Below are 144,179 nucleotides of genomic sequence, written 5' to 3'. Positions count from 1 at the left end.
CATTTACAAAATAGCCTCCAATACCCTACTCAACAAATTGGATGCAGTCTATCACAGTGCAATCCGTTTTGTCACCAAAGCCCCATATACTACCCACCATTGCGACCTGTACGCTCTCGTTGGCTGGCCCTCGCTTCATACTCGTCGCCAAACCCACTGGCTCCATGTCATCTACAAGACCCTGCTAGGTAAAGTCCCCCCTTATCTCAGCTCGCTGGTCACCATTGCATCTCCCACCTCTAGCACACGCTCCAGCAGGTATATCTCTCTAGTCACCCCCAAAACCAATTCTTTCTTTGGCCGCCTCTCCTTCCAGTTCTCTGCTGCCAATGACTGGAACGAACTACAAAAATCTCTGAAACTGGAAACACTTATCTCCCTCACTAGCTTTAAGCACCAACTGTCAGAGCAGCTCACAGATTACTGCACCTGTACATAGCCCACCTATAATTTAGCCCAAACAACTACCTCTTTCCCTACTGTATTTTATTTATTTATTTATTTTGCTCCTTTGCACCCCATTATTTTTATTTCTACTTTGCACATTCTCCCATTGCAAATCTACCATTCCAGTGTTTTACTTGCTATATTGTATTTACTTTGCCACCATGGCCTTTTTGCCTTTACCTCCCTTATCTCACCTCATTTGCTCACATCGTATGTAGACTTGTTTATACTGTATTATTGACTGTATGTTTGTTTTACTCCATGTGTAACTCTGTGTCGTTTTATGTGTCGAACTGCTTTGCTTTATCTTGGCCAGGTCGCAATTGTAAATGAGAACTTGTTCTCAACTTGCCTACCTGGTTAAATAAAGGTGAAATAAAATAAATAAAATAAAAAATCTGTAGTTGCTACATCCATTTCTGGATTTCTAAATTATATATCCATTGATTCTTGAAGAATGTAACTTTTATAAATGCCACATGATCTTTGTTCATCTTTTTACCAAAACAGAGGCGGGGCATCCGTTTTGTTAGTGTTTCATCTGTGGATTTGCCCTTTAAACAGCTGCATATTATCAAGATATGAAAGAGTCACGAACAAACAATTAAATAATAGGCCTCCAGCAAATGCAACATACGGCATTCATTTTTCACATGTAAATCACACTTTTCGGTATAAGCATGCCATTCCATGAGCGCATCATTAGTTTTTCAACTCTAATCAATGAGCCCAATTTCCATAACAACAACATCATAAACAACAGAGTAGGGCTGGCTAATAAGTCCTTAGTTTTGTGGTTATGCTCAGGTAAAACAATTTGGCTAATCTTTACTTCCATATTTCCAAGTCATATTCTTGAAGATCAAGGGGTATAACATTTATTGGAATGACTGGAATTCTGATAGACTGGTTTTTAATGTAAAGATATAATTTAATTGTTTTATTGTATTTAGTAGAAAGCAATGGGTTAGAAGAAGCCAATATAACCAACCCATAAAGTAACATGTAACATCCATATATAGCCAGCTATGTAAACTTTAACATGAATTTATCCTGCAATATATGTGGTTCAATTGGTAACATACATGTGTCTTCTTCTTATGCCTCTTAAGGGGAAAGTAAACTAAAAGTAACTGAATGTAATCAGATTACATTACTGAGTTTGGGCAATCTAAAAGTTACTTTACTGATTACAATTCTGGACAGGTAACTAGTAACTGAATTACATTTAGAAAGTAACCTACCCAACCCTGTCAACACCCACCCAGCTCCATACTGACACTGACATATCTCCCCATTAAGAGATTCACAGTCTCACAGAGAAATAAATGGACAGGGGGAGGATTGTCTGTTTTCACCAGCCAGCTAGGAAACATGTGCCTGCCTGCCCGTCTGTCTATGTGTAAGATAGGCTGTCTGCATGTCTGCCTGCCTCCCTCCTTGCCTGCTTGATTACCTGTCTGTCTGCTCTAACTGCCGGTCTCCCTGTCTGCCTGTTTGCCTCCATGTCTGCCTGCCTCTGTCTCCCTGCCTGCCTATCTATCTATCTGCCTGCCTGTTTGGCTGTTTGTCTGCCTGCCTGCCTACCTGCTTCTCCCTGTTTTCCTGCCTGCCTCCCTCCCTCCCTGGCTGCCTGCCTGCCTGCGTGGCTGTATGGTGCTGCAGGCTATGGCGCTAGTTATCTCATGCTGGGACTCCGGTTAGATCACACTCAGTGGAGGAGAGGTTCATTCATCAGGCCCCTGCAGTGGCTGAAACATACTCTCCCACAATTCATCATGGCACCCTGCTCAGTTACTGAGAAAGAATGCTCTCTAGTCTCTTCCCCCACTGGCAGACCTTGCTTCTTTCTCCATGTGACACAGACTTGATACTGAGACTACCTTGTCATACAAAGAACTCAGGAACTCAGGGGTCGAGCGCAACAAGGCGCAGAGGGTTCGCACACCACATCTCCACTCATAATTGTCATTCACGGCTGGGTTGGGAGGCCAGTGTTTTGGCATTTGCTGGGCTGGAGATGGAGCTGTGTACTTGCTATAAAGAGAAAGGCTTGGCATCACCGCATCACACTGGAGCCTCTGTGTGTATGTGTGTGTTTGTGTGGAGGGGGGGGGGGGGGGGGAATTCACAGACTGATCTGTGGGAAATGCCACGCCTTCAGTTGCTTTCTCTCTGTACGCCCACCTGAGTAGCTGGAGAGATGTAGTGGAGGGACGCTCGAGACCGGCGAGGACAACTGTCTTTATTACAGTGACCCAGGGCCTGTGACCCCGATCCCCGACTCCTCCCCACTCCAGGCGAGTTTCTAAATTCCACCGACTCAGACTGACCCCATAGGGTAACACCACACAGATCTTATTTCTAGAGGCCAGACCAGAGAAAAGGGCAGTGCTGTGGCAATCACATCATAGTCAGAGTGCTGGGAGGGAGAGACTTGAGGTCCAGCGGCGTGTTTGAATTGCCAGACAGACAGTGACAAGAGTAGATGAGGTGCTGCGACCCTGTTTTGATGAGGGGAGATATGGGGCTGCCGTCAGCCTTTGTTGTAATTGATGCCCTTGGCTCACAGTATTGTTGTGGAGTCCAACGAAACCACCGCCATTGCCCATCCGTGGCGCATTGTGGACAGTTGCTCCACAAGCCAGAAGAGAAGTGGGGAGATGCACTCACTGCTCTGTGACAGGATTGACAGAATAATAAAATTGCATCATGGCTGTGATAGAGGTTTGAAGGTGAGCTGTAATGAAGGAGAGGCCAGTTAATGTTGCCTTAACGATGTCGGTACACTTTATTGACCTACAGGGACATTAAGGAAGTGCACCTTTAATTAAAAGTGTTTTACGAGGGAAATAGGCCTGCAGAAAAATAACACTGTAGTCGTGTTCCTTACCAACTAACTTTGTTGTAAACAAATGTATATGTAGAAAACCAAAAGAACAAATTGGTCACAGTATGACTGAAAGATGATTTCAGTTATTTTATCCAAAACAAGAGGTGTTCGGTTCAGCATGGAGAGTTTTTATTCAACAATGTTGTGTCTGCTGTGAGCTGCTATAAAACTTGCAATGAAACTTCAGAAAATGTAGAAATGATCCCATCATTCACCGAGAGGCATCAAGAAAGAAATGCTTACAACTGAGAAAAACAGACTGCCTTTCTCTCTATTTCTCTTGCTTTTCTCTGCCAGACATTTTAAACAAGCTCTGTTTGTTGTTTTCTGCAATTGGATATTTAGAGCATTACTAGTTTCTCCCAACATTCCCATAGGCTTAACTTAAAAACACAGCTTGCCCATTCCTTTGCTGCAAAACGGCTTTGAACATGAATGCTTACAGTCGCAAATGCCTAATAGTCTGCAATCTCTCTCTCTCACTCTCCAGGGACCAGAATTCAATGGCTTCTCAGCTCAGCCTGCACACTTCATTTACTAATGTTATACACCAAGGCTGACCCACTAACATTTTCATCTTCATCACGCGCACAAAGCCCTACGAACACATCACCCCTTCTCTGCACCCCCCTTCACTTGCTCCCTGTCAAATTCTGCGATACTGTTCCTACAAGATGCTGCTCCTCACCTAAGGCCCTCCTTGGCCCTGTCCCCTCATACCTCTCCGACCTCCACACACACCCCCTCCTGGAGTCTCCGCTCCTGTGATTCTGAACTACTCACCATCCCGAAAACAAGACTGTGCACCATGGGGAACTGGGCTTTCAGCGCCGCTGCCCCCAAACTCTGGAACTCTCTCCCCCTAGCCACCCGAAACTCTAACTCCATCACCACCTTCAAAAACACACTAAAAACCAACCCGTTCAGCCTGACTTTCTCCTCAGCTTAGCCCTCACTCAACTCTACCCACATTAAAAAATATATATACACTACACTATGGTATAGTATTCACTTTAGCGTTTTTGCAGACTTTACTGTAACATCTACTGTAGTGGATTTACTGTAGTATACTGTAGTATTTACAGTTAACTATAGTATAAATACTGTAGTAAAATAACTGTACTATAGTAATCAATTCAGTGTTTTTGTGGATTGTAGTATTGTTAAGGTTTTCTTCCTCCTCTTCCTCTGAAGGTGTAGCAGGGATCGGACCAAAATGCAGCGTGGTTATCTCGATACATCTTTAATAAAGATAATAACGAACAATACAAAACAAGAAACGTAGCGTGAAAAACCTAAACAGCCTTATCTGGTGCAAACAAACACAGAGACAGGAACAATCACCCACGAAACACTCAAAGAATATGGCTGCCTAAATATGGTTCCCAATCAGAGACAACGATAAACACCTGCCTCTGAATGAGAACCACTCCAGGCAACCATAGACTTACCTAGACAACTCTACTATACCACAATCCCATGACCTACAAAAACCCCAAGACAAAACACACCACATAAAATAACCCATGTCACACCCTGGCGTGACCAAAATAATAAAGAAAACACAAAATACTAGGACCAGGGCGTGACAGAACCCCCCCACAAAGTGCGGACTCCCGGCCGCACACCTCCCATAGGGGAGGGTCCGGGTGGGCGTCTGTCCACGGTGGCGGCTCCGGCGCGGGACGTGGACCCCACTCCAACAAAGTCTTAGTCTGCTTAAATCGCGTCCTTAGATTGGTGACCCTCGCCGCCGACCTTGGCCTAGTAACCCTCACCAAGGGCCCCACTGGACTGAGGGGCAGCTCCGGACTGAGGGACAGCTCGGGACTGAGGTAGCTCGGGACTGAGGGGTAACTCGGGACCGAGGGGTAGCTCGGGACTGAGGGGTAGCTCAAGACTGAGGGGTAGCTCAAGACTGAGAGGAAGCTCAGGCGGTTGATGGCTCTGGCAGATCCTGGCTGACTGGCGGATCCTGGCTGAATGGCGGATCCTGGCTGACTGGCGGATCCTGGCTGATCCTAGCAGACTGGCAGCTCTGGCGGATCCTGGCTGACCCTGGCTGATCCTAGCAGACTGGCAGCTCTGGCGGATCCTGGCTGACTGGCGGATCCTGGCTGATCCTGGCAGACTGGCAGCTCTGGCGGATCCTGGCAGACTGGCGGATCCTGGCAGACTGGCGGCTCTGGTGGATCCTGGCTGACTGGCGGCTCTGGCTGCTCCATGCTGACTGGCGGCTCTGGCTGCTCCATGCTGACTGGCGGCTCTGGCTGCTCCTTGCAGACTGGCGGCTCTGGAGGCTCCTTGCAGACTGGCGGCTCTGGAGGCTCCTTGCAGACTGGCGGCTCTGGAGGCTCCTTGCAGACTGGCGGCTCTGGAGGCTCCTTGCAGACTGGCGGCTCTGGAGGCTCCTTGCAGACTGGCGGCTCTGGCGGCTCCTTGCAGACTGGCGGCTCTGGCGGCTCCTTGCAGACTGGCAGCTCTGGCGGCTCCTTGCAGAATGGCAGCTCTGGCAGCACTGGACAGGCGGTAGACTCCGGCAGCGCTGAACAGGCGGGAGACTCCGGCAGCGCTGAAGAGGAGGAAGGCTCTGACAGCGCTGGACAGGCGGGAGACTCCGGCAGCGCTAAACAGGCGGGAGACTCCGGCAGCGCTGTAGAGGAGGAAGGCTCTGACAGCACTGGACAGGAGGGAGACTCCGGCAGCGCTCGAGAAGAGGAAGGCTCTGACAGCGCTGGACAGGCGGGAGACTCCGGTAGCGCTGGAGAGGAGGAAGGCTCTGGCAGCGCTGGACAGGCAAAGCGCACTATAGTACTACCTAGTGCGTGGTGCTGGCACTGGTGGTACTGGGCCGAGGACACGCACAGGAAGCCTGGTGCGGGGAGCTGCCACCGGAGGGCTGGCGCGTGGAGGAGGTATAGGATAGACCGGACCGTGCAGGCGCACTGGAGCTCTTGAGCACAGAGCCTGCCCAACCTTACCTGGTTGAATACTCCCGGTCGCCCTGCCAGTGCGGCGAGGTGGAATAGCCCGCACTGGGCTATGCAGGCGAACCGGGGACACCGTGCGCAAGGCTGGTGCCATGTAAGCCGGCCCAAGGAGACGCACTGGAGACCAGATGCGTAGAGCCGGCTTCATGACACTTGGCTCGATGCTTACTCTAGCCCGGCCGATGCGAGGAGCTGGTATGTACCGCACCGGGCTATGCACCCGCACTGGAGACACCGTGCGCTCCACAGCATAACACGGTGCCTGCCCGGTCTCTCTAGCCCCCCGGTAAGCACAGGAAGTTAGCGCAGGTCTCCTACCTGGCTTCGCCATACTCCTTGTGTGCCACCTCCCAATACATTTTTGGGGCTGACTCTCGGGCTTCCATCCACGTCGCCGTGCTGCCTCCTCATACCAGCGCCTCTCCGCCTTCGCCGCCTCCAGCTCTTCTTTGGGGCAGCGATATTCTCCTGGCTGTGCCCAGGGTCCTTTACCATCCAAGATTTCCTCCCATGTCCAGAAATCTGGATTTCGCTGCTCCTGCTGCCGCTGCCTGTCACCACGCCGCTTGGTCCTGTTGTGGTGGGTGATTCTGTTACGGTTTTCTTCCGTCGAAGGAGAGGAGGACCAAAATGCAGCGTGGTTATCTCGATACATCTTTAATAAAGATAATAACGAACAATACAAAACAAGAAACGTAGCGTGAAAAACCTATACAGCCTTATCTGGTGCAAACAAACACAGAGACAGGAACAATCACCCACGAAACACTCAAAGAATATGGCTGCCTAAATATGGTTCCCAATCAGAGACAACGATAAACACCTGCCTCTGATTGAGAACCACTCCAGGCAACCATAGACTTACCTAGACAACTCTACTATACCACAATCCCATAACCTACAAAAACCCCAAGACAAAACACACCACATAAAATAACTAATGTCACACCCTGGCCTGACCAAAATAATAAAGAAAACACAAAATACTAAGACCAGGGCGTGACAAGTATTCTGTAGTATTTACTGTAGTGTTTTTCCGGACTGTACTATACTATGGTATTTACTGTAATGTTTTTGAGGACATTACTGTAGTATTTACTATAGTGTTTTTGTTCTATTTTCTTTGACTTAGAAGTAGAGGCTTTTATCCTACTGGAGAAATACTGAAAGAGCAAATGTTCCATACTCCATTTCAGCCATTATTATGAGCCATCCTTCCCTCAGCAGCCTTCACTTGTAGGTAGGACTGGGGTACGAACAGATAGTTCAGAGCTTCTGCTCTTTTCTATAACCTGTAAGGAACACAATATGGTATATACTTAGCATGTAGGTTTCTCACTTCTTGGTGGAACAAATTGCAATATGGGGGAGGGGAATAGGCACGGTATATACATAGTATATTTTTTCATGTGTGTAGCTTTGTTTTATTAAAAAATATATTGTTTGTTGTTGCATGTTTGATTGTCTTTGCTTTACAGTGTACTTATTATCATTATTAAGATATTTGAGCTCAACTTCAATACAATGGGGCCCCTGATGCAATTATGAGACACCCCCCATGCAGAATACTCCTTGTGATCTGATTAGATGTTAAACCGTCTGCGGTGCCATAAATAGCCATCACTGCTGTAAAAATCAATGCCCTCCACCCCCCTCAGTGATGCGTGCTCTCGCTCTCTACACTCACCACAACCCTACGGCTCCCTAACCCTCCCCTCTGACTATGCCCTCTGTGTCACCTCAGGTCTGGGACCTGAGACAGAGCAAGTGCAAAGAACTGCAGGATGCACTCATAATTTTAATGGTCCACTGATGGTGAGATGGGCTAGGGTTTTCCTCTCTCTCTCTCTCTCTCTCTCTCTCTCTCTCTCTCTCTCTCTCTCTCTCTTCTGGCTTTGCAGTGATTGATTTCAGACAGGTCTGGATTTACAATCACAACCCTGCACCATTACAGAGCAGCTCTGTTCCAGCCGGCACCTCTCTCCTCATTGTGCCGGGCATAATGACACGCTGATGCACTCTGGGTAATAGGCAGAGGAGATGGAACACGTCTAGGAGTTGGAACGCCCTTGATATTTCAAATCAAATACCTTTCTAACCCTTACAGAAATTGATTCCTTAACCCCAGAGCCCACTCCACTTGAACTCGGAATTATGCCCTAAAAAAAAGAATAGGAAATGTGGAGTTATAGCCTTCTTTCACACTAGAAGGAGGTTTGTTTATGTAGAAGTTTTCTCTTGCAGAAAAATGTGGTTGTGGCATCAGCAGTCAGTCTTTCCAGATGTGCTACACTGCTAGGCCACATCATCCTACACAAACAAACAAACAAACTAACATCACTTCTCTTACACATCAGCAAACAAAGCTTTATTTATTATTTATTTATTTATTCTTGCTCTCCCTGAGGAATCTCCACTGATCTCTTCTATGATAGAGCTTTATTAGTGAGATAGGATGGGAGTTCTATCTATGGTGAGTCACAGAGGTGGCTGCTGGTATAGTGCAGATTAGGTTGAGTCCCAAATGACACCCTATTTCCTATTTAGTGTGCTACTTTTGACCAGACCTCTAAAGTACACTATATAGGGAATAGGGTGCCATTTTGGACGCAGCCTAGGCCTAGATGTAACAGATTACCTTCACCATGTGCTGTGCCGAGCTGTACTGTGCCATCCCCTGCCTGTCCCTGGCCACCTGGCCTACTTCCCAGCCCACTGTTACACGCAAATTAAAGGCAAATTCAAATACACGCTAGTCTTTTTTTTTTACGAGCCATGGTGCTATTTATAAATCCATGGTCTACATTTTTTATGTATGATTTTTAAGATATGATCATGCATTTTGTGACCTTTCGAAGAGAAAAGATGCTATGCAGTTGCTGGGGAAAATTAAACACTATAAAAATTTAACTATACAGTAGAGATGTACTGTACTAGCATGAACCCTGGGTTTGTTGAATGCAAGCCAAACATATCCTACATGACCGCTATGAAGTAATACCATATTTATATACAGCTGGCCTATATCAATATGTCAGTATCCCATACCACACTGGTTGCTATAGGTCACATTATAATGTACTTACATTTATATTTGTCTATCACCCAGAACCGCTGAATAGAATGCTATTTCACACTGGCACCTTGCAGTAAGGCACATTTCTTGAAAAGCAAATGTTCCGTAGGACAGACCTGTGCTTCAAGAAGAGAATCACTTTGGTGAAATGAGACCTTGACTGACCTGTCACACTATTTTTTTTTAATGGGACCTGTCTTGCCAAATAGTGTCCCCCGGCCAAATAGTGTCCCCCTCTACGTCACAATGGGATTCGATGAGTTCTAGCTTCTGTTGCTAGGGCTGTTGCTAGAACTTGCAAAATACTTACGGATTACATAATGAACCAAAGCATCTGTTGCTATGCTGGTTGCTTGACTCTATTTCACCTCATAGCGGTGTCATAAGGAAGGACGATGCGGGCAGTTCTAGTTCTATTTCACCGCATAAACGCTTGCTCAGTCCGTGCAAAATTATTACCTCAAATTTGCTCTCCAAGGACAATGTTTTTTCTGCTTCAAAGGACCGAAATGGCTGGAAAGAGAACACTCTTTCTTTACTATAATAAGTAAATATTGTTAAATAGGAATAAATAATTTAAGCTGTTTTAGATTGAAGTTGCTAGCTACTGTACTTATTTACGTCAGCCTGCCTAGCAGTGGTGTAAAGTACCTAAGTAAAAATACTTAAGTACTACTTAAGTTGTTTTTTTGGGGTATCTTTACTTTACTATTTATTTTTTTGACTACTTTTGCTTTTACTTCACTACATTCCTAAAAAAAAAGATTATACTTTTTACTCCATGCATTTTCCCTGACAAACAAAAGTACAAGGTACACTTTTTTTTGAATTTTGTTTTTAATATATTTTTTTATTTGTAATAGAAAAATCCACTTACATTGCTACATCAAACATGCCTAGCAAACCAAACACAGGTATTAACACTACTCAAACATACAATGATGATGATAATGATTCATGAAGATGTTATTCTTGTTGTTATTCACTAGGGTTAATGTTTTAATAAGATAATTACATTCAATCAGAAAAATGTGTAATTTTGGTAAGGAATTTTGAATTTTTGTTTGTGTATAAAAAAATTGACAATAATTTCAGTGGTTTTGTTATTATTGAAATAGTAACATTTTGGAACAGTGGGTTAAACAGCCTGTTCAGGGGCAGAACGACAGATTTGTACCTTGTCAGCTCGGGGGTTTGAACTTGCAACCTTCCGGGTTACTAGTCCAATGCTCTAACCACCAGGCTACTCTGCCGCCACAATGTAAGAAGGGCTATATAAATACATTTGATATGAAGTGATAGGCAGAACCTCCCACCCACAAAGCACACACCTCCTCTATATTCCACACACCAGAATTCAGTTTTTTAGTCTATGATTGCCATGTGAGTGTACAAAATATCTGTGAAAATAAATGAATGACACAACTGTGCCAAAAACTATCAACGTTGGTGTATTAAAATCTTAAATATTGACAGGTTGGTTTTCAAAGCTATTTCACAAGGTGTTCATTATTGTAAGTTGTACGGTATCCTTTGATGGTATTTATTTGTTCCACATTATTTGTTGTTATATCCTAGGACCTACAATAGATGCATATATATATTCAACCACAAGGGTGTACCGAAGAGCTATGCGAGATAGAAGAAAAGGAATCATAATCGAGGGGCCGGTTCAAATAAAAACATGGCAGCCAGACAAGCCAGTGTATGAATCAAATTGATTTGCATATGAATGGAGTGGAAATTAGCTGACTTTGTGACCTGTAAGATAAGTAACTTTGAAGTGTCAAGCAGATTAGACATATTCTTTGACATTTCCGAAACGCAAAGTTTAAGGCATGGATTTAATTTTGTACTGTTAATAACAAGGTACGCAAAAGTAGTTTGAATTTATGTTTTCATTTAATTAGCTAAACAAAATTTGTTTAAATAGCGAAACTGTCATAGAAATCATCCTTGTTTGCATAGAGATTATGAAAAGTACATAATTTCGGCTGTAATGATCTCCAAAAACGTAATCATTAGTTAACCACACCGTTGATATAGCAACGTTCGCTAATAGTTTATGAAATCCCATTGAGACCCAGTGGGGGACACTATTTGGCCGCGGGACATTATTTGGCATGACAGGCCTCATTGTATTTGTCAAGGCTGTCTCTACATGTCAGGCCTGTTGTCTTTCATTTGGAGGGGATGGAGAGAAGTGTGTGTGTGTACGTGTGTGTACGTGTGTGTATGTGTGTGTACGTGTGTGTACGTGTGTGTACGTGTGTGTACGTGTGTGTACATGTGTGTACGCGTGCGCTCATGCGAGTGGTCGTGTTACTGCATTCAAGTGTTTGCGTGCATTCACTGCCAGACCCCTCCCTATTGAGAATGAAATGATTGGTCATGTCCAAAGTGTCTCTGTCACCTTAGTCGCATCAGATATGACTTACCAATTCACACCATCCATACGCCTCTGGTGTTAACATGGCCGTTACAAATATGGAGAATGTAGCATAATGTGTCAAATATATGTCTGTCATTGTTATGAGTTATGAGAGAGTCTTGTCAAAAATAACAAATTGTTTTCGAAAACAGACATACTGAAAAACCGTATAGGGCTTTTATACCAGCAATGGGAAATTATAGATCATAATGTGTGGGGTGGTAATTGAGTGAAAGGTGAAGATACTATGAACCAACATGAATTGTTTGCTTCAAAGGGAAATATTTGTGAGAAAAATAATGTTCTAGTGTACGTATTGATTGGATAGGCCTCGATTTTCCATTTCCTGCACTTTCTATGATTATCTCTGTGATTTATGGTGATTTAGGTCAGTGCTACACTCCCCTAGTATTGCACTTGAGGGTCTGAGTATTTCATTCTGACAGGAATACAAAATAAAAAATAAGAGTCAAATAAGTGTCTGGCCTTGCTGGTGTTTCTCCCTCTCCATCTTTCTCAATTAAGTTCAATTCTAAGGACTTTATTGGCATGAGAAACATATGTTTACATTGCCAAGCAGGTGAAATAGGTTAAATAAACAATCATAGAAACTGAACATTACAATCACAAATGTTCCAAAAGAATAGAGACATTTTAAATGTTATATTGGATACCAATAAATATAGATTGTATTTAAAATGGTGTTTGTGCTTCACTGGTTGCCCTTTTCATGTGGGAATAGCTCACAAATCTTGCTGCTGTGTTTCACCTAATAGATATGAGAGTTTATCAAAATTTGATTTGTTTTCAAATTCGTTTTGGGTCATTGTAATCTGAGGAAATATGTGTCTCTAATATGGACATACATTTGTCAGGAGGTCAAGAAGTACAGCTCAGTTTCCACCTAATTTTGTGGGCAGTGTGCACATAGCATGTCTTCCCTCGAGAGCCAGGTCTACATATGGTTGCCTCTCTCAATTGCAAGGCTATGCTCACGGAGTCTATGCATAGTCAAAAGCTTTCCTTCATTTTGGGTCAGTCACAGTGGTCAGGTATTCTGCCACTGTATTATGTTTAGGGCCAAATAGAATTCCACTTTGCTCTGTTTTTTGGTTAATTCTTTCAAATGTGTCAAGTAATTATATATTTGTGACTTGGTTGGGTCTAATTGTGTTGTTGTCCTGGGGCTCTGTGGGGTCTGTGTTTGTGAACAGAGCCCCAGGACCAGCTTGCTGAAGGGACTCTTCTCTTGACTAATCTCTCTGTAGGTGATGGCTTTGTTATGGAAGGTTTGGGAATCACTTCATTTTAGGTGGTGGTAGAATTTAACAGCTCTTTTCTGGATTTGGATAATTAGCGGTACTATCCTAATTCTGTTTTTGCAGAATTCTGAATGTAGAGTCCCGATTTGGTGTTTGTCCCAATTTGTGAATTCTTGGTTGGTGAGTGGACCCCTGGGAAATGGGTTCTATAACTGATTCAAAGTATTTTTAGCCAGATCCTAATAGGGATGTCAAATTTGATGTTCCTTTTGAAGATGTAAAAGGCCCCTCTTGCCTCTTAGATTGTTCACAGCTTCGTGGAAGGTATTTGTAGTGCTGATGTTTAGGCCGAGGTAGGTATAGTTTTTTGTGTGCTCTAGGGCATCAGTGTCTAGATGGAATCTATATTTGTGGTCCTGGCAACTGGCCTCTTTTGGAACACCATTATTTTTGTCTTACTGAGATTCACTGTCACGGCCCAGGTCTGTGCAAAAGATATAGGTGCTTCTGTAGGCCCTCCCTGGTTGGAGACAGCACTAGATCATCAGCAAAGAGTAGACATTTGACTTATGTTTCTAGTAGGGTGAAGCCGGGTGCTGTAGACTGTTCTAGTGCCCTTGCCAATTCATTTGTATATACAGTGCCTTGCGAAAGTATTCGGCCCCCTTGAACTTTGCGACCTTTTGCCACATTTCAGGCTTCAAACATAAAGATATAAAACTGTATTTTTTTGTGAAGAATCAACAACATGTGGGACACAATCATGAAGTGGAACGACATTTATTGGATATTTCAAACTTTTTTAACAAATCAAAAACTGAAAAATTGGGCGTGCAAAATTATTCAGCCCCTTTACTTTCAGTGCAGCAAACTCTCTCCAGAAGTTCAGTGAGGATCTCTGAATGATCCAATGTTGACCTAAATGACTAATGATGATAAATACAATCCACCTGTGTGTAATCAAGTCTCCGTATAAATGCACCTGCACTGTGATAGTCTCAGAGGTCCGTTAAAAGCGCAGAGAGCATCATGAAGAACAAGGAACACACCAGGCAGGTCCGAGATACTGTTGTGAAGAAGTTTAAAGCCGGATTTGGATACAAAAAGATTTCCCAAGCTTTAAACATCCCAAGGAGCACTGTGCAAGCGATAATATTGAAATGGAAGGAGTATCAGACCACTGCAAATCTACCAAGACCCTTTAAACTTTCAGCTCATACAAGGAGAAGACTGATCAGAGATGCAGCCAAGAGGCCCATGATCACTCTGGATGAACTGCAGAGATCTACAGCTGAGGTGGGAGACTAATCTGGCCTTTATGGAAGAGTGGCAAGAAGAAAGCCATTTCTTAAAGATATCCATAAAAAGTGTCGTTTAAAGTTTGCCACAAGCCACCTGGGAGACACACCAAACATGTGGAAGAAGGTGCTCTGGTCAGATGAAACCAAAATTTAACTTTTTGGCAACAATGCAAGACGTTATGTTTGGCGTAAAAGCAACACAGCACATCACCCTGAACACACCATCCACACTGTCAAACATGGTGGTGGCAGCATCATGGTTTGGGCCTGCTTTTCTTCAGCAGGGACAGGGAAGATGGTTAAAATTGATGGGAAGATGGATGGAGCCAAATACAGGACCATTCTGGAAGAAAACCTGATGGAGTCTGCAAAAGACCTGAGACTGGGACGGAGATTTGTCTTCCAAAAAGACAATGATCCAAAACATAAAGCAAAATCTACAATGGAATGGTTCAAAAATAAACATATCCAGGTGTTAGAATGGCCAAGTCAAAGTCCAGACCTGAATCCAATCGAGAATCTGTGGAAAGAACTGAAAACTGCTGTTCACAAATGCTCTCCATCCAACCTCACTGAGCTCGAGCTGTTTTGCAAGGAGGAATGGGAAAAAAATTCAGTCTCTCGATGTGCAAAACTGATAGAGACATACCCCAAGCGACTTACAGCTGTAATCGCAGCAAAAGGTGGCGCTACAAAGTATTAACTTAAGGGGGCTGAATAATTTTGCACGCCCAATTTTTCAGTTTTTGATTTGTTAAATAAGTTTGAAATATCCAATAAATGTCGTTCCACTTCATGATTGTGTCCCACTTGTTGTTGATTCTTCACAAAAAAATACAGTTTTATATCTTTATGTTTGAAGCCTGAAATGTGGCAAAAGGTCGCAAAGTTCAAGGGGGCCGAATACTTTCGCAAGGCACTGTACATCCCATTCTCACCCCACGACTCTGCGGAAATAAATATGTGTGTTTGTTGCTAATTTTAACTACACAATTTAAGTTTGTGTACACGTATTTTATAATGGTGTATGCTCTCTCTCTCTCTCTCTGTTTCTCGCACTCATTCTCTATTTCTATCACTCTTGCTCTCTCTCTCTTATTCCCTCCCTCCTTTTTTCTCTCTCTTTCTCCATCTCTCTCCCAGCGGGGTGAGACAGGGCAGTGGAGGGCCAGGCCAGTGGAGGGTCAGAGGGTGGTCTTGCTGTGCATGAGTTATGATCACACTGAGGTCCAAACAACTCCAGAAGCTACTGAGGCAGAAATAAAAGTCACACATGATGTCTGCTCACAGGGTCCCTCCCATCGCCCCCAGCCAAGCCACGTCAGGAAGTCTAGAACACTGCTCCTCACTCAAATCTAATATATCTGACTGGGAGAGGAGGGTGAGAGGGGGAATAGACAAAAGAGATAGTGAAAAAGGGACAAGTGATAAAATAGGGGGAGAAAGATAGAGATACAGTGAGAGTGAGCAGAAGAGAGGGGACAGAGGAAAAGGAAGGACAGAGAATAGAGAAAGGTGGACTGAGAGAGATAAAGACGGACAGGAGGGAGCCACACAAAGAAAGATGGATGTAGAAATGGCGAAAGAGAGAGAGCTCCAATAAAACTGTTGATGGGCTTAGTATGTTTAATCTGTGACGCCTCCTACTGTGAACTAACTGTGATAGGAGGTGATGCGTTAAATAAATGATGATGCTTCTGTCTTTGTAGTGGAGGAGAGGAACCACTGGATACTTCAGATCCCCGTTTACTGTCTGATGGAGAAGTCCAATGAATTACATAATTGTAGTCATTGTGAGGGTGACACCCTGAAGAACACAATGGTCGTACTGTTTTTAAATGCTGTTGGTGTTTATGCTGCTACCTCTTGGTCAGAGAACAGGATTTTAAAATAGATTAATATCTTAATGGAACTCAACTGGATAAATGAAGGATACATAAAAAGGTGTTTAGTAGCATGCCGCCATTGCATTATTGTGGAGGCTCAATGTCACCTTGAGGCCCAGAGACCAAATGGGCTCTCTTCCATAGTGACCATCCCTTTAAATGTCTGTGGGAAAATCATCAAAAATAATCCCTAATGCCACCGAACGATTGCATCTGTGGCAACGATTGTTGTTGTAGAAGGTATGCCTAACGTGTACCTTGTAAGACCCATTATTTTAGAAAAGGTGATGAATCTTTTACGATTACTATAAATTAATGCAGTAAAACTGTGGTTATAGCCTGCTGTAATGGTGCTATAAATTGTGAGTGAGTTAGAGAGAGTGAGAGAGAGCCACTGAGGAGAGATGAGATGAGAGAGGCTCCTGAGAAACACAGCTGTAAGGAAGCAGCACATCTGTTCTGCAGGAAAGGGTCTCATGTGCCAATGACTATAGTCATTATACAATGCATATTATCCCAGGGAAACAACCACAGTGGCGGCTGCTGTGAATGCCTGTGCCTTAGGGGACCACTCAGAGCCTAATTTATGTTGTTGTCGTTATTGTTGGAAATCAATAGGCTTCCATGGATGTTGAGCGCATCCCAAATGGCACCCTATTCCCTAAATTGTGCTCTACTTTTGACCAGAGCCCTTTGGGCCTTGTCACTATTTAGGGCATAGGGTGTCATTTGGGATGAAGTCGTTGTTGTTTTCCTGTACTGTAAAAAATATATATGATTCCTGCACTGTAAAAAATATATATGATTCAATGTATGTACAATTATAAGGTAACCAGCTGCAATAGGATTCTGAGTTTGCAAAAATTTGGGCGTATACCTGAATCAATCACATTTATTTCTAAAGCCCTTCTTACATCAGCTAATGTCACGAAGTGCTGTACAGAAACCCAGCCTAAAACCCCAAACAGCAAGCAATGCAGGTGTAGAAGCACGCTGGCTAGGAAAAACTCCCTAGAAAGGCCAAAACCTAGGAAGAAACCTAGAGAGGAACCAGGCTATGAGGGGAGACCAGTCCTCTTCTGGCTGTGCCTTGTGGAGGTTATAACAGAATATGGCCAAGATGTTCAAATGTTCATAGATGACCAGCAGCGTCAAATAATAATAATCACAGTGGTTGTCTAGGGTATAACAGGTCAGCACCTCAGGAGTAAATGTCAGTTGGCTTTTCATAGCCGATCATTCAGAGTATCTCCACCGCTCCTGTTGTCTCTAGAGAGTTGAAAACAGCAGGTGTGGGTGAACAGGGCAGGGTTCCATAGCCGAAGGCAGAACAGTTGAAACTGGAGCAGCAGCACGACCAGGTGGACTGAGGACAGCAAGTAGTCATCAGGTCAGGTATTTAACATTTTCATGTTAAATTGTATGTTCTCTCAACTTAGAATTTTATGTTGAGTGAACGTATAGGTAACTGCCAAAATAAAGGAAACACCTTCATAAAGTGTCTTAATAAGGCGTTGGGCCACCACGAGCCAGAACTGCTTCAGTGCACCGTGGCATAGATTCTACAAATGTCTGGAATTCTATTGGAGGGATGCGACACCATTTTTCAATGAGTAATTCCATAATTTGGTATTTTGTTGATAGCGGTGGAAAACACTGTCTCAGGTGCCACTCCAGAATCTCCCATAAGTGTTCAATTGGGTTGAGCTCTGGTGACTGAGACTGCCATGGGATATGATTTACAATGTTTTCATGCTCATCAAACCATTCAGTGACCACTCGTGCCCTGTGGATAGGGGCATTGTTACCCTATGGGGGCATAGCCATGGTAGCCCCCCAAAAATGGCCTGCCCAGCATGTATACATGACCCTAAGCATGATGGGATGTTAATTGCTTAAATAACTGTGGAAGCACCTGCTTTCAATATACTTTGTATCCCTCAGTTACTCAAGCTCTTCCATTATTTCGGCAGTTACCTGTATAATTCAATTTAAGAATTTATTCTACCTTACTTGCATATTTCCCAGTGTAAAATGTAAAAACACTTTTTTAGGGCCTAGTTACATCCACGTCAAGCCTGCACGTCACATTATTCTGGCTTACAAAGTGATGTGTCATTCCTAATGGATTTCAGCCAGAGTGAGGATATCCAACAATTGGAACTTAGACTCACCTACAACCTGCAGTGTGAATAACTGCCAAGGTATAGAAGAATGATATCACTGTCTACCTAAATCATATAAACTGGAACAGCCATTTCAGTAACAGGATGCGGAAGTCCAACTACTAATAGATTGGATTAGTTTAGAAAAATATGTTATTTATGTTTGTGTAGCATAACATTAATCAACTAATCAATGTACATGCAAAAACACAGGTATTGAAACCAACAATTTTGAAAATCAACCTGCAATAGAGCCTGCTGGGAAATATGATAATGACGGGCGTGGTTTTGAGTGGTTTTAAGCAAACCTACAGCTCTCTTCGAGCAGAATTTGTTGATTTGTGCTCAACATTTCAATCAAATCAAATGTAATTTGTCACATGCTTCGTAAACAACAGGTGTAGACTAACTGTGAAATGCTTACTTATGGGCCCTTCCCAACAATGCAGAGAGAAAAATAGAAACATAATAGAAAGATAATAATGCAAGGAATAAATACACAGTGAGTAACGATAACTTGGCTTTATAAATGGGGTACCAGTACTGAGTCAATGTGCAAGTGTACGAGGTAATTGAGGTAGATTTGTACATAGGTAGGAATAAAGTGACTTGGCAACAGGATAGTTAATAAATCGTAGCAGCAGCGTATGTGGCGAGTCAAAAGAGTTGGTGCAAGGGAGGTCAATGCAGATAGTCTGTGTAGCTATTTAGTTACAGTGCCTTGCGAAAGTATTCGGCCCCCTTGAACTTTGCGACCTTTTGCCACATTTCAGGCTTCAAACATAAAGATATAAAACTCTATTTTTTTGTGAAGAATCAACAACAAGTGGGACACAATCATGAAGTGGAACAACATTTATTGGATATTTCAAACTTTTTTAACAAATCAAAAACTGAAAAATTGGGTGTGCAAAATTATTCAGCCCCTTTACTTTCAGTGCAGCAAACTCTCTCCATAAGTTCAGTGAGGATCTCTGAATGATCCAATGTTGACCTAAATGACTAATGATGATAAATACAATCCACCTGTGTGTAATCAAGTCTCCGTATAAATGCACCTGCACTGTGATAGTCTCAGAGGTCCGTTAAAAGCGTAGAGAGCATCATGAAGAACAAGGAACACACCAGGCAGGTCCGAGATACTGTTGTGAAGAAGTTTAAAGCCGGATACAAAAAGATTTCCCAAGCTTTAAACATCGCAAGGAGCACTGTGCAAGCGATAATATTGAAATGGAAGGAGTATCAGACCACTGCAAATCTACCAAGACCTGGCCGTCCCTCTAAACTTTCAGCTCATACAAGGAGAAGACTGATCAGAGATGCAGCCAAGAGGCCCATGATCACTCTGGATGAACTGCAGAGATCTACAGCTGAGGTGGGAGACTCTGTCCATAGGACAACAATCAGTCGTATATTGCACAAATCTGGCCTTTATGGAAGAGTGGCAAGAAGAAAGCCATTTCTTAAAGATATCCATAAAAAGGGTTGTTTAAAGTTTGCCACAAGCCACCTGGGAGACACACCAAACATGTGGAAGAAGGTGCTCTGGTCAGATGAAACCAAAATTGAACTTTTTGGCAACAATGCAAAACGTTATGTTTGGCGTAAAACAGCTCATCACCCTGAACACAACATCCCCACTGTCAAACATGGTGGTGGCAGCATCATGGTTTGGGCCTGCTTTTCTTCAGCAGGGACAGGGAAGATGGTTAAAATTGATGGGAAGATGGATGGAGCCAAATACAGGACCATTCTGGAAGAAAACCTGATGGAGTCTGCAAAAGACCTGAGACTGGGACGGAGATTTGTCTTCCAACAAGACAATGATCCAAAACATAAAGCAAAATCTACAATGGAATGGTTCAAAAAGAAACATATCCAGGTGTTAGAATGGCCAAGTCAAAGTCCAGACCTGAATCCAATCGAGAATCTGTGGAAAGAACTGAAAACTGCTGTTCACAAATGCTCTCCATCCAACCTCACTGAGCTCGAGCTGTTTTGCAAGGAGGAATGGGAAAAAATTTCAGTCTCTCGATGTGCAAAACTGATAGAGACATACCCCAAGCGACTTACAGCTGTAATCGCAGCAAAAGGTGACGCTACAAATTATTAACTTAAGGGGGCTGAATAATTTTGCACGCCCAATTTTTCAGTTTTTGATTTGTTAAAAAAGTTTGAAATATCCAATAAATGTCGTTCCACTTCATGATTGTGTCCCACTTGTTGTTGATTCTTCACAAAAAAATACAGTTTTATATCTTTATGTTTGAAGCCTGAAATGTGGCAAAAGGTCGCAAAGTTCAAGGGGGCCGAATACTTTCGCAAGGCACTGTAACTATTTAGCAGTCTTATGGCTTGCGGATAGAAGCTGTTCAGGGTCTTGTTGGTTCCAGACTTAGTGCATCGGTACCGCTTGTGTGCGGTAGCAGAGAGAACAGTCTATGACTTGGATGGCTGGAGCAAAATTAATGATGGTGTTGGAGTCTTGCATGGCCACACAGTCATGTTGAACAGGGAGTACAGGAGGGGACTAAGCACGCACCCCTGAGGGGCCCCTGTGTTGAGGTTCAGCATGGCAGAGGTGTTGTTGCCTACCCTTACCACCTTGGGCATAGTATATAGCTGAACCAACATATAGTGTTATCTTCCAAGGCAAACATTCATTTGTAATTTGACTCAACAAGTTTTTATACAGTGGGGGAAAAAAGTATTTAGTCAGCCACCAATTGTGCAAGTTCTCCCACTTAAAAAGATGAGAGAGGCCTGTAATTTTCATCATAGGTACACTTCAACTATGACAGACAAAATGATCCAGAAAATCACATTGTATTGTTTTTAATGAATTTATTTGCAAATTATGGTGGAAAATAAGAACTTGGTCACCTACAAACAAGCAAGATTTCTGGCTCTCACAGACCTGTAACTTTTTCTTTAAGAGGCTCCTCTGTCCTCCACTCATTACCTGTATTAATGGCACCTGTTTGAACTTGTTATCAGTATAAAAGACACCTGTCCACAACCTCAAACAGTCACACTCCAAACTCCACTATGGCCAAGACCAAAGAGCTGTGAAAGGACACCAGAAACAAAATTGTAGACCTGCACCAGGCTGGGAAGACTGAATCTGCAATAGGTAAGCAGCTTTGTTTGAAGAAATCAACTGTGGGAGCAATTGTTAGGAAATGGAAGACATACAAGACCACTGATAATCTTCCTCGATCTGGGGCTCCACGCAAGATCTTGTCCTTCTGAAGTCCATCCAACTCACAGGATAACGCTGATTAAGCAATTGTTTAAGTTGGCTTTTTTTTACAGTGTGAGTGTTAGGCTGTTGTGCCGTGGGGGGATCCATTACTAGCTTACAGTTCCAGAACCACCAGTTCCAGACCCATCATCTCATCGTTCTGAGTCTGTAACAGCAGAGAAGTAGGGGCCATATAGTAACATTAAAAACACTGTTGATTTCGATTGAACGACTGCACTCTTAAGTAGTGTAAATCTCTAACTGATTAGTAGGCCTATGTGTGGCTTGCCAGGCCAGGCTTGATCATATGGAGAGCAGAACAGATCTTGCCAAGGTACCACTCACTCTCTGTCGTCAGAGAGTGTTTCTGTCCTGGAAAGGTAATCTCATTGCCAGGGGTGTACCCATCACCTTGTTCTAGCTAATACAGTCTCTGTAACTACGGATCACCAGGCGACGGTGTGGACAGCAGATAAACACTGTCAGAATGTTTTCATGTGATAACAGCAAATAGGAATGGCAGGGAACATGTTGTTTTTTGCCCGTGCTCCACTGCGAATACCCATTTGCATGAAATGAATATGTGAATGGGGAAGAAAATGGCTGAGCACTCAAGTTAAACTAATTAGCAAGCCCAGCAGGGGCATTTGTTCCACAGCTATCAAGGAATTCTGCGCTGAGCTTTTCATTATGCATTCAATTCCAACACTCCCAGTCTCTATTTGGTTGGATAAAAAGCATTTAAGTACTAGAGATGGGGAGAAAAAGCAATGCTTGGAGCAATATGTTAAAAGTGGTTGTTACATTTTAGAGGAGCCTTGCTTGTTTGTTTTTTATTTTGTCTAAAAGGACACATAATTCAGATGTCACTGACTGGGTGTTAATGTTACTTTGTTGGGGTTGTTGCTTGAATTTTTGTCAATGGTGCTTTAATTCTCTGTAATTCATTTTTAAATAGTGGAATACTCAAACTAGGGCTGCACAACATGGCATGTTCTTACCTCCATTACACAGCCCTAACTTAAATTCAATTATTCCTCAGTTATGACTTGCAAACATGAATGCTTTCCTTTATCATGTCTTTTGTAGCATGTAAAAGGAGCACAACTTAAACTCCCTGAACCACCCAGGACCTTACCGTTTTAGCATAGTACTGTGTAGATGCAGAAGGGAAATTCCATGGTAACGACATTAAGCTGAGACTCTGATTTTTTCACTTTAAATGTGCACAGTAAATGAATAAATACATTTGCTGGAAAAACTGCAGATGCAAAGATTTGGTAACAGAATTATGGTAAAACTCAGTTTTATTCTGTTACCAAACATTGCATGTGCACAGTTATTCCTGTAAATGTGTTTTTGTAAAATGTTCAGTGGAAATTGTTAAAGGTTGTCCTTGTGCATAGAGTTCTATGGTTTGTAAAACTTTGAAATCAATTGTTTTTGTTTGGTATGCATTTAAAAAAATGTCTCAACTAAATTACGCTATCACGAAATTATCCAGAACTACCATTAGCTGAGTCAGTCCTTCGATTGGTTTCTCTTTCTCTTCTCTCTGTATCATTGAGACTTGTAAATGCACTTAAAATGGGAATTGTCTTCTGAGCAATTCTCTAACGCATCATTTCTAAGAACCCTTAGCTGTGTGTTATTCACAATATACCCATGGGCTCTCATGCCTTATTGCTTACTTAACTAACCACACATTTTCAAGTGTTTTACTTCAGTGACAAACAATGTCATAGTGAAAGGATCCAAATTGTTAAAAGACCAGGAGATACACAAGTTAATCCAAAATTGATGAGCGGTTGACTCTCAACTTTCCAATACTAATGTCTTCCAGACAGTCGCAGTGCTGATTACAATATTCAGTATGATTGATCCCAGACTGAGCCTTGCTGATAGTGATGTCTCTCCTCTGCAGAAGTGTCAACAGCTCAATATACTGGCCATGTCCCAAATGGCACCCTATTCCCTATGAAGTGCACTACTTTTTACAAGTTAAAAATGTTCACTCTACATGGGTGTCTGGTTACTTAAGTATTCCTGGAAGGTGAATGACTTTGAAGCAGTACATCCATTTTGTAGAAAATCTAGCAATGTTTATAGCACACAAAACATAAAGCTAACCTGCCACTGGAAATACCACAGTGGAATTTTTATTTTATTTACTCGTATTTAAATTTTATTTCACTAGGCAAGTCAGTTAAGAACAAATTCTTATTTACAATGACGGCCTACCAAAAGGCAAAAAGGCCTCCTGCGGGGATGGTGGATGGAATAAAAATGTAAAAATGCAAAATACAAATGTAGGACAAAACACACATTATGACAAGAGAGACAACACAACGCTACATAAAGAGAGACCTAAGACAACAACATAGCAAGGCAGCAGCACATAACAAAACAGCATGGTAGCAACACAACATGATTGCAACACAACATGGCAGCAACACAACATAGTAGCAGCACAAAACATGGTACAAGCATTATTGGACACAGACAACAGCACAAAGGGCAAGAAGGTAGTAGACAACAATACATCACACAATGCAGCCACAACTGTCAGTAAGAGTGTCCATGATTAAGTCTTTGAATGAAGAGATTGAGATAAAACTGTCCAGTTTGAGTGTTTGTTGCAGCTCGTTCCAGTCGCTAGCTGCAGCGAACTGAAAAGACGAGTGACCCAGGGATGTGTGTGCTTTGGGGACATTTAACAGAATGTGACTGGCAGAACTGGTGTTGTGTGTGGAGAATGAGGGCTGCAGTAGGTATCTCAGACAGGGGGGAGTGAGGCCTAATAGGATTTTATAAATAAGCATTAACCAGTGGGTCTTGCTACGGGTATACAGAGATGACTAGTTTACAGAGGGGTATAGAGTGCAGTGATGTGTTCTGTAAGGAGAATTGGTGGAAAATCTGACGGCCGAATGGGAAAGAGAACCTAGCCGCTCGAGAGCACCCTCACCTGCCGATCTATAAATTACGTCTCCCTAATCCAGCATGGGTAGGATGGTCATCTGAATCAGGGTTAGTTTGGCAGCTGGGGTGAAAGAGGAGCGATTACGATAGAGGAAACCAAGCCTAGATTGAACTTTGTGATGGTATACAATGCCCTTTGTCCAGTGAGAGAAAAGAAAACAACATTGCAGGTTCTATATTTGTGATAAGGTCTAATTCTCCCTGCTTTTGTATTTACATTATGTAATCAGTTAATCAATGTTGCTCCAGCCACCAAGACATAACAGATTCCATGAAAAAAAGTTAATCTGCTTAAAAGAGACTCAAGGTTGTCACAGTGATAAAAAGCTGGGTAAATTCAATTGGATGAAATGAGTTGAGACAGTTAATACGAGAGCTGCTTGGCTGATGAAATGGATTCATTGTGACGGCTGCAGATAATAAGCTTTACTCAATCAGCTTGAGAGTGCATCCAACTGCCATTTCAATTGCTGCTACCTTGCAATACTGATTGAATAGAGCCCTTTGTGTCCATTGGGGACACATACTGTCAGGGAGAACAGCACTGTATTGTAGTGTTATCAAAAGAGACCGCCATAGAGCTGGGTGAGAACATTTGAATCTGTTACAATGAGAAAAATGAACAATTTAATGTGAAAGAAATCCTTCAACATCGGGGTTTCAAATACAAATGATTGCTATTATTGCGCAATACACAACCAATCCATTGAAAAGTTCAATTGTAATTTTCAATGAAAATGAATGGCTTGATAAACATATGGTAAACATCCTTGACAATATAGTAAGCACGTCCTCATTTCCCCATGTGAGACATGGTCCATGATCATCAATATCAACAATCCTTCAACAAATCACTTAACTGGCCCTAGATCGTTATTTTGTTGTGTTGATCTTGATCACTGTGTTGACGCTGAAATCTTTTTTGGGATCGTCATTTATAGGTCATTTTAACAGGAGGATTTCAGAAAACTGGCTTTTCTCACAAATTACAAATTTATGCTCCACTCTATGAAATCAGGATGTGCATATGGTAGCCTGCTTAATAGTAGTTATCTTTTATCTTGTACACAAGCCACTACAGATAACCTTTTTATGACCACATATGGTAATTGATTGGTTGGCACTGTCACAAGGTCATGTTACTAGAAAAGATTTCTGCAATTCTCATTTCAATCCATATCCATTCACTTTATTGGGAAAAAAATCAAATCAAACTCTCTCCAATGACTGTCAATGCAAAATCTTTCTGCCCCAAGCTCTAGTCTAGTAGTCACTAAAATGTAAATGAGGAATTCCTCAAACATAGCATTTGAGAAATGCTCATTTCAGAGACAGAGATTTCTTTTGGGGAAACATATAATGCGACTTCCACACAGTGAGACATTTTGCTCACATGGCCAACTGGAAAAAGTCTGTACATCAAAGAATACATATCTTAACATCATGCTTTTAAAATGTTCTATTTGCCTCAGGCAGAAGGACTTTTTCTACAATCATCTTCCAAATGCTTTGGGAGTCATGAAAACATCCTTTTACACAGTCAACAAATCCTTGACTGTGATGTCCTTCTGTTGTCTCATCTCAGGAGCTTTTAGGTTATTTGGGGATGTTATATGACAGCCTGGGTATGAGGTCTTATGAAGACTGGAATCCCTGTCATGTCATTATTGATCATGCAGCAATGAAAAAGAACATGGACAACTAATGCAATATCTGCTGTCCATCCAAAAGCAGCCAACTATTCCACTGACAAACCAGCAGCTAAACGGTTACCATACAGAATTATTGTGAAATGCTACACCCAATGACATTGGGCAGTAAATGATTTAACTCCAAACATACATAGTATTGGTATAGCCTATAGTGTCCTTACCATCCAACATCAGTGCTGGTTGTTGTAAAAAAAGCCTTGAATCAAGTCAAGTCACAGCAGAGGGGCGACATGTGAAACACAAACATTTACTCTGGGGGAGATCTCTGAATAATTACCTGTGTGTGTGTGTGTGTGTGTGCGCGTGTGTGTGTGTGTGTGTGTGTGTGGTTTCAAATGAAACAATTGAATAGTGGACAGATTAAAGGAATCCGTCCTCCAGCAACCATTAATCAAAGACATTCGAATTAACTTTCAATTGACTTTCTTACCTTTGGGGCTAAAATAGATGTCACACTGAAAAATGGGGTAAGCAAGCAATCTGTAATTCAAACTTGGTTAGTTTCTGTGCTCAGTCTGCTGGTAGGCCATTCAAAAATAACTTCTGAAAAATGCATTATCTAAAAGCCTGATGTCTATTAAATATGCCAAGTAGTTAGCATAATAGATCGTAAGCACAATTTACTTGTCACGCCCTGACCTTAGTTCCTTTTTTATGTCTCTATTTTGGTTTGGTCAGGGCGTGAGTTGGGGTGGGCATTCTATGTGGTTTTTCTATGTTTTCTTTTCTATGTGTTTGGCCTGGTATGGTTCCCAATCAGAGGCAGCTGTCTATCATTGTCTCTGATTGAGTACCATACTTAGGTAGCCATTTCCCACCTGTTGTTTGTGGGTAGTTGTTTCCTGTTTTGACCTTTCAGGACTGTTTCGATTTTAATTTCTTACATTCACTTTGTTAGTTTGTATTTTCATGTTCTAGTATAAATAATAATCATGGACACTTACCACGCTGCATTTTGGTCCGATCCTTCCTACTCCTCATCCGATGAGGACGAAGATCGTTAGATTACTATGTTTTTCTTGCCAATATTTGTATTTCTGCAGGCAATGGCAACACTTTACATCACATTGCTCCTATGTACCTGTATAGAAACACTATGCTTTACTTACTCTACTATAGTAAAAGCATTATGCATGTAAAGTGTTACTTATGTATTGACCATTGCTATCTACATCATATAGGCCCTTATATTGTATAGTATATTCTGCTTCCACACTTCTTAATTCCATTACCACATTTCTATTATACCACCTTTCTATTACCATCTTCCAGACACGACAGTGTCCTCCCAGGGGGTGAGGTGGTACAACGGGGTGCAGAGAGAGAGTTCCAGTGGGAGAGGAGTAGTATTGACTGTAGCCTTTTGCAGTCACCAACCACCGCCCTCCTGCATCAACTTCTCTCTTTCTCCATCGCCACACAATCATTTTCTCTGGAATAACTTCCCACGTCTCTGTCTTTAATTACAATCACACAGACGAGGGCTTTAGCAAGGGGAGAAAGAGAGACGCACGCAGCTTTGATGTCGGCTGGCTCCTGTGCTGTGTCTCCATTTTTTTTAAATGGCATTAATGCTGTCTGACTAATTCCCACAGTATATGTTTGTTCTCTGTTAAGTAAATAAGAACACATTCTTGCTGTTGTTGAAAGTATGTTACAAAGGCTTTTGATAGGAGAAACGCAGATGTGATTTGGCCTGACACAGTGGCTCCCCAATGCAATGTTCCAAATGTGGATTTTAGTCTGGCCATCTGGGCTGCTCTGATCTGTGGTACCTGTGGTCCCACTTTTGGTGGATTGATCTGGATGCATGCACTAGGTTATTCATAAATACACTCAGTAGCCTTGTTATTAGGTACACCCATCAAGTACCGGGTCGGACCCCCCTTTGCCCCCAGAACAGCCTGAATTCTTCGGGGAATGGAAACATTGCTCAATTGGTATCAAGGGAACTAACCGCCACAAGGCTGTACCGATGACACCAGGCAGGATGGGGTAATTGATTCATGCTGCTTACGCCAAATCCTGTCTCTGCCATAAGCATGACGCAACAGGAACTGGAATTTGTCGGACCAGGCAATGTTTCTCTACTCCTCAATTGTCGAGTGTTGGTGATCGCGTGCCATCTGGAGCAGCGTCTTCTTGTTTTTAGCTGATAGGAGTGGAACCCGGTGTGGTCGTCTGCTGCAATAGTCCATCTGCGACAAGGATCAGCTAGCTGTTTGTTCCGAGATGCCGTTTTGCACACCACTGTTGTACTGTGCTGTTACTTGCCTGTTTGTGACCCGTCTGTTAGCATGCACAATTCTTGCCATTCTCCTTTGACCTCTCGTCGACGAGCTGTTTTCTCCAACAGGACGGTGACTGGATGTTTTTTGTTTGTCACACCATTCTTGGGAAAACCTGAGGACCTAATCTGGGCACTTGCCATCTGACGTCTGGACTAATGCAACTCTCTGTTGGCTGGGCTCCCCGCTTGTGCCATCAAACCCCTGCAACTTACCTAGATGCTGCAACCACACCTGGTGTTCAACCTTCCCAAGTTCTCCCATGTCACTCTGCTCCTCTGCACACTCCACTGGCTTCCAGTCAAAAGCTCTCATCCACAACAAGGCCATGGTGCTTGCCTATGGAGTAGCAAGAGGGAAATTCTCCTCCCTACTTTCAGGCTATGCTCAAACCCTACACCCCAACCTGAGCACTCCGTTCTGCCACTGCTGATCTCTTGGCCGTCTCACCCCTACGGTGAGCCCAGTCAAAGCTATTCTCGGTCCCTGGACCCCAAAGGTGGACCGTGCTTCTCCCTGACGCTAGGACAGCAGAGTCTCTGCCCATATTCTGAACATGTTTGTCTTTTCCTACGGGCACTGACTTTGCTGGAAAAATGTACTTACTACAATTGTTATATGTGTTTGTCGCACCTATCCATCTTACCAAGCTACATGACTCAAATGTAGAGACCTTAGCCACAAATACACACGCACCCTCACACCAACACACATACACACACGCACACACACACACACACACACACACACACACACACACACACACACACACACACACACACACACACACACACACACACACACACACACACACACACACACTGCACAGTAGACCCACATGTGGAATGCACACAGTACATGTGGATGTTCATTCCAGCAGCCTGGCCAGGATGACTACAGTAAATTGTTAACCATAAGAAATAATGATCTTTCTATTTTAGCATTCAGACAGTAAATCATAAACTATAAGCTTTGGGAACGTTCACTGTCTCCAGCGACAAACCTACAGAGACCCAATCAATCTGCATACTTACAGGAACAGAGCTGGATCGTCAGTATAGAATAATGATTAGTGTGCACACAGGGATTTAAAACAACAATCTGTCTGGAATAATGATGAGGTAATATGGATAGTCCATTTATCTTTGATTAGATTTTTGATGCAGTGATTCATTCCCTTGGCCAGCTGTTTCATTATTATTTCTAATTACCTGGACCGATCTCCTATCAATGCTCGCTACACTGGCGAAACGTAATTGCTTCTGCCATAAATCAAGAAACATTTCAGGGGAGTCTGGAGCGTTCCCACCCTAGTCAAATGGAAAAAGTCAGGTTGATGCTTGTATTGAATTGTATTGATAAACCCCATCATTTCAGTTTGACATCATGTCCATACCTTTGAGCAGCTGTCCGAACAACCATCCCAGCTCAAGGCCAATGTGTTGTGTTGTTGTCAAACAGACAACCTCCCTCAAGAGTGTCTGTTTGGTCGAACTTATAAAAAAAACGACTTGCATCTGAGACCAGAGTGGTTAAGAATGATGAATTATGGGTAGCGATAGAATAGTGTATGAAGCTCAGCGAGCACATTGTCTCTTAATGAGGCCTGTTGCTAATAAACACTCCGTCCCGTCGACCGGCTCAGCTGCCTCCTTTCAGTGAGACTGCATTAGTCTGGGAAAAACAAAAGCACCATCAAGCCATTTCAAACTTAACAGTCCACAGGGTTATTAATATTGTAATTGACGTTAAAGCATTAGGCAAATCAACGGTCCCATTTGTACTGCATGAGAAGTGGCTTGGGCGGGTCAAAATCAGCCAAGTTAAGGCAGATAGATCTGGGTTAGCCTGAGGTCAAAGTGATAATGTATGAACTTAGTACTGGCACAGTCTCAGGGCAGGCACCACTGTACAGGAAGGTATGTTTAAATGAGACACAGTTTTTGCCTGTATACGTGTACATCTGAGAAAAGCACAGTAATTAACTCTGCATCCACTACCAGTTATTGTAATCCCAGATGCACATTGTTGTTTTTTTTCTGTATTGTGTTAGTTGCGTTCATATTCTGTACTCTGAAATGTAAACCTGTTGTGTTGGCACTTTTATTTTGCAGTTCAGAAATGATCATGCATTGACATGATGAACATGATGAAATGGTAATTACACAGTAATAACCCATGAATTCTTTGGTAGCAAAAAACATTAACCATATGCTAAAAGCAACAGTAGCCACAACTTTGTCTAATAGGTAAGGAAAAGTTGCATCAAAACCTCCATTACAAGTGGACAAAAGGCTGAACAGTGAAACCTCCTTTAACACCTCCTACCTGCTAAAGTAGTGCAATAAACTCTACATTTGGCCCTTGTCATCTGTTTCCTGAGAGTGGGTGTCTATTTGCACTCTGTCCGCTGTTTCCTTTGGTCTGGACATTTCTACAGTAGACTCACAGCGTGGATGTCCATGATCGGTCTGACCTCTGGGTATTCTTGCATAATAGCATCTCTTCTGACCGCAGTACATCTCTAAAGGATTCAGCAGACTATGTATGTGTCCCAAATGACACCATTTCCCCTAAATAGTGCACTACTTTTGATCAAGGCCCATGGGGCTCTGGTCAAAGGTAGTGCACTATGTAGGTAATAGGGTGCCATTTGGGATGCAAACAATGGCTGACTCCTGTGAACCACATGCGGACGGAGAGAGGCTTCAAAGGATGAGAACGTTCTGCGCACTCATCTAAAAGCATCCGTTCAAGGTTGGGGAAACAAGTTGTGTAGACTAAATGGCTCACAGGAGTTTTCCTGACTAGGTGACTGACTAGTTACATGAAAAACTGCAGGCCCGTGTTGAACATTTCTACTTAGGATATTGTATATATGCGGGACATTTCTTTAGCATACTAATACAAGGGACACATGCTCAATTACAGCGAATTAAAACATTCCAAATTGAGGCATTTCTTGTCAAATGTCAATTTGATTTGGGGCTCAACATAGAATATGAGGCTCCGTAGCCTCTCCTCTCCATCATGTCACTTTCATAGGTTTGATAGAGACGTGCAGAGACACTGTGAGGTGGATGAGTAAGGTGTGTCTGACAGCCTCCAAGGCTAATACGGCTAAAAGGCCTCAGAGCTAGTTTATGTCTGGCTAAGCTGTCTTGGGCTGCGTGCTGAATACACAAAGCAGGAACTGGTCACATAGAAAGTTTAGGAGAGGAGGGGAAAGAAGGGGGAAGAATGAAGGTCGCACAATAATATACTATATTTATGTACATGAGGTATTTCTGTTTTTCTATTTTTAATACATTTGGTAAAATTTCTAAAAACCTGTTTTCGCTTTGTCGTTATGGGGTATTGTGTGTAGATGGCAGCAGCAGTGATATTGGTATCATAATCGTAGTCATAATAGTAGTAGTAGTAATACTAATATTAATAGTATGAACAGCAGTGGACCAGTGGGCTACTGAATCAATTCCTCTGTTTCAGCAGCAGACTTCACTCTCCACAAACCAAATCAGCGTATTTTGTAATGTGATTCATATTCAGCAGGAAACCTCATTAAGTTCTGCAGATAAAGCCAATTATTCCAAATCTACTTGTCATGCAGAGCATAATATCTAAAGGGATAGATACATGTGTATGAATAACAGCCGAGGAGCCAACATGTTACCTAATGTGTTACCTCTTCTGAGCCTAGCAGGATAGACCATGGCCTATCATCATACAGTTGTGAAGTTCAATAGAGCAATGTCTTTCATTAACATTGAATGTCAAACAGTCCATATGTCCTGTTTTATCTCATAAGTTGAAAATTCACTATTCAGATTGGTTTCAACTAGAATGGCTTCAATTAAGTAAAACCTATGCTTGTTTTATTGGGAAAGGCTGTATGTACAAAGGATGTTGTCATTCTTGATTTGGAGATTGAAGAAAGTAATGGTGGGGCTAATGAGCACCCATATCAGTTTGATGTGTTTTGGGGGCATTAAAATGCCATTACCAATGTGGGAAAGTTTGAAATGAGAAAGATCTCCCTGATAAGTCTAACGCTGGCAACCAAATTGTCCTGATAAAGCATCAAGAACCACAGTTGTAAAATGAAGAATGCTAGTTCTTGAAGGCCTTGGTATCAGACTAGTTTCCTGAAGAAAAACATGGATTGGTAAAAAGAAAAGGTCTGTAGGGACTATCAACCTCGATCTGTAAAACGTTTATCTTAAAATGTCTCAAGAAATGTACTCTAGTGCCAAAAAACATTCATAAGCCTTGAGCTCTCCGTACCCCTACCATTCAATAAGCGTTTTACAGTTATAGCCCAATTCTAATTGTATTGGAAAGTCAAACAAATCAAAGAGCATAAATCTGCACTTGGCTCCTCTGAGGAGAAAGGCCAGGGATGAAAATGTTTTGGAAGGCCCTTTTCTGGGTTACTCTAATCAAGAGAAAGTACACAGGGACTGGCTCTGTTGACTGTAATTTACTAGAATCGTGATTTATTTGGAACCACTGATCAGGCAGCAGTTGGTCTCTGGCAGGCAGGGTACACAGTGGTGAGCATAGATAAGAGCTTCAACTGGCAATTGGGTAGATGGAACCTCCATTCCGAGGACTGGGGGACTGATTTCTTGGAAATAGGAAACCTTTTAGCCATTGAAGTCAGAGGCTTGAAATCAAGGAATTTGTCTGGAAATGTTGTAAAAAAAAAAATAAGTAAGGAAAGAAAATAGCCCTTTTATAGGCTATTATCAAGGGTATTAAAACCTTACAGTATGTACAGTGCCTTATGAAAGTATGCATACCTCTTGACTTATTACACATGTTGTTGTGTTACAGCCTGAATTCAGAATGGATTTTCTAACCCATCTACACACAATAGATACCCCATAATGAGTTTTAAAAAATTAAAAAAATTGAATTCATTGCAAATTTATTGAAAATCAAATACAGAAATATCTCATTTACATAAGTATTCACAACTCTGTGTCATTACATGTTAGAATAACCTTTGGCAGCGATTACAGCTGTGAGTCTTTCTGGGTAAGTCTCTAAGACCTTTGCACACCGGGATTGTACAACATTTGCCCATAATATATTTTTTTATTATTCAAGCTCAGTCAAATTGGTTGTTGATCATAGGTAGACAACCCTTTTCAAGTGCTGACAAATATTTTCAAGCAGATTTAAGTCAAAACTGTAACTCAACCACTCAGAAACGTACACTGTCTTCTTTGTAAAGCAACTCCAGTGTAGATTTGGCCTAGTGTTATAGGTTATTGTCCTGCTGGAAGGTGAATTCATCTCCCATTGTCTGGTGGAAAGCAGACTGAACCTGGTTTTCCTTTAGGATATTGCCTGTGCTTAGCGCCATTCCTTTTATTTTTATCCACAAAAACTTCAGAGTCCTTGCCAATGACAAGCATACCCATAACACGATGCAGCCACCACCATGCACTCTTACAAAAAATGGTTCCAAAAGGCTTCATTGCCTCTCCCCATAGCATAAATTATTTTGGCTTTCATGTAGAACACTTTGTGTAAAATGTTCTACATGGAACTCAAAAGGCTTATACAGTTACAGTGAAGTTTATATACACTTAGGTTGGAGTCATTAAAACTCGTTTTTCAACCACTCCACAAATTTCTTGTTAACAAACTATCGTTTTGGCAAGTCGGTTAGGACATCTACTTAAGTAATTTTTCCAACAATTGTTTACAGACAGATTATTTCACTTGTAATTCACTGTATCACAATTCCAGTGGGTCAGAAGTTAACATACACTAAGTTTAAAGTGCCTTTAAACAGCTTGGAAAATTCCAGAAAATGATGTCATGGCTTTAGAAGCTTCTGATAGGCTAATTGACATCATTTGAGTCAATTGGAGGTGTACCTGTGAATGTATTTCAAGGCCTACCTTCAAACTCAGTGCCTCTTTGCATCACATCATGGGAAAATCAAAAGAAATTAGCCAAGACCTCAGAACAAAAATGTAGACATCCACAAGTCTGGTTCATCCTTTGGAGCAATTTCCAAATGCCTGAAGATACCACGTTCATCTATACAAACAATAGTACACAATAGTACATATAAACACCATGGGACCACGCAGCTGTCATACTGCTCGGGAAGGAGATGCGTTCTGTCCCCTAGAGATGAGCGTACTTTGGTGTGGAAAGTGCAAATCGATCCGAGAATAACAGCAAAGGACCTTATGAAGATGCTGGAGGTAACAGGTACAAAAGTATCTCTATCCACAGTAAAATGAGTCCTACATTGACATAACCTGAAAGGCCGCTCAGCAAGGAAGAAGCCACTGCTCCATAACCGCCATAAAAAGCCAGACTATGGTTTGCAACTGCACACGGGGACAAAGACTGTACTTTTTGGGGAAATGTCCTCTGGTCTGATCAACGTTATGTTTGGAGGAAAAAGGGGGAGGTTGGTAAGCCGAAGAACACCATCCCAACCGTGAAGCACGGGGGGGGGGGGGGGGGGGGGGGGGCAGCATCATGTTGTGGGGGTGCTTTGCTGCAGGAGGGACTGGTGCACTTCACAAAATAGATGGCATCATGAGGACGGACAATTATGTGGATATATTGAAGCAAATGGACAATGACCCCAAGCATACTTCCAAAGTTGTGGCAAAATGCCTTAAGGACAACAAATTCAAGGTATTGGAGTGGCCATCACAAAGCCCTGACCTCAATCCTATAGAAAATGTGAGGGCAGAACTGAAAAAGCGTGTGCAACAAAGGAGGCCTACAAACCTGACTCAGGTACACCAGCTCTGTCAGGAGGAATGGGTCAAAATTCACCCAAGTTATTGTGGGAAGCTTGTGGAAGGCTACCCGAAACGTTTGACTCAAGTGAAACAATTTAAAGGCAATGCTACCAAATACTAATTGAGTGTATGTAAACTTCTGACCCACTGGGAATGTGATGAAAGAAATAAAAGCTGAAAGAAATCATTCTCTCTACTATTATCCTGACATTTCACATTCCTAAATTAAAGTGGTGATCCTAACTGACCCAAGACAGGGAATTTTTACTTGGATTAAATGTCAGGAATTATGAAAAACTGAGTTTAAATGTATTTGGCTAAGATGTATGTAAACTTCTGACTTCACCTGTTCCTGGAACCAAAAAGGGTTCTTCAAAGGGTTCTCCTATGGGGACACCCAAAGAACCCTTTTAGTTATAGATGGCACCTTTCTTTCTAAGAGTGTGTTTAGAAATATGAAGAGTGGTACTCAGTGATGTGTTGTATTTGCCCCAATTATAACACTTTGTATTCAGGACTAACATGACACAGGATAAGACCCAGATGCAGACACGGGAGGCAGACAGTTCAAGTCTCAGAAAACCGGGGGCAGGTAAACGGCAGGTCCAGGGCAGGCAGAGGTCAGTTATCCAAGACAGCGTCAATAAGGGAAAGAACGGCAGGCAGGTTCAGGGCAGGCAGAATGGTCAGAATCAGGAGGACTAGATAACAGAAACTAGACATACTGGACAACAGGATAACTTGCTGGTAAGACTTGACAAGACAAACTGGCAACAGACCAACAGAAAATGCAGGTGTAAGTACACAGGAGATAATGGGGGGAAATGGGAGACACCTGGTGGGAGGTGGAGACAAGCACAAGACAGGTGAAACAGATCAGGGTGTGACAAGGACAAAAAGTACATTTATTTTCCAGATTTTTTGCAGTATTACTTTAGTGCAATGGTCACCAACCTTTTCTGAGTCAAGATCACTTTCTGAGTCAAAATGCAAGCTGAGATCAACCACTCAGATTTTTTTTTAAATGTGACTTAAAAAAAACGTAAGCCTATGTAATATCAACCAATTAAAACAGCTCTATAGCAATGACCTTTGTGCAGTAGGCTATAGGCCCAATACATTACCACTGCATACTATTTTTTAATGGACAGGTGGCCTGCATCTGATGGTCAGTCTGAGGGGAGGGAGGGAGAAACCGTGAGGCTGTCTTTGACCCGACTCACCGTCCCTCCGCTCTCCCTCCCTCCACTGAGTAAAGGGGACACAGTCTTCTAGCTGATGGTGAAACTCAAGTCACACTGCATTATTTCTGCCTCAAGTACCAATTCATGTTGTTACTCCTATGACCAGAGAAAGTGAAATATTCCTTGATATTATAAGACACAAAATGCTAAAAATAACAACAGAAGATTATCGGAACACTTTGCTATACTCATTCATTGCAGCTGGTTGTAGTGTGATTGGATTTAGGGTGAATGCACATTTTTTGGCTTCCAAAAGTATTGACAGTGCTGAATAACAACTTAAACATGAACTTACTAAAAAAAACAGCAGGTCTTTGCTGTATTCGTTGAGTCTCTCTAGTCATGGTTTTAAACGTTTTGTAATCTCACATTATCAATTTTGCTGCACGTTCAAGGCTTCTTCTGGGCCTGCCGTGTAGGTAGAGTTCTACCTTCAAACACATGAAATGGTTCAAAATGGGAACACTTATGCCTTCCCAGCGCCAGGGCTGCTTAATCAAGTGCACCTACCGCCAACAACGCGAAACAAATAAAATCATTTGGAACGCAAGGCTTTATTGTTGGGTTTTTTACAGAGATGCTTGGTGATTAACTAGGAATGACTTGGAGATCGCTATCGACTGGTTGGTGACCACTGCTTTAGTGCCTTATTTCAAAGAGGATACATGTTTTGGAATATTTTTATTCTTTACAGGCTTCCTTCTTTTCACTCTGTCATTTAGGTTAGTGTTGTGGAGTAACCTCAATGTTGTTGATCCATCCTCAGTTTTCTTCTATCACAGCCATTTAATAACTCTGTAACTGGTTTAAAATCACATTTGGCCTCATGGTGAAATCCATGAGCGGTTTCCTTCCTCTCCGTCAACTGAGTTAGGAGGAAGGTGTATTGATTCACCACCCAAAGTGTCATTAATAATTTCACCATGCTCAAAGGGATATTCAATGTCTGTTTTTTTTACCCATCTACAAATAGGTGCCCTTCTTTGTGAGGCATTAGAAAACTTCCTTGGTCTTTGTCGTTGAATCTGTGCTTGAAATTCACTGCTTGACTAAGGGACCGTACAAATAATTGTTATGTGTAGGGTATAGAGATGAGGTAGTCATTTGAAAATCATGTTAAACACTTATTGCACACAGAGATATTCCATGCAACTTATTATCTGACTTGTTACACAACAGTTTACTCCTGAAATTATGTAGGCTTGCAATAGCAAAGGGCTTGAATACTTATTGAGACATTTCAGCTTTTAATTTTATATTACTTTGTAAAGCTTTCAAAAAACATAATTCCAATTTTGACATGATGGGGTATTATGTGTAGATCAGCAACACAACATCTACATTTAATCCATTTTAAATTCAGGCTGTAACACAACAAAATGTGGAAAAGTCAAGGCACTGTACATTATATTTTGCATTGGTAGGTGATGTCAAGCCCTGATCTGTTTCACCTGTCCTTGTGCTTGTCTCCACCCCCTCCGGGTGTCGCCCATCTTCCCCACTTATCCCGTGGGTATTTAAACCAGTGTTTTCTGTTTTTCTGTGCCGGTTCATCTTGTTTGTTTAAGTCAACCAGTGGTTTCTCAGCTCCTGTTTTCCCCCAGTTTTCCTCTTTTTCCCTCATCCTCCTGGTTTTGACCCTTGCCTGTTCTGACTCTGCATGACCACTCTGGTTGACCCTGAGCCTGCCTACCATCCTGTACCTTTGCCCCTACTCTGGATTATCGACCACTGCCTGACCTGACCCTGGGCCTGCCTACTTCAACACAGTCTGCACTTGGGTCTGATAGGTGAAGTTGATAGACGTTTTTACGTCATAGGCTACTTACACCTGTGATACCTGTTTGCATTTTGTGTAGCCTAACTAAATTAAGATATCTCTAAAGAGGTTGACCTGAAATCAATCAGCAATCAATTAAATCATATACCAACAATAATTGATAAACCATTTTCTGGCTGTTGTTCTGAAGGGGAGATGAAAAATGTATAGGTTATGGTATCTCAATCAACCTGACTTTTGTGTGTGATTTATTCTGTTGGTGTTAGGATAATACAATCAATCTCGAAGTCAATGCCAGGTCAAACGTGTTTAATTCATTTGATATGAATTTTACCCTCTAGTATTGTCCTTAAAGGTTGTTTTTTTATAGCTGCCTGAGACCTAGCAAAAATAAGTTTGGGAATTATATATTTTTTACATCACAGAAGTCTTTGGGGTGAAAACAATATGTTTCAAAGACACTGTAGTGGCCATTAGGACATGGTTGATAGTCAATATGAAACATTTTACAATACAGTAAATGGGTCAGTAAGTAAAAAATATAGTTAAAATGTGTATGCAAAATGTATATGTAAAATGTATGCCATAGAGAGGCTTTTATTCTCTATTTTGGTTAGGCTAGGGTGGGCATTCTAGTTTCTTTATTTCTATGTTTTCTATTTCTTTGTTTTTGGCCGAGTGTGGTTCCCAATCAGAGGCAGCTGTCTATCGTTGTCTTTGATTGGGAATCATACTTAGGTAGCCTTTTCCCCACCTGTGTTTTGTGGGTAGTTGTTTTCTATATAGTTGATTTGCCTTACAGAACTGTTAGTTTTGTCTCTGTTATTTTGTTCGAGTGTTTTGAGTAATAAATAATCATGAACACTTACCACGCTGCGCTTTGTTCCGATCCTCATTCTGACGATAGACATGACATATATATATATATAGTTAACACATCTTGGTGTACATTACAGACAAGCTCTTATTTAGCTCTTATTTAATGTGAAACATTATTACACTACTTTGAAAACCCACCAAACTATTCCTGAGATATTTGCATATTAGAAACAAGTGTGGTGGTAGTTGTGATGCTAGCCATTTTGATGAACCATCATTTTTTTTTTTTATCAAGGTGATAAAAGCCTCTCAAAGGTACAACACAGTGCCATGTAAAGGCCTTAGATATGAACCAAAAACGAATGTCCATTAGAAATGACAAAAATTAGGAGCAGATGTCCTCTGGAATGTGTTGGCAGACTGGACATAACTACTAATGCTGCAATGGGAAAAACAGTAGCTATGATACTTACAAGCTCATCAACTCGAGGTACAATAGTCAATACACATAGTGGACATAGCCTAGGGTTGCATAATATATTTTCTAATGACATATTATTATCATGTTATGTTATTGTTATTAAGTGGCCGGATACAGTGCACCGTAAGAATTCAAAGAAAATAGCTTTTTATATTCATGTGTATTTTATCCCTGAGACAGCTCGTGAATATTCATGACTGTGCCGCTAAACGTCACAACGCAGTAGCGCTTTCCCTGCGCTCTTCCTCTGAGAGACGTCTGAACAGAGTGAGGGTGGGATGCAATACAGCATGCGAGAGCTGGCAACAGAGAATGGTTGGCTCGCTCACCATGCAGAGAGGCAGTGCGAGCATCGGAACCGTTTGACAGCATTTGAGGACAAACCCGTTCTGAACTTCTGTCACCACCTCAACGTTCTATTGCGACCAATGGTGGATTGATGGAAGAAACTCACTGCATAATTGAGGGAGGCATGTGCACATTTCGAGATACATCCGAATCTATTTCAGGATCAGGCCGAATGCTGTGACCACAACGCCTTTGAGAGAGGAAATGTCTAAGCAGTGATATCGAATGCAGCTTCGCAAATACGGTATTATGCACTGTTAAGGATGGACGAGCTGATGTTGTCCTTGTGACTGAGATTTGACGACTTTCCACATTACAGTGCACGTGTCTTGCTACAATACATATGATCTCCTATTTAAGACTTTGGTTCGTGTCTGACGTAATGTATTTATAGTGGACACCACAAGACATTTCTCTCCACCAGCAGTGAGTCTGTAAAGGTATAGGGGTACTGCGTTGATCTAAAGAGAAAACATTGTTTTGTCCAGCATGCTTGTCAACCTTCAACTTCTCCAGTACAGCATCTGGATACACAGTCTGGGAGACCATAAGCTTGAACAGTAGTAGCTCCACACCAGCCCTAGAGAAGCTGCCGCCGGTATCTCAGTGGTGCTGAAAAGACAGCTCCTCGTTTCAGGACTCCCAAAGTTGACTTCCACTGAAAGCGTCTGCTTTTCACTGCTACAGAGCCGAGAGTTAGCTAAATACTCTAAATGGATTATTATTTGGCTTGAAGGAGTAAGCCCGACTGTTCTCTTAGGTTACATGGCTGTGGCACGCAAAATAAAAACTTTGCTCACGGTTAACATTTTTGTTTTTGTGGGGATCATATTGTTCTCAGTGTACTGCAGAATACAAGACCGTTCTGAGGAACTCATTCAGATCGGCAGGATATCAGACCAGAGACTGAGAACCAGGAATGGAAAAGTGTCCAACTTAGTGGACAGGCAGTCTATACTTCAGAGGCTGGAGCGGCTCGAGGACGTTGTCTACAACCAATTAAACGGTATGGAGTATACTTACTTAACAACATTCAGTATAGTCTTTACTCAAGTATGAGATCTTTTTTTAATTGTCAGTATTCATTTTGGAGACATCTCTATAGTTATGTACATCCTGAGTTACTGTCATTTTACTACGGAGCAACTATAAACAGCCTATGTATGTTACATTGGACTTGATCAGACAATGGTCAATAAGATATTATGCAACTGGTATATCAGCCAATCAGATGGTGTCAGTCAGTACGGTACAGTTATTTTGTGCAGCGTGAGTCATCCTGTAATGGATGGTGGCTCTTCATGGTGTTACAAACTATTGCCAACTAGTGAATATATTTTACTCAAGTAGAATCAATGCTACAGTTCCTAATATGTTCACTTAACTTGGTATGATCCCTATCAATAACTGAAATCAACGACCTTAGCCAATAGTTGTATATTATTCCCATAGGGGAAAACAACCCTGCCTCTGGCTACTGAGTTCTGCTTTTCTCATTCCCTTGGCCCCAATACAATCATCTTGATGGGCTGTCTGAAATCTAAAAGAAGTTCCAAAAAAATGGTTCTTTATCAAATGAAAAAACAGCTTTATTTTGTTATGTTGCCCTTAGTCACTGAAATGTATTGTAGGAAATTTGGTCTGCCTGGCAAAACAGCATCCTTTAAATCGTGTTAAAAACATCTGTGTGTTCCATGGTCCTACTCGCTCATGAAACGTGAGAGCCATAGACTGAAAGTCCAACATTTAATTTGAGAGGTCCTTTTAACCCTTGTAGAGAATATTGAGTATGCAGCATTTTATACAGTCAATTCCCCAAATGCAGTAAGAATCAGCCATATGTTATCAATAGTATATACAAATCCCATTATAAGCAGCCTGTGCCATTACTGATTTGTTTGAAGTAGCAAATAATTCCCTCAATCTCCCTATTCAGTCAACGTCAACAAAACTCTGCTTCAAGGTGAAAATTTTAACATAAAATAATTTCCATAGAGGCAGGTTCTTAAAAGATAAGTTGTGTACTCACTGTATCAAACCACCATAGTGAAATTGGGCCTTGGTGCCCAGCAAAAGGCCTATTAATGCCGGCACTATTGTATTTTGAACAGGATTTTGGTGAAAGTGTTTGTAGTCAGTTTATTCCCTTTCTCAAAAGTTGTCAAGGCCTTTGGAGCAAAGCCAGGAGGCACTGCCTCACCAAATATATGATGCATCCTCACATTCAGGGGGCTTTATCTAGTGTAAGGGGCCGGGGAGCCACCATGTATTTATGTATGTAGGGCAGCAGGGAGCCTAGCAGATAGAGCACTGGGCCAGTAACCAAAAGGTTGCTGGTTCGAATACCTGAGCCGCCAAAGTGAAAACTCTGCCGATGTGCCCTTGAGCAAGGCACTTAACCTTAATTTGCTCCAAAGCCGCTGAACTACTATGGTTAACTGTAGAAAATAACATTTCACTGCACCTATCTGGTGTGTGACAATAAAAACATTGTTATTCCCAAACATTTTATGCATGTTCCCTAAATATATTTTCCAGTAATGATAGTGTGGCAAAAAACGTATTTAGTCAGCCACCAATTGTGCAAGTTCTCCCACTTAAAAAGATGAGAGAGGCCTGTAATTTTCATCATCGGTACACTTCAACTATGACAGACAAAATGAGAAGAAAAAAATCCAGAAAATCACATTGTAGGATTTTTTATGAATTTATTTGCAAATTATGGTGGAAAATAAGTATTTGGTCACCTACAAACAAGCAAGATTTCTGGCTCTCACAGACCTGTAACTTCTTCTTTAAGCTCCTCTGTCCTCCACTCATTACCTGCATTAATGGCACCTGTTTGAACTTGTTATCAGTATAAAAGACACCTGCCCACAACCTCAAACAGTCACACTCCAAACTCCACTATGGCCAAGACCAAAGAGCTGTCAAAGGACACCAGAAACAAAATTGTAGACCTGCACCAGGCTGGGAAGACTGAATCTGCAATAGGTAAGCAGCTTGGTTTGAAGAAATCAACTGTGTTAGCAATTATTAGGAAATGGAAGACATACAAGACCACTGATAATCTCCCTCGATCTGGGGCTCCACACAAGATCTCACCCCGTGGGGTCAAAATGATCACAAGAACGGTGAGCAAAAATCCCAGAACCACACGGGGGGACCTAGTGAATGACCTGCAGAGAGCTGGGACCAAAGTAACAAAGCCTACCATCAGTAATACACTACGACGCCAGGGACTCAAATCCTGCAGTGCCAGACGTGTCCCCCTGCTTAAGCCAGTACATGTCCAGTCCCGTCTGAAGTTTGCTAGAGAGCATTTGGATAATCCAGAATAAGATTGGGAGAATGTCATATGGTCAGATGAAACCAAAATATAACTTTTTGGTAAAAACTCAACTCGTCGTGTTTGGAGGACAAAGAATGCTGAGTTGCATCCAAAGAACACCATACCTACTGTGAAGCATGGGGGTGGAAACATCATGCTTTGTGGCTGCTTTTCTGCAAAGGGACCAGGACGACTGATCCGTGTAAAGGAAAGAATGAATGGGGCCATGTATCGTGAGATTTGGAGTGAAAACCTCCTTCCATCAGCAAGGGCATTGAAGATGAAACGTGTCTGGGTCTTTCAGCATGACAATGATCCCAAACACACCGCCCGGGCAACGAAGGAGTGGCTTCGTAAGAAGCATTTCAAGGTCCTGGAGTGGCCTAGCCAGTCTCCAGATCTCAACCCCATAGAAAATCTTTGGAGGGAGTTGAAAGTCCGTGTTGCCCAGCAACAGCCCCAAAACATCACTGCTCTAGAGGAGATCTGCATGGAGGAATGGGCCAAAATACCAGCAACAGTATGTGAAAACCTTGTGAAGACTTACAGAAAACGTTTGACCTCTGTCATTGCCAACAAAGTGTATTTAACAAAGTATTGAGAAACTTTTGTTATTGACCAAATATTTATTTTCCACCATAATTTGCAAATAAATTCATAAAAAATCCTACAATGTGATTTTCTGGATTTTTTTGGTGGCTGACAATACTTTTTTGCCCCACTGTATGTAGATAAGGAATCATCTACCAAACATTTTCATGAACAGATTATAATCATTTCATCAGTTCCTGTCTTTAGGAATTTGAATCTCTAATGAATTCACCGCCTCTTCTGACAATCTACATTCTATCTACAGGATAATGACACTTTGGGAAGAGCGAGAGATTTCATACGGTGGTTATTTTGAAACTTGAATTTGATTCCCTACAAAGCCCCGATATGAATATGTCCTTGCCCTCGTGAATGAGAGGTTAGATCCTGCACCCATCTGGACATTTCACTGAACCTATCTGGTGTGTGACAATAAAAACATTGTTATTTAAAACATTTTTTAAATGTATTTGCCCTGAAGTGTACAGAGTCAGACAGAGTCTGGAGGAATCCTCCCCCCCTGTCACCAACCCCTCCATGTTTAGCATCCAACTATTTATTGACACACTTAATCATACATTTATATCCCGATTTATTACCCAATATGTAAATGGGGCACAGACCACTAATTGTATTCTATTGCAATTGGGATTGGCTGTACAGAGTGAGAAACTTGCGTGCCAATAACTATTACCATGTCCAGCAGCGATTTGAGGTAATTGCCCATTTTTCAGTTGTTTATTGTCCAACAGTGACATGCCAATGGATTAAGACAAGGCCCAATTAGATTTAGAGGACATTTAAAATGCCCAATCTTCTATTACATGGCTTTGCAAGGTGATGCAGCTCCTGTGCATTGTGCAAGCATTTGTTCCAGTACTGCTCAGTCAGTGATTTGGACAATGTGCCCTCATTTTGTATTTGGTTAATGTGTGGGTTTAAATATTCCATAGATTTGTGAACCAGTCAATTTGGTTGCAAAGGCCGCTTCACTGGCATCAAAAATGGCACTCTACTTCCTATAGTTAGCACCCTACGTCCTATAGTGCACTACTTTTGACAAGGACCCATAGGGCAAGTAGTAGTGCACTATACAGGATAGGGCATAGAGTGACATTTGGGATGCAACCATTATCTAATATTATCTAATATCATCTAACACTATCTAATATTTCAATGAGGTCATTGCTCACAAAAACAACAGTGAAGTGTGTTATCAGCAACTCTTTCAGTACGGAAATAACTGACAAGAGGGTTATCAGCATCTCTCCTCTGCTGAAGAGGCACTATCCTCTGCTGGATAAGCGTATATCTGGGTTTAAGCTTCTGGTTAACAGGCTTATAGGACAGTGTTGTGACCTAAACAGTATATACAAAATGCCAGATCTCTACTTACTATCAGTGCAACTTTAGATTCACAGATAGATCCTCTCTGATCGGTGTATTCATGTTATGGGCCAGAAGTGTATTTGTTTATCAATAATCATCAATAAATACAGTGCCTTTGGAAAGTATTCAGACCCTTTGACCTTTTCCACATTTTGTTATGTTACAGCCTTATTCTAAAATTGATGAAATAGTTTTTTTCCCTCATCAATCTGCACACAATATCCCATAATGACAGAGCAAATAACAGGTTTTTATAAATGTTTGCAAATGTATAAAAAAAAATAAAAAAACTTTAAAACATTTACATACTGCAAGTATTCCGACCCTTTATTCAGTATTTTGTTGAAGGACCTTTGGCAGCGATTACAGCCTCGAGTCTTCTTGGGAAGGACGCTACAAGCTTAGCACACCTGTATTTGGGGAGTTTCACCCATTGCTCTCTGCAGATCCTCCCAAGCTCTGTCAGGTTGGATGGTCAGTGTTGCTGCACAGCTATTTTAGTTTCAACATCAGTTGCATTCAGATGTCACAGCCTCCAACCCAATGCTGTCCTAAAACAGACAGGCTGAGCTGAGCAGGGCTGAGTGTTTGTCATCAGTGATGCATGTCACTTCTGGTTTCATCCTGTGTTAGTGGAGGTGATGAGATGGCATGGACATTCCATCTGCAGCACTAGATATGACTCATATCTATAATGCCCAATTGAAGAGTTTAATTTCAAAACGCTATATATATACATTTTCTGAAACATTGGTAACTTAGCTTTAGGTTTTACACAGTCAAATGTATCAAATAACTACACTTCTAATTAAGACATTTACATTTACAAATGATACATTTGTGACGTCAATATTAAAAAACTTCAATACAGTAAAATGAGATCTGTATGTAAAACATTTACATTTGACATTTTAGTCATTTAGCAGATGTTCTTATCCAGAGCGACTTACAATAAGTGCATTCATTTTAAGAAAGCTAGGTGAGACAGTCAAATATACAGGATACGAACATTCCATTTCAACTGAACAATGGATATATAGTGTTTTGCAAAAAAATTGATTAATAAAAATCGGAGAACAGTAATATTTTAAACACCCATGAAGGTACCAATATGCAATCATTTCTAATGAAAAAAAACAAATGTGAAAAATTGGTGGGTAAAGCATTTGGGAGATAAACTCTTCGATTATGCTGCAGTGAGCAATGTTGTTAATAAAGCCTGGGGAGAGAGAAATCCTGACAAGGAATTAGAAATGTAATTTTGTCTCATCTCCCATACCCCATACCTTAATAGTATTCATCAGTAATTCTACAGTATATTGGAGAGCCCACGGACAACTCCCCAGCAGATTGGAGTGAGGGAATGGAGCCTGTGAAGGAATTCAATATATTTTCCAGTAATGATATGTCGATAAGGAATCATCTACCAAACATTTTCAGGAACAGATGATAATCATTTCATCAGTTCCAGTCTTTAGGAATCTGAATCTCTGTAATGAATTCACCGCCTCTTCTGACAATCTGCATTCTATCGACAGGATAATGACACTTTGGGAAGAGCGAGAGATTTCATATGGTGGTTATTTTGAAACTTGAATTTGATGATTCCCTACAAAGCCCTGATATGAAAATGTCCTTGGCCTCCTAAATGAGAGGTTAGATTCGTGTGAAAATATTTCATTTTCATTAGGAAACTGGCGTATTACATGATTTATAGACAGATATACTGTACTAGATTAATAAAGTATTTTTGCCTTATAATAGCTAAATGGTGCTATTGTGCACTTCTTCTTTTGAAACAGTTCTTTCCACTCTCAGACCTTTGCATGTGTTGCCATGCAAGCTTAGATTGTTGTGATGGCACATTGGGTCTCGACATATCATTCTGATCATTTCCAGATACGAATCACCCCTGGGACTCATTGGTTTGCGTTTTTTGAAAAGAGCAGAAAATTAGGACTTTATGCGTAATGCCTTTCCCGTGTTGCCAATGTTTTATGGATCGCCCACATTGTAGCTTTTAAAGCCAACCACAGGGAGTTATTTTCCTCTTCTTGAACAACAGATCACTCGACCACATCCAAGACATCAATATTTATAACATCTCAGCTTCACTTTTGACACGCATAACTCCACTTTTCCTTTAAATCATTCACAAAATTGGGATGTCTTTTAGTTTGACATCTATCGAAAAAGCCCAAGTTAGACACTTTTTTAAGGTTGTTGCATAATTTATCACTGTAATGCCTTTAATGTATCATGTTGCGGGCGCCTCTGTAAAAATGGATTCTGAGGTGAGCGACTGAACATCAAGATAGATATGCACTTGGACATAGTGCACCTAGTTTGATGGTAGTCAGTCTTTCTCGTTCTCATATCTGCACAGACACATCTGTCCATCTGAGTGCATAGGAACAGTACATCATCCTCCTCTGAGTCCCAAATGGCACCCTATTCCCTATAGAGTGCATTACTTTTGAACAGGGCCCATAAAGCTCTGGTCAAAAGTAGTGCACTACGTAGTGAACTAGGGTGTCATTTTGAATGCAAACCTTTATCTCCCAATAGCGTGCTGCAAATCTCATAATACAGGGAATAGCACCTGTGTGTTTACGGTGGAACAACCAGATGTTTCCCTGTAATTACCTCATTGTGGGATAATTAAGGTGTTTTGCTAATGTGTAGTTTGAAGAATGAAACTAGAGGAAGTTGGGTTGAGGATGTGTCAGTGATACAACATGAATCATCACAATAGGATAGGATTACACACGTCTGTAGATATGCTTGTGTTTACGCTAAAAAGCTTGATGCTCTTTTTGGTGGCTTTGCCATAGTGAATAAGCAATGTACAGTTTTACCCCAGACAGAAAAGTCATTTAAAAGTGCCCTATAAGTCAGTCTAATACACCTGTTGTCAGTGTCCTGGACAAATCTTGTATACTTGATTCCCCTACCCTTCCTTCCCAGATTTATTCTGCTTCATAGTCACAGAACGACATCATGGTAGGCATATTGTCTGCCTTGACTGAACAAATGAATGTTTCTGCACATTGTATACAGGTCCAACCCAATGGAGCAAGCACAGTGCTCAAACACAGTGCTCAAACACAGTGCTCAAACACAGTGCTCAAACACAGTGCTCAAACACTGTGGTCAACTGTACAGTTACACGATTAGTCATAGAGGTGCACTGACATTCAGAGTTCTGGCCAAACACTGGTAGCTGGAGCAAATGCCATTGTTGTTTCCCCAGTAGTTTGCCCAACCTGAGTCACAATAATCTTTACTCTGAATGAGAGTCCAATATATTTAAATGATGAGTCGCACAAGCATATTACTGTTGTATTTTGTTGCCTTGTCTGAGACGTCTCTCATTGTTGTAGATAATGAGTCAACCTACTCATGGGTTTTAGTGAATGCAATCATTCAATGTTTGATTCGGTCTGGAATATGAATTATATTGAATGGCTTGAGGCTTGTCTAATTTAATATCTCAAGTAGCTTTACACACTTAGCAATATCTACTGTACCAATTCAGAGTGGTTTGTAATAAAACCCAATTTAATTTATACATCCTTATAGCGGACTTGTCGTTTTTCATCCAAAGCTTAACCCCTCTATTTACACTAATAAGTTGTGGCATTGTAAGGATTCCTTGCTTTGCTCCAATCAACAGAATATTCAACCTCAAGCGAAGAAAAAAAAACATGAACAGATGAATCAGCAGCAGAGTGAGAAATTGTAACTACAACAAATGATTCTCTGAGGTGTTATCAAAGCCCAATTGTTTTGGCAGCAGCACAGCAAAGGCAGCTCCAAACCAATCACCACCAAATCCCCGAGCCGGTTCTGTTTGCTGTTGCTGCTCAATAATGCGTAAAAACAACACAGGATAAAACCAGTACTCTGGACCACACTCACATGATGAGCAGTGATGTAGTGGTAAAAAAATAGGAAGGTAAACTCTGATCCTCAGTCAGTAAACTCTGATCCTAGACTCACAATGGATTTTTCTGCACTGTCACGCAAAATAGAAAAAGGTGGGTAAACTGTATTTACCCTCCACTACACCACTGATGATGAGTAACATTGCTTTAGACGTTTAGAGTTGCATTGGCTTCCTGGACCACTGACTAAGATTTAGCTTAGCGGGCTAATGTGCTCTTCTGACGTGTAAGAGACCAGGGTTCGAACCATGTCAGTCGCACGAGGCCTATGTTAAAATACCTCTTCTCCACTCTGTCAGGCAGCAGCAAATGGCAGACAGACTTCCTGGCTCAATGTGCATCCGCTCATCCTCTAATGGAATTTTCTTCAACCAGCCAGAAGAAGCCGAGAGTGAGGGGAGCAAAATAACAAGGACTGCGGAAAACAAAACCGCGGGGATGTTAGGCTGTTTCCGAGTCTCACGCAGAGGCACTCCAGATTTTACTTTCAGTTGCTTCTTAGATTGCCTCAGTGTTACGAGAGCGGCGATTGGGATTCAGACTGGGTTCATAACGCTACTGAACCCCACCCAGGGTGTCAGATGACACCACTGCGTGTCCCCTGATGTGATCCCTCTCGTGACAGGTGACAGCTTGCAACCGCCAATCGTTCAGCTCCAATGGCAAATCTCCCAGAACCTCAAAGCCCTCATCCCCAAAATGTTTTCTTTGCAATGGCTTGGGGAGAAGATCTTCATTAGTATGGCCTGTTTACTTGCTGTTTCTCTTCATCCGTTGAGAAGAGGCAACATGGTTTACCTGTGGAGATCACACTGGAAGTATGACACACAGATACAATTAAGCCCCTACAATGTCACTGTGCAGCATGATTTAAAATACCCAAACCAGAAACGCTATGAGACTTCATACCTATAGTAGACAAGATGCAGCAGAGTCTCCATACTTAAACAGACAAGGTGAAAGGTAGAAAAAGAAAGAGCCAGGAATATAAATACAAACCAAAACTATCATTAAGAGCCAGACTTTGAAGTCGTTCTGGAAAGTTTAACAGCAAAATATCACTGTCTGTGATTAAAGACTGAAAACTTCCAAGAGCATTCACTTGATGAGTTAAATAAAGGTTAAATGAAAAAAATATTTAAAAAATTTGACTGCTGAGATCTCGGAAAATCTAATTTCTGATAACCCATTGTACCCTTAATTTCTGATAACCCTTTCCCCTTTATAAATGTCACAGACAGGGGAACTGTGTTATAGTCTGCTAAATGCATTGTACTGTGTCATTTTAATAAGGGCATCAATGTCTGATACATTCAATCGGATGTCAAGTCACAATCAGTGCTGTAAAGTACTTAAGTCAAAATACTTTAAAGTACTACTTAAGTAGTTTTCTTTAGGTACTGTATCTGTACTTTACTATTTATATTTTTGACGACTTTACGTTTACTCCATTACATTCCTAAAGAAAATTACAAAATGTACAAAATGTACATTTTCCCTGACACGCAAAAATACTGACCAGGACACGAAAATGGTCCAATTCACTCACTTCACTCATCAAGAGAACATCCCTGGTCATCTCTACTACCTCTTATCTGGGAGACTCACTAAACACAAATGCTTTGTTTGTAAATTATGTCTGTGTGTTGTAGTGTGCCCCTGGCTATCTGTAAAAATAAATCTGTCTGATGTGCTTATTATAAGCAATTTGAAATGCTTTATACTATTAAAGAAGGTGTCTATACTTTTACTCAAGTATGATAAGTGGGTACTTTTTCCACAACTGGTTACAATAGTGGGAGACTTAACTGACAAATGTATTTCTGATGTGTGATCCACTGTGCACAGTAGACGTCAATTCAACATCTATTCCACGTTGGTTCCACGTAATGTCATGAAAATGACATGGAAACGACGTTGATTCAACCTGTGTGCCCAGTGGGAAGACTTAAAATCACTTAGTGAACGGCCATCAATGTGTAGTTGAAAAGCTGTATTTGTTTGTTGATAGATTTTGTATTTACAGAGCTGACCCCTTCCTCTGCAGGGAATTATAACAGTCTAGAGAACTGCAATAGTGACCAATAGTATCTGTAAACCTGTCAGTCCCAATCAGTTTCAGTCTAATTCTAATTAGGTTATAAGGAAAGCGTATCTAATGTGCTTCTCCAAATGAGGATAATTCCAACAGTGATTTTAGACCTGATATCCTGGAAAATGATCAGTACCAGGGAAATGTAGACTGAGTGTACAAAACATTAAGAACACCTGCTCTTTCCATGTCATAGACTGACCAGGTGAATCCAGGTGAATGCTATTATTCCTTATTGATGTCACTTGTTAAATCCACTTCAATCAGTGTAGATAAAAGGGAAGAGACATTGAGACAATGCCCATTTACCCTCAACATGGATTGTGTATGTGTGCCATAGATTGTGTATGTGTGACATTGAGGGTAAATGGGCAAGACAATATATTTAAGTGCTTTTGAACAGGGTATGGTAGGTAGTAAGTGCCAAAACTCCTGGGTTTTTCACATTCAATATTTTACCTTTTATTTAACTAGGCAAGTCAGTTAAGAACAAATTCTTATTTTCTAAGAATTTAGGAACAGTGGGTTAACTGCCTTTTTCAGGGGCAGAACGACAGATTTTTACCATGTCAGCTTGGGGATTCGATCTTGCAACCTTTCTGTTACTAGTCCAACGCTCTAACCACTAGGCTACCTGCTGCCCCAATAGTTTCCTGTGTGTATCAAGAACGGTTCACCACCCAAAGAACATCCAGCCAACTTGAAACAACTGTGGGAAGCATTGGAGTCAACATGGGCCAACATGGGCCAGCCTCCCTGTGGAATGCTTTCGCCCCCTTTTTGATTCCTTGCCCTGACAAATTGAGGGCAAAGGGGGGGTGCAACTCAATATTAGGAAGGTGTTCTTAATGTTTTGTACACTCAGTGTTCATATCTCCAATGCAATGCTTGTGCCATAGAAGTAGAATGCAGATGTTATACTTTATATGTCTCTCTATGTCTTGCACCACTGTTTTTTCTCTGCTGCTCGCTCTACTCTGTCATCTTGAGAAATCCACACCCAGGCTGGTATTTTCAGCACCTTTAAAGACAGATAGGGTAATGATGCACTCCCCATGATTCTCACAGCCCATGAATGTCAATCACCTGTCCCTCTGTATGGCCTCTCCTCTCACCTACCACTCTCTGTCTCTTTTTTTGTCTGTCCGTCTCACTCTCTGTGTGTGTGTGTGTGTCTGTGTGTGTGTGTGTGTGTGTGTGTGTGTGTGTCCTCTAGGGCTGGCGAAGCCCATGGGGCTGGTGGAGGGGCCTGGGGGTCTGGGCCAGGGAGGAGCAGCTGCCACTCTGGGGGACGACAGCCATGTTGACGGGGAGGGAAAGTACGAGGAGTATGGCTACAACGCCCAGCTCAGTGACCGCATATCCCTGGACCGTAGCATCCCGGACTACAGACCCAAAAAGTAGGTTTGACTTTATTTATTTATTCATTTAGTATTTTGTATTATATTTATTTGTGCAAAAGAAAATAACATTGTCTGTAGGTAATAGAAGAGCCAACTGAATTGAGGTAAAACAGTGAGAACCCCAAAATGGGTTTTTAGATTTGTCTTGTCTCCGTACAGTAGCTAGGCCAGGGCAGCTGCATTAGACATGAGTATTCCTTACATGGAAAGACATTGTCCCAGACAGCCAGAGAAGATGTTGATAGTGGGGCGGCAGGCTAGTTAATAATGCAATAAAAGAGAGAGTCCAGCAGTATTTCTTATGAAAGAGACCGTGGAGACCCCAGTAGGAATATTAATGGCCTTTTTAAAATGAATCTTATATTTAGAATGTGGGACTACATCTGTGATACAATGACTGTGAGTGAATAATAAGGCATGCCACTGGTGTTCAGACCAGCCCGTGTCAGAGAACAAAAACAGACAGATAGAGAGAGAGACGTCCAGAGACTTCTTTGGGCTTTGCTGGGGATAACAATTCATTTCATCCACATCCGCTTTGTAATCCCCTTTCTTTCATGCTGGAAAATCAACGAGAGGAGAGAGCGAGCAAGGGAAAGAGTGAAAAGACGGGTTACTAATTAATAACCAGCTGAAAATTGCTTGGTGGAAAAGAGGATTTGAGGAAATTATTCTTTATGAGGAGGATAATGTCTACAGGAAGTCAGTGTTAACGGTTTGATCATGTGTACAGGAAGTCAGTGTTGACGGTTTGATCAAGTGTACAGGAAGTCAGTGTTATTGGTTTGATCGTGTGTACAGGAAGTCAGTGTTGACGGTTTGGCTAGACCATTTATTTCCGTATATTGTTTACTCCCTCGTGATAGATAATCATACCCCCAGTCCTGCGTTTGACATATAATGCAAGGGGCAGCTGTATGTTATGTATACCCTGTGGAAATAATAATGATTCATGCAGTTGTATGTTGTGTGTGAGACGTGTGTCTCTATTTCAACACAATTGGTCACGCCATTAACAAACATGTGCAGCAAGATATGCTCTTTCTTTAGATGTCATTCCAGAGGGTGAAACCCTTCCCCAAAGCCAAGCAGTTCATAACAACCATATAGACACACTGTTTGATGAAGATACAGTGGGCTCCCTATGCATAAAGGAAATCAATATGTTTAAGCTTAACATATTCATGTCTCACTGTTCTGCGTATTATTGCACCATGGCTGGAATGATATAAAACAAACATTGTCCCTGCACTTTGAACGACCTTGTTGGGGTAATTAATTAGACGTAGGTAGCAAGATGTCTACTGATTGGAACAAGACAAGGACTGTGATTGTAATCAAAACATGGGTCCTTGGTGCAGGAACGGGATAGGGCTATTTTCATACCATGTGGGTGCATTGCATTGCGTGTTGGACTGAATTGGGCTGTGCAGAAACACACAAGACACACCTTCAATATACAGACACCATTTCCACACTACTGAGCCGAGCCAAGCCGATCTGTACCGCATTGCCCTGCTTATGCGGCCGCCTTGATTTCTGAAACATTGCCTGAAAGGACAATGTGAAAAGAAAATACCTTAGCCAGCAAATTATAGGATTGTGGTCTGTAGGATAGTGTGGAAAGGGTAACACAAGACACCTCTGGTCAAATGCCATAATTGCACGGGAGTCATGGAGCGGAGAAGGGGGGAGATTATTGAATGATCTCTACATCCAGACTCCTCATCCCCTCTGTCTCTGTATTACACTGTCTTTCTCCTTTTGTAGGGTTTTAAGACCTACCTCCGATCTATTCATTCTAATTGCAGCCCACTATCATCATGGTCAAATCAGGACTTGTCAAGACGGACCATTTTCCTAAACCCTTTTATCCCCATTCACTGTCCAGTGGTCTGAGCTTTATGTTGCCAATCCTTCCAGCGTTGAAATTTTCTAACATTGATTCAGAGGAAGTTAACTTGAGGCTTTATTATCCCATCCAGGAACTGATTTCACACCACACCATGTTGCCCATCCTTGGGTGGCCTGTAGCACAATGCTGCAATACTATGTCTTAGAGAAGGGATGGGCCAATAAGAATGATGCACTAGCTAGCACCTGAGGTTCACAGAGGGCAGAAGAGAATAGCATCTGAATGAGAAAGAAAATGAAAGACACATCTAGCCTATACCTCACAGTCAATGTGAAAATGTAATTTCCATGCTGTTAGCTCTCTGTTGCTCTCTAGTTTGGCTCTTTTAGCCCCTGATGAGAAGTTGTACAATATTTTCTATTTCAATTCATCTATATCATCTGTAATCATTTGTAGCAAGACATGTCACAATTTTGCTCCTATATTCATTGAGATCAAGCAATGCAACAGATGTTGAGGTTGGTTCCCCATAGACTTCCCATAGACGTATCTGGGACTTGGAGAACTAGACTATAAAGCAGGAAGGTCACGCGGCTGGGCGCTACCTAATTTCTTAAGCCTCTGATACCCTGGAATGGGATCGCAAGGTCACCGCAGCGGCCATTTGTAAGTAAAAGGCTTCAGCTCTAATGTTTCTCCCACAAAAGCTGAGTTTATCTCCTCAACAAGGCAGCGAAATGACAAGGCAAACTAATGTCTTTTTGAGAACAATCTTTATATGGGGGTAGAGTTGCTTTCATTTCCTGTGCAGCACAGGTTATCTCAGGTTAATGTGAAATTTCAAAGCGAATAACATGGCTGTGAAAAGCAGGCGGGCCGGCCAGCCAGCGTCGCAGGCCGAAAAGGGAGTGTGATGGGAATAAGTCTTAATCTGGCGCTCTGTTTCTGTCACAGATCGTTCTAGGTTGAATTATGAGAGCTTGCCAGTGCGCTTAGTTCCATTACAAACAGATGAGTCGATCGCTCATACTGTTATGGACCTACAAACCTCCCCGTTCCAGCAGACAGGCACAAATTTAAGGTTGAGCAATGTCCTAAATTGAATTCAGTAACTAGGGCATTGGAACTACAATATCACTTAACAACCTCAATACTGAATTTGCCCATAGACACAACTCAGCTGAAGTGATCTGGTGCCTTTCTCCAGTCCCTTCTGGCTTTTATTCTTATGGTAACCATATTCATACACATACTAGCCATGACAAATTAAACTTAGCCCAAATAAAACATACATCATTCGATTTGGCATGGTTGTCAGCTTGTGGCTGTCCCCCCACTAAAGGAAAACTATTGCACAAAGATTCACTTGTATTCACTGCCAGACATGGCTTCGTGTTTACGTATAAATGCATGTATGGCTGATTGAAAGAGGCAGTGGAACAGCTATGAAAGAGAACAAAATAAACTTGCTGAGAGAAAGGGAATCCTTTTGGAAGGATTTCAGGAATACACTGAAAAGCTTATCAATCAAAACAGTCCTGTTTGCTATTATTGAGAGGAAACATGGAACTTTCTGTATATAATCAAAAACAAACTAGGAAACCTACAGTATATAAACTGATATGTAAACCAATTCGGATTTTCAATCAAATCTTTTCCTGACAGAATAAAATAGAAATTGACTGTGACTGAAATAATCGTATAGAACTTCACTTTGAACTTGAATAGGGTAATATACTGCAAAGAATACATTAACAGTATGACCCATTTAGGCAAAATAATGTACAGTACAGCGTCAGTTTTTTGTAGCTCGGCCTTGGAGCGTTGTAGGAGAGAGGGATTGTTTCCCCCTTTCAGTCCTGAGAGCGGAGGCTGTAGGATTGTGATTTTTGTTGTTAGTGAGGAGCAAAGATATGAGTGATCTTGCATAAGTTATGAGCCTAAGTGCTCCATGATACACTGTGGCCAGCACCCTGAAAGGTACTGGCGGAAGCTTGCATGTAAATAGTGTCACCATAGTCCAACACAAATAAAAATGTCCCTTGCACAAGTTCTTTTATAACTGACATAGAAAAACCTGATTTTGTTTTTCAAATTAAAACCTATTTTCAGTTTCTATGCCAAGTTTTTAATGTGCTGTTTTTAAAATGGAGCTTTTCATTTAACCAGATGCCACTTAACCATTTATACAAGAGGCACAGGAGTAAACAATTGTGTCGTCAGCATACAGGTGGTGTTTTAAACATTCCTACCAACATCATTTGTGTACAGTTTACAAAGGACAGGCCCTAAAATGGACCATGTATAACAACACCCTTACAGTCTCCTCCTCTCCATATCACTGTACATTTCTCTCCTGTCATTTCCCATTGCTGTGAGGTGAGAAACAGTTAGTGCAGGCCAAACACACACACGCACACACACATCATTGGTTTATGCAGAACTGACTGACTGCACTATTCTCAAGTTTAGGTGGGTAGACAGGACGCAGAGCAACGCTGGATTCCATCTGATGCGCATGCACACACACACACACACACACACACACACACAGGGTCAAATATTATACCCCCAAGACATGCTAACATCCTCTGTTGTTGGTAATGGTGAGAGGTTAGCATGTCTTAGGGGTATGATCTTTCACCCTCTAACTTTCTCACTCATCATTATCCACGGTTCATTCACGATTATCCTTAATCATGGTAGCATCCACATTAATGTAGAAGTGTTTAGAAACATATTATATTCTTATTTACAAAAGAAGTGACTCCAAGTCACACAATATATTATTTACCATTCATTTCTATTGGGCACAAAATAATATGAAACACAACCGAAACTAACTGCAAATGCATCCAACAAGTTCGTCACAAGCTTGATGTAGTCATTGTGTAGTAGGAATATGGGACGAAATACTAAACTTTTTGTGGGGAAGATTATGGAAAACTTATGGAAGTAGGGAAAACAGCGCCACTGTCTGCCCCACGGCTGTTGTTTTTGTTTTGTCCATGAAGCAGAGCTGGGGATCCTCGTGCTTCGTGGTAAAAATAATTGCAGCACACATGCTGCTGTTCTATTATGCATGATGTCTAAGGGGGAAAAAAACTGTGGTCGTTTGTAGTAAAAGTCTTTGTTGTTGTAATTTCGCAAACGGACTGTGGCAATTTCACCATTAAGGATTCCAGCTTTAAATGACTAATTGTGTTTGTGACCTCTGCTCTCATCTACTCAGAGCCAAGCCGATTTAAGTTTTGAATTCATTTGTTGACGTTTTGCCACCACCGCCTCATAAACCATTCATTTCAATCATAGGTGAGAACATTGTTGAAAATATAAACACATCTTATTGTGACTAGTACTTCATTAACACCTAATTGTGGTGCAATATGATTACACCAAAAAAATTGAAGATTAAATAACACCCCACGTCAATTGAACGCCTAGTCCACGTCGGCTCAACGTAATTTCACAGAAATGATGTGGAAACAACGTTGATTCAACCAGTGTGTGCCCAGTGGGACAGCAGTTGAAATATAATTAAGGTGCTGGTGGGGGATGGTTTACAAAATGTGGTTGTTGCCATAGGAATCCGTTTCAGTATGACCAGCTTTACCTTTAGATGCCTGCAAAGCCTTATGCTACTGTGAAAGCCCTAGGGAAACGCAATGGGAGGAGTCAAAAAGACTATGATGAACTGCATATAAAATATACAAAATCTAAACGCTACTGTATGGTGCCTGTTTACGTGCTTGTGTACAGCAGCAAGCACTACTGTGGGCGTGTGCAATTCATTCCATTAACTGGGTCATTGAAAACGACAACATGAAATTGGATTGCAATCACAAGAATCACTGCTCCACAGCTCCAGTTACCATGCGTTGGTGTGAGAGGCCTAATCAGTGGCTGCAAGAGCGTTTTACTCTAGTTGAGATCCTGGGCTATAGAGAGAGAGTTGTGGGAGATGGAGGGAGGAGGGATAGGGAGAGACACAGAGAGAGAGACTGTTGGCTCTGGAGACTGGAGAGGGAAGCCAGAGAGAGAGATAAAGAGAGAGAGGGAGGAAAGCCCTAGCCCATCAGTGTTGGTGTCATTCCCAGCCCTGTTCTCTACACCTCATCTGCCTCTCACCTCCAGCTTATAGATCTAGCTAGCCAGGAAGGAGCTGCATATTTCATTTGCAGATAGGCTGCAGCTTTCCCTTGCCACAACCCTCACATTAAAGAGTGCTCTTATTTCCCCTACTTTGCTTTGTCAAAAAACGTTTCGGGACCATGGTATGCTTTAAGGGGAATCGACTTAAAACACTATTAATTCACTGAGCATACATACACAAGTCTTACTATATTAAATGTATGAAGACTTGTGTATGTATGCTCAGTGAATTAATAGTGTTTTATGTTTGAATGTTCTGAATATATGCCAATTTTTTTTTGCATTTCAATATCTTCCTTTTACAATGACAGTTCAGAACTTTCAAACAAGACTTGGTTTATTCAAATTAAAGAGGGCAGCTCACTATTACCGGTTCACTGGCCAAATCCTGAATTGTGTTCCATAATTATAAAACCGTAGGATTTGTTTCCATACAGGTGCAAGCAGTTGACCTACCCAGAGGACCTCCCTCAGATCTCAGTGGTTTTCATCTTTGTGAACGAGGCCTTGTCCGTCATCTTGCGGTCCGTCCACAGCGTGGTCAACCACACCCCGGCACACCTTCTCAAGGAGATCATCCTGGTGGACGACAACAGCGACAGTGGTAAAATGTCTAGTTCAGATGCTTCTTTAGCATAACCATCTAACTGTTCATTCCCTGTGACTGTGCTCAATCAAATGATCAATCAAGTGAATTTATAAAGCCCTTGTTACATTTGTCACAGCGCTGCTACTGTTACCTGACCTACTGTTTTGCTTCCCATATCTCATTTGAAAAACCACAATCCCCCGTATTACTGCATTGTTTTTTGTGGCTAATTGCTCCACAAACATTACCTCTCCAATTCATTTTTGTCTCTTTAAAAGTGTAGGGTGGAGTCACAAACTTAGGATTGCATCTGTTTGTGTGTGGGAAAAGTGCCAAAGGAGTCAATTCCCTTGTAAAATAAATAAACAGCCGTGATCGAATAAGTCAAGTTAAACAAAATACATTACTAACTTAAGTGTTATTCTCTCCCTCTCTTTCTCTCTCTCTCCCTCTCTCTCTGTGTGTGTTGGTTGTGCATGTGTTCAGAGAAGAGAATGAACGAGGGCAAAGTAGAGAGGAATGGAGAACCCTTGGGGGTGTGCTCTTAAACACTGTTAGTGAGTTTAAAAATATCCAGAAAAAAAGAGAGGCCTCTATCCTCTGTTGAACTGATGTGCAGTGCACAGCCTTCATTGTGATTTGGTCGACATGGGGCTTTGGTTGCTTCCACACACCTGCATGGCCCGTGGCAGCCGGCCCCGCTCAGCCACGACTCCCAAAATCCTGCCTGTTTCAGAGAGGGACAATGAACTAGATTCCAAACGACACTTGGCCCTCCCTTACTTGGCTTGGAGCTGGATTTAAGTCCCAGTTTCCCCCCGGTAGGCGAAGAGATGAGGCACAAATAACGTACTGAAAGAGGACCAAGTAAGAGTCAACAATGGCACCTGCCCACTCTCCATGTAGAGGCTCTTAAATAGGCATCCATTTAAACCAAACAAAGTAGGCACACATGGCAGCCGCGGCAAAATACCAAACCAAGTACTCCCCCTATCCGTCTACCCTAATATTTACTGGTTGTGATTGGTGATGATAATTTGTGCAGATGTTTAAGCTGTTCTCTCCAGTGACAGACTATTAATATGCAGGCTAGGCTACTTGACCTTTTCTTGCTGGCTATGCCTGTCACCTCTCATTTGACCACGGCTCTGAGAAATGACTAGAGGTAAGGCACAGAGGCTCACTTGGTGCATAATGAATCACACACAGGGAACATCTCACTGGGCACAAACTGGTTGAATCAATGTTGTTTCCACGCCATTTTAATGACATTGGGTTGAACCAACTTGGAATAGATGTTGAATTGTCTGTGCCCAATGGGATGTTTGCCTTGTCTTTGTGACATATCCTTTAGCTGGGACAGAGTGACATTTATTGGGCTGATACTTTGCCTTAGTGAGCGCCGGGCGCGCTGGGAAACTAATTGCTTGTTCTACTTGATGAAGTTTAGCTAGCTGTGTATATCATACAGTAACAGTCACAAACACTCATTCATTGTTGCAGCTTAAATATTATCAGAAGGACAATGTTTAATTAATAGGCCTTCTGGAATTTCAACTCCAAATATGCTCCAAATTAATAACTTAATGGTTCATATAATGAAAATAGCATCCCAGCTGGGAAGTTGATGGAACGTACGTTTTTGGTTTCCCATTGGTTCTGGGAACGAAGCATTAAGTTTCCTGAATGGTAAAACATAATGTATTTTTTAATGTACTGAGAACAGAACATTTCACCTGTTCTGGGAACGTTTATTTTTAGGTTGCAGGGAGGTTCTGAGAACGTTTTACTATGGTTCCCTGAAAGTTTTCCTGGGAGATTCTATTAATGTTCTTAGAACTGAAATTATTAATGTTCTGAGAACATGTTTCAATAACACTTTTAATAACACTGTTAGCTTAGTTTATGTTAACTGTTTTGAACTCCAAGCACAGATAGGACACATGGAAATTAATTTGCTTAGTCATGAATCATGCAAAATTGGTGAGATTCTGTTCTCTATCTATGGAATTAGTCAACACAGGATGGAGCTACAATGCCATGTTTTTTAAAACTCCTATTAAGGTGTTGATTTTAGTCTATTCAAACAGACCCCATTTTAAAGGAAACAAGCACTCATTAACATGAGTTGTGGCCAGTTAGTGCGCGCGGCCAACACACCTGAACACACTTAACAAGATAGAAGATCGAGAAAGTTTGGTTGACGCTAAGAACAGAATGTGTATGTTTCTAAATAACTTTTTTTTGCTAGCTGGGCATCCTGCACCGTTCCCAGAATCTTGTGTTTTGTTTGTATGCAAAATAACCGTAGGACAACCACACTCTCACCAAGCTCTAGGAAACATATGGTTCTTAGAACGTTATGTGCTAGCTGGGATTTGTTGAACTGAAGCGAAATTGAGTGCAGCTCATAATGTGACATGAGAGCTGAATCCAAATACAAGTGGATTGCAGTTGATCATCAAGACAAGAAATATGACCAATCTCTCCTCTCTCTTTCTCTCTCTCTCTCTGTCAGTGGTATAGGCTATATAAGTTATGTAATATATGATGTAACCCGCTGCCAATTGGCCTTAATCAACATGGCTACACACTGGCCTTTGATCTCTGGTGACCACACAGGACATATTTGGCAATAGGCATAGTCTAGAAGTCATTCATCAAAATAAACCACTTGATATAAATGTATGCAGATGAAAATGTGTAAGCCTTTAGACTGATCAAATAAAACCAATGCATGTGAGAAAAATCTATCAGACACAGCAGAAGGCCTCTCACAATCTGACCATTTCACCCTGAAATCCTTTGGCTCCCTGTATGGTGAAATATGTATTCATTCCATATTCACAGTATGATGGATAGTTATTTATTCTTTGCTGTTTTGCATCGTCGATCCCTTTAAAACATAGTCCATGGTCCATAATTCTCCAGTGCCACGGATGCAATCCACATTTCCATTTGTTTGCTGGGCACCAGAGGGGATCCTATAACGTTTCTCCCACCAGCAGAACAGCCATGCAATTATTGTGCTTTTTGTTGGGTTTCATAATCTTTTAGCTGCATCAGTGGTGCTGCAGTTTTCACACAGCTCACAAGCCATTCTAGTAAACTTAAACATAGACAAACACAAAAAAAAGCCCAGGAGAAACTTCAACTAGGGTGTAGAGGTCAGGTCACAGTCGTCACAGCTACTGCCCAGAGTTTTTCGTGGTCAGATCACATGACCGGGAAAAACATTTGGCTCTAGTCATTGGTTGTCTGTTAGTGTCGTATTGTAGTCAAAGGTTGCTTAAAGGCGCAATCATCAGTTGCTACATACATGTCTGGACTTATAAATTAATGATATGTACCCCTTCTTGAAGAATATAACTTATAATATAAATGACACATGAGCTTTGTTCAACTGCCGTACCCCATCAGAACCCAAATATAAACTTGTTTTACCCCAATGTTTGTGAATGCTTACCACCAAACATGTCACTTTCTACTGATGATTTCCACTTTAATGTTATAGGCAGACCAGCTTTACCCATTCTGACAAAAAGTACATAACACACCTCCAATGACAGCACCTCCTCTATCCAACTGAGACCTACAGATTAGACCAGGTGTTCTTTCAGAGGTTGATTTATGTACAGAGCAGGCGTCAGCTCCAGGCGTCAGATCCATTATGAAGCTTTGCTCGCCCTTATTATTCTCTCTCTCCCATAGAAGGTAGAGCACTCAGCAACCTGGGGGGAGAACCTCAAACACTCACCAATCCTCCAAAAACATTATGTGGGCTCAGTCAGTCGGGCCATTTGTGGAACTGCTTGTTTACCTCACAGACTTTATTTACAGGTAAGATAGCGACACGGAAAGAAAGCCAGGCTCATCCCTTGGAGTAGAGGGAAGGGAGAGGGAGAGAATGTTTTTACAGTACAGAAAGTCATCTGTGTGCTGGGTCGCTCTAGTTCTACGTAACTCATGATGCTGAGCTCTGTTGTGTTCTTCTTGGGGCAATTCATTACCCCATTTTTATTCAGACAAACAATGCTGATTGATTGTTGTATACCAGATTCAAACAACACTTTCTGCAAACTATGCATTTGCGGTGAAGCCAATACTATTTTTTGTTGTTGTTTTCCAACAGAACTGATTCTCTTTTTCTTGTCTCTCCAGTGGAGCTGAAGTTCAACTTGGACCAGTATGTGAACAAGCGTTACCCAGGCCTGGTAAAGATCGTCCGCAACAGTAAGAGGGAGGGCCTGATTCGAGCCAGGATACACGGATGGAACGCTGCAACAGCCCCGGTCGTAGGCTTCTTTGATGCCCATGTAGAGTTCAACACTGCCTGGTAAGAACTGTGCTTCATCTTCATACACTCTTCATTCTCCTTTTCCCTCTTGGGGTTCATGTTAGAGTGCAACGGTTGTAGTCCTACATAATCATCAATGAAATATGCGGGTCGCTCCTTAAGCATTTTGATTAAGCGTCAGCTAAACAGTGCTTACGCTACGAGGAATTCTTACTGAGGCAGCACATTCAGGGAATATGACCTTCATTTTGAAAGAGTTCGAACAGTTAATAAGCTTTTCCTCATCACTCCTGAACTGTGACTAATGGCCAATAGAAAATACACGTTGGGTTTCAACGATGGTACGGTACTGTACTGTGCTGTCCTGTAAGTCGCTGACGTTTTAATAGAGAACAGCTCAAATGTTGTGTTTGCCACACTGTTTCCACCCTCCTCAGGCCTTAGACTTTAGTCTTATAAGCATGATGGGGGTCTCAACCCAATGTCTGGCTGACAGTCATGCTTACCACCAAACATGTCACTCAAGCGCATTGTAATTGGCACCTAATTTGAGCCTGTCATCCTGTCAGGCTTTTTAAGACTGAGTGTGTGGTGTGTTCCTGGGGAAGCTAGGGGGAAGCTGTGGGGAAGCTGGGTGAGGGCTGGAACCGAAGGTTTGGGTAATAAGTACTTCACCTAATAAGTACTTCACCTAACAAGATACTGCCATTGCTTCATAACTCAAACATCAGACATAACAGGAAGAGAAGACAGATGCCAAATATATTTACTTATCACTTCAATAAAATGGTGGTTAAATATCTTGTTCAAGAGTATTGAATGGCATCATTTGTAATGAATAGGGCCTAGAGTTGCCCTGGACCAGGAAAATCTAGGGCCTGGAGTAAGGTCACAAGTGAGATCACATGGTCATAAAAACTCCTTGTCCCCTCCTCCCTAGTTATGAGTAAACGACTATGTGATTCCTACACACATTTGACTATAACAAATCAACATACAGCATTAAAGTTAAAAAAGGCTCAAGGCCCTCTGAGTTTAGTCTAGTCCTCTGGAGGAGAATCTCATGTACCTTGATCCTGGACCAGGAGGGCTTTTAGTCGACTGTGATCTGATCCGCTATACATTCATCACCGCCGACCTTTCAACTTCTGGGCAGAGGAGAATCTCATGTACCTTTATCCTGGACCAGGAGGGCTTTTAGTCTACTGTGATCTGATCCGCTATACATTCATCACCACCGACCTTTCAACTTCTGGGCGGAGGAGAATCTCATGTACCTTTATCCTGGACCAGGAGGGCTTTTAGTGGGAACTTAATGGCCACACCAAACCCAGCTGTCTCTGCCAGCCAGCCAGCTACATGGGGGAGTCGGCTGGTTGGTTTCATCAGGACTTGGAGTGAGTGATGATAATTGATTCCCTGGTGGTTCCCTCATCTGTTTCCCCATCTGCTCCTGAAAAAAATGGATGTGCTTTTCCATCCCCTCACCACCCTTTCACCTCCACAGGAACCACCCTCCTTGTTTCTGATGTTCACTCTCTTGTTTTACATGCAGGGATCAGTCTGAATTTCTTTTGATTTAGTTCACCTGCTGCCTTCACACACACACACTTCACGTTTCACTTTTTTTATAGTGTGGCTTCTTTGTTTGGTACAGCAGCCATTCATTTGTTTTACTACATGAGTCTACATTATATTTGTACATCAGCTTATGAAATGTACAACTGTGCCCTTGGATTCGACGTATTCTCTCAAAGAAGCCATAGAATGTAGAAAAAAAGAATGATATAAACGAGATGAAAAACATCAGGCACTACATCACTCTAGGAAATATGTTTTGGTTAATCCTTGGCATCCGACCGCAAGGTGCTGAAGAGGATACGGTGTACGGGCCAGTACATCATTGGGGCCGAGCTCCTTGCCATCCAGGAACTCTATACCAGGCGGTGTCAGAGGAAGGACCTAAACATTGTCAAAGACTCCAGGCATAAACTGTTCTCTCTGCTACCGCAATGCAAGCCATACCGATGCACTAATTCTGGAACCAACAGGACCCTGAACAGCTTCTACCCCCAAGCCATAACACTGCTAAATAGTTAGTTAACGAAATAGCCACCCGGACTATCTACATTAACCTTTTGCACTAACTACTGTTTATTATCTATCCTGTTGCCTAGTCACTTTATTCCTACCTATATGTACATATCTACTTCAATTACCTCATACCCTCTGCACATCGACTCGGTATTGATACCCCGTGTATATAGCCAAGTTATCGTTACTCATTGTGTATTCATTATTACTTTTATTATTACATGTCAATACTTTTCTATTATTTCTCTGTTTTCTTTCTCTCTACATTGTTGGGAAAGGTCCGTAAGTAAGCAAATCACTTTTAGTCTATACCTGTTTACGAAGCATGTGACAAACAGAATTTGATTGAAATTGATTTGTGTTGCATACAGCACATTTTTGGCCCTTCAACTGTGAGTGTGCTTCTGTGTTTGCACAGAGCCGAGTATATAGATGTCAGTGTGAATAGCAAAAAATATGACACGTGTTGAATGTACAGTATGTGGCGTATTGTGCTGCAAGCCCTTATTCAAATACTAGAAGAAACCTTAGACGTGTCCATTCGCTGCAATCACAAGACCCTCTATTCATCATCATATGAATATGCATTATGGCACATACATAAGTGATAAGTGAGATGGATTGTTCCCCTGCTTTTTGTCATGAGGCATAGTGAATAACCTTGTTAGAGCTAGTAATGCATGCAGGCATCCAGTTTTCTGAGCCAAGTGAATGTGCTGGCACTCTGAAGCCAAGAAACTGTCCAGTTGATATTGTTTACCCTTAGCATGGAATTGATTATACACATACGGAATTCTAGGACAGTTTGATACAATTGCATCTTAAAACGTACTTTGACACTTTCAATTTCCTTGAACCCATGTTGGTTTATTAAGTATGAATAGTTTGCGTTTGAATAGTTTTCATTGTTGGAATGGATGGAACATATTTACATTCAGTTTGACATTTTCCTCGATGGGTAGATGTTATATCATTGCATTGCATTATTGCTGTTATCCAAAGCCATAACATTACAACTATTACATCCAATGCTGAGAAACTAGGGTCATCCATTCCGAGGCTAACCTCCATTTTTTCTGTAAATACAATTAATGTGGTGGAAATACGACAGGGTTGTAATGAGCATCCGTGCGTCTTGAACTCTGAACTCCCACAGGGGGAGCAGCCTCAGATAAATGTATATTTATTTGTTTTTTGAATTCTGCACTGTTTCAATCAGGTTATTAATGATTCATTATTAGTCCATGCGAGCGGTGTATGTGTGTAGGGGAAGATTAAAGGCTGTGGGTGTTGGATGTAGGCTGCATGGCTGTAATGAAATGCACAGGTCACAACCCCACGCTTTGATGGTGCTGTGATGCTGCTACACCTTGTGATCCCACCATATCCCAGGATTCATATCCCAGATTGAGGTCAGAGAATGGAGAATAGGAAAAATAAGAGACCGTTCCAACCTCTTCCAAGGACCTCTCAATTGGTTTGGATTGTGTGCTTTGCATTTGTTGTTCAGAAAATTGAAATATATTTTAACAGGATTCAATGAGGTGCTTTTCTTGGATACATTTGTGAACTAAACTTGATTTCCAAAAAAGGTAAAAAAAAAAAGAAAAGGGTAGATAAGATCTCATAGACCTTATACTGAGTAGTTCATCTTTTCATTGTGCAAAACAGTTTAAAAATCGGACATATTTTGACACTTGTGGTCTCTTCTCAAAGCTTGTATCTCTTTTAGTGGATATAATGAGCTCAGTCTGCTTGCTGTGCAAGTGTGCTAAAAGTATTATTTTTCATTTAACAGTACTGAGCTCTAGAAACCCTGTGGCCTTTTTTTCACAGCTAAATTGAAACATGTCTTACCTTTCTTCTTGCTCTGACTGACTGGTCTTGGTTCAGTGTTTATCCGTCTTGAAAGGAGGAAGATGGCGTAACGCTTACACAGTGAGTGCTTCACAAACCACACACTAGGCGGGCATCCAAAAATACAGAATAGACAGAGATTTATGCTGCTAATACTACAGTATTATCAGCTTTTATCCCCAAGCATATATACCTACCAGGTCAACTGAAAATGATCAAAGTAATATAAAAGCTAAAGGTAGATAGTATTGCAAGCTCCTAACCTCTATAATGATATTGCCAAAACCTTATTCAGTGGACCTGACACTAACTTTAAATTCAGTGTGAATGATCCCTACAGATGTAGAATCTTAATTTGAGACAGTTTGCTACAGCAGGAAAATACTGTAGTGCTACAGCAACAGGAAATGTGAATCTTTATGTGTATTATAATTCATGCACATTTTTATAGGGGTTGATACATTTTTTCGTAACGGAAAATCAAGTCTGAAATTTCAAAGTGGTAATTACAAACTTCAAAAGCATTTTTAAACCTCAAATACATGAAAGGTTTTTAATTCCCTGCATTGCAGGAAAGTTCTCCTGCAACAGGGTGATCAATTTAAGATCCTACATCTGTACATTTCATTCAGCCATTTTTACAGCAGTAGTATTGCCTAATATGAATATTTTTGCTACAGATTCATGTATTATCTATCCAAAACAGCCCTGAAGACAACTGTGTGACTGGGTAGTCCAATATCTGTGCACAGTGTGCAGTCTTAATGTGCTAGAACATGGCTGGAGGCGATGAAAGGCTTCTCACATGCAGACACCACACACACACACACACACACACACACACACACACACACACACACACTCTCTCTCTCTCACACTCACACTCACACACACACGCTCGCACACACAAACAAATGTGCATGCACACACACATTCTCTCTCTCACATGCAAACAAATGTGCATGCACACACACGCTCACACACATTCTCTCTCTCACACACATTCTCTCTCTCACACACATGCAAACAAATGTGCATGCACACACATGCTCACATCTACTGCGCTCATAAAAGCTACAGTAGGTCACAATGAAATCCCCTCGACTTTCTACATGGGAAACTCACGTGTTCTGGTGCATTAACCTGTAAACGAATTAAACAGATCCTGTTTTAGGCACTTAGCGCCTGCAGTTCTGTGGCTGCATGGTTGTGAATGAAGCTAGATTCCATTATGTGATAAATCTGTGTTTGAGAAACTTTCCAATATTCAAGATGTGTCACACAGGAATTCCATTAATCTGGAAGAATGGAGTCGTAATCTCAGCGGCCTGCGTTCTGGGCTCTGTGCAGAGGACAAAGGTAGGACAGATAGGGAGAGAATCCATCCTCAGAAGATGGCATGTAGACTTAAGTACACACAGATTGAAATCAGGGCATTTCTATCCTGCCATATGATGCTGCTCAACCCCAGGCAGGCGTGTTTGCTTAGGTCAGGAAAATAAGTGTTGATTGCAATATTAGACATCTTCCGCTGGTTTTGAGTGGGTTAAAAACACGCAGGGCTGTTTATTTTTTTGCATGTAGACATCAAGTAAACAACTCATAAAATGTTCCTTTTGTCCAAAACGTCTGTACATGTATATGTTGAAAAAGGCTTGAGACCAGACCAGGTAGTAATAAAATGAGAGAAGCTCCAGAAAAACAATGAGACCTATTGCGACAATGTATTTGAACAAGATTACATGCGTCATCACTGTGGGGAAAAAACACTACTTGAATATGAAACCAAATTGAATCTGGACCGATGTGGGTGAATAACCGTCACGGAGATGATGCAAATGAAATGATAGGAGAAGAAGAGGGGGGGGGGGAATGAAAAACCTCATCAGTCAAACCTGATCCCTCATTGTTTCTGAGGTACCTGGTGAGGTAGCTAGTGTTGAGCACGCTGCTAGCTAGCGCTGCGCTGCCACTGTACTGTCGAGGGACAGGTGAAGATGAATGACTGATGGAGTGTACTGGATGGGGGTTCTGACTTCTCAAGGTTAGAGAATGCATACAGGATCCACCAAAAGCAAGATTTCAGCATGTGGTAGATATACTCTATTCATCCTTGCCTATCCATGTTAGGCACTTGGCAATATGACGCTTACAGTAGGTTGTTGAGGGAAGTAAAACTTAGCCTACTCATTCTAAGTAGAATTAACTCCATACAATATTTATTTGCTGGCTGAGAAATAACATATTGGCAATAGATATCTCAAAACTTACCTGGGGATTAGGGCTACACAAACATCCTAGCGTTTAATGAATCTAAATGCAGTCGTTTTCAATTCAGGTGTTCAGTGACAATAAGTTAGCGTTGCAATATTTTTTTATCACCTTTCAATTATTACGTTTTTATTACTTCATCGTTCAAGTTTGACTGTTCAAAGCACAGTCGGGTAAATTATGTTTGTCAGAAAATGTAGCTCATCAACACATTTCTTTACCTGGACACTGACCAACTTTCCAACAGCAGATGGGGAAGTCAACCCCTCTCCCACACATACTTTTATCCTTTCCATTACACCTTAAAGTAAGTAGAGGCCCAGGTCTCTCATATGCCAATCTTTCCGAATGAGATGGGAAGGTTTTTACAATCATGCCGCTCTTATTAAATGATTGCTTTTACTTAGTAGTGCATCTGTCAGTCATTTTTACCGGAAACCCACTTATAGCTCCATTTGGATCCATTCCCCTGCACTCTTTCCACTACCCTGATGTGATAAAGAATACTTCTGCTTTTGGAAGATAAATGGGTTTGGTTTTTAAAGAAATAGTGAAGAGTGAAAGGGGAGGGAGAGAGAGAAGGGGATAGAGAGAGAGAGTTTAAGAAAATATGGTGAGAGCGATAGAGGATGAGAATGGAGGGAGATGAGGGAGAGGGTTTTCTAAAGAGTTACGGTAATTATGGATCATAATTGCAGCCTGTCAGATTGAACATTGTGCGAAATGCAGCTTCTAGGTATGAGTAGTTGCTCTATAGCTGTACTGAAGCAGAACTAACATTAGACAGATGATCAAAGTATAGCCAGGGCTAACAGTATGGCAAATGAAGAGACCCTTGGCAGAGACCTTTATTCCCCTTCCATCTACCCAAAGGTATCAGCATGCATGCCATAGGCCAAGTGAGTAGGAAATGAAGGGAACAAACACACACACTCTGTAGCCAGCCACTTCAATGACTAGGGGACAACAACACCAAGGGTGCTGCACACAGTTTGATGTACACTGACACCGAACGTGGCAAGCAAAACACCCTAGAGTAAGCCACTGTTGAAGACTTTGGCAGGCTTTTGGAAAAAGGCTTTTATTGAGAATCCCTGGCAACCCTGTAGATGAGAAATAAAGATGTTGAGGGAGCCAACACTGCTTTTTTTTTTATTGCTGGCCATATATATTACATGTATTTCTCTGCAGTGTTTTAAAGGGATGTTGATGGATGATTTTTATTTATTTATTTATTTCACCTTTATTTAACCAGGTAGGCTAGTTGAGAACAAGTTCTCATTTAAAACTGCGACCTGGCCAAGATCAAGCATAGCAGTGTGAACAGACAACAACACAGAGTTACACATGGAGTAAACAATAAACAAGTCAATAACACATTAGAAAAAAGAAAAAAAAGAGTCTATATACATTGTGTGCAAAAGGCATGAGGAGGAAGGCGAATAATTACAATTTTGCAGATTAACACTGGAGTGGTTAAATGATCAGATGGTCATTTGCAGGTACTGGTGTGCAAAAGAGCAGAAAAGTAAATAAATAAAAACAGTATGGGGATGAGGTAGGTAAATTGGGTGGGCTATTTACCGATGAACTATGTACAGCTGCATCGATCAGTTAGCTGCTCAGATAGCAGATGTTTAAAGTTGGTGAGGGAGATAAAAGTCTCCAACTTCAGAGATTTTTGCAATTCGTTCCAGTCACAGGCAGCAGAGAACTGGAAGGAAAGGCGGCCAAATGAGGTGTTGGCTTTAGGGATGATCAGTGAGATACACCTACTGGAGCGCGTGCTACGGGTTGGTGTTGCCATTGTGACCAGTGAACTGAGATAAGGCGGAGCTTTACCTAGCATGGACTTGTAGATGACCTGGAGCCAGTGGGTCTGGCGACGAATATGTAGCGAGGGCCAGCTGACTAGAGCATACAGGTCGCGGTGGTGGGTGGTATAAGGTGCTTTAGTAACAAAACGGATGGCACTGTGATAAACTGCATCCAGTTTGCTGAGTAGAGTATTGGAAGCTATCTTGTAGATGACATCGCCGAAGTTGAGGATCGGTAGGATAGTCAGTTTTACTAGGGTAAGTTTGGCGGCGTGAGTGAGTGATTGTTTGATGGTTGTGACAGTGTCACAGTACAATAGCTCAACCCTGATGTCTCTCTTCTCTTATCAAAGGGCGGAGCCTATCCTGACCAGAGTGAAGGAGGACCATACCCGGATCATCCTCCCGGCCATCGACAACATCAAGTTCAACACGTTCGAGGTGCAGCAGTACGCCAACGCGGCCCACGGCTACAACTGGGGCCTGTGGTGCATGTACATTATCCCCCCTCAGGAGTGGCTGGACAAGGGCGACGAGACAGCCCCCATCAGGTAACAGACCTCACTATAGTTGAGCACCCCCTCCATTTTGATGAGAAAACCTTGATATTGGGTCATTAGTGTAATTTCATACAGTGAGCGCTGTATATGACTTTAGTCTACAATGTTCATTGGTGCTGTATTGTATGGAATACATGTTGTCACTGTAATCATAGAGTTGGTGATTATTACAGTAAATATTCACCTAGGAGCCTCAGGTAAATCATGTTTTATGTATTTTTTATATGTTCAGCATTATTATTATTATGTCATATTTCTTAAATTAAACAGAAATAGTCTTATTTCTCCGGACATGTGTTTGGCTGGGGCAAGGTCATGGCAATACACACAAATCAGGTCATAAAATAGTTGTAATTAATTATTCATATAGCCCCTAATGCTGTGTCTGAAGACTGGAGGTGACTGCTGAGCCATGTGCTATGGGCCATTTGTCTTCTGGTTGAGACATTAAAGCATAATTTAGCTTATGATTCTAATTTAACACAATGTCAGAAGCCAACCAACAGAGACAGAAGAGACAATATGAGACTTCTCCTCTGAGAAAAATTTCAATCAGACTGTTCTGACATCATGGCTATGCTACTTTGCTGATCACTGTTTGAATTACAACCGAACCATGCTTTGCCAGTTAGAGACAGAAATGTTAAGCACTATAAATAATGTCAAGCAGGGCTCTGTTAAGTGGTGTTGCTGTTGCCCCTGAGACAGATTAAACGGACATACAGGAGAACAAGCATGAAAAACTAAACTTTATTCCTTTTCATATGGACTACAGTAACCCAATCGTTTCTGTTGTAAGATATCAGTTGTAAGATAACAGCAGTGGAATGACTGCAAACATTGCAGGTGCTATTTGCAGTCCTGTTATTTACACTCCACGCCTCAAGAGGCAGGTGGAGTGTGTTGGCTGTGTTGATCCCTATTGGAGATCATTCCTGTGCTTGTTTCCTACATCTCTCTGCCCATCAACAATAATGTAGTGTAGGCCTATGGCTATTCAGAGCTGAGGTGTTTGGGCATCCAAAAATATATCCACAACAGTGCCTTCAGAAAGTATTCACACCCATTGACTTATTCCACATGTTGTTGTGTTAGAGCCTGAATTCAAAATTAATTAAATTGTTTTTTCTTCTCAGCCATTTACTCACAATACCCCATAATGACAAAGTGAAAACATGTTTTTATAAATGTTTGCAAATGTATCAAATGAAATACAGAAATATAATTTACATGCAGTAAGTATTCACACCCCTGAGTCATTACAGCTGTGAGTTTTTCTGGGTACGTCTCTAAGAGCTTTGTGTACAGCTGGATTGTGCAATATTTGCACATGATTATTTTTTAAGCTCTGTCAAGTTGGTTTTGATCATTGCTAGACAGACCATTTTAAGTGTTGCCATGGATTTTTCAATCCAATTTAGGTCAAAACTGTAACAAGGCCAATCAAAATATTTAAAGTCACCTTGGAAAGCAACTCCAGTGTATATTTGGCCTTGTGTTTTAAGTTATTGTCCTGCTGAAAGGTGAATTTGTCTCCTAGTGTCTGTTGGAAAGCAGACTGAACCACTTTTTCCTCTAGGATTTTGCCTGTGCTCAACTCTATTCCACATCTTTTTATCCTAAAAAAAAACTCCTTAGTCCTTGCCGATGACAAGCATACCCATAACGTGATGCTGCCACCACCCATGCATGAAAATATGAAGATTGGTACTCAGTGATGTGGTGTTTAGGATTTGCCCCAAACATAATGCTTTGTATTCAGGACATAAGGTTAATTTCTTTGCCACATTCTTTGCAGTTTTACTTTAGTGCCTTATTGCAAACAGGATACATGTTTTGGAATATTTGTATTCTGTACTGGCATTTCACTATGTAATTTAGGTTAGTATTGTGGAGTTACTACATTGTTGTTGATCAATCCTCAGTTTTCTCCTATCAAGGTCAACTTCTTCAGGATCGGTGTCCCGTCCACGGGATGGTTGAGCTAACGTTGGCTAACGAGGTTGTACGTAACAAGAACATTTCTCAAGTCTAGCTGTTTTAAAGTCACCATTGGTGAAATTCCTGAGCGAATTCCTTCCTCTCTGTCAACTGAGTTAGGAAGGACGCCTGTATCTTTGTAGTGACTGGGTATATTGATACCCCATCCAAAGTGTAATGAATAACTTTATCATGCTCAAAGGGATATTAAATGTCTGCTTTGTATTTATTTTTTACCCATGTACCAATAGGTGCCCTTATTTGTGAGGCATTGGAAAACCTCCCTGGACTTTGTGGTTGAATCTGTGTTTGACATTCACTGCTTGACTGAGAGACCTTACAGATAATTGCATGTGTGGGGTACAGAGATGAGGTAGTCATTCAAAAAATCATGATAAACACTATTATTGGACACAGAGTGAGTCCGTGCAACTTATTATGTGACTATGGATATTTTTTACTCCAGAAATGATTTATGCTTGCCATAGCGAAGGGGTTGAATACTTACTAACTCAAGACATTTCAGCTTTTCATGTTTTATTAATTAGTTACACGTTCTTAAAACATAATCCCTCTTTGACATTGGGGTATTGTGTGTAGGCCAGTAACAATACATCTCAATGTAATCCATTTTAAATTCAGGCTGTAACACAACAAAATGTGGAAAAAGTAAAGGTGTGTGAATACTTTCTGAAGGCACTGTAATAGAAAAAACGTCAGTCTTTGACTTACTGAAAAACATCATAAAATAAGAAAAGGAGGTGAAAAACCAGATCGAGGATGAGTGTGTAAGCAGTTTGCCCACTGGAAAAGGGAGATTTTTGCAAGATATCTATAGAGCAGTGATTGCGCAGATGTTGGTTTGTGTGTGTGTGTGTGTGTGTGTGTGTACGTGTGTGTGTGTTTGTGTCTTCCTTACCCCACATAATAATTTCATAAAGCACACTCCATGCAGATTATTTTGGGAAGACAAAACTACTGCAATTATCGTCTAAACACGACTATATGCAAACAAATATAAACATGCACAGCATCCTTGATATCGCTAAACAACCTCCTTTTGAATATTAACACAGTGTCAATTAATCATTATAGCGTTCCCTCTTCATCCTCCCTCTCTAATAACCTCCTCCCGATAGCATACAGTAGGGCCAGCCGTACAGAACTGCACTCTCCACTGTGCATGTTAATGTATGGTGTACTAGGCTCCATGCTGCAGTAGACTACAGCTACCCACTGATCAGATTGAAAATAAGCTTTTTGACTCTGTCATCGCACATCATGGACTGCTATATTTTTATATTACATTTTTATGAAGTCTATGTCATCGAGCACTAAATGCATTGGCTAAAGCCAGTAAAAGCAAGCCTAGGGTGACAGTGGCCCGGAAATAAAAACAACTTTAGAGACCTAGAGAGAGCAGGCTGGAGTGGAGAGGACAGTGGCTCATCCATCAGGCCAGCACAGGTGGCTCTCTCATGGAGGTTTGTGTGTGTGTCTGACCGTCTATATTTACTAGAGGACCTTGTCCCCATCATAGCTTCCCTCTCATACATCCCTAAAGCAATGTTCCTTGTTTTTTCCCGCTGACCACTAGGCTACCTGCCACGCCTCTTCCTTGAAGAGCTTTATAGACCCAGTTCTATTGTATTATGGAGATGTCTCTGGAAGCTGGTCCCCTTGATGTTTTAACACAGACACTTATGGAAAAATGCATATCGAAAGATATACCAAACGCTTAGCCTGTGGTATTTTCACAGAAGGTCTGGGTGCACTTGTACCCCACATGTAGATGTACAATTAAGAGAGGAGAATGGTGTTCTCCGATTTGTAAAATGCATTGTTACTCAGGGGTTTTCCCAGGTTAATCATGCATAGATTTTTGTGTTAAATGAAATGAAATCAAGTAAATAGTGTATCGGCCTGCAGTGTAGCCCAGGGTGCAAACAGCCTGGTGTGCAGTGATTATTAACATTACTATGAATCCTGTTTTATTTGAGTAAAGTGTCTACTCAACAGAGTGTACTGTGGGTGTCACTGAGGCTGATCAAGACAGACAGGGGAATGAACACTGTTTTTAAAAGCCTCTCTCCATCCGTCTTTTCATCTAGGACACCAGCTATGATCGGCTGCTCCTTTGTGGTGGACAGAGAATACTTTGGCCAGATCGGCCTCCTTGATCCTGGCATGGAAGTCTATGGTGGCGAGAACATTGAGCTTGGCATGCGCGTGAGTACAACACTGATTTATTCTGCCGATTGAATACATCCACATTCTTTTGATAGACTCAAATGGACACATTTATTTTTGAGAAGTTACAACATGAAGGTACAAAATCATAATCACACAGAAAAAGGAGTTAGAAGTGTCGTTGGAAGTTGAGGTTGTTAATAAGCCTATTCAGCTAAAGCGAGTGGGATTGGAAAGGAAAGACTAGTGTGCCTGAACATAATACCAGTAATTACAAATCCAATATTAGGTACAGCGCCGGCTCACTTGGAAAGTCCTATTGAAATGATTTATTGTGTTTATATTCCCTTCTTTGGAATGGCTCACGATTAAGTTTCCTTATGTTTTGTAGAATACGGGTAGTAGCTTAAGATACAATACCCAAAGGCGTCAACTGAGAGGCGTCAACTGAGAGATGTTAGAAATATGTTTCTCAGATGGGAGGGAAAATCCTTAATGCAAATATTTCAGTCAACCCTATGGCTTTAAAGCCCTATACTGAAAATGTAAATCTCTTTGCAGCTGCTTTGAGTTGAATTTAACGCTTCATGTGAGCAGAGGCTTGGTTGAAGAATTGGTCGCGTTTAAATTCAGAAAATGTTTCTCCTCAGCCAAGTGGAACCACTCTGAATCTAAACTCACTCTGGGCTTATTGGAATGAGACGTGCTTGAAAAAGTATCCTTCATTAATGTCATCACATCCAGTTTAAAATCTTCAGATTGCTTGAACGGTGCTTCAGAAGGGTTTCTGCAGTCTTTGAAAATTCACTTCAGAGGCGAGGGGATAGATCTTGGTTAGTTTATTGATAACTCAACCCCTCTGAGGAACCTGGACGGAATATTATAGGAGCTGATGACCGTCTCAAAGTCCTCATCATTCTAAATGGACTAGCGCGACATTTCCTCATTAATAGAAAGGTTTTCCCGCTGAATAGTAAGAGACATTCAGACAACAAGTAAATGTTTGTTTCAGGTTTGTTACCAGTGAACAGTCACATTCTTCATTGAGCCTAATAGTAACTTCAATGTTCAGTATGCCACCCCCGAATTTCAGTCTTCAAGGTTAAACTCTGCTTTGTTATTCACCGGACCTGCCTTTATGCAGCAAACCATGCCACTGAGTGGTCGGTTCATAAGGTAGGAGATTGATTCAGATACGGCCACTAAATAGAGTGTTATAAGAAACTCACTGGAGTGTGTTTTTTTTTATACTGATGTACTCCACTTTGTCATTCTGCTCCATTGAATGACTTGCATCAGGTCTGACATGTGCACAATGCTTACATAAAGTGATTGCACTCTCCTTGATTCCATGCAATACTAACACCAATGTCACAAATGTCGTAACATAAGTCTCTCTTTGTCTTTCACCATAATGCCTATGCAAATACTGGTACCTTTTCTTCTCTAGTTCTGTCTTTGTGAGGAAAATGAAACAAATATACCTGTATAAGAATGGTTGAATAACAAATCAACTTTGATTCACCACCATAAATACTGTATTGTACAGCCTCTAATGGAATGGAGATTGGCTTCTCTGTTGCATGGAGCAATTATGTCTCTGAGGCCATCTCATTGATTGATAGCGAGCGAGAGAAGATGCTGGGTTCACAGGCCACAGTGGTCTTCTGTGTGGTAGAGGAGATCTTGGGGTAAGCAGTAGCTGAATAAAACAGTCATTGGAGGGAATCAAGATCAGAAGTGTATTATTGCATTTTTTCAATGTACGGTATCAGTGGCGGTCAGTGATGTGTAAGATGAGGGAGGACCATTTTGATGAGCTTGGCCTTATTTCTATTACAGCATATTGGATGGCTGTCCTTCATATTCCATTCACCCAGTTCAATGTAACATCGATAGGTTTAGGCTACTACATGATACAATAATTTTCCATATTACCCATCATGAGGTTGCTACAACCTAGCCTATGAATGAAAGTTTACAATGTATACCGAACAAAAATATATACAGTACCAGTCAAAAGTTTGGAAAGAGGAGTGGGACAACATTCCACAATCAACAGCCTGATCAACTCTCTGCGAAGGAGATGTGTCTTGCTGCATGAGGTCCAGATACTGACAGATACTTTTTTTTATCCATCTGTGACCAACAGAGTATTCTCAGTCATGTGAAATCAATAGATTATGGCCTAATGAATTTATTTTAATTGACTGAGTTCCTTATATGAACTGTAACTCAGTAAAATCTTTGAAATTATTGCATGTTGCGTTATATTTTTGTTCAGTATAGATGCACAGGTCAAGAGAAATGTGAGTAAATCAAGGGGTAACATTCATTTAATAACACGCAACACCTGTTGAATATGACGGGTGTCAGTAAATTGTTGCCAGCCGCAGTTACAGTCAACGTACTAGATAACATGAAAGCAGCCTAACCAGCTCTGCTAGGGCGAATAAAATGGTCAGAGTGAGGTATTCTCTCATTTGTGTTCTCTCATTAGCAAGCTAGCCAACTTCAGTCAGTTAGCTTGGGTGCTGCTGTTGTGAGGTCAGAACGCTAGCTCGGATCAAACCTACTATTTGGCCAGAGCGTCCAGTGTGTGTTTTAAACGCTACGGGAGCAAAACGCTCTGAATTTTACGAACGGACAATCTGACAACGCTCTGAATTTACAAACACCCAAGAGCGCACTGAGCAGACTCTGGCATTCCAGAGTGAATTTACAAACACAGCCAAGGCGACAGACAGCGACACATTCAATATTGCCTTGCACACTCTTGCCTGCCTGTGGGGGGAGTAGCCCATACAGGAGTGGAGGATGGGACTGACTGATGGACTGGCGAGCACAGGTGTAGAGGACAGAGGCCCAGGTGGTGGAGTACCACGTACAAGAGTGGAAGCCAGGGGACTGACTGATGCAGCTGAGGACTGGATGCTGGTAGAGGGGGTGGGAATAGGACGAAAGGTGCCAAGAGGCAGGGCTGTCTCCAGCACTGGAACTGTCAGGTCCTGAAATTCAACAAAGCCCTCATCCTCCCCTTGGACATCAGTGTATTTGCCTGGAACAGTGTAAGGAACCATAATCTTTCCAAGCATATCCTCCCTGAGGGTGTTGGCAGTGTGACGAAGGATGACACTGTAGGAGTGTGGCTCCTTCCTGTCACTTGTAGCAGCAACAGCATGGTCCTGATTCCACCGTGCCAATCCATCAACCAGGTACGTCTGATAGAAGGTATCACTGGCTAGTGTACCTGAAATATAAATTCACAAGGTTGGTACATTCGAATACAACCACCAGTTCAAACAGAGACAACAGTAATTGTACATTAAAAGTGAATTGTTTTGATTGCGTTTTTCCCTGGGAGGAATCGGTTCAGGTGAAGATGGAAGCATTCTAGTGATGTGGAACTTCTGGCACATCTGTATGTGGGCAGGGGAAGTCCTCCATCCTGCAGGAGTTGATCAGAGGCACACCCAAGGAGTCACGCCCCTTCTCACCATCAGCCATTGATGAGCTCAGTGATCAGAGCCTGGGTTTCCTCTGTGCCACGTGTGGTTCTTCGGCAGTGCAGGGCCAGCTCACTCCGAGTGATGTTACGCATGACATCAGCATCTAATGGACCCATGAGCTTTGCCTCCAGCTCTTTTAGTTTTGCATCCTTCAGTGCTTTTAGGTCATCCTGGTCGTACTGGAAAATGCACTGGCTGAGACAGAGTTAGTGTTGCAACCAACTGCAATGCGCCTCATGCAGTGCCACATGTCCAGCTCTATCTTCAGCTGTGGCCAGGCAGCGAACATCTTCTGAATGTGGCTTGCTACGCAACAGTCCCTGTTCACATACAGGATGGAAGGTGTTGTGATTCCAGCATCCGCATACTTTTTGATGAGGCCATCGACCATAGGGCCCAGTCCTTTTGCCCTCACTGGCTGTGAGCACGGACATGAGGACTTGTCCATGCTCATTTCCCACATTAGTGGCCCACACAGCAGTTTTGGCACTGTGGCTTGCCAACTTATTTACTACCTTCTTGGTTGAGTCAATCTTGAGGACCGTGGGAGGTAATGCTGGCCTTGACCTCATCCAGTTGGGGCAGGACATCCTGGGTGTATTAGCCAGCGGTACTTGGGCACAGATGTTGGGGGGGGGCTCTTGAATGCTACTAGTGTCACCAGTCCAACACTGACTGCACTGGAGTAGAGCTTGCAGTCAGTCAGATAAGGGATAGTCCTCTGCAGCCGAGGACTGCATTGTTCCTCCACCTTCTTTTGTATATGGCTGCTGCTGTTCCCTAGACCTCGCTGTCTCATCAGATGAACTACCTTGATGTCACAGACGGGTTTAGCTGTCAAAATGCAGGGAAACTGGATGCTGTGGCCTATGTCCAGCTGGGAAAGGATGCTGTGGTTCCAACTGATGACTTTCCTACTGCACTTGGGACATTGAAGGTATTCTGCTGCCAGATAGTAAGATCTGGGCAATACAGCTTCACCTGCCAGAGCTTCCTGGGCATCCAGAGCAGCAGAGGATGGACAAAGTACCTCTCCATCACCGGTGCTGAGCTGCAGATGAGGGGTGGTGGAGGGGCGTCCCACCACATTTTGTCAACCCTGGCAAAGTCCATCTCTGGAATCCTATTCCCCGACCACCCGAACAATGCCTTGGACACCCACTTATGGTCCACATCAGGCAAAGTGCATTGCCAATCCTTGGGAAGGCATACTACGTCGCTCTCTGAAATCAAAAGACAACATCTCAACACAATAAATAATGTATTGATGATAAATTCCCCAAGGACAGGTCCTCATATCACATGAGACATACTGTGTAGGCCTGATACATTTTAAATGATGTAAGTCATCACTATAAATACACCACACAAACACGTAGAATGAGACTTAAAGAGGCTGAGCAGTGAGTACTATATGTAATAACTTGATACTTGTAACTCCATTGGTCACGGCACGTCTGACTCAAGCTGCTCTGCTGCCATAAGGAGCTCACCATCATCAGGCTCAGAGGCTGGAAGGGCTGAAAAGTAGAACTATTCAATAAATTAGATCAACATATTAAACATTGTTTTACTTATCTATTATCTCCATAAACTAAAATATAACATTATGAAATAATTTATATTAACATAATATAGAGCTTACTAGGCTGAACCTTCCGAGGAGACATGAGCTTCCTTATTGTGCTGTCGAGATTCTGGGAGGGGCGTAATTGTCCAACCAGCAATGACCTGAGTGAGGATGTTGAGGACCTCTGGGAACCAGTGGGCATCTGGTCTTTGAATGGCTGGGTGGTGGACTTAATCCTGATAGCCTCCCGGCCCTCGTGGAAGAGCTCCATGTATTCCTTGAAAGCCATCTTATTAGCAGCATGGTTTTTGAAATCACTCCTCGCTGGCTGAGAGGCAGATTCTTTCTGCATCGATGCCACCAAATACCCAGCCCAGCCCAGCACATTTTCAACCACCCACTTGAAAGACTGCTCCTTATAAAGGCCAAACTGTATCTCATGCTGACCCAGCAAATGTGCCCTGCTTGTTGGGTTGCCACCTCTGAGCAGTACAGCCCTCCTGGCTGATTCCACCACATTGCCTGGAGACACAGCCTGGCTCCACACTCTTTTAGTAGTTTATGTCCTGTAAATCCTAGAATCATTACTGTCCGTTAAGACAAGGCTTCCATTTGGCAGTTTTCTGAACCCGGGCTCCGTGTCTGCTGTGAAAATAAAGGGGAAAGTTTGTATTTAATAAGCATAAATTATATACATTTTAATCACAGTGAGCAGACTGGGTTAATAGATGGAACAATAAAATGAAGTATATAAACTCTAGCTACTTATGCTATCTTTAGCTACTAGAGTCATCGGACGTTAAGCTAGCTAACGTTACTTTACGTCGATAACCTGTGTCAGTGTCAATACACCAGTTTACTAACGCGTTAGAACGCGTTACTGTAGCTACACTGTAAATCTTGTTAACTGTGCTAACATATTACTGTGGCCAAATACACTGATCTTACCTGCTAGATAATCCGATCGATGATAATGATGATGATTAATAAAAACAGCAGACAACAATAAAATTGTAGCTATCGTTACTTCAGAAAAGAAAGATAACTCGCCAAAATTACCTGAGAGGAAATATATTTTTCCATGGTCCTCTTCTAGCGTTTAAATATCCCGTCATAGCTAACGTTACTTCAGAAAATAAATAACTCCCGAACAAAATTTCCTGAGAAGAAACGTATTGTGACGACCCTGGGGTTACAGTATTTTTTTCCATTGTCCTCTTCTAGAGTTTAAAGGTCCCGCCATAGCTATAACCTCATCGGTTAATTCTTGGTTACCACTTGGTTGCACTGGTGTCTTGGATTGGTTGGCGAGTGCAATTCTTGGTTGCAGACGGAGATATGATTGGTTGTCGCAACCAGAAATGTCCTTGTCTCACGGTTGTGTGCTAAGCGTATCTAGTGTGTACTCGTTAGTCCAACAGTTGCGAACGTGAGTTTCTTTGGGACAAATTCCGGTATGTTTATCCCCGTTTCGTTTGCTACCATTTAAAGAAATGATTTTAAACAGAATTCGCGGAATGAATTCAACCCTGATCCCACTAAAACAATGCACTTTCATAGCAGTCACCTACAAAAAGCGGGAAAAATGTGTTTGTTGAGTAATTCCTTCTCCTCCTTTCACTGTTTCCCTCCCCTTGTGGATTTCAGTTCACAACACATCAGCTGTCTGTGACTGAGAAGAAAAAAAACTTTCCAAGCCAACAGCTACACGGTTGTCACCATATAAACTAATGACATTAGTAACGTCATGGTCAACATAGCTACTAGAACTAATGCGTTAGTAACCCCGTTACAGTACAGTTAAGCAAGCAGTTACACCGGTGGGCCTCGGTGGCAATATATTAATAAAACCAAAAATTGACATTGACTTGAAAGATTTCCAGTGTTGGATAGCCATAGCCAGCAGGGTTGGGGAGTAATGGCTTACATGTAATTAGTTAAAAAAAACGTAATCCCTAACATGTAACTAACTTGTTACCTGCAAAATATTGTAATCAGATTACAGATACTTTTGAAAAAGTAGATGATTACTTCGAGGATAACTTTTTTTAATTCAGAAAGTTTGTTGTTTCAACTATGGATTTAAACAGCTGCATATTATCAAGACATCAAAGTGTTACCAACAAAAAGGTAAACAATAGGCCTATAGCAATTGCGGCATATGGCAATAATTTTTCACTAGTGCTCAGTGCATGTCATTCCATGATCACAGCATTTATTTTTCAACTTGATCAATGAGCCCAATCAGTCCTCCATGACCACAAAATCATCAACAAGAGAGTAGGGCTGGCTAATAAATCTTTAGTTTTGGGGTTATGCTCAGGTAAAACCATTTGGCTAATCTATACTTCCATATTTCCAAGTCATATTCTTGATCAAAGGGTATAATATTTATTGGAATGACTGAAGTTCTGAGACTTTGGTTATTAAATGTAAAGATATCATTTAATCATGTTATTATATTTAGTAGAAAGCGATAGGTGTCACGTTCGTTGGAATGAATGTCGGAACAAGACAGCGTATGTTGAGTTCCACATAATTTATTAAAGAAGTGAAACTATAGCAAATACAAAACAATAAACTAACAAACAACAAACTGTGACAACAACATTAACTCAAAACAAACAATATCCCATAACCCACAGGTTAAGTATGATCCCCAATTAGAGACAACGATAGCCAGCTGCCTCTAATTGGGAATCATACCAAAACCCCAACATAGAAAAAACAACCTAGAACCCCAGATAGAAACTAGACTAACCCCCCTAGTCACGCCCTGACCTACTCTACCATAGAAAATAGAGGCTTTCTATGGTCAGGATGTGACAAAGCCTACATAACCAACCCATAAAGTAAAATGTAACATCCCATATATGGCCAGCTATGTACATTTTAACATTGATTTATCCTGCAATAGATGTGGTTCAATTGGTAACATACATTTTTGTCTTCTTCGAATGAGTCTTAAGGGGAAAGTAATCTAAAAGTAACCGAATGTAATCGTATTACGTTACTGAGTTTTGGTAATCCAAAAGTTACGTTACTGATTACATTTTTTGGACAAGTAACAAGTAACTAATATATTACATTTAGAAAGTAACCTACCCAACCCTGAGAGCCAGCTGGTGCAACCCTACAGACTGCTGTAGAGGCTACTGTAGACCTTTATTCCAAAGTGTGTGTTTAATCAATTATTTGGTGACGTGAATATATTGGTCCTCCCCTGAGGAGCCTCCACTGAACAGTTTAGAAATGTATTTACACTACAGGGAATAGGAGGGGTTTTCATGTACATGTGGGAGAAATCATAAAGAGAGGAAGATATAGACTGCAGATTTTAAAGTAAATGTTTCTGCTGTATCTTGATATCACAGTTTTACCATTTATCCCAGTACTGTATGTGTACAAAATAGTTAATTTAGTCATGATATTTAATGATGTTGATTATCGATGCCATTGCTCTTCCAAAATATTAGTATTAAAGAAGTTTATTTTTTTCTGCTGTTCACTGTGACTTATAAATAAGTCTAATTTGAAACCCATACCCTGGTATCAGAGATGAAAACATTGCTTACCATGAGGCTGAGTTTGCAAAAATAAAAAAATATCAAGAAGGAATAGAAATGAATTCTGCCAGAAGTGTCAATACACATTTATTGCATCATGCATTTTCCATCTCTCACTTATTGTTTGCTGATACAGCATCTCATGAGACCAACACACTGCCCTTCATTTTCAAGTCCCCTCAGGAATATGTAGCTACTATATATATATATATATATATATACAGTATATATACACATACATACACACACACACACACACACACACACACTGTGTGTAATATATATATATATACAGTTGAAGTCGGAAGTTTACATACACTTAGGTTGGTGTCATTAAAACTTGTTTTTCAACCACTCCACAAATTTGTTCTTAACAAACTATAGTTTTGGCAAATCGGTTAGGACATCTACTTTGTGCATGACACAAGTAATTTTTCCAAAAAAAAATTTACAGACAAATTATTTCACTGTATCACAATTCCAGTGGGTCAGAAGTTTACATGCACTAAGTTGGCTTTGCCTTTAAACAGATTGGACAATTCCAGAAAATTATATAATGGCTTTAGAAGCTTCTGATAGGCAAATTGACATCATTTGAGTCAATTGGAGTTGTGGACCTGTGGATGTATTTCAAGGCCTACCTTCAAACTCAATGCCTCTTTGCTTGACATCATGGGAAAATCAAAATAAATCAGCCAAGACCTCAGAATAAAAATTATATACCTCCACAAGTTTGGTTCATCCTTGGGAGCAATTTCCAAATGCCTGATGGTTCCACGTTCATCTGTACAAACAATAGTATAAGTATAAACTCCATGGGACCAAGCAGCCGTCATACCGCTCAGGAAGGAGACGCGTTCTGTCTCCTAGAGATAAACGTACTTTGGTGCGAAAAGTGCAAATCAATCCCAGAACAGCAGCAAAGGACCTTGTGAAGATGCTGGAGGAAACAAGTACAAAAGTATCTATATCCACAGTAAAACAAGTCCTATATTGACATATCCTGAAAGGCCGCTCAGCAAGGAAGAAGCCACTGCTCCAAAACCACCATAAAAAGCCAGACTACGCTTTGCAACTGCACATGGGGACAAATATCATACTTTTTGGAGAAATGTCCTCTGGTCTGATGAAACAAAAATATAACTGTTTGGTCATAATGACCATCGTTATGTTTGGAGGAAAAAGGGAGAGGCTAGCCAGCAGAAGAACACCATCCCAACTGTGAAGCACGGGGGTGGCAGCATCATGTTGTGGGGGTGCTTTGCTGCAGGAGGGAATGGTGCACTTCACAAAATAGATGGCATCATGAGGGAGGAGCATTTTGTGGATATATTTAAGGAAAATCTCAAGACATCAGTCAGGAAGTTAAAGCTTGGTCGCAAATGGGTCTTTCAAATGGTCAATGACCCCAAGCATACTTCCAAAGTTGTGGCAAAATGGCTTAAGGACAACAAAGTCAAGGTATTGGAGTGGCCATCGCAAAGCCCTGACATCAATCCCATAGAATATTTGTGGGCAGAGCTGAAAAAGCATGTGCGAGCAAGGAAGCCTAGTTACACCAGCTCTGTCAGGAGGAATGGGCCAACATTTACCCAAAGCTTGTGGAAGGCTACTCGAAACGTTTGACTCAAACTGAAACAATTTAAAGGCAATGCTACCAAATACGAATTGAGTGTATGTAAACTTTCTGACCCATTGGGAATGTGCTGAAATAAATCACTCTACTATTATTCTGACATTTCACATTCTTAAAATAAAGTGGTGATCCTAACTGACCTAAGACAGGGAATTTTTACTCTGATTAAATGTCAGGAATTGTGAAACTGAGTTTAAATGTATTTGGCTAAGGTGTATGTAAACTTCCGACTTCAACTGTATACATACGTATCTAGGGGTCAGGGTGACAATGCACTTGATGGTGTCTTCTTGAAAGTATTTGTAAAGTGTTTTTATCTCAACTCATCTGTGAGTGATTGCACCACGGCACTTTTCCTGGGATATTCAAATGAGTTCAACCAACCCAAGATTATTTTTATTTTACATTTATTTAACAAAATAAAGTTGTAATAATTAGTTTTCTGAAAGCCCATCAACTGTATCCACACAGGCTCTCGTTCATCCCTGGCATATGGTCATAATCTCGCTTCTGTTTGATGTGGAATTAACTTAATTAAAACTCCAGCGACATCAACACAAAGTAGAAGAAAGGGAGAGGGTGATTGATCGCTCAACTCAGTTGGGTCCTCTCCTGCTCAAAAGATGAGATACACTCCTGCCTCGTCACTTTCCGGGTTTAATGTTTGGCCAGATAGTTTCAGGTACTTAAGTTTAGACAAATGAACCAACACAGGACAGGGGCATCATTTCAGCTAAACCTAGAGTATGGCAAAGTTACATAATTTCTACACTTTTTTAAACTCTAAAATCCAATTTGGAGAACAGCAAAAACAAGCAAATTTGACTCCAGCCATTATCACCTTGTTGCTGTAGCTTCATTCACCTCAGTCAATAAGGGACTTAACATTCTATAAACACACCCAGTCAGCACTCGGGAGGCCGGCGTCCCTCCAGAGTGGTCGAGTGCTACGCAACATCTGTTTTGCCCATTGCTTCATTCATGGGGCACCCGCAATAGGTCGCTTTGTCAAGTGGCAGCCGCGCTCCTGTTGTTTTCCTACACAGCCTACCCACCCCACACCCGTCATTCTCCCAGCCGGCGACACTACAGCTGCAAGTCGGAGGCAAGATGATTTTTCAGGGTCAAGCCAGTGGCGTGCCTACTCCCTTTCAACACTTATTTTTATACATTGTTAGGGCGGAGCCAGCCAGCCATACAAACAGCCTTACCTTCCACTCCCCAGTGGTGGAAAAAGTACCCAATTGTCATACTTGTCAGGATGTGTATGAAGTCGAAGTCAGGTGCAGGAGAGCAGAGTATGATTAAATAAAACACACTTTATTATAGTTCCAAACTGGGAGCACAACAAAACAAATGCGCTCAGAAAACAGAACAATAAAGTAATGCGCTTAACGAACATCACTTGACATGAAAACAATTACACACAAAACATGATGGGAAACAGAGGGTTAAATAGAAATAGATTGATTGGGGAAATGAAAACCAGGTGTGTATGAAAACAAGACAAATTGATATATGAAAAATGGAGCGACGATGGCTAGAAAGCCGGTGACGTCAATCGCTGAACGCCGCCCGAACAAGGAGAGGAGCCGACCTCGACGGAAGTCGTGACAATACTTGAGTGAAAGTAACGATACATAGAATGTAGTTAAGTATAAAAGTAAATGTAATTTGATTGTGTTTTGTGAAAGACTGGCCTTGCGATAATTGTTCACTGACGCAATAATCATCCATGTCAAATGGCTGACCGGAATGAAAAACCCTGTATGGTTCTTCAAAAGGATCTACAAAGAACATTTCAGATGTGAAGGTTTTATAAAGAACCATAAAAAGGGTTCTCTATAGCCCCCCAAAAGGTTCCAACCAGAGCAGAACCCTGTTTTCGTGCTATATAGAATTATTTTTTATGGTTATTTATAAAACCTTAGGAAAGAGTTCTTTATAGATGGGTTAGCTGACAAGGTCACAAAAACGATGTGCACGCTTCAATGGGGCGTCTGTGAGTTGTTGTGATTCTGGAAGGCCAGATACTGTAGCTACCAACAATGACAATAAACTGCCATGTAGGGAATTGTAAGTGACTCGTTTCAGCTAGTTTCATCTTGTTCTTGATACCATGTCTTGTTTTTAGGTTTTTTGACTGATTTCATGTCCATTTCAATGTGACAAAAGAAATTGCTAGCTGGGTAACCAACATCTGTAATTATGTATTTGAGAGACAACAAGTACTCATTGAGCAAATGTATTTATGTTTTCAATAAACATTGGAGACGAAATATAGTTTAGATTTGGTCAACAATCTAAGCCCACCCCATCTGTTTTGTCCCATAGTTGCGCAAGCATACGTTTTCTTGCTAAACAACCAACCCATCTATAGCACCATACAGGTCCCATTTAGAACCTTGTGAGCATGCTTCTTTATTTGGGAGAGAGTTGGTCTCCCAGGCATAAAACAACCATTTAGTTGCAAGAGGAACAAACAATTGTTGTTTGAGGCACGGTGGCCACAAACCAGCCACAGCATCTAAACACACCACTTCAAAGCAGTGAGTGTTTTACTTAAAAGCTTTGGCATTACCCAGGTTCAGTAATGTACTGATCTGTTGTGTCTGTTGTGTCTGTTGTTTTTTTAATTACAGAAAAGACACAACCTCACTCCAATATCTTCACCTGTAGAAAATAAGGCAGTCTTAGTTAAAGGCAGCGGTGTCAATTGGGTATCCCAGGGTATGGCAGTACCCATACCCTAGCTCAACACCAACAATTTTAAATAGGCTAAAATCATTCCAATCCCATTAAAGGGATTCAAATTTAGTGGGATTAAAGGGCTAACTTTAGGATTATGCAGACACCTGGGAGAGGCAATGGTGTAAAGTACTTAAGGTAAAATACTTTAAAGTACCTCTTAAGTAGTTTTCTGGGGTATCTGTACTTTACTTTACTAGTGATATTTTTTGACAACTTTTACTTTTTTTCCACCACATTCCTAAAGTAAATAATGTACTTTTTACTACAAAAGTACTCATTACATTTCGAATGCTTAGCAGGACAGAAAATGTTTCCAATTCATACGCTTATCAAGGAAACATCCCTGGTCATCCTTACTGCCTATGATCTGGCAGACTCACTGAACATAGATGCTTCATTTGTAAATTATGTCTGAGTGTTGGAGTGTGTCCCTGGATATCTGTAAAATAATAAAACAATAAAATTGTGCTGTCTGGTTATTTTAATCTAAGGAATGTGAAATGATTTACTTTTGATACCCTCACTAGGGTACGTGGGACGCTAGCGTCCCACCTGGCGAACATCCAGTGAAATTGCAGAGCGCCAAATTCAAAAACAAAAATACTCAAATACTCAATACTCAAATCAATACTCACAGACATTATTTTATCAGTTTACGAAACTTTAGAGTGTTTTCTATCCAATTCTACCAATTATATGCATATCCTAGCTTCTGGGCCTGAGTAGCAGGTAGTTTACTTTGGGCACACTTTTCATCCGGAGGTGAAACTAGAACTAGTGAAGTTTTAAGTATATTAAAAAACAAGAAAATCGTGCTGTCAGGTTTGCTTATTCCAAGGAATGTGAAATTATTTACTTTTGATACTTAAGTATATTTCATTAGCCATAGCCACATATAATATGTAATGTCATAACACAAAACATTAGATAAACTGGAAAGACACTCTCACTCACGGTTGCACAAAAAAAAGCTGTGTGCAAACCATGCCCCCACATTTTCAAATGAGCCACCTCCCCTAAATTTGAAATGCCACTAAAAAAAGCAAAGAACTCTTTTGTGAACTGTAAAGAACCATTGAAGAGCTCAATGGTTCCACATAGAACCATCACCCTTCCCAAAGAAACATTGATGAGCCATCACTTTTTTAGTGTGTACCTACAGTTCATGCTGACCACAGAATTAACTTGTTATATCTCTATGATGTTGACAGAGCCATCACCATGCAGTAGATACTGGGAAGTATGTTCAAAATCATTATATCCGAAGAGGAAAGGGGATCTCTCTCTAGTGGTGTTTGCTTTACTTTGCTTTCCTGCATATCCTCACATATTGTATATAGCATCATCTATAGCAAAGAGAGTCACCTTGAAAAGGTCAGCCCTGTCTTTATGAGCCCACATTAAGCCTCAGCCATCTGTGGTCACCAGCCATTCCAGTTCCATCCGCGGCTAGCTAAAATCACCCTCATGCCCACGTCCACCAGGCAGCAAATGACAAAGCGGCTGACCATATGTGGGCCCACTGAAACAAATAGACCATTAAAAAAAAGGGACTTATTTGAGCCATTACATGAGGGAATTTGCCCATTAGGCTACTCGTCACAGTCTGAAGGCAGACATGAAGAGTCATGGGAGAAGATGGAGATAGATGATGAGAAATATCTACATTTGTGTGAGAGATCAGTACAACAGGAGACCTGGGCTGTGTCGTATATCGACTACAAATATACTGTATCTCTCATGTGGATTTCTTCCTCTCCTTTCCGTTCCTCCACTGGCTCATCTCCCCGTCACATGAATGATTCATTCTCAGAGAATACAGTCCTTTAACTGAGAAGACGTGGGAGGAAAGATCTGTTTTTCATCAATAGGAACAGTGCAAAGGTAACAATGGGTAGACCATTTCATATTGATCAATTATTTGTCTTTTTCAAGACATACATTATTTAGAGGGCCTGAATCAATCTGCTGGGACTTAATGGACTGAGAGGTATTTACTCTAGGCTTCATTACAGTAGGTTTTATCTCACTACCTCACCACTAGTCATAGGAGGGAAGACACAGAGGAGGGAGGAAACAGAGGAGAATGGGATATAGACCTTTCTTAAAATACCACATAGGAACTATTTTAATGCTCCATTCATTCCATGGTTTGAGTTTACAATGTGGCTATCCTAGTTGTATAAGTTAATATTGAAGTAAATAAGTATAAATAAATCAAGAGTTTATTTTTATAATGTTATATCCACAAATGTTTTGTGTTTTCTCATCAGAAATGATTGCTTATGGGTACCTTCATTTGTATTTAAAATATTACTGTTCTCAGATCTTGAATTCGTATATTTTAGATATGTATGAAAACATGTTTTTTTTGCTAAACGATGTACAGGCCAATCCATTGTTTAGCTAGAAAGGAATGTTTGTATCCTGTATATTTGACTGTGATATATGGCTGTCTTAAGATTAATACATTTACTGTAAGTTGCTCTAGATAAGAGCATCAGATAAGTGATTAAACTACTAAAATGCCAAATGTAAATGTTTTACATATAGATCTCATATTACTGTATTTAATTATTTTTAAAAAAATAACATTTTGTGTCTGTGCGCACAGAAATTGGACTGGGTTTATATTGTTTTGTAAGGTATAGTGCTGACCCAGAAATCTGCTGCTAAATGCTTAAACATGTCACGTTTTGAAAAGCAAAATGATTCCCTAACAACAGCCCATCCAGCTTATTTTCAAGTATTTGAAATCCCCGAATGCCTTTTGGAGTTTGACAAGGTTATGTGGGTTTCAATACATATTGTAGCGCTCGACAGCCAGACAGAGAGTTTTCCTATTCAGGGCCACAGGGAGTAGCAATTAGGCAGAACTTGTCAGCGCACTTATTATCTACATGAGTCATAAACTTCATTATAGGTCTCTTTCAAGTGTGACTGCTCTTGCACCTATCTTTAAACACACATTGACGAGGCAATTAAGATGCTTTAAGACGTATTGTTCATTTCATAACCCTCTGTTTTCAGAGCCTGTTATGCAAAAAGAAAAAGTGAAGCTAATTAACCATCCAACTCTGTCTGAAGTCACCATACTTACTTAAATAAACTTTGAAATCCTCATACTTGAAATTGGATCATCCTTCTCATTATAGAAAACATGTTTTTAATTTGTTAGTTTAATTGGAGGGTGTTTGATGGTGTTAGATGTGTTTGACAAGATGGAAATGATTTTGACAGCTAATCTACTGTAACAAAAAAAAGCACTTAAGTAGTGAGGAAAGCACTGGTATGTCAGACAAACTCACTACAATTAAGGGGACTGCCGATGAGAAAGCAGGGGATTCAATTGCTTTGCGCGGTTTGACAGTAGAGTTGAAAGCGCTGCATCACATCACTGAAACATCCTGATTTGAACTATACATTTTGGGTATGAGAGAGAGAGAGTGAGAGAGATACCTTCAGTTCATTCTGCTTGAAACATCACTCATCTCATTGGACACCCCATTGGGAGGGGCGGGATAGACTTTGCATTGCAACACATTATGATGCTGCTGCCTGGTATTCTAGTCATTCTTAACAACTTAGAGACAATGGTCTGACTAGTTCTGAATGTGTTAACTATGGTTTTGCACGCATGTAACATGGACGCTGACAAAAACATCAGTTGAGGGATGTAGGCCCAATGAATTGTGCTCAAACCAAGGTTGACCACTCATTATTTATTAGTATGGCCTGTTATAGAGGAAATGTTAAGTATTCTACTATTCAAGCTAAAGCTTTGAGGGAAAGATGTTATGCTATCATGCCTTATTTGTTCTTCATATCCACATACTGAATCAATTGATGTATTTGGGATTTTCATGGAGGAGTGATTACATCAGTGGTTTGAATGCTATAGATGTCCACACTACACGGTGGGGGTTCTCAAATTGAATTAATCTTTAAAGTCACACTGTACATCACAAAAACTTACAAGAAACAGATGTGAGGAGTATTTATTTAATTTTATAAAGCCAAACAGCTTCATAGGAGAATATATCACTTTGTGGTCAGGATTTCCTGCTATGTCTTTGAAATGGGCAAATCAGATATTACATTAAAAGGAAGAGAGCTCTCCTGGGTACAGAGACTCTAGAAGCCAGTGAGAAACATTTCAATTAAGAACAGAGACACAAATTCCTAAGACACAACTAAGCACACACACACACACACACACACACACACACACACACACACACACACACACACACACACACACACACACACACACACACACACACACACACACACACACACTCACACAGCTCAAGTGGTAAAACAAGCCCACAAATGCAAGTATGTCTTTCTTATTTTTCATTTTGAATATTTCCATTCTGTGTTGTAGTGTTAATCTCTGTAAGAGCTCTGGCGGTAAAACTGTTAAAGGAATTCACCTGGCTTTGTTTAAAAGGGATAAGATATCCCAATCCCTTTAATCCTCTCTCATCCATTGGTTGCTTCGCTCTGACTTGACACAAAATTGATCCCAGAATTGCAGCTCAGTGGCAGAAATGGAAATGAGGACCTTTAGGGCAGTCAGTGTGTCTCCTTCCCTACTATGGGTCAGGAGACACTGGTGGCTGGTCCCCTTGTGTCATGTGATAGAGCATGGAGTTTGTAATGCCAGGGTTATTGCGTTTAATCCCAGGACCACCCACACGTAAAAATGTATGCTTGCATAAGTCGCTTTGGATAAAAGCATCTGCTAAATGGCATATACTATTATATTATTATTAGTATATAGAAGGAAAACTGAGTCAAAGCTAATTTATTTGACAGGTCACAAGAATATTCAAAAGATTGTAGGCATTGTAGCTGGGACTGTATATCTCAATACAAAAACGGGTTAAGAGCCGCTGTCTTTGAGAAGCTTGACTATTTACCAGAACTTTGATTATGCTAATTGGATACATTTACAGAATGTAAGAGTGGGGAGAGGTGAATATATCTTTGAATGTATCAAGTGCTATGTGATTTGTGTGATTGTCAATGGGAGAAGACCATTCATTAGCTAACCTAACGTGTAGATTTTCATAACCGTGTGACTGATGGCAAACCTCCCTGTATGTACACATACAGTGCCTTCGGAAAGTATTCAGACCCCTTCTTTTTCCACATTTTGTTACGTTACAGCCTTATTCTGAAATTGATCAAAGTGTTTTTTCCCCCTAATCAATCCACACACAATACCCCATAATGACAATTTATATAAAAAAACAGTTTTTTTGAAATATCACATATACATAAGTATTCAGACCCTTTACTCAGTACTTTGTTGAAGCACCTTTGGCAGCGATTACAGCATAGAGTCTTCTTGGGTATGGCCTGTATTTGGGGAGTTTCTCCAATTCTTCTCTGTAGATCCTCTCACGCTCTGTCAGGTTGGATGGGGAGCGTTGCTGCACAGCTATTTTCAAGTCTCTCCGGAGATGTTCGATCGGGTTCAAGTCTGGGCTCTGGCTGGTCCAGTCAAGGACATTCAAAGACTTGTCACGAAGCCACTCCTAAGTTGCCTTGGCTGTGTGTTTAGGGTCGTTGTCCTATTGGAAGGTGAACATTCGCGCCAGTCCGAGGTCCTGAGCGCTCTGTAGCAGGTTTTCATCAAGGATCTCTCTGTAATTTGCTCCTTTCGTCTTTCACTCGATCCTGACTAGTAACCCAGTCCCTGCAGTTGAAAAACATCCCAACAGCATGATGCTGCCACCACCATGCTTCACCGTAGGGATGGTGCCAGATTTCCTCCAGGCATGACGCTTGGCATTCAGGCCAAAGAGTTCAATCTTGGTTTCATCAGACCAGAGAATCTTGTTTCTAATGGTCTGAGTGTCTTTAGGTGCCTTTTGGCAAACTTCAAGCGGGCTGTCATGTGCCCTTTACTGAGGAGTGGCTTCCATCTGGCCACTCTACCATAAAGGCTTGATTGGTTGAGCGCTGCATAGATGGTTGTCCTTCTGGAGGATTCTCCCATCTCCACAGAGGAACGCTAGAGCTCTGTCAGAGTGACCATCAGGTGGACTCCAACCCAGTTGTAAAAACATCTCGAGGATGATCAATGAAAACAGGATGCATCTGTCAAGGGGTCGGATACTTATGTAATTAAGGTATTTTTAATTTTTATTACATTTAAAAAAACAAAATACCTGTTTTCACTTTGTCATTATGGGGTAGTGTGTAGATTGCTGACGATTAAGAATTTAGAATAAGCCTGTAACGTAACAAAATGTGGAAAAAATCAAGGGATCTGAATACTTTTCGAAGGCACTGTACATGTATATATGATTGCCAATCTCAAAAAATGTATGTTCTTCATTTGGCAAATGCCCTCCAGTCCCCACAGTTTTCTGAATAACAGACATTCACAACATGAGGGTCCGCTGGGGTCATGAGGTCCGCTGGGGTCATGCCAGGGTCCATTGTCCTTAGCTTAGTCAACCATGCTTACAATATGACCAATAAATATTGGCGCGTAACTCCGTGAACCTCCAGGAAGCTCCTATAGTCACTGAAAAGGACCAACTCCCCATTGCATTTTTTACGCAAATACTTCTTGTAAGTTGAACTCAAAACTCAAAACTGTTTCTCTCAAAACTCAAAAAGTCATTATTACTTATGGTCGTGGTACTGACTCAATTAAATGTCACATCAACAAAAGAAATTCAACATAACTTTGCAAGCGAAATCAAATTTATTTATATAGCTGTACAGAAACTCAGCCAAAAACCCCAAACAGCAAGCAATGCAGGTGTAGAAGCACGGTAGCTAGGAAAAACTCCCTAGAAAGGCCAAAACCTAGAATGGAACCAGGCTATGAGGGGTGGCCAGTCCTCTTCTCGCTGTGCCGGGTGGAGATTATAACAGAACATGGCCAAGATGTTTAAATGCTCATAAATGACCAGCATGGTCAAATAATAATAATCACAGTAGTTGTCGAGGGTGCAGCAAGTTAGCACCTCAGAAGTAAATGTCAGTTGGCTTTTCATAGCCAATCATTAAAAGTATCTCTACCACTCCTGCTGTCTCTAGAGAGTTGAAAACAGCAGGGACAGGTAGCACGTCCGGTGAACAGGTCAGGATTCCATAGCCGCAGGCAGAACAGTTGAAACTGGAGCAGCAGGACGGCCAGGTGAACTGAGGACAGCAAGGAGTCATCATGCCAGGTAGTCCTGAGGCATGGTCCTAGGGCTCAGGTCCTCCGAGAGAGAGAAAGAAAGAGAGAAAGAGAGAATTAGAGAGAGCATACTTAAATTCACACAGGACACCGGATAAGACAGGAGAAGTACTCCAGATATAACAAACTGACCCATAAAACCACATAAACTACTGCAGCATAAATACTGGAGGCTGAGACAGGAGGGGTCAGGAGACACTGTGGCCCCATCCGATGATACCCCCGGACAGGGCCAAACAGGAAGGATATAACCCCATCCACTTTGCCAAAGCACAGCCCCCACACCACTAGAGGGATATCTTCAACCACCAACTTACCATCCTGAGACAAGGCCGAGTATAGCCCACAAAGATCTCCGCCACGGCACAACCCAAGGGGGGGCGCCAACCCAGACAGGAAGATCACATCAGTGACTCAACCCACTCAAGTGACGTACCCCTCCTAGGGACGGCATGAAAGAGCACCAGTAAGCCAGTGACTCAGCCCCTTAATAGGGTTAGAGGCAGAGAATCCCAGTGGAAAGAAGGGGAACCGGCCAGGCAGAGACAGCAAGGGCGGTTCGTTGCTCCAGAGCCGTTCCATTCACCTTCACACTCCTGGGCCAGACTACACTCAAATCATATGACCCACTGAAGAGATGAGTCTTCAGTAAAGACTTAAAGGTTGAGACCGAGTTTGCGTCTCTCACATGGGTAGGCAGACCATTCCATAAAAATGGAGCTCTATAATAGGAGAAAGCTCTGCCTCCAGCTGTTTGCTTAGATTCTAAGGACAATTAGGAGGCCTGCGTCTTGTGACCGTAGCGTACGTGTAGGTATGTACGGCAGGACCAAATCAGAGAGATAGGTAGGAGCAAGCCCATGTAATGCTTTGTAGGTTAGCAGTAAAACCTTGAAATCAGCCCTTGCCTTGACAGGAAGCCAGTGTAGGGAGGCTAGCACTGCAGTAATATGATCACATTTTTTTGGTTCTAGTCAGGATTCTAGCAGCCGTATTTACCACTAACTGAAGTTTATTTAGTGCTTTATCCGGGTAGCCGGAAAGTAAAGCATTGCAGTAGTCTAACCTAGAAGTAACAAAAGCATAGATTCATTTTTCTGCATCATTTTTGGACAGAAGGTTTCTGATTTTTGAAATGTTACGTAGATTAAAAAAAGCTGTCCTTGAAACAGTCTTGATATGTTTGTCAAACGAGAGATCAGGGCCCAGACCCTACCTGTGACTTGCAAGTAGGGTTACAAAATTCCGGAACATTTTCCAGGTTTTCCAGAAATCCCAGTTGGAAGATTCCTGGAAATCGGGGAATTTTGGATAAAGTTACCTGAATTTTGCCACCCAACTTACAGGCCTGTTGTGGCCTTTAAACCATGAGTTTCAGGACACTGAATGAGGGTAATGTAATGAACATGAGGCGAGACAGAGAGCTGGTTTCAAGCGCAGGGCGCAGCAGGTGTTTATTGCAAAGGACCACAGGAGGAGGCAGGTAACTTAGTCCAGGGGCAGGCAGAAGGTCATACACAGTACAGTACAGGCAGGGAAAAGGCTAGTAACATAGTCCGGGAGATCAGCCAATAGGTAGATAACAGGAAATCCAATAGGCTAAAGTACAGGCAGGGAATAGGCAAAAGGCATAATTCGTGAGGCAGGCAAAAACTATCATACACAGGAGGAGTGTGATGGAGTGCAAAGAACTGAACTAGATAATGTGTGATAATGACATGCAGGTGTGTGAACAGGTGACTAGAATTCAGGTGATTGAGATCTGGAGAGTGAGCTGCGTTCAGGGAATCGAGGTGTTTGAGAGTGTGAGCTGGAAAGTGGGCTAGAAAGTGGGCTGGAAAGTGAGTTGCGTTCAGGGGATCTACCTATTTGAGGGTGTGAGCTGGAAGCAGATGTTACAGGTAAAGCTATGCCTCAAAATGAGGCATTATGTTTTGTCATAAAGAGTTTAATTAGAATTATATTATTTGTGTTACTGAACAATTTTCCAAGCTGTCTGTCAAATCAGACAGCGACCAAGCAAGATGAGGCAGAAAATGAAGTCAGCAGGACTTCAGAAAACCTTCTGATGATCTCCGACTAAGTCCCATTGCTGGGTGTTCCAACCTTGTCTCCTCTCCTTGTCTCCTTTTCTTTCCTTGTCTCCTTTTCTTTCCTTGTCTCCTTACTTCATGACTTCTGGTAGATTAGAGGGATTAAATGCAGACTCTGCGTAGCAGTGTTCATGAAAGAAAGTACATGGGAAAAGAAAGCTTGAAGAACACTAATGTAAGAGATCCTCTGAGTAACAGAACCTTATATAGACCTTAGATGATCCAAAATGTTGGGTTAGTAGTGATACTGTGTAATGGTGCTGTTTCCAATTCTGTTTACTGCTGTTAATAGTTTTTATGGTTTTTACAGTCGATGTTTCCTATATCCCTCTAGGGCTTAGCTCACCCAAATGGTCCTGTGCCAATTAACTAACGCCACACAGCGGCAATTATATTAGCAATTAAATAACCTCTACATAAAAGTAAACAGTCTCCTATGTTAAATGATGCCTCTTAATGATCTCTATCCTGTGTTTAAATAGGAATTTATGCAAATCAGACTTCACTATATATTCCTATGAAACCATAGTAAGATACTTAAAGATGTTTGTTTCCTAATCTATTTAGAGGTGTAAAGGTAATGTGTGTATGATACTTCTGTGTTGGTCACCAACTTGCCCTGATGCATGGCTGTTGACTCCTATGATGCCATATGAATCAACAACCATATATCAGGGCAAGACTCCAATTTAACTTAATATATTTGAGATAATTGTTGTTTTACTGTGGTAGTGAGAAGTTTGATTACTGCTTACAGAAAACACTTTTTAACGTGACTTGACAGGCCAGATGATTCACATACAGATCAATTATTGTCTATTTGAGGAGATCAGGCGCAAGCTGTGCTGGCGAGGCTCTCTCAGCATGGCATAAATGTGTTTTCCGCGCAGCCCTGGTGCAATCATCACATCATCATTATGCCTTTTGTGTCCAGGGACAAAGAGGCATTTGGTCTGATTTGTTTAGCTAATGCCCTGGCTGAGACCTCCAAAGTTACTAGAGAGTGGCAGCAGCGTCATAAGACATCCTGGAACAGACACGTCTGCTCCAGACGTTGCTCTGCATGGTCCTCGCCTGCTGCACGCCACCTGTTCTCTCTCTGATTGGCTAAAACTCTCTCTGTTATGCTGCAAAGGTCACATTATCACAGATGATTTTGTGTGTTTTAAAAAAGGAACTGACCTGACTCTCCTCAGACTCCCATGTTCTGTGATGTCTGTTAGCTATTTATTTCCCAAACCTACCCTGTCATAGAGGATTTGTCTGGTCTGATCTGATTAGGCTTTTTCAATGTCATTCGGGCTGATTACCAGAATAGACAGAAAGGACAGAAAGGACAATCTTAGATAAACGCACACTGTTAAAACCGTACGTCCCAAAGGGACGCATACCGACACGACACAAACACAAACGCACACTCACAGACACACACTTTTACACTGATCCTTTGCTGCTGCTACTCTGTTCCTTATTTTACTCTTATTATTATCTATCCTGATGCCTAGTCACTTTACCCTGCCTTCATGTACAGTACATTGATCTGGTATATCTACCTCATATCTCGTACCTCTGCACATTGATCTGGTACTTGTCCTCCCTGCATAGGCTATAGCTACATGCTTGTGTATTTAATTGTATTCCTCTTGTGTTACCATTTTATTTTTAAACTCTGCATCGTTGGGAAGGGCTTGTAAGCAAACATTTCACAGTAAAGTCTACACCATTTATAATAGGTACATGTGACAAATAGAACTGGATATGATTTGATACACCCACTCTGACACACTTGATTCTCCCATAAGTAAACCAGCATTACCTGTGCAGATCCATCTCTGCGATCACCCAATGCTACCCTACACAGTTTTAAAAAGAACACATTGAAAATGTCCTGACTGTAACAGAGGCCAAGCTAGGAGTTTCTTGTTGAAGCTGATAAACACCACAGAGGGTTATGATTTATTTACAGACTAAAGCTACAGCGTTTATCTGGCAAATCCCTGTTTACGATCCAGCTATTACTCTGGTGTGCACATTGACTGAGAATGGAGGTGATTGAAGTGATTGTGTTAGCTGCGTTGTTGGCTAGCTCCCGACGAGTGAGCACATGTTCTATGCCAGGCAAAATTGCAACTCATTAGCTCATTGTTATGGATGTATCCAAATAAATGTCACTATAAAACAGCTTAAACAAATGCAAATGCAGCTACTTTGCTGTTATTCTGGCTGCACTTTTTGACGTGACTGTAAGGTAGCTATAGTTGGCTAGCTAGCAAGCAAGAGATACGAACGTTGCCAGCCAGTTTGGCAATGAAACATTTAAAACAAACGACTGGGTCACATCCATAGATACAGAGCAAACATAATGAACTACTGGGTAGCATCTCTGGCAACCGAACTGGTAGAACGAACAACTAGCCGGCTTGGGTAGCAACCCTAGATTTGTGTCGGGACTATGTCTTGTGGAAGGGCGAAATAGTATAAATAAATTCATCAAAATAAAGTTTTTAATTAAAATGTCAATCATCATTTGAATATGTTGATAATAGTGTATTACCACTGCATGTTCATCAGTTAAGTGCTTGTGCTTTAGTAGAGGCAGGGTTGAAGATGAGTCTGTGTTTGTTTGATTAGGTCTTTGTTATTTGAAACCTAACCATTGATCAGTAAAATAATAAGTAATCTATTAGTGAATGCAATGTCATCCGCAGACACACAATGAATGCAAGTAGTTTGTTTCTTTGTCGTAGCCATGAAGGAGCATATTGGTCATGTAATGGTAATAGCGCTGATTGATTTATTAGTCCAGGGTCACTCCACACTTCACTGCTGTTTAATCTAAGAGAGGGTTTACAACCAACCTGGGTCATTATGGAGGTTGATTGAGTCAAATGCAACCATTGAGGGTGTGAGATGGAGGAGGGCAAAGGCCTTCACAGCTAGGGAATGGATCAGAAAACACATGTATTAATGCTATGCCTTTATTAACATTCAATGAAACACTCACCCACATAAACACACTTGAGTGGTACTGTACAGTACATGCAAATTATGGTAACAGTGACTTGATTAATATTTGCTGTATTTAATTTCCATGAACATGGCACACAGTACCATATGGCATGGGGGCTTAGCGGCTCCAACATCTTTCCTCAATGAATTTCACAGACCAGCAAGAATGTATTTGGTTTATTTGAATACTTGATTTGACTTCTCCTTTTGTTAGCACTCAGCACAGCATACTCTATTTGAATAGTGCTTGTAATACAATCGCTCAAATACCTCTGTGTTATGTGCGGTGAAGTACAAGAAGTTCCAACATAAGCTGCCACAAACTGCTAGGGAAAAGATGGAGGAGTATATGCCCTGCATAGCAGCAGTCTTTTTGGGGTCATACACTTAACAAAGGGATGTTTTCCAATGTTTTTAGTGTCAGTGGAAGGCCCAAGTAAATGCAATGGGTTTAATTTATGCAGCCCTGTCCAGCAAAAAGGGTGGAGAACAAACTTTTGCCGCAATGTATCCTTACTAGGGATCCATCAATCAATGGAATCTGAGCAATGACATTTCTCCTACTGACTCAATTCCCTCTGCGCTGCCTCATGCATACACTCACTCAGTCGACCAACATGCGTCATTGCATGCAGTTTGGTATGAAACCCTTTTATGTTTGACGTAAAGTAGGAATCCATGCTAACACAAAATATGAAAAATTAGTTGTACACCTACAGTAAGTCACTATCATGTCAAGTATTCCTTACTACCCCCTCCAAAACAATGGTGATGTCACTGCTAGTCTAAATGTTTGTTTTTTTTACTTTAGGGGGGTGACTCATCAGTATGTAATTAAAAAACGTATTAGTATTTCGGTACTATAAATTTGACTGGTGGATGTCCTGGTTTCTTCAGGGTATTTTTCTGCGGCATGCAGGCAGTTATCTGTGTCCTCTTATGCTGAGCATGAGGTAAATGTTGGGTTCAGTGGAATGTTAATGGTTTGGAACATCTGTTCTGCATTGTGAAGATTGTCATTAAGAGACTCTCGGAGTGCTGGTGGTGCTGCAGTTCAAAAGACAGGAGGACTACATTACCATATGCTGTCCTCTCTATCTTTCCTGCTCTGGTGTTGGAAATGTTCTCGTTTAAGTTCTCTCTCCCTCTCTACTTTTGATTTTCCTTTATATGCTATAGTTTTGTGTCTGGGCAAGTGTTATCCTTATAACAGGTATGAAGGTAAGACCCAGATGCAGACATCTAATTAAAAATAGTTTAATAATCCAACAGGAGCAGGCAAAAGACAGGTCAAGGCAGGGAGGGGTCTGTAAACCAGAGGTGGGGCAACGGTACCGGACAGCAGGCAGGCTCAGGGTAGGCAGAGGTCAGTTATCCAGAGGTGGGGCAAAGGTACAGGTCGGCAGGCAGGCTCAGTGTCAGGCACAGTGGTCAGGCAAGCAGGCGGGCTCATTTTCAGGACAGGCAAGGGGAGGGCGAGAAAAAGAGAGACTGGGAAAAGCAGGAGCTGGGGCAAAAACGCTGGTTGACTTGCCAGTTCGTCTTGTTTGTCAACAGAAGAACAGAGAACACGGGTATAAATACACAGGGGATAATGGGGAAGATTGTCTCCACCCCACTCCAGGTGTCGCCAATCACAAAGACGGGTGAAACAGATCAGGGTGTGACACCTTAGGTTGGAATTGTTTTCCAATAACCTGGAAGAATTCATTCTGGTAGTCGTTGCTGATGATGCAGCCACTATTTTCCTTCCTTGAGTATTGAGTCAGTCACAGTTGAGTGTCACTGCATTTTTCAGGCCCGTAGTCAGTCAATACTTTTTGCAGTGATGGACGTTTTTCTCCAGGGTTACATGCTTTTACCACCTATTTTTATGTATTACCACTTTTTCACAGACAGACACTATTCAACCACAATCCAGTGCCAGTGTTACTGTGTGTCACAGGAAACTCTCTAGGGACACTCATATTTATGGGCCATTCCCACACCGACACATTTATCAGGCCTGTTTTCACCCACTTCAGCAGAAAATAATGGCCTGTGGAACCTAATTGCTGCATCAAGCAAACACCCTCCTCCGTAAAAAGATAAACAAGGAGGCAGCTATAACAGCTAGCAGGAAATCTTGCAGATACAGATGTTTTCTCTGTCGGAACTACTAAACAATCCTCTAGACTAGGCTTGACTCTGTCCTCTCTCTGCTGTCTCCTCTCTAGGTGTGGCAGTGCGGTGGGAGCATGGAGGTGCTGCCCTGCGCCAGAGTGGCACACATCGAGCGGACAAAGAAGCCGTACAACAATGACATTGACTACTACGCCAAGAGGAATGCCCTGCGGGCCGCCGAGGTCTGGATGGACGAGTACAAGTCCCACGTCTACATGGCCTGGAACATCCCTATGAATGTGAGCGTAGCCATAGTCTGACAGCGCCGGACCTATGGAGAAACATACGGCCAAGGTCAAGGCTATCATCTATTGATGATATAAATAGAATGACATTCTATGACAAAACAGGGCTTATTTCTATTGAGTGTAATGGAGGTGGTTCTATGAACCAAGCTCATGAGAAACCTTGCCTAAGACCTGAAGACTTGTGTTAGCTCATACCAAAGCTTTAGCTCAGCAGGGTAACACAGTATTATGGCGCACAGGAGACCGAGTTCGAACACAGATGGTCACACGAGTCTGTCTGCTCTTTTACTCATCCATCCATCCATCCTCACCACTTGTTCATTCAGACCAGCATCCTGTTCTGTGCCGGGCAGGGCCCCTCTAGAGAGACTATGCCTCAATAGAAATTCAGAATTCAGATTTCATCCCACTCAACCTTCAGAGCTGCTCAGTGAGATCTGAACGACGACGTCTGGCTCTGGGTGGTGGAGCTGAGAGCTGAAACCAAATGAATGAGGGGGCCTTTCATTTAATCAGAGTCCGCTTTCATACACATCAGTTTAGACGTAATTGCTTTCAAGAGCCATTGAGATTGGAAAATAATCATTTTCAATAATAAAAAAAAAAAGAGCTTAATGCAGAACACTAATTTCTGTACTGCAAATTATCTGTGTGTCACAGGGGGCGGGTGACAATGCTTTATTAAAACACAGCCTGGTAGAAATGGTATGTTTTTCAAAACATTATTGTCAGTAGAAACAATCTTTGGATTGTGTTTCACTCAAACAAGGCCTCCTGCACAGGAGCACATTAAGGTAACAATCCTAGGGAGGCCAATGCCTCTGTAAATGTGGCAGAAAGCTAAGAAGGGAGAGGTACAATGGATGCATGCAGGAGGAGCAGCCTACTGATTGAAGGCCTCCGACAGTAACTAAGACAGCACCCTATAGACAAACTAGCTCATTGCATAACATTCTTTATGTAATTACAATCCCAGTGGCATGGTGCTTTTGCCTCTATGTCCCATGGCACAGAAGTTATTTTATGTACTGTACAAAACATATAATGTTATAACTAATCCATCTCCCATTCCCTCCACCACACACACAGAATAATTGGTTATTGGTTACTCTGCTAGTGAGGGCAGGGTCTATGATTCACTATGGTTACCACCATCTGGTAGTCCAAATAACGTCTCCCAAATGGAATGCATCTGTTAGCCTAATGTTACAGCTAGTTAGAAAGACAGAGGACAATGGCATTATTCTCAGATATTAAAATATGGTTGATGCCTGTGGAAAGGGGAGATTTTTAAAGTCAGTGTGCCTCTTAATGAGGCAGTGTATGTCTGCTGCAGAGGCCAGGGCACAGTGCAGAGCAGTTATTAAGCAGCCACCTCCATGCACAACACCGGCCGGCACGGCGGGGCCGTGAGGACTCATAATTAAGCAGCTGATTAGAATTTGCACAGCATACATGTCTAATGAAAGAACAATGAGGGTCCCACATGACAGGCCACCATCCATCCATCTCTAAACCAAATCCACTATTCCTCTCTCAGCTTCTCCTTTTCTTTTCCTTTTTTCTACCCTTCCTCCCTCCAGCAGTCTTTCCAGGCCTCCAGTTTTCTATTCAAACCACAAACAAGTGTAGTCACATGTTGCTTAGCTAAGTAGATAATAAGTAATAGCCTCCTGGATAAATGTTAAATGTGATTTATTTTCCTGTTGCTACCAGAACCCTGGGGTTGACTATGGGGACGTGTCTGAGCGGGTAGCCCTGAGGAAGAGGCTGCAGTGTCGGAGCTTCCGCTGGTACCTGGAAAATGTCTACCCAGAGATGCGCATCTACAACAACACAATCACATATGGGGAGGTGAGACATTCACTGTTCACTATTCACTATCAACGAAAGCGATACAAAAACAAAAGCATGTTTTGAGTGGAATACCTATACTATATGTAGTGGAATACCGGATTACATTTTCACTATCAATGACACAATAAAAAACTAATATTTGAGTGGAATAGCTGCAGCCTACTGTGTGTTTGAAGACACGTTCTACAAAAAAAAAACACATTTCAAATGAGTTAATTTGCAAACCCACAAATTCTTGAAATCTTCCCTTCAGTCTTTTGTTGAATTATTTGGCACGTACTTGTCTCTTGCAGTGATTGCAGGGTGTGCTTTGTTTTTTGTCTCTGTATTTGCATATAAGAGCTTCCATATAAGAAGCAGTGTTTTCTTTAATGTCACATACAGTACTACACAAGCTATGTTTACATAATGTACACTCAATCAATCTACCATTGACATTATATTTCACCGCTTCTGCACTTCTGCAAAGATTACATGTTGAAGGAAATACATTCATTTACAGGGAGTCATCGAAAGGTATCATGCTTCCACAGAAACGCTGTGCAGCTACAAAATTTAATGCAATTTCGCCCGTAATGAGTTTTAATTACACACTTATTAGCTTTCGATGCCAACTTGATTGTTTGGGCTCGGCTGCACAACCCTGCACAGCGGAAAAGATTATGACAGGATGAGAAATTGAGCGCAAGAAGTCAGACAGCCAATTCAGAATCATTGTAAAATAAAAAGACTTTTACTTATTGATTTCGACATCAGAGTCGGGGGAGAAAATCAATAAGCTTTTCAAGTTTATGGTCGGCATATATCAGAATTAAAATAGGCCGTAACTTCATCATGCAGCACAATGTTGGCGGCCCTGGCCCCATGAATGCTGCTAGCCCTGCTTCTTGCAAATGGATTCAAGTCTTGGAACAGTTACCTTGTGTTGCCACACCGCAGCAGCTGAACCACAGCTGCACCCCCTGCACTGACCAGACCAGCGGCCCAGTACATCACTGGGACCATGCTCCCATCCATCCAGGACATCTACTCGAAAACGGTGCCTGAGGAAGGCCCGCAGCATCATCAAGGACCCCACACACCTCAGCCACGAGCTGTTCACTCCCTTACTGTCGAGCAGACGTTATCGGACCATGAGGTCGGATACCAACAGGCTCAGAGACAGTTTCTATCTACAAGCCATCAGACTGCAATAGTCAATACTGCACAATTTAAACATTTGCCCCCCCCCCCCCCCGATCCCCCCTTCCCCAAAACACGTGTCAACACATGACTATAAATTCTGCCTTCCTGTATTATACTTATGCTAAAATGTTTATTCTGTTCTACTGAGCCATTTACTTTATAGTTGTATTTATTCTTGTGTTTTATTACTTCTTATTGTTGTTGCATTGTCGAGAAGGAAACTGCAAGTAAGCATTTGGTTGGACAGTGTATACCATGTGTATCAAATACATACGACTAATAAAACTTGAAACTTTAACCAGACAGCACAACACAACATGATATATATCTTCATGTAACAGTATTGTTTCTGTCCCTCTCCTCACCACAACCTGAGCTTGAATCAAGGATCCTCTGAATACATCAGCAACTGCTGCCTACAAAGCATTGTTAGCTATCGCTTCACAAAAGCTGCAGCAGGGAAACAACTACTTTCAAGGTCTCAGAGAGAGTGGCCCCTGATTAAAACGCACACACTGCAAACTAGCTCGCCATTTCACACCAGTTACATTCACAAGGTGGAAATAAAGTGATACACATTCAATCACATAGTCTTAAAAGCACATTAATCCACACTACCATCTGGACTAGGAGGAGTCTAAGAGATTAGAGAGGTTTATTTTGCTTACATGATCTTAGATTAAGCCAATTAGTCCCGAGACCCCAGCAAAAATTGGCTTTTCATATATCTGACATTAATTGAGTTGCATGTTCAGCCCTTATATTTAGCCTCACTATGAAGGGAGGCTAAATATAATTAGAACACAAAACAACACAAAACATGTATTTATTTATTTTATATTTAACCATTATTTCACTTCTTTGTGAACAGGGGCAGTATTGAGTAGCTTGGATGAATAAGGTGCCCAGAGTAAACTGCCTGCTACTCAGGCCCAGAAGCTAAGATATGCATATTATTAGTAGATTTGGATAGAAAATACTCTGAAACGTCTAAAACTGTATGAATGATGTCTGTGAATATAACATAACTCATATGGCAGGCGAAAACCTGAGAAAAATCCAACCTGGAAGTGGGAAATCTGAGGTTTGTAGTTTCTCAAGTGATTGCCTATCCAATATACAGTGTCTATGGGGTGATATTGCACTTCCTAAGGCTTCCACTAGATGTCAAGTCTTTAGAACATTGTTTCAGGGTTCTACTATGAAAGGGGAGAGAATAAAAGCTGTTTGAATGAGGGGTCTGGCTAAAAGCCATGAGCAAAGTCTCGCCTGCGGCCGTGAGCGCGAGCTCCGTTCCTTTTAATTTCTAAAGAGAAAGGAATTGTCTGGTTGGAATATTATTGAAGATTTATGGATAAAAACATCCTAAAGATTGATTCTATACATTGTTTGACATGTTTCTACGAACTGCAATAGAAAGTTTTGACTTTTCATCTGGTCTTAGTGCCCGCGTCTGCTTTTTGGATTACTGGACTAAACGCCCAAACAAAAGGAGGTATTTGGACATAAATGTGAACTTTATCGAACAAAACAAACATTTATTGTCTAACATGGAGACCTGTGAGTGTCATCAGATGAAGATCAAAGGTAAGTGAATAATTTTAACGCTATTTCTGTCTTTTGTGACACCTCTCCTTCTTTGGAATATGGCTGTATGGTTTTCTGTGGCTTGGCGCTGACCTAACATAATCGCAAGGTGTGCTTTAGCCGTAAAACCTTTTTGAAATCAGACACTGTGGCTGGATTAACAAGAAGTTTATCTTTAAAACGGTGGATAATACTTGTATGTTTGAGGAATTTTAATTATGAGATTTCTGTTCTTTTGAATTTGGCGCCCTGCAATCTCACTGGCTGTTGTTGACGCTTGCGTCCCACATATCCCAGCGAAGTTTTAACTAGGCAAGTCAGTTAAGAACAATTCTTATTTACAATGACGGCCTACCCCGTGCCAAAGTTGGACGACGCTGGGCCAATTGTGCTCCACCCTATGAGACTCCCAATCATGGCCGGATGTGATACTGCGCAACTTGGGAGCATTCATGAATTTTATTGACAGATGTCAATAAAAAAAATAAGGTCTGCCAAAGCAAAAACCTGATAAAAATGGATTTGCTTGCTCACTGGGAAATGAATATACAACTATTCAGTGACAACTGTGTGGAGTTTGGAGTTTGTGACAGCAATTATGTGAGCTTATTAGAGTATTATTGACACTATGTCCTGGGATTTCCAATGATCTTCTATGTAGAAGAACTCCTTACGTTCTAATGCTTGTCAGTGTCATAGACATGTCACGTGCTTATTCATGAGTCTCAGCTTTTTATAGATAGCTTTTACTAGCTCAAACTATTAAGACTCTACATATGTTTTTGTAAAAAGACCCGACTCCGGGTTCCCTCTGGTTCTGCCCTTGTCTCACAAACACAGAATAATGGTTGATACAGTATATACGGATGCAGAAGAAATAGACAAATACAATGGTCCAGAACAAATCCCAGAAGTCTGTAGCTGTTTTAAAGGGGTCCAAAACATCCCGGTGTTACGGTGGGACTCATTGGGTTCAAATGGAATCTTTCATCACTGTAGTGTGTACATTCTTACTTTATGAGATGTGAGATGATAAACTGCCGTTTCTTGTTACTAATATTTACAAAAATATATATTTTTACAGTATATTCTGGACAAGAGGTTCTAAAAATTTTAGAAAATAGGTTCGATAAGACTGTTATAACAACAGTTTTGTGTGTATACCATTAATTCCCTTCTGAAAATAATAAATGCTAACTTTGCACAGACACATGCACTTAGTACATCTTTCCCTGAATCTAAGCATAGCCTGATTTCCATCTTCATGTTTGTATATCTGTGTTGTTTGGTGTGTTGCAGGTCAGGAACCGTACAGTGTTTTTTGTATGGTGTGTTGCAGTTCAGGAACAGTAAAGTATCTGTCATGTTTGTATTGCAGATCAGGAACAGTAAAGTGTATGCATTGTTTGGTGTGTTGCTGGCCAGGAACAGTAAAGTATCTGTTATTTGGTGTGTTGCAGGTCAGGAACAGTAAAGTGTCTATGTTGTTTTGTGTGTTGCCTGCCAGGAACAGTAAAGTGTCTGTTTTTTGGTGTGATGCCGGTCAGGACCAGAAAAGTATCTGTGTTGTTTGTTATGTTGCAGTTCAGGAACATTAAAGTGTCTGTTTTCTTTGGTCTGGTGCAGGTCAGGAACAGTAAATTATCTGTTGGTTGGTGTGTTGCAAGTCAGGAATGATAAAGTTGATGTGGTGTGTTGCAGGTCAGGAACAGTATGTTGTTTCGTGTGTTGCATGTCAGGAATAGTAAAGTGCCTGTGTTTTTTAGTGTGTTGCAGGTCAGGAACAGTAAAGTGTCTGTTTTTTTGGTGTGTTGCAGGTCAGGAACAGTAAAGTATCTGTAGTTTGGTGTGCTGCAGGTCAGGAACAATAATGTGTATGTGTTGTTTGGTGTTTTACAGGTCAGGAACAGTAAAGTGTCTATTGTTTGGTTTGTTGCAGTTTAGGAGCAATAAATAGTCTGTTGTTTGGTGTGTTGCAGGTCAGGATCAGTAAAGTGTCTGGGTTGTTTGGTGTGTTGCAGGTCAGGAACAGTAACGTGTCTGTGTTTGGTGTGTTGCAGGTCAGGAACACTAAAGTGTCTGTTGTTTTGTGTGCTGCAGGTCAGGAAGAGCAAAGTATATGTGATGTTTGGTGTGTTGCAGGTCAGGAACAGTAAAGTGTCTGGGTTGTTTGGTGTGTTGCAGGTCAGGAACACTAAAGTGTCTGTTGTTTGGTGTGATCCAGATACAGTACATTTTAGGTGCTGTTTTTGTGCTGCGGGTTAGGAACTGTAAAGTGTCGGAGTTTGTTGTGTTACAGGTCAGGAAGAGTGAAGTGTCTGTTGTTTTTTGTGCTGCAGGTCAGGAACAATAATGTGTATGTGTTGTTTGGTATTTACAGGTCAGGAACAGGAAAGTGTCTGTTGTTTGGTGTGTTGCAGGTCAGGATCAGTAAAGTGTCTGTGTTTGGTGTGTTGCAGGTCAGGAACACTAAAGTGTCTGTTGTTTGGTGTGATGCATATCATGAAGAGTACATTTTAGGTGCTGTTTTTTGTGTTGCAGTTTAGGAACTGTAAATTGTCTATGTTGTTTTGTGTGCTGCAGTTCAGGAAGAGTAAAGTACAGTGGGGCAAAAAAGTATTTAGTCAGCCACCAATTGTGCAAGTTCTCCCACTTAAAAAGATGAGAGAGGCCTGTAATTTTCATCATAAGTACACTTCAACTATGACAGACAAAATGAGAAGAAAAAAATCCAGAAAAGCACATTGTAGGATTTTTAATGCATTTATTTGCAAATTATGGTGGAAAATAAGTATTTGGTCAATAACAAAAGTTTATCTCAATACTTTGTTATATACCCTTTGTTGGCAATGACAGAGGTCAAACGTTTTCTGTAAGTCTTCACAAGGTTTTCACACTGGGCAACACAGACTTTCAACTCCCTCCAAAGATTTTCTATGGGGTTGAGATCTGGAGACTGGCTAGGCCACTCCAGGACCTTGAAATGCTTCTTACGAAGCCACTCCTTCATTGCCTGGGCGGTGTGTTGTCATGCTGAAAGACCCAGCCACGTTTCATCTTCAATGCCCTTGCTGATGGAAGGAGGTTTTCACTCAAAATCTCGCGATATATGGCCCCATTCATTCTTTCCTTTACACGGATCAGTCATCCTGGTCCCTTTGCAGAAAAACAGCCCCAAAGCATGATGTTTCCACCCCCATGCTTCACAGTAGGTATGGTGTTCTTTGGGTGCAACTCAGCATTCTTTGTCCTCCAAACACGACGAGTTGAGTTTTTACCAAAAAGTTATATTTTGGTTTCATCTGACCATATGACATTCTCCCAATCTTCTTCTGGATCATCCAAATACTCTCTAGCAAACTTCAGATGGGCCTGGACATGTACTGACACATCTGGCACTGCAGGATTTGAGTCCCTGGCGGGGTGAGTTCTTGCGTGGAGCCCCAGATCGAGGGAGATTATCAGTGGTCTTGTATGTCTTCCATTTCCTACTAATTACTCCCACAGTTGATTTCTTCAAACCAAGCTGCTTACCTATTGCAGATTCTACAATTGTGTTTCTGGTGTCCTTTGACAGCTCTTTGGTCTTGGCCATAGTGGAGTTTGGAGTGTGACAGTTTGAGGTTGTGGACAGGTGTCTTTTATACTGATAACAAGTGCCATTAATACAGGTAACGAGCCTTTTAAAGAAGAAGTTACAGGTCTGTGAGAGCCAGAAATCTTGCTTGTTTGTAGGTGACCAAATATTTATTTTCCACCATAATTTGCAAATAAATTCATAAAAAATCCTACAATGTGATTTTCTGGATTTTTTTTCTCATCTTGTCTGTCATAGTGGAAGTGTACCTATGATGAAAATTACAGGCCTCTCATCTTTTTAAATGGGAGAACTTGCACAATTGGTGGCTGACTAAATACTTTTTTTGCCCCACTGTATATGTTGTGTTTGGTATGTTACAGGTCAGGAACAGTAAAGTGTCTATTGTTTGGTGTGTTGCAGGTCAGGAACAGTAAAGTGTCTATTGTTAGGTGTGTTGCAGGTCAGGAACAGTAAAGTGGCTATGCTTTTTGGTGTGTTGCAGGTCAGGAACAGTAAGGCCAGTGGCTACTGTCTGGACCAGGGATCAGAGGACGATGACAAAGCCATTCTCTACCCCTGCCACGGGATGTCCTCACAGGTTAGCAGATTTCACTCTCTTTTGTATATTTACAAATAATATAAAGACTGTTTACATTTTCGGTTGGTTGAACATGAAGGTACCTTCTTTCTTCACAAAATAATTTAAGCATTATTCTTATAGTAAGCAGTGTATTGCCTTGGTATAACACTTATCTCAATATTGACAGCCAAGCAAAATCTACAAATCACTTTTCATTTTGGGGAAATAAGCTCAGAATTGTGAATATATTTAGAATATAATGAACAAAAATAGAAACCCAACATGTAAAATGTTGATCCCATGTTTCATGAGCTGAAATAAAATATCCCAGAAATGTTCCATACGCACAATAAGCTTATTTCTGTGGACAAAATTGTTTACATCCTTGTTAGTGAGCATTTTTCCTTGGCCAAGATAATCCATCCACCTGACAGGTGTGGCATATCAAGAAGCTGATTAAAAAGCATGATCATTACACTGGGGACAATATAAGGCCAGTTCTGTCACACAACACAATGCCACAGATGTCTCAAGTTTTGAGGGAGAGTGCAATTGGCATGCTGACTGCAGCAATGCCCACCAGAGCAGTTGCCAGAGAATGTAATGTTAATTGCTTTACCATAAGCTGCTTCCAATGTGGTTTTAGAGTATTTGGCAGTATGTCCAAATGGCCTCACAACTGCAAACCACTTGTAACCATGCCAGCACAGGACCTCTACATCCAGGTTCTTCACCTGCAGGATCATCTGAGACCAACCACCTGGACAGCTGATGATACTGAGAAGTATTTGTGTCTGTAATAAAGCCCTTTTGTGGGGATAAAATAATTCTGATTGGCGGGGCCTGGATGGGCCTGGCTCCCAAGTGAGTGGGCCTATGCCCTCCCAGGACCACCCATGGCTGCACCCTTGCCAGGTTCTTCACCTGCAGCCTCATCTGAGACCAGCCACCTGGACAGCTGATGAAACTGAGGAATATTTCTGTCTGTAATAAATCCCTTTTTTGTGTGGATGAACTCATTCTGATTGGCTGGGCCTGGGTGGGCCTGGCTCCCAAGTGGGAGGGGCCTATGCTCTCCTGGGAACACCCATTTGCTGCACCCCTGCCCAGTCATGTGAAATCGATAGATTAAGGCCTAATAAATTTTAAAAAAACATATATTGACTTTGTTCCTTATATGAACTGTAACTCAGTAAAATCGTTGAAATTGTTGAATGTTGGGTTTATAATTTTGTTCAGTAAAATTCATAATTCGATTGATTTTTTTCTTTCCCATTTGTTTATTCTAATATTTTAATCAATGTCCTCCCTGGTAGTTCCATTATAGAATATTCACTAGGTGCTGACCTGTGAGTGTGAGGGCAAAAGGGTCTTTGCAACTATTTTTGTGTGCCTGCAATCATGCAAATATTATTCATGGCTGATTTTTTTCCCCCTCTGGATGCGGAGTGACATGTTTATTATCAGTCGCATGCTGAATATAAAATAGTTGCAGTATTGGCTGGCTCTTTTCCCCTTCCCTCCTCCGGAGAGAGCTCAGTGCGGTCCAGTAAAGCTACACTGAGTCTTTAATCCGACCCTCAGGGGAAATAAACAAATGGAAATGAATGTTATGTCATTGTATCATTAGATTACAAAGCTACTACACAGGATCCAATTCCAATTTTAGAGTCGTTTTGATTTTACTGAACTTTTCCTATTATGTGTAAAAAATGTAATTGTGCGGAATAAATCTTTATTAGTCTCTCTGTTTCCCTCATGCCTCTTGTAAGGAGGTTTAAAACCAAGATGACAATGGCTCAACTTGTCCATTTGGGCTAATCCTGATATAGGGCATGGCAGAGGATGGGGATTCCAGGGCCAGGGTCGCCCCACTCAACCCACCTGGCTCATCCCAGCAGGAATACCTGATTTGTGTGGTGTACATGGAGCAGTGGATGATGTTTGTTGCACTCTGTTTGAACCATTTATGCTAAGAGGCTTTTTAAGACCCCAGCATAGGGATCTGTAGTAGTCAGGGGCTGCGTCCAAATGGCATAGGATGTCATTCTCATACAGAATAGGGTGCCATTGTGGACGCAAGCAGGGTGTTTCACATCACACGCTGGTCTCCTGCTGTTGCTCAACCCCCATGTGTTCTGTCCAATGATTCTGTACTGTATGGTCGGCTTGCCTAGGAGAATATAACACAATAGAGATGGTAGGAGAAAACCCAAAGAAAAACCAACCGGATTTCTTTTTTTTGAGAGCCCATGCTCTTAAAATGGAAAGTATAGTGGCATACTGAATTCTAACTCCCAGGATGCAATTCCTATGGCTTCCACAGGGTGTCAGAAGTCTATGTTCAAGGCTTCAGGCTTGTAACTTCCAAACGAATAAGAAATATCAGTTTTAGTACAGGGACACAGTCTTGGAAATTCATATATTTGCTCGCAATGAAGACAGAAACGCAAATGCTAAAATCGGTTTCCTATTGAACATACTTATTTTCGTAAGAAATATTATAGTTTGATTACATTTTAGGCTGAGGAGTGAATAGAAATGTATTTTGACTTGTTGAAACAAAGTTTAGAGGTAGATTTTTGGATTCCTTTCTCTGTATGTTGAACGAGTGGATTACTCAAATCGATGGCACCAACTAAACAGACTTTTTGGGATATAATGAAGGATTTTATCTAACAAAACGACACTACATTTTATAGCTGTGACCCTTTGGATGACAAATCAGAGGAAGATTTTCAAAAAGTAAGTGAATATTTAATAGTTATTTGTGAATTTATGAAACCTGTGCCAGTGGAAAAATATGTATGGCACCGTCCTCAAACAATCTCATGGTATGCTTTCGCTATAATGGCTACTGTAAATCAGAAAGTGCAGTTAGATTTAAGAAGAATTTAAGCTTTCAACTGATATAAGAAACTTATGTACCTAAATGTTTAATATCCATAATTTTTATGATTATTTATTTGAATTGCGTGCCCTCCAGTTTCACTGGAAGTTGTCCCACTAGCGGGACCCCTAGCCCTAAGGGGATTTATTAAGGGAAATTTCAACACTTTTCAACCTCATTGTTACGGTTTTCTCTGACGAGGAGGTGTAGCAAGGATCGGACCAAAATGCGGCGTAGTTGGTGTTCATTTTCTTTAATAAAGGAAAAACTCAAGCATGAACATAATACAAAACAATAAACGTGTGAAAATCTAAACAGCCTATCTGGTGACAACAAACACAAAGACAGGAACAATCACCCACGAAACACTCAAAGAATATGGCTGCCTAAATATGGTTCCCAATCAGAGACAACGATAAACACCTGCCTCTGATTGAGAACCACTCCAGACAGCCATAGACTTACCTAGAAAACCCTACTAAGCCACAAACCCAATACCTAACAAAAACAAAAGCCCAAAGACAAAAAAAACACCACATAAATAAACCCATGTCACACCCTGGCCTGACCAAAATAATAAAGAAAACACAAAATACTAAGACCAGGGCGTGACAGAACCCCCCAAGGTGCGGACTCCCGACCGCACAACTAAACCCATAGGGGAGGGTCCGGGTGGGCGTCTGTCCACGGTGGCGGCTCCGGCGCGGAACGTGGACCCCACTCTAACAAAGTCTTAGTCCATTTGCCTTGCGTCCTTAGATAGGCGACCCTCGCCGCCGACCTTGGCCTAGAAGCCCTCACCAAGGACCCCACTGGACTGAGGGGCAACTCGGGACTGAGGGGCAGCTCGGGACTGAAGGGTAGCTAGGGACTGAGGGGTAGCTCGGGACTGAGGGGTAGCTCGGGACTGAGGGGTAGCTCGGGACTGAGAGGAAGCTCAGCACTGAGAGGAAGCTCAGCACTGAGAGGAAGCTCAGGCAGGTAGTTGGCTCTGGCAGATCCTGGCTGGCTGGCAGTTCCGGCAGATCCCGGCTGACTGGCAGTTCTGGCAGATCCTGGCTGACTGGCGGATCCTGGCTGACTGGCGGATCCTGGCTGAATAGCGGATCCTGGCTGACTGGCGGATCTGGAAGATCCTGGCTGACTGGCAGCTCTGGCTGCTCCATGCTGACTGGCAGCTCTGGCTGCTCTATGCTGACTGGCAGCTCTGGCTGCTCCATGCTGACTGGCTGCTCTGGCTGCTCCATGCTGACTGGCTGCTCCATGCTGACTGGCGACTCTGGCTGCTCCATGCTGACTGGCGGCTCTGGCTGCTCCATGCTGACTGGCGGCTCTGGCTGCTCCATGCTGACTGCCGGCTCTGGCTGTTCCATGCTGACTGGCGGCTCTGGCGGCTTCTTGCAGACTGGCAGCTCTGGCGGCTCCTTGCAGACTGGCAGCTCTGGCGGCATCCTGCAGGCTGGCAGCTCTGGCGGCTCCTTGTAGACTGGCAGCTCTGGCTGCTCCAGGCAGACTGGCATCTCTGGCTGCTCCAGGCAGACTGGCAGCTCTGGCTGCTCCATGCAGACTGGCAGCTCTGGCTGCTCCATATAGACTGGCAGCTCTGGCTGCTCCATGCAGACTGGCAGCTCTGGCAGCGCTGAACAGGCAGGAGACTCCAGCAGCGCTGTGGAGGAGGAAGGCTCTGGCAGCGCTAAACAGGCGGGAGACTCCTGCAGCGCTGGAGAGGAGAAAGGCTCTAGCAGCGCTAAACAGGCGGGAGACTCCGACAGCGCTAAACAGGCGGGAGACTCCGACAGCGCTGGAGAGGAGGAAGGCTCTGACAGCGCTAAACAGGCGGGAGACTCCGGCAGCGCTGGAGAGGAGAAAGGCTCTGGCAGCGCTGAACAGGCGAGGCGCACTGAAGTCCTGGTGCGTGGTGCTGGCACTGGTGGTACTGGGCCGAGAACATGCACAGGAAGCCTGGTGCGGGGAGCTGCCACCGGAGGGCTGGTGTGTGGAGGTGGCACAGGATGGACCGGACCGTGAAGGCGTACTGGAGATCTTGTGAGCAGGGCTGGCACAGGACGTGCAAGGCTAGGGAGGTGCACAGGAGGCCTAGTGCGTGAAGCTGGCACAATCTTCACTAGCCGACTAACACGCACCTCAGGACGAGTATGGAGCGCTGACCCAGGTGCCATCAAATCCCCGACACGCTCCGTCGGGCGAATTCCGTACCTAAAACACCAACACAGCAACTCCCTCATAACTCTCTCCTCCAATTTCCCCATTAACTCCTTCACAGTCTCTGCTTCGCTCACCTCCAACACCAGCTCTGGTTCTGGTCTCCTCCTTGGCTCCTCACGATAAACAGGTTGACTCAGGTCTGAACCCTGACTCTGCCACACTCTCCCTGAGCTCCCCCCCCAAGACATTTTTGGGGCTGACTCTCGGGCTTCCGTCCACGCCGCCGTGCTTGTCTCTCCAACTCTATTCTCCTATACCCCTCCTCGCACTGCTCCAGCGAATCCCAGGCGGGCTCCGGCACTCTCCCTGGGTCGACCGCCCACCTGTCTATTTCCTCCCAAGTCGTATACTCCAGACTTCGTAGCTCCTGCTGCCGCTGCCTGTCACCACGCCGCTTGGTCCTGTTGTGGTGGGTGATTCTGTAACGGTTTTCTTCTATCTCCTCCTCTGACGAGGTGTAGCAAGGATCGGACCAAAATGTGGCGTAGTTGGTGTTCATGTTCTTTAATAAAGGAAAAACTCAAACATGAACATAATACAAAACAATAAACGTGTGAAAACCTAAACAGTCTATCTGGTGACAACAAACACAAAGACAGGAACAATCACCCACGAAACACTCAGAATATGGCTGCCTAAATATGGTTCCCAATCAGAGACAACGATAAACACCTGCCTCTGATTGAAAACCACTCCAGACAGCCACAGACTTACCTAGAAAACCCTAAGCCACAAACCCAATACCTAACAAAAACCCCAAGACAAAACACACCACATAAATAAACCCATGTCACACCCTGGCCTGACCAAAATAATAAAGAAAACACAGAATACTAAGACCAGGGAGTGACACTCATTTCATTATCACCAGCACAATACCAGTGTCAACATATGTGAAAACAGCACATTTCTAAGTTTTGTAGAAAAAAATATTTAAAGTTGAAAGTTCTACTCAATGTAGTGCTGAGCGATTAACTAAAATGTCAGTTACAGTTGAAGTCAGAAGTTTACATAACCCTTAGCCAAATGCATTTAAACTCAGTTTTTCACAATTCTTTACATTTAATCCTAATAAAAATTCCCTGTCTTAGGTCAGTTAGGATCACCACTTTATTTTAAGAATGTGAAATATAGTAGAGTGATAGTAGAGTGATTTATTTCAGCTTTTGTTTCTTTCATCACATTCCCAGTGGGTCAGAAGTTTACATACACTCAATTAGTATTTGTTAGCATTGCCTTTAAATTGTTTAACTTGGGTCAAATGTTTCAGGTAGCCTTCCACAAGCTTCCAACAAGAAGCTGGGTGAATTTTGACCCATTCCTCCTGACAGACATGGTGTAACTGAGTCAGGTTTGTAGGCCTCCTTGCTCGCACATGCTTTTTCAGTTCTGCCCACAAAGTGTCTATAGGATTGAGGTCTGGGCTTTGTGATGGCCCCTCCAATACCTTGACTTTGTTGTCCTTAAGCCATTTTTCCACAACTTTGGAAGTATGCTTGGGGTCATTGTCCATTTGGAAGACCCATTTGCGACCAAGCTTTAACCTGATTGATGTCTTGAGAGGTTGCTTCAATATGTCCACATACTTTCCCTATCTCATGATGCCATCTATTTTGTTAAGTGCACCAGACCCTCCTGCAGCAAGCACCCCTACAACATGATGCTGCCACCCCCGTGCTTCACAGTTGGGAAGTTCTTTGGCTTGCAAGCCTCCCCCTTTTTCCTCCAAACATAACGATGGTCATTATAGCCAAACGGTAAAATTTTTGTTTCATCAGAACTGAGGACATTTCTCCAAAACATATGTGCAGTTGCAAACCGTAGTCTGGCTTTTTTATGGCGGTTTTGGAGCAGTGGCTCCTTCCTAGCTGAGTGGCCTTTCACAGGTTATGTCGATATAGGACTTGTTTTACTATGGATATATACTGTAGATACTTTTGTACCTGTTTCCTCCAGCATCTTCACAAGGTCCTTTGCTGTTGTTCTGGGATTGATTTGCACTTTTCGCACCAAAGTACGTTCATCTCTAGGAGACAGAATGCGTCTCCTTCCTGAGCGGTATGACATCTGTGTGGTCTCATGGTGTTTATACTTGCGTACTATTGTTTGTACAGATGAACGTGGTACCTTCAGGCGTTTGGAAATTGCTCCCAAGGATGAACCAGACTTGCGTAGGTCAACAATTTTTTTCTCTGGGGTCTTGGCTGATTTCTTTTGATTTTCCCATGATGTCAAGCAAAGAGGCACCAAGTTTGAAGGTAGGCCTTAAAATACATCCACAGATACACCTCCAATTGACTCAAATTATGTCAATTAGTCTATCAGAAGCTTCTAAAGCCATGACATAATTTTCCAAGCTGTTTAAAGGCACAGTCAACTTAGTGTTTGCAAACGTCTGACCCACTGGAGTTGTGATACAGTGAATTATAAGTGAAATAACTTTTTGGAGTGGTTGAAAACAAGTTTTAATGACTCCAACCAATGACTCCAAGTGTATGTAAACTAACGACTTGAACTGTATTTTTTATTTATTAAACAACTCATTTACCATTTTCAGTTTAATTGAATTCCATTTGGAATTCTTCTGTGAGCGCAATGTGCAGTTCCTCTAGAGATGAATTTAGATCAAGCCCAAACTGTGCGATGTAGTAGGGAGTTGAGAGAAGAGACAGAAGAACGCACGATCTAGAGGGATATAGAGTAGTTGTTTCGTGAGCTATCTATCTGAAAGTACATTATCTAAGTGATTGATAGTTGGTATTCAGCAGTCATAAAAATATATACTATTTACATTGAAAAGCTACTAATGCAGTATAATTGTTCGGAGAGCATAGTCAGCAGCTTTATAGAAATGGGATGATAGGCCTCAAACTAATGTAATTGTACAGTGGAGTACAGTACAGCAATCTCAGAGTGGCACATTGCAGAGCTGTCGCTCCGTGGTAGACCGAGGTGCGGAGGGGGGGGGATTTCCATAGCAATAAGTCTCACTCTGAAATACTTCCTGCTATACAACAACACACATACATCATATTTACTGTACTGTACCACAGCCTAGTGTTAATGAGCCAATTAGGAAACTCATGATTAGCCTGACCCAAAGAGACTCCCACCCAAACTTTACTGCGCCAAGTAATTGAGCATCAGGCTCTAATGTTTTGAGAACAGGTTGATTGGCTTGGCATAATACTTTCCTTATGGTGGCAAATGATTTGTTATAGTCAGATTTGAATTGCGTTAGGAAATAAAGGCATCCACTTCTTAACGCTGTAAACACATTTTAACAGGGATTATAATGCTGGACTGTCTACAGTTCTCATTTCCACTACTGATGAATCCGTTTATCACGCCAGTTGCTACACATTTACACAACCCCTAAACACCAGGATGGAAAGTCAGTTGGAGGACATTTGAAAGAAGAAAAAAGAAGAGTGAAATGAATGAATGACAAATTAAATCACATAATCATTTAAGATGTATTCGTCTTGCTGCCAGGAAGGAATCCATGTTCAAACAGGGTTATAGTGATTAAAACCGTATGGAAAACGGCTACCACTTTGTGATACAGATAGAGCTGTGTCGTTCATGAAATTTTGTCAGACGGTAACTGTCAAGCAAATAACTGCCGGTCTCATGGTAATTGACCATAAATTAACATAAATACGTTTAGCTTCTCCAGGCTTCCACGCATTGCATACGAGCCAGTGATGCAGACCTTTGAAACATCTACATTTGAAAAAGTTGATTAAATAAATGTAAAATAGCCTACACCATCACAATAAATCCATTATTATAGGCAGGTCTAAAGAAACATAATGATATGAAGGAAATGTGGATTATTTCAGAAGAACAGAATAGCATATTCTGAGTTGTCCTTATGTCAGACCCAGATCTGGCTATGCCATATGGCTGTGGGCTACACTAGTTCATTTAGCAGATAAGATTTGCTTATAATTCCTGGGGCATTATTTTATATTATTATATGGTAAGAAGTAAACAATTGAATGTAGCTGAATAAAATAGAAAGGATATTTTCCCCAAACGATTTCTGAGGGAGTGTGCACATGCAGCTGTTCTTTAACAAAGTGATAATTTGAAACAGGTCCTCCTACATTGCCTTCAGAACGTATTCATACCCCTTGAATTATTCCACATTTTGTTGAGTTACAGCCTGAATTCAAAATGGATTAAATATATTATTTTCTCACCCATCTACACACAACACCCATTATGGCAAAGTGTGTTTCGAAATGTTTGCAAATTTATTGAAAATGAAATACCGAAATATCTAATTTACATAAGTATTCAAACCCTGTGGCAATACATGATAGAATCACCTTTGGCGGCGATTACAGCTATGAGTCTTTTCTGAATAAATCTCGAAAAGCTTTGCACACCTGGGTTGTGTCGTGGAAATTTATACTGAGAGAGACTTTGTCATTTCTTCAAACAATCATCTTTATTTAATAGTGATTAATTATTGCAATAACGAAGCTGGTCAACAGCACACTCTGAAGTGCATGTTGCAGAGAGCTTAACCGATAATGAAAAAACAGAGCTCTTATATAGGAGACCTAAAAATGCTTAGTGAGGGCTGGTTCCACCCCTCCTGTGCTGACTTGGGAGCACCACAAGCCACCTTGGGTTCATCTCCTGGTTATCTGCATAGATGTTGTTTTACCCCCAACCTGGCTTAGTTTCCCAGATGCCAGGATGAAGATGAGACAATGAGGGATTGTTCTAAACTCTTCCAGGCTAACTCTGTCTCGGGTCACACACACCACATCTTGTCTATGGAATGCCAGCTGTAGATATTTATCACCAAGTCATTGCCAGCTCAAGCTATTTCTAGCAAAAACCCATTCCCTTGACCATACGCCCAGACTAACTGCAGGTAGCTAGAGTGGAAACCATCCCTTTACAGAAACACAGCATTAACAGAAATGTCTTCCTATTTGTTAACTATTAATTGTTAGTTGTTAATATCAAACAAATCAGGTAAATGCGTTATTTTTCTCTCACAGTTGTACAATATTTGCACATTATACAACACATGGGTCTAATCCTGGATGCTGATTGGTTAAAACCACATTCCAGCCGGTATCTATTCCACAATTTACAACCAGCTAAAACTATGATGTTGAAATGCCTATTTACTCTGTTCCATCTCACTGACCAATCCACTGTCTCATCAGCCCATGCAGACAATTTATAATCTTGATCTCCACTATAAAAGCATCTAGACATTATCTCCCATTTTTTTTAGACTAGCATTTGGTTGTCAACAGCGGAGATTTGTATAAACCTTACTGTCTGTCTTTCTGACATTTGTACATTGTTTCAGTACTGAAATTCGATCATCAGCTGTCCCATAGTAATGCACATGTCGGGAATTGGGTTGAGACAGACGGGCAGACCGCTTTTCTCAGCCAGTCGAAATCAAGAATCAGCTGGCATAATTTTTATGGATATATACAAACAAATGCCAATAGAAAACATGTCAAACTAAATTAATTGTAGATAATTATCAGTCATTCCAGCTTCAGTTTGAAGTGATTGTGATAGCTGTGTTGTTGGCTAACTTAGCTTCTCTGAACAGTGTCCTGACGAGCACATTTTCTATGTCAGGTGAAATCGCGCATCAGTAGCTCATTGTTATGGATGTATCCAAATAGATGTCACTAGAAAACAGCTTAAACAAATGCAAATGCAGCTACTTTGCTGTTATTCTGGCTGCGCCGTTTGATGTGACTGTAAATTAGCCGTAGTTGGCTAGCTAGCAAGCAAGGGATCAGAATGTTTCAAACCAATATGGCAATAACACATTTAGAACGAACAACTGGGTCATGTCCATAGATACATAGCAATAACACTTAGTCTCGGGCCTAACAACACCCGTGGCAATATATCCACCAATCACCAACTTCTCTGGGATAATCTCCTAATTATTATTTTTAATTTCTTCAATCTCTAACAAGTTGGTTGTTGATCATTTCTAGACAGCCACTTTTAAGCCATAGATTTTCAAGCCGTTTTAAGTCAAAACTGTAACTAGGCCGCACAGGAACATTCAATGTCATCTTGGTAAGCAATTCCAGTGTATATTTGGCCTGTGTTTTAGGTTATTGTCCTACTGAAAGGTGAATTTGTCTCCCAGTGTCTGTTGGAAAGCAGACTGAACCATGTTTTCCTCTAGGATTTTGCCTGTGCTTAGCTCTGTTCTGTTTCCTTTTATCCTAAAAAACCTTTGTCCTTGCTGATGACAAGGATACCCATAAAATTATGCAGCCATCAACCATAATTGAAAAATATGAAGAGTGGTACTCAGTGATGTGTTGTGTTGGATTTGCCCCAAACATAAAACTTTATATTCAGGGCATACTGTAAAGTTATTTTCTTTGCCACATTTTTTGCAGTTTTACTTTAGTGCCTTATTGCAAACAGGAATGCATTTTAAAAAAAAATATTTGTATTCTGTGCAGGCTTCCTTCTTTTCACTGTCATTTAGGTTAGTATTGTGAAGTAACTACAATGTTGTTGATCCATCCTCAGTTTTCTCCTATCACAGCCATGAAACTCTGTAACTGTTTTAAAGTCACCATTGGCCTCATGGTGAAATCCCTGAGCGGTTTCCTTCCTCTGTGGCAACTGAGTTGAGAATGACACCTGTATCTTTGTAGTGACTTGGTGTATTGATACACCATCCAATGTGTAATTAATAACTTTACCATGCTCAAAGGAATCTTCATTGTATGCTTTTTACATTTTTTGACCCATGTACTGTACCAATAGGTGCCCTTCTTTGCTAGCCATTGGAAAACCTCCCTAGCCTTTGTATTTGAAATTCACTGCTCGACTGAGGGACCTTACAGATAATTGTTTGTGTGGTACAGAAATGAGGTAGTCATTTTATTTAGGCTGACAATAACAAATGGGTTAAATATTTCATGTTTTATTAATTTGTAAATATGTCTAAAAACATGTGAAAAAAGTCCAAGGGTGTTCAAACTTTCTGAAGGCACTGTATGCTTAATTTATAACTGTATGAGGGATTTATGCAACTTTAGGATATATTAGAAATCAAAACATGTCGGCTAAGGTTTGAATCATAACTGAAGCTGCATGATGCGAGTCTGATGATGATTTGAAAAAAGTTGCATGAAACTTATCTGCTCTAGTCTACTAATTAGCCTACTAATATAAGTGTGGGAATTTGTTTTATTGAAAATGGCCCACAAAAAAACCATAGCATGCACTCGAATAGTGAATGGAGGAAGAGCTTCCGGTGGTTACAGTTTTTAATATGCCGGGTAGGTTACACCGGTTGTAAAGCGTATTCATGTGCTTACTTTTAAGAATTGAACAATAAATATGCGGTATCACAAGAAAACTGGGATCCTCTTTTTAATAGTTGCAAGTCAAAACTGTTTTCACACGTGATTGCACATTGACTGGGTTTATAAAAATACATATTTCTGCACCTGCTGGGCATCATTCACAAGTGATAATATTCTCACCCATCAGAATATTCACAATGTAATCTTGTACTTAATAATAAATGTGTGAAATTAGTTTTGATTTACTGTAGAATGCGCAATTATTATGCAACTGTCAGAACCGGAGCAGGGGGAAAATAGACATGCACTTCAATAACTAATGGAGGACACTTTTCCCGCTGTTCTTTTTCATGCCAGCCAGGTAGGCTACTCCGGTTGTAAAGTGAAGCAATATGCTTACTAGGCTATTAGTAGGCCTAGTTTATAGAAAGCTGATGGGATCCTCCTCTTTTTAATAGAGGCCATCAAAACTCTGTTTTCTCACGCAATTGCATAGCATAGGCAGTATACGTTGGGCTCATATGAACACATTTCATTCCATGCATCAACCAGCTATGAGGAGCAGGCTCTCGCTGCTCAACAGGTGATCCTATTCTGCTCAGACTCTTAATGCCAGGGCTCTGATTAAGTTTTTGATTTGATTTTCAACCCATTTGCATTGATGTCAGAGTGATTAGAGGGACAATAGAGTACCAATAGAGTACCAGGCCATTAGCGACTAGCCATTGGCAAGTTTGGTATGCTACTAATGACCATCAGCGGCATCAGAGCGCACTTTTGGACAAGCCTAGGGGGTCTCAACTGTCAGGTGGAGTTTGACTGGTCATGATTCGTGACTGCCGGTGTGTTGGCAATATGGTCACTTTAACATCCCAAGACACAGAGAAATATGGATAGAGTTTAACTTCAAGGATCGACTTTACTCCTCCAGGATATACATTGTACACTTGTTTTCAGCATGAAAAAGATTTGAAAAGATGGTATTTGAAGTACATTCCCTTGGTATTTCAATAGAAATAGTGAAAAGGCAATTAGCCACAGGACCTTCACCAGACCCAAGGTAGTAAAAGTCTGGACAAATAAGTGATGAACCTATTCCACATTTTTCATGTGTTCCAAATTGGTGTCTCTTTATGTGCAGCACTCTGCACAAAGAGCACTCTGTCACCTTCAGCCAGAGCTCCAGGACGGCCACTGTCCCCACATGAGCTGGCTTGTATATTGTTTATCCAGCTCTGAGTATATGGTTTAAGGGAGTGGTAACAGAAAGTATCAGCCTGCAGCAGCAGCCATTCATTCAGCTGCAAGGCTCACATAATGTCCATCTAAGCCGGGTCGTCAACAATATGGGTTCAAAAGCATTCCGTTATATTGATCGACCCCGACCTCCTCTTGTTCTGGTTCATACAGTTACCTCCGTAACAACACCCCCTTTTACCTGGATGACTGTGGAACAATGGGGAAGAGCAGAATATTGCGATGTTGGGCTGTATTGAAGACCCACCTATCTTTATCTACTCATTTCTGTGAGAGGATCAGTGTAATGAATAATGGATGCTATTTTTACTGTATCCTTAAGTAACAGATACGACACACAGGCACACACACATTCTAGTACTGGATTGAATGACCAGGAATTATGTCTGGTTGAAAAGATCTTTAGCATTAATAAACTGTGCCTCTGTTCTGTATTATCATGTCCTAAGACAGTAACATAGATAATAGACTTAGCAGCATAAATATCTTAAGTCTGCATACAGCTAATAAATTGGCTCACTGAATTAGAGTTGGATGGTGAAAATACTTCCTGGTGCACTACTTACCAATTGTATTTGCAGCATTTACTCAAATGTACAGCATTTTGGATCCATGTTTCTTTTTGTTATAATCAAATTAACTGCCTGATGTTCATCTCTGTTTTTCAGCTTGCCCGTTACTCAACAGAGGGCCTGCTGCAGTTAGGACCCCTAGGGTCAACCACCTTCCTGCCCAATACAAAATGTCTCATTGACGACGGAAGAGGGCGCACGCCCAGCTTGAAAAAATGTGACTCTGTTTCGCGGGTTTCGCAGAGGCTGTGGGATTTTACACAGGTAAAATCAAAACACAAATGGATTCAAATACAATAATTGATCCATGTTTCTGGAAGAGCCTCTAGCTTCTTCAAATGAACTGAGTCATGTATTGCATACATAGAGGAAAATAAATTGTTCTCTATAATAGTATGAGCTATGTGTTAAATGTTGTTGCTGCTGATAAAGGTCCCTCCATTGTAGAAGAGTATGCCAAATCCCACGTCCATTCAGTGCATTTGCATTCACAACTGTCACATGACCGAGTGTGCCTATATGGAGCGGGTAATAGTAACACTATTGGAACATAATACCTACCATCAGGAATATAGAGAGTGATTTGAGGATACAATGTGTTCTATTTCAATATCAGTGTTTTTGATAGGATCCTTTCGTGTCTTGTTTTGCAGAATGGTCCAATCATCAGCAGGGACACTGGACGGTGCCTGGAGGTGGAGATGTCCAAAGATGCCAACTTTGGCCTTCGACTGGTGGTGCAGAGGTGTTCTGGTCAAAAGTGGGTGATACGGAACTGGATAAAGCATCCGAGGCATTGAGGCAAGACATTACCTCTGAGAAAATTATGTAATTTCAGTCTTGGAAGACAAACCCATGGACAGACAGTCAGAGAGCATTTCATATGAGATAGCTATAGGCCCTGGGACTGATGAGATGAGTTCACAGTGTGTGGATTATTCTATGGACTGTGTGCACTGAGCCCTCCCCTTAGAGCAAAAAGCTTTCAACTGCTGAATCTTCAGAAGAATATGATCAATATACAGTATGTGTTCAGCTGAGCTGGGGGTCAAATGTGGAGACCATACCATAGGCTTACAGCGAGCTATATAGTACTGTTTGAAATACTCTACGTTTCTTACAGAACATACACCTACATGTACAAAATAATAATAAGACACTTGAATGAAACTCCCAATGTGGTTCAACACTGACAATGACAAGAATTGTGATTTTGATATAAAGCCAATCCCAGGAATCTTTGTAGATGAGGTTGGAGCGAGTAATTTTGTTGATTCGACTGAGCAGATCAAAATATGAAATTGCTTATCAGTCGCCATATCAATCTGTCATTACTTCAGGCTGTCATTTGGATAATTGCTTTGGACATTTCACAATCCTGATAAGAGATTTTTTTATATGACTCAAAAAGCTGTTCATCTTCCTGATGAACTTATAAGAATGCAAAGCAACTACTGTTCTCACAAATACAAAAGGATATTATTTTGTATTTTTCTTTTGACTGTATTGCTTGCCACTAATTATCAGAGCAATAGCGTGCCTTTTTACATCCTTATGCTTCATCTGACCAGGGAATGTCAATTCCACAAGCATGTACAAATTATGTTAAAGTCATTAATATATAAACCAATGTAAAGATGTCTAAATAATAGTAATATATTGTAAAATAGAAATTGGTATCAGTCCTCCAAGAAAAGTTAGGATAATAAAATGTTTTAATTAACTGCATTCATTTAAAAAAAATGCTATATTTTAAACCATTGTGTACAGAGCCAGGCAGTGTACATATTGGAACATTTCAGGATTTCTAAAGATTTTCCTTACCCACAATGATGTTCACTGCATGTTACATGGAAGCCAGGGCCTATTTTTTACAGATGTAAAGCCAGATGCGGGTGGTTGTTTGACTTTGACAGTGTAAGCCCACTTACCTGCCTTTGTTGTGTTTCCACTTACAGCCTCCTACTGGATAATGGCCTCGCAACTCTCTAATCGTTAAACCCCACCCACAGAATAACAGGTCTTCACAAAGTACTGAAAGCGTTTCAATTTATTACGCTCAGCAAGAAACTCTTTTCCCACTGTATTTTCTGATGCCCGGCCAAAAAGTGAACAACTTTGAAGATAAATAACTCTCTCTAAACATTTTTTGGTGCCTCTCATATTTTGTCTCTCATTTATTTATACTGAATGGTCAAAATGTAGGTGCAAAGGGGATTGTGATTGCTATGACTCATGTGCCCATAACATTTTCTTTACAAAGGGATGATATTTTGAAAGCTGATGAATGTGACTTGCAAGAAATGTCATTGAATGTCATCTAGTGGATTAGCATTAAGCGGTTGAATATGAGACAATAGCTATTGTGCACCTCCTAGCGGAGACCAAAGCGGTTCGTCGGACAGGGTATGCATTACACGTTTCATTCTCGCTCACGTGCCGTACAGACAGATAGTGTGACAGTGAGTGATGAGCTGGGTGGCAGAGGGGTGGTAGAAAGGGGAGCAGTGTGGGGGCGAGAGGTGCAGGTGGACAAGGACACATAGCTCGCATGGGAAGGAGACCTGGTAGTTTCTCATTGTCATGCTGACAATAGTATTTTTATGCCTGGATCCCAGCCAACAGGGAGAGGTGACTTCATTATTCAGACAGACGAAGGGAGCACTCTCTGACAAATGAAGGGGGAAGGGTGAGTCACACAGAATCTCATAGGACCCATTGCGAAATACAGTAAGTCACACTGCTGTGAGATTCTGTCAGACTTGGTTTGGGAACATTGCAAACTATTGGCCTATAAACTGTGTTGCGTTGTCTGATCACATATAGGCAGCTTGTTACTGAAATCAGATAATTATTCTACAGAAACATTGCTGGCAATTACTGGGACGTACAAGAAAGAGGAGAGCACTGAAGCATATAGTTTAATGAGGTTTCAAAATAAACATAAACCCACTGTAGGCTGTAGATATAGGATACTTTGAAGATATGTAAAATAAAATATTCCATTGGTCTACAATTGAAAGCCCCAAAACATTCATTATAATCCATCTATTATCTATTCTGTTGAATGTTAACTCGTAATTAATTAAGAATAATAGTTCAGTTCAAGAAACACCCTGTGCAATTCCTGACTATTTGTCACAGGTAACTTTATGTTGAATTTGAATAAGTCGCGTCTAATGTATTAATGTTAATGTTTATGAGCTCCCTGAGATAAAATTATAATTTCCCCATCCAATATTTATTTTACTGTCTCATTCTGGCCTAACCAAAATGCACATAATTCTGGGCACCAAATCACTAAAAGTAAATACATTAATAAATGGGCAGCACATTAAAACATTTTAGATTTTTGAAATAAATTGAATCCTACCCCTGAAATTTGTGTAATGGGTAAAAAAAATATGCATAGCTACAGTATTTACAGTTGAAGTCGGAAGTTTACATACACTTAGGTTGGAATCATTAAAACTTGTTTTTCAACCACTCCACAAATTTCTTGTTAACAAACTATAGTTTTGGCAAGTTGGTTAGAACATCTACGTTGTGCATGACTCAAGTAATTTTTCCAACAATTGTTTACAGGCAGATTATTTCACTTATAATTCACTGTATCACAATTCCAGTGGGTCGGAAGTTTAAATACAATAAGTTGACTGTGCCTTTAAACAGCTTGGAACATTCCAGAAAATAATGTCATGGCTTTAGAAGCTTCTGATAGGCTAATGACATCATTTGAGAGTACCTGTGGATGTATTTCAAGGCCTACCTTCAAACTCAGTGCCTCTTTGCTTGACATCATGGGAAAATCCAAATAAATCAACCAAGACCTCAGAAAAAAAATTGTAGACCTCCACAAGTCTGTTTCATCCTTGGGAGCAATATCCAAACGCCTGAAGGTACCACGTTCATCTGTACAAACAACAGTACGCAAGTATAAACACCATGGGCACACAGCCGTCATACCGCTCAGGAAGGAGACGCGTTCTGTCTCCTAGAGATGAACATACTTTGGTGCGAAAAGTGTAAATCAATCCCAGAACAACAGCAAAGGACCTTGTGAAGATGCTGGAGGAAACAGGTGCAAAGTATCTATATCCACAGTAAAACTAGTCCTATATCGACATAACCTGAAAGGCAAGGAAAAAGCCACTGCTCCAAAACCGCCATAAAAATGCCAGACTACGGTTGCAACTGCACATGGGGACAAAGATCGTACTTTTTGGAGAAATGTCCTCTGGTCTGATGAAACAAAAATAGAACTGTTTGGCCATAATGACCATCGTTATGTTTGGAGGAAAAAGGGGGAGGCTTGCAAGCCGAAGAACATCATCAAGTTTCCGACAATATCCAGTCACTTTGCACAGCCATTGAAGAGGAGTGGGACAACATTCCACAGGCCATAATCAACAGCCTGATCAACTCTATGCGAAGGAGAGGAGTTGCGTTGCATGAGGCAAATGGTGATCACACCAGATATCGACTGGTTTTCTGATCCTACATTTTTTTTTAAGGTATCTTTGACCAAGAGATGCATATCTGTATTCCCAGTAATTTGAAATCCATAGATTAGGGCCTAATGAATTTATATCAATTGACTGATTTCCTTGTATGAACTGTAACTCAGTAAAATCTTAGAAATAGTTGCATGTTGACTTTCGATTTTTGTTCAGAACAGATAGTGATTTTAGGCACTGATAAACAGCATGTACATTGTGCTGTATTTATGATAGTTTGACATCTTGTTGAAGTTGTAAACATGTTCTCAGAAATCAGTCTGGAATGCAGCAACAGATGACTCGATACTGTCTGCACTGCAGTGCACTACTTGTTTTAATGCATTTTTTTACTGGAGAAATATTGCACCAAACACCTTAGCTAGATGTAAAATTGTACAACTAAGACTTCCTTGACCAAAAAAATCTAAATTAATTACAGATTTCTTGATTTATCTAATTCGGACTATTTAGAGGGGGAAATGTTGCCTCCGTGACTCAATAGGGACAAACAACTATAACTGCCAAGGTACGATATGGCGAACATGACACACCCACATCAAACCATACCCCCAAGACCAAAATCATTTTTTTCTGAACAATCAGCAGAAAAACACATTTGGAAGTGGTGCATTCGGCCCCCGTATTATGCTGAGTGCCAAGCAGAGACACAATCAGGTCCCATTTTTGCAGTCTTTGGTATGACTTGACCAAGGATCAAACTCGCAACCTTTCAAACTCAGGCTGGACACTCCAACCACAAGGCCACTGAGTTGGGCAGGCATAAAGATGGAGCCATGTAATTGAATTGTCACAGACAACCCCTGTACTGCCTGTCCATTGGCTCTCCTCCAATTCTCTAATAATACAGCTGAATGAAATCAATCTCCCCTAGCACTGATGTGTTAATGCGACATGCATTATTTTATGTGTGCAGAGGGCTAAGTAGAATAAAGTACTGCAGTAGAGTGGACACAGTTGAACAGGTGATCTGTGCTGATCTGTTCAGTGTCTCTTAAACCTTAGCGATGCACTGGACATTTGTGTTTGTGTGTGAGTGCGTGTGTGTGTGCGTGCTTGCATGAATGATTGATTGTCTATTTATTTCCGTCAATGGGAGATACGTTTGCAATTTCAAGTCTAACAAAGTTAATTACATTAGTTTGCAGCACTTTGGTTCACAACGCTCTTCAACTAAAAGTACTCAACAGTCTTACTTTGAGCCAAACGTCCCTTGATTTTTCCTGAAAGTCACTAAAGAATCGTGCTGAAAATACAATATGCCTCTGCAGCCTATCTGATAAAGTACCAGCACTTATCATTGACGGAGGCTGGGCCCTTCAGTGTTCACTTAAAACCAAAGGAAGTGACTTTCGCAGCAAAACAAAAAATAATTGACTTTCCCTACACAAAGAAAAGTGGCGTTACTTTATTTGAAGGGTACCTACAGTACATGAGTACTTCATAACACATTCATAACAGTAGGTAAGTGTTTTATAAATGCTAATGTCAACTGCCAGTTGTTGTCCACTCGGATCCACAGAAAATAATATTGTTGATTGAAAACAACTACAGAAAAGTCAGTTGTTTTCAATACACAAACAGAACTGCAGATCCCATTCTCACTCAGACCACAGTCTTCAGTGAGCAGTATGTGCTGAAGTTTCCAGAATATGCTTTCGCTGTGGGACCACACTCCCTTATAAACATTTTAATGTGTCACTCTTACCTCAATTAAGACTTACATTAGCATTGGTGCTGCACTTACTACAACTTGTAGGTTCTCCTCCAATATCCATACCAGCCAGAGCCACATACAAAGTAAAGGTCGTCATAATGGCACCGACAGTTCATATGTAACTTTTAATATGTTCTCAGCACAAAATGTCAAAGCAGATGACTATGGTCATTTTTTTATTTAACTCGGCAAGTCAGTTTAGAACAAATTCTTATTTACAATGAAGGCCTAGACCAGCCAAACCCGGACGACGCTGGGCCAATTGCGCGCTGCCCGATGGGACTCCCAATCACAGCCAGTTGTAATACAGCCTGGATTCAAACCAGGGTGAGATGCAGTGCCTTAGACCGCTGCCCCACTCAGGAACAAGGTACACTGAAGGTACACTGAAAATAATATAAACACAATATGTAAAGTGCTGGTCCCATGTAAAGAGCTGAAATAAAAGATAAGAGACATTTTCCAGACGCACAAAAACCTTATTTCTCTCTACTTTTGTGCACAAATTGGTTTACATCCCTGTTAGTGAGCATTTATCATTTGCCAAGATAATGCATCCACCTGACAGGTGTGGCATATCAAGAAGCTGATTAAACAGCATGATCATTACACAGTAGTGGAGACAATAAAAGGACACTAAAATGTGCAGTTTTGTCACACAACACAATGCCACAGATGTCTTAAGTTTAGAGGGAGCGTGCAGTTAGCATGCAGCCCCATGGTGGCAGTGGAGTTATGGTATGGGCAGACATATGCTACGGACAACGAAAAAAAAATGCATTTGATCAATGGACATTTTTAGGCACAAAGATACTGTGACAAGATCCTGAGGCTTATTGTCGTACCATTCATCCTCTGCCATCACCTCATGTTTCAGCATGATAATGCATGGCCCCATGTCGCAAGGATCTGTTCACAATTCCTGGAAGCTGAAAATGTCCCAGTTCTTCCATGGCCTGCATACTCACCAGACATGTCAACCATTGAGCATGTTTGGGGTGCTCTGGATCGACGTGTACAACAAAGTGTTCAAGTTCCTGCCAATATCCAGCAACTTCGCACAGCCATTGAAGAGGAGTGGGACAACATTCCAGAGGTCACAATAAACAGCCTGATCAACTCTTTGTGAAGGTGATGTGTCGTGCTGCATGAGGAAAATGGTGGTTACACCAGATACCGGCTTGTTTTTGGATCCATGCCCCTACCTTTTTGTTGTTGTTGGCATCTTTGACCAATAGATGCATATAATATAATCTCAGGAAAAAATAGAAACGTCCACTTTTCAGGACCCTGTCTTTAAAATATAATTCGTAAAAATCTAAATAACTACACAGATCTTCATTGTAAAGGGTTTAAACACTGTTTCCCATGATTATTCAATGAACCATGAACAATTAATGAACATGCACCTGTGGAACGGTCGTTAAGACACTAACAGCTTACAGACGGTAGGCAATTAAGGTCACAGTTATGAAAACTTAGGTCACTAAAGAGGCCTTTCTACTGACTCTGAAAAACAAAAAAAGAAAGATGCCCAGGGTACCTGCTCATCTGCATGAACGTGCCTTAGGCATGCTGCAAGGACGCATGAGGACTGCAGATGTGGCCAGGGCAATAAATTGCAATGCCTGTACTGTGAGATGCCTAAGACTGCTCTACAGGGAGACAGGACGGACAGCTGATCATCCTCGCAATGACAGACCACGTGTAACAACACATGCACAGGATCGGTACATCCAAACATCACACCTGCGGGACAGGTACAGGATGGCAACAACAACTGCCCGAGTTACACCAGGAACACACAATCTTTCCATCAGTGCTCAGACTGTCCGCAATAGGCTGAGAGAGGCTGGACTGAGAGCTTGTAGGCCTGTTGTTAGGCAGGATCTCACCGGACATCACCGGCAACAACGTCGCCTATGGGCACAAACCCACCGTCGCTGGACCAGACAGGACTGGTAAAAAGTGCTCTTCACTGACGAGTCATGGTTTTGTATCACCAGGGGTGATGGTCGGATTTGCGTTTATCGTCGAAGGAATGAGTGCCTGTACTCTGGAGTGGGATTGATTTGGAGGTGGAGGGTCCATCATGGTCTGGGGCGGTGTGTCACAGCATCATCGCACTGAGCTTGTTGTCATTGCAAGCAATCTCAACGTTGTGTGTTACAGGGAAGACATCCTCCTCCCTCATGTGGTACCCTTCCTGCGGTACCCTTCCTGCTGGCTCACCTTGACATGACCCTCCAGCATGTCAATGCCACCAGCCATACTGCTTGTTCTGTGCGTGATTTCCTGCAAGACAGGAATGTCAGTGTTTTGCCATGGCCAGCGACGAGGCCAGATCTCAATCCCATTGAGCACGTCTGGGACCTATTGGATCGGAACGTCAGGGCTTGGGCCATTCCCCCCAGAAATGTCTGGGAACTTGCAGGTGCCTTGGTGGAAGAGTGGGGTAACATCTCACAGCAAGAACTGGCAAATCTGGTGCAGTCCATGAGGAGGAGATGCACTGCCATTGGACTTTGTGTTTGGTGGATGCCAGGAGAACGCTGCCTTCCCGAATGCATAGTGCCAACTGTAAAGTTTGGTGGATGAGGAATAAGGCTAGGCCTCTTCGTTCCAGTGAAGGGAAATCTTAACGCTACATTATACAATGACATTCTAGACGACTCTGTGCTTCCAACTTTGTGGCAACAGTTTGGGAAAGGCCCTTTCCTGTTTCAGCATGACAGTGCGCCTGTGCCCAAAACAAGGTCCATACAGAAATGGTTTATTGAGATCGGTGTGGAAAAACTTGACTGGCCTGCACAGAGCCCTGACCTCAACCCCATTGAACCTCTTTGGGATGAATTGGAATGCCGACTGCGTGCCAGGCCTAATCGCCCAACATCAGTGCCCGACCTCACTAATGCTCTTGTGGCTGAATGGAAGCAAGTCCCCGCAGCAATGTTCCAACATCTAGTGGAAAGCCTTCCCAGAAGAGTGGAGGCTGTTATATCAAAGGGGGGACCAACTCCATGTTAATGGCAATGCTTTTGGAAGGAGATGTTAGATGAGCAGGTGTCCACATACTTTTGGTTATGTGGTGTATGATTTTACAGGGATAGATACAGAAAGCAGAGCAGACAAAGCTCCTTGTCTTAAGAGCAAATGTCAATCCACTCCAGGACACTCTAAGCTTTGTTTAAATGTCAGTCAGAGATTAGGCTGGCATGGTTCCCTAACCAAATTAGGGAACCAGTTTCAACAGATGTGGCTCATATTAGGATGAGGAGGGAGCAGACTTTGATTTGTATAGTTTTTCTGAAAATGAACCATTTCTTGTTTTCTCAAAACATTTCTGAACAACTATTGTTTGAATGTCTTTGTAAAATAACTTGACTGCTTCTTGGCTCTACTAAAGACATATTCACTACCTGGATTTGGGCATAATCTAAGAATATTTCCCCGAACACAAGCCTTTATTCTATTGTACAGTGGCTTTCAAACTGGTATCATGCTGCCAATGAATATTAGCTATAAAACCAAGGACATTAATTTTAAGTCAGTGACTCATTTCTTTTCCTATATTATTGTTATTGTCATAGTGTCAATTTGACCAAGGGTGCCACTTATAGTCTATTTTCATCTGCAATACTGATACCCGCTTTGACTTGAGGCCACAATGTACTCTCCACGGCCATGTGAATGAAAATTATTCTCGCTATATCTCATTCAATAATCAACCATGTCTGTTCAAATCTATGCTTAACCCCTCACCCTTGATTTCGTTTGTAGAAGGGAAATTTGCACAGCACACATAAGTGACAAGGTCAGCAATTATACATACTCCTGTCTCTGTAATGACATGAGTCCACAGACATTTTCAAAGAGAACAAGGAGTTCCACTTTAGTGTGGAAGGAATTATAGCCTTCTACTACTAGGGCTAGTATCCTCAAGGTCTTTCCTGGGGAGAGGGAGGGAGGGAGTTTTTCTTGCTCTTAGATTACCTCTGTAATCGGCCCTATGAGAAGTGTGATGTGATAAAATACATTACCCGCAGCTTCTCTCGGATGGAAAATCAACATTTTAATCACCATTTCTGTGCTGCACCAGGAAGATGATTATCATTAGGGGAAAGTAGCCCATTGTTTAAAAAGGGACTATGTGGACTAATGCATACCAATGTATTTTACTCAGGAAACCAATGTATTTTACTCAGGAAACCAATGTATTTTACTCAGGAAGCACACATGTAATTGGGAGGATGTAATAACACAAAACACTGTCTGTCCCTATAATCAAAACAGATTTTTCAGGTGTAACATTACCCATGTAATTTATTTTTGTCTGAACAGTGTCTACAAAAAGGTAAGAAATTATTAGCCCAATCAAATCATCAGCAAGCCATATGTGATGATGTGGAAATAACTTGTCATCTATCATTGACATGTAGATGTTGTTGTGCTGAATGTCTCACTCATGGAACTCATCATTTCAGTTACAGTTATTTTCAAATGTGCCTTATGTTGGAGCCTATGAACAGCATGCTATCCCTTCGCTATAAGCTGTCCCATAATTGAAAAATGGCACTGTTTATCCTTGTTCACCTTGTGTCCACTCTAGCAGCCATGTCATATCGCTGTAATCTGAAATGACACATGCCGTATTTTGCTTTTACATAATAACAATGCATTATTATTGGAAGGAGCCTGCTTCCTGCAGTACATTTCATTGTCTCCTCATTTGAAAAGGGCAAATCTAAGTTTGGAAGAGAAATAATGCAATATTAATGATATTGTGGCATGCCACTGTCCTGGTTTACATTTAATGAAAATTTCACCAATCTCAGACAATATTGCACAACCTTTCTTTGTTCTCTCATTCTTAGATTAAGAGGCAATGGGTGTGTACCAAATGGCAAGCTATTACCTATTTAGTCCGTTACTTTTGACCAGAACCCTATGAACCTATGGGCCCTGGTCAAAAGTAGTGCACTATACAGCATAGGCAATAATAGGGTGCCATTTGGGATGCAATCAATGTATTCCAGTTCCACTCAGAGTGTAAAACGGCACATCGATTCAGATCAGAGTATATTTTACAGGTTGGTCTGTGATTTCTCTGCCTTCCTCTCTTTTCCATCTTGCCAAATACCTCTCAATAACATGCAAGCTGCTGTGTCTATATTGTGAGATGGGACGTAATTTATTTAGGCATTTCCCAAACTAAACTTTAAGTCTCCTTGACTTAAAGGCCCAGTGCATTCAAAAATTTATTTTTTCTAGGTTTTATATATATTTCCACACCATGAGGTTGGAATAATACTGTGAAATTGTGATAATTGTGATAAATGCCCTTTTAGCTGTAAGAACTGTTTGAAAAGACCGCCTGAGATTTCAGCCTGTTTTAGTGGGATGGAATTTTGGCCTGCATGGTCACATCACCAAGAGGTACATTAGGTAATAGACCAATAAGAAAGAGAGTTCCAATCCTCTGCCAATAACTGCTAATTTTCAGTTTTCCCCTTCTCCACTCAGACCACTCCCAGACAGTCTTAGCAAAATTCTTGCTTGAGAAATTGCTATTTTTGTTTCTATTTGACCATTTTCAATGAAAACAATCACTTTAAGGTACTTAATTGTTACCCAGAAATGATTTGATATTGCGATCAGACCATCTGCATTGGACCCAATTTTCTTATAGTTGTTTTCTGTTTATAGTTTCTACTGTTAGGTACTGTTTTCCCCCTGCCTGAATGATTAAAATCACCATGCATTTCCCTTCATTAATAGAAGGATGTAGCAGGGCTTATTCTGACTTCACATCAGGGCTAGGAGTCTAACTAGTCCCCAAGAACAATTCATCAAAACTATGCCATGTAGTAAATCCAATATTTTTAAAACTAATTGTATGCACTGGGGCTGGTAATTAATTGTGTTTTGCCAGAGGAGTGTGTACAACAACAGTGTTTTAATTTGGGATACTCAGGAACGGTCATTAATCTTTCCAGCGTATTGTATATCTAGAGTACCTTGTTGTTTTTTATTCACTCCCCCCTGTATATGCCACATACAGGTTTTTAAGGGAAAATAAACAGGCCATCTTATCCCCAGTGCATCATTCAGAACATCGGAGCTTGTGAATTATGAAAGAGGCGGTATAGCTGCAGTCAATTTAACCCTACAGTATGCGTGGTGAGTAACTAGGACAGTGCAATGATTCTGAAACATAAGTTCTATGAAATAATATGGTAACCAACAACCAGATTCAACTTGAGTACAAGTAAATAAGGTCCGGTTATTCTCCATGTCATACTGATAAACATTACTCAGAGTCAGTCCTTTTAAGTTACAAAGAGACAATAGCAGTCTTACCAGCTCTGTTTCACAGTGTTTGATCCACAGTCGTTCTGAGACAGTTTGGGGACCCCCAGGGTCTGAAAGGAGTAAGTGTTGTTGTGATGCCTGGGAGATAGAACATCAGCCACGGTCTCTCAGATCAGATCTGAGGGATCCCTCCTGCGTGCCTTGCCAGGCAGTCAAACAGCCAGAAAGCACAATGTGTGCAGGGTGTTAGAAAATACAGGGGAATTTCACTGCTACTTCTCACAAGGGAGCTCTTTACTCCAATGACCAATGATGACGAGACCAAGACACTTTGCTCTTTGGAGGGTATGTGTGACTTTTTTTTTTTTTTGTGTGTGTGTGACTTTGTGGGAGATTGAATAGCCATTATCAGACTTATTCCAGTGATTGAACTTCACCGACAGTACACCCACAATACAAATGCCCAAACAATACAAAAGGGAACAAAACAAAAACAAAATGACATTTGAATCCATTTCCGTATTCTAAAAATAAAAAATCTAAAACAGGTTAAGCATCCCTCCAATGTCATGGTTGAGCAATAATTCTCACAAGATTGCTTCTACCGTCTGATAACACATTGGAAATGTCTTTCATTACATGGCAAGGAAAATAAATCGTCCATAAAAAGCATGTAAGCCACTGTGTTATGACATAGAAACGTATTTGCCTCCGTATTACTATCATAACAAGTAAATGTTTGTCCGGCATCAAAAGCGAAAACCAGATTCCCTGTCTCGATTGACATTTATTGTACAGTATGTGTGTGTATCCTCTCTACCACACCTCATTTCTATGTCTCTTACAGGTACCGTAGGAATGAATAGGGCCAGTATATGGATGTGTATATATAACGTCATTACATTATCTTGACAGTAGAAACATTTGCAAACCTTGGGCTACTCTTCACTCTCAATTTCAAGGAACATGGAGGATGCATTTAGTCTGGTGCAGGAAATGAAGAGGAGGAGGAGGAGGAGGAGGAAGAGGAGAGGATGAATGGATGAAGATAAGCTGACACCGCTGCAGGGCTCCTATCCCTGGCTGTCAGGGTAGATTCCACTCTATTCTCCCAGTCTCAATGCAAAAGAAAAGCACAAGAGGTCAAACTTAGCTCTGGCAATCAACTGGAAACCCTCTCTGTATTGACACAATATAAGACAAATCCTCAGTTACCGTATATAATATTACATATTACTGACAACAGAACAAAATGATAATTCTTAAAGTTTTTGGTTACATTACGTTTCAATCTGGGGAATCTTGCTTAAAACATAGAAAGATTTGTTGATGAAGTTCAGAGAAAACTGTTCAATTTTCCATTTCCTGCCTGATATTTAAAAAAAAGTTGCAACTTTTGATGTCTAAATGAATCTATAAATTATGTGAATAAAAACATTAAGAATGTAATGCATCTATAGATGTTTGTGTGATCTTCATAATGAAGACATGGCTGGTTGCGCCCATCGGCTTGTTCATTATATCACACTGATACGGTCACTTACTCCTTCCTCTCTGTGGTCTTAAACCCTTCATTGGAAAACTGATCATGATTTTTTTTCCTGTGGTTTTCGAGAAAGTATTTTTATTGGAAACAATACCTGGTAATTGTATGTACTGTAAAATAAAGCACAACCATTTGAATTTCTGGCATTACCACAGTGCCACCTCAATCAATCAATCAATCAATCAGATGTATTTATAAAGCCCTTTTTACATCAGGTTACCTGCAGCATGGAGAGAGAGTGCACCACCCACTCCATGAAACTTCCATGGGGATTTAGGGGTCTACTTTTTTCTTCCATGTGCTAGCGGAGTAAATAGATCCCTTTATTAAAAACCATACAGTTGATGGCCAAGGTGCACTCCACTCAAAAGGAGCACGAGTAGCATTCACAGGCTGACAGCTAAGAGCTGCTTGTTGGAGAAGTGAGCAGTTGTGATGTGAAGGGAGTTTGGGTTTAGTTAGGCAGCATAGGGTTTTGAATAATTCCTACACCCTATACTGTAATACTTCAAGACCTGGTATTCATACATAAACCTTCAACATGTTATACATCCAAGTAAGAGTGTGAGAAAACAACCCACTGGGCACACACTGGTTGAACCAATGTGGAATCGACGTTGATTTGACGTCTGTGCCTAGAAGGAAATGCATTTATGAGCACACAGTGCTATTTCATCCTTCAACTTTTTCCATGAAGAATTGAATAGGGTGACCTTTTCAAACAATTACTGTACTGTACTGTTTGTAAATTGGATCAGGAAGCATAGGTGACAAGTTGATTTAAAGGCGTACCGTCCTCATGTAGTGTTGGCATTGGAAGGCTGTGTGGACTGGACTGGGCTGAGGGAGGAGAAGATGTGGTTGCTACATGCTGGCTGCTTTGGTTGTATATCAACACTCTGCAATGTCCTTCACAAGCCTATAGGCTCCGCTATTATAGAGTTGCACACTTTTTTTATGGAGGATGATATAAAACTTAGCCTTTCTAACTAATCTGCATATCATAGGCTACTTTGATGAATACACAGACTTTGATGAATACACAGACTAAAATATATACAAACAGATAAAGTACACAGGAAACATCCCAAAGTCAAATGCCAGTTGAACCACCAATTTACTTGGCCACACTTGATCTAACTGAACCCATTCCTATACATACCCCAGAAAAATGATTTATGGTACAGGTGGACCACTGGGGAGAGTTTTCTTACTTCGAGGAGATCTGAGTAGTCAAACATTTCTCTGAAAAAACACTATAGGAGAGAGATCCATACCTGGTGGAAGGAGCAATGGGCCTTGCTGGCACTGCCTGCTTAAGCAGAGGGAGAAAAAGGAGCTAATTGAGCTGCCCGCTGTTGTGCCACAGGACACATGAAACACTGATGGACCTGATAGACTGGTGAGAGCACCAGAGGGGTTTGGGCGAGTGAAGGACAAGAGCTGACAGAGCTCTCACTCTGGGAGGGGGGAGGGATATAAATCCAGCCGGAACACAGTCTGTATAGGGTATGACATATCTCTCAGAAAGGGCTTATGAGAGGATACTCAGTGGAGAGGGGGAGATTGGTTTTAAGGACAAGCCCATGGTGTGTGGCCACAATAAGGTTTGTGTCAGCAGTAACCAGTAAGGTTACTACTGCTCAAACATAATGTGGTCTTGACTGATATTGTTTGGTGTAATTGTTGTGTATTGCTAAATTGTACATTTATACATTTTCCAATGCTTTCTTTGTAATCTTTCAATTTCAATGTAAATATATCCCCATTCATACTTCCCTCAGCACAGTATTTTAAAAACGTAAATTGAAACCATATCTCACACAAAAACTTTAAGATCAGGCATTGATTTTCCTTGGTGTCAGTAATAAAAACATTTCAATAATTCCCTGATGCGTCAGAACCAACCAGGAGAAGCTCAAAGAACACAAAGATTACTGCCATTAAAGTGCAACTGAAGGCAATAAACAACTTCTCTGACAGAAAATGGCCTTTTAGTCAGAAACACTTATTCTAGTGTCGAAATTGACAACAAAGTGTAAATAGGATAATTTTTGTCATAAATTCTTGTCCAAAACTGAGTTTTGTGAGAATGTCATGACTTTGAGGGTTGGGATTTGATTTCGACAATGCCCAATTGCCCACTAACATGGGATACACAGCTGCAGTGATTGCCTCTATCCAATCCTATCGCAGAACACACAGCCAGTGAGACAGACTGCCCAGCAGCACATAAGGCAACACGTCACACATTTTTTAAATTGAGAAACACAGCACCAACCACCTTAGATAGATATAAACTTGTATGACTAAAACCTCCTCAGCAGAGCTAATTACAGATGTCTATTTTGTGGAAGTGATACTGGCTTTGTTCCTATGGTGTCTCATGGGGGACAAACATCAGTAACTGCCTAATTGAACCACACCCCCAAGATCACATTTTTTCTTAAGGGGCTAGGGGTCCCACTAGCGGGACAACTTCCGGTGAAACTGGAGGGTGTGCAATTCAAATAAATAATCATAAATAATATGGATTTTAAACCTTTATGCACATATAAGTGTCTTCTATCGGCTGAAATTTTTAATTCTTGTTAATCTAACGGCACTGTCCGACTTACAGTAGCTATTACAGCGAAAACATGCCATGCGATTGTTTGAGGACGGTGCCCCACATCAAAATATTTTTCCACAGGCACAGGTTTCATACATTCACAA

General features: G+C 41.5%; 1 protein-coding gene and 1 long non-coding RNA gene across 3 annotated transcripts; one reads left to right on the top strand and one right to left on the bottom strand.

The window, feature by feature from the left end:
• The first annotated feature begins 40,049 nt into the window (after nt 1-40,049).
• Nucleotides 40,050-129,535, top strand: LOC110525838 (polypeptide N-acetylgalactosaminyltransferase 9). Of its 2 annotated transcripts, XM_021606290.2 has the most exons (11): nt 40,050-41,137; nt 52,698-52,881; nt 59,329-59,495; nt 63,642-63,816; nt 72,170-72,367; nt 76,468-76,585; nt 104,107-104,292; nt 106,018-106,155; nt 113,013-113,108; nt 127,469-127,636; nt 128,026-129,535. In XM_021606290.2, the coding sequence occupies exons 1-11, from the start codon at nt 40,897-40,899 to the stop codon at nt 128,170-128,172; spliced, it is 1,818 nt and encodes a 605-aa protein (XP_021461965.1). In that variant the 5' UTR covers nt 40,050-40,896; the 3' UTR covers nt 128,173-129,535. The 2 variants fall into 2 exon arrangements, with proteins under 2 accessions (XP_021461965.1, XP_036835865.1); XM_036979970.1 differs by lacking the exons at nt 127,469-127,636; nt 128,026-129,535 and adding an exon at nt 113,796-115,043.
• On the bottom strand, nt 78,529-83,404 carry LOC118964863. The gene is made up of 3 exons (XR_005052074.1): nt 82,685-83,404; nt 81,701-82,270; nt 78,529-81,575 (listed from the first exon to the last, which is right to left on the bottom strand). It is a non-coding gene; the product is annotated as an uncharacterized LOC118964863 (long non-coding RNA).
• Nucleotides 129,536-144,179: the final 14,644 nt, after the last annotated feature.

The sequence above is a fragment of the Oncorhynchus mykiss genome, chromosome 6, assembly GCF_013265735.2.
Source record: "Oncorhynchus mykiss isolate Arlee chromosome 6, USDA_OmykA_1.1, whole genome shotgun sequence".
NCBI lineage: Eukaryota > Metazoa > Chordata > Actinopteri > Salmoniformes > Salmonidae > Oncorhynchus > Oncorhynchus mykiss.
This window is presented reverse-complemented; position numbering and strand designations above follow the sequence as displayed.

Excerpts from the sequence above, each read along its gene's own strand:
- LOC110525838 (XM_021606290.2), top strand. The coding sequence starts at position 40,897 with ATGGCTGTGGCACGCAAAATAAAAACTTTGCTCACGGTTAACATTTTT. Across the intron at positions 41,138-52,697 it reads TGTCTACAACCAATTAAACG|GGCTGGCGAAGCCCATGGGG; the intron begins GTATGGAGTATA and ends TGTGTCCTCTAG. Across the intron at positions 104,293-106,017 it reads CCTGGAACATCCCTATGAAT|AACCCTGGGGTTGACTATGG; the intron begins GTGAGCGTAGCC and ends TGTTGCTACCAG.